This window comes from Neovison vison, chromosome 8 (genome assembly GCF_020171115.1).
Source record: "Neovison vison isolate M4711 chromosome 8, ASM_NN_V1, whole genome shotgun sequence".
NCBI classification, from domain to species: Eukaryota; Metazoa; Chordata; class Mammalia; order Carnivora; family Mustelidae; genus Neogale; species Neogale vison.
In genome coordinates this window covers 17,825,584-17,969,762 of record NC_058098.1, presented here as the reverse complement: position 1 = coordinate 17,969,762, position 144,179 = coordinate 17,825,584, and positions in this window count along the sequence as shown.

Sequence of the window (144,179 nt, the reverse complement as noted above, 5' to 3'; positions counted from 1 at the left end):
GGAACTTGCTATAATGGCTTATAAAACTCAGGGAAATGCTTTACCTACATTTACCATTTTATTGTTAAGGATCCAAATGAACAGCCAGATGAAGAGGAACATAGGGCATGTTCTGGAAGGTTCTCAAGCGCAGAAGCTTCTGTTCCTGTGGTGGTCAGGGTGTCCACCCTCCCGGTACATGGATGGATTCACCAACCCAGAGCCCATCTAAACCTCATGCTTTAGGGATTTTTATGAAGTTTCATCACATAGGCATGATTAATTAACTCAACCTCCAGCCCTTCTCTCCTCAGAGAATGGGGAGAGATGAGGCCAAAAGTTTCAAGCTTCCAATTATGGCTTAATCTATCTGTTCACTAGTCCCCATCCTGAAGCTAATTAGGAGCCCACCAAGGGTCACAACATTAGAGCAAACGGTGCTCTTATACCTAGCAAATTCCAAGGGATTTGGAACCTCTGTGAAAGACAATTCTATCAACCCCATCACTCAGGAAATTATCAGGGTTTTCAGAGTTCTGTGTCAGGAACTGGGGATAGAGACCAAACATATTTCTTATTATGTTGCAGAGGGATAAATGATGAGATGGATACAAGAATGGTACATGTGGGTAGATGGCATAGATAGATATGTGGGTAAATGATTAGATGAATAGATAGGTGGATGATAGGTAAATGGATATATAAACACTAGAGAGATAAAATGTGTGTAGATGTATAGATACATGGATTGATGGATGGTTGTCTGATAGATGGGTAACCAGACACATGGGTTGATAATTAGTATGATGGATGAATAAATGGATATATGAATAGGTAATTAATGACCAGGAAAATAAATAGATACTTGGTTGGAGATCTGATTGGATAGATGGGTTCTTGCACATATGCATGAATAAATGAAAAGTATATTATGCTTAAAAGCAGAAGCACAATCTTTGCCCTGAAATGTGGACTTGTTGACCATTAGGAAAGTTTCCAGTTAGGGAAGGAGACGTCAAGATAGAATGTAAAATGTGTGCAAAGTCCTGATCGCGCACTAAGCCTCCCTCCTCCAGGATGAACCATTTAAAACAAGGAAACTTTGCACTTAATGATTCCTTTATCTGGAACATAATACTCTTCCTTCAAGCAACTAACCCTGTTTATTCCCTGAATCACAACACAGGCATGGCTTTCTTAGGGAAGCCGTACCTTATAGTATTGTGTGCCTTTCCTAATAAGTACTTGTTAAAATTTCAATTTTACACTAATTTGATATATGATCATGTGATTAGTATCTGTCTCCCCCACCAGACTTTAGCTCTAAAGACCAGCAATCAAAGAATTTTGGCATACCATTTGGTCCGCACCATTTAAGTCCTGTCTGGCACACAGAAAGTGTGCTTTTTGTAAGTGTTTTTTTGAACACATTGAAACCTTCCCAAGGCTTTCTCACCCAAGTCATCAGGAAAGATCTTGATGGGTTGCTGAGGCATTACTGATACCACGATGGCTAAGTCCTGATTTACAGATGTAAGATTTCGACAAGGAGAGTGTTCCTCCAAAAGGGAGGAGCCATCCCCTTGAACCCAGAGTCCCAACCATCCTAGAGCTATCTGGGCCCCTGTCTCAGGCCCCGCCCAACAATCTCTTTGCCTTCCTCAGTCTCTCAGACTCTCAGCTGTCCTGGAACCAGCGGCCTCTCGGACTGGATGAGGTCCTCCAGCCATCCTCACCTCTGTCAGGACCAGCTCCAGACACCTGCACCTGCCTGGCTCTGGGCAGGCAGATTCAGAGACCACACTGCTTACTCACGGCTAGCACACACTCTTCTGTCACTGTGACCGTCCTTTTCTCCAGTCTCCTGTCAGTTTCACGTGGATCTTCTCAGTTCTCTGCTAGGCTTCAGTTTGAGTTTTGTGATCTATTCTTCCTTTCTGTACCCAGTACACCAAGGCTCTGAGAGAACTGGACTCAAATCCCAGCTCTGCATGAACTAGCTGTGTGTCCTTGAGCAAGTTTCTTAGCCTTTCTGCGCCTTTTAGCTAATCCACGAAATGGATGCAATAGATCCCTCTTCAGGGTGGTTGTGGAAATTAAACAAGATGATATAAAGGATGGATCTAGCACAGTGACTGACAATAGTAAGTGATCATCAATTATTAATTATTAATTATTATTAATTTCCCTTCTTAAAAATTTTCTCTTCTTTCTTTCCTTCCAGGTTTCTCTCTTGTTTCTTCCTGTGGCACAATGTTGTCTCCCTTTCTGTTTTCCACTGTTCTGCCTACAGAACATTTCTAGCTCTCATAAAAATAGCACTACATAAAACAAAATTGCACAGTATTTTTATATCCTCCAAATAACTCAATTCATTTATAGACTGGTCCATTTTAGTTATCTGAACATTATTAAGCCACCTGAAACTGGTAAAGGTCTATAGTCAGTGAGAAAATAAAGAGCTAAATCAATACTTTAAAAAAACACCAAGGGAAAGACATTTTCCTGGAGGCCCACGGCCTCATATGGAAAGTGCCAGCCTATTGCTGCTTCTTCTGGCTGGAAGACAATGCACAAGAAATCCTTTATATTTTAAATTTGACACAGCAGCCATGATGATCGTGGGAGAATGGGTGCCTATACTTCCTGGGAAGAGGGATTTGGCAGGTGTTCCCTCTGTGTTACCCACAGGTGCTCAGATGTGTGTGTAAGTGCTGGAGATTTGAAAATTCAGAAAGAAATGAAGAAATGAGTGGGGGGGGGAAGCTTATCAAGTTATTGTTGGTGTAATTAGTGGAATAATTAGATACCAGTAAGGATCTCCAAGTTAAAGGGAGATTTCAAGATAAGATCATAATCAACTGCTACAAACACAAGCACAAAGGAAAGCAGGTAGTCTAGGGTTCAAATACTGGCAGCACTATTTTCTGACTTTGTAACTTCAAGTAACTATGTCGCTCTGGGCCCCTTTTTCTTCACCTGTAAGTCAGAAAAAAATGTTGCTTACGTTATGTTGGAATGTTGTAGCTGTTAAATTGTCCATTACACATACCAAGAACAGTGCTGGGCACCCAAAAAGTACTTATTAGGGAGTAGGTATGATTACTAATTATTATTAGTTATAGGATTTCTGGCACCTTCAGCCCCACCACTTATTATTGAGAAAGATACTTGCATAGCCATGGAAATGTTGGGAATTATCTGCAAGAAAAAGTGTGAGACTGACATTTCTCAGAAAGTTCTGGATGAATTAACACAACCTAGAGTCCAACTCTTACACTTACAAATAGCCTAGGGACCTGATTTGTCAGCACTGAGATTACGGCAGACTCACACTAACCAAACTCATTAGACCAATGTATAAGCCAGATCACAGCCAATTAACATCCTTTCTTTCTTCCTTTCTTTCTTTCTTTCTTTCTTTCTTTCTTTCTTTCTTTCTCTCTTTCTTTCTTTTTCTCTTTATCTCTTCTCTCTTTCCTTCTTTCTAAGTAGGCTCCACACTGGGCTTGAACTCAAGATCCTGAGATCAAGACTTGAGCTGAGATCAAAGTCAGACACTTAACTGAATGAGTCACCCAGGCACCCCCATCATAGTCAATTAATTTTCAATAAGATATGCAGCTTTGAGAAGACTAGAATACTTAAGTCTGTGTGATCAGTGTATTTTCGCCCTGAGCTCAAACCTATGCTGGAAGAAAAGTCTATGAAGACAAACTACATAACGAGAAAATTTAAATCAGAGCAGTGAGACATAGAAGATCTAAATGTGAAGTGGTTGCAGTCCATGCTACTTAAACCAACAACTGCATATTAGGTTAGCCTTTCCCATGCTGTGTATTGTGAAACTTTATCCTCTTTGCCAAGTTAACAAGGAAACATTCGTTGATGATTTTGATGATTTAAAGATTTTAGAACTTCTGTATAGCCAAAATACCATAAACAAGTCAAAAGACAAATGACAAACTAGAAAAGTATGTGTAACACATATGGCAATCAAAAGGTTAAAATCTAATATACAAAGAGCTTTTATGAACCAATAAGGAAAATAGCAATGCTACCTCAGAAAAACGTGCAAAAGTTATGAATAGGTAGTTCATGTAAAAAGAATACAAGTAGTTTATAAACTGTGACTGGAAGCACACTGTGATTGTGAGTAAATAGCTTACAAACATTGTCAAGCTAAGCGGAAATGATATTTTCTTATGGTTGTTATTTGCCCTTTTTTCTCTTTCCAATTTGCCTCTTTTGGTTAATTGTGTACATATAGCTGTATATTTGTATGTATATGGTATTATATTTGTATATGGTTAATAGCCATCAAAATGTATTATTTTGGGGTTCCTGGGTGGCTCAGTGGGTTAAAGCCTCTGCCTTTGGCTCAGGTCATGGTCTCATGATCCTGGGATCGAGTCCCGCATCAGGCTCTCTACCCCTCGGGGAGCCTGCTTCCCCTTCTCTCTCTCTCTCTGCCTGCCTTGTGATCTCTGTCTGTCAAATAAATAAATAAAATCTTTAAAAAAATAAGGAAAATATTAGTTGCTTTTAAGATTTTTTTTTAATTTATTTATTTGACAGAGAGAGATCACAGTAGACAGAGAGGCAGGCCGAGAGAGAGGGAAGCAGGCTCCCTGCCGAGCAGAGAGCCCGATGCGGGACTCGATCCCAGGACCCCAAGATCATGACCTGAGCCGAAGGCAGCGGCTTAACCCACTCAGCCACCCAGGCGCCCCTATTAGTTGCTTTTATTAGTTGCTTTTATTTTTTGCCCATTTTTTTATTGGAGTATCTGTTCTCTTATTGACTTTAAAGAACTCTCTCTCTCTCTCTCTCTCTATCTATCTATATTCAGGTGTTAACCCTTTATACATGTTGAGTAAAGCTTTCCCCCTTCCTTGGGCTTCTTCAGATAGGATCATGAGGAGAAGAAGAATATCCACTGTGTGCCAGATTCTTTCATATAAATTATCTCATTTACCCTCACAACAATACTAGGAAATAGGTGCTGTCATCCTTATTTCGCAGCTGAGGATCCAGGGACCCAGAAAAACTGGCTAACTTGCTCAAGAACACGTAGCTAGGGAGGACTATTTGAACTTGAACCTAAAGCCATGCTCTTTCCTCTCATCATGCAAGTGCCTTTTCAGAAAGCTTCAGGCTCTTCGGACCATCACCTAATCCCTGACTTGCTACAACATCTGGGAACCCAGCTGCAGGGCTAGACAGCCTGAGCTCATTCTCAAAGCAACACAAATGGGGCAGAAGTAACAGGTACCTAACATTAGTCACTCTGTCCTTGTTCTAGCATGTTCCGTGTTTGGGGATGAGTCCTGGACTTCTGAGTGTCCACTGAATTGCAATTTCCTTTCCCTCCTTGCCTCATTTTCCCTGTTCCTCTGAGCCCAGGCCAAGTCAGACTCCTATGCTTAAAAGAAGAAAGGAACTCATACTGAACAGGAGCAAGCCATCACCTATCTCCCCTTTAAGAGGAAGTTCTGTAACTTGATTGAGTTGGATAGTAGAGCTGTGGGATAAGAATCCACAACTAGTGGATGGGATCACCAGAACCACAACCAGGAAGGCATCCCTTTCTTGGACCTCTCATCAACATCTGTGACGTCTGCTTGTCATACCCTCATATGCATCAGGTGTTCCAGTCCCATCTAATGATCTGTAGTTGCCCAGCAGGCTCAGCAGTGGTATACTTCATGCCAACACACAGGCATCTCTTTTCCACCTAGTAAATACTTTGACGTCCTTCAAGAACAAACTCACCTCTATCGTGAGAGACCTCCAGACCCTCCCCTCCAGCGTAAAGGATCTTTCAGTTTCTCCCCTCTACTGTGAAGGACCCTCAGACCTTCCCCTCCATTTTGAAGCACCCTCAGATTTTTCCCTCCACTATGAAGGATCTCTAGATCTTCTTCTTGAAGAGGCAGAGTCAGTCCTCCTCTGTGCTCCACAGCCCCTGTGCTGACCTCTGCCATAGCCTTGACCAAGTGTTAGTGTAGTCTGTTAGATGTTTGGGTTCCCCACCAAATTCAAACTGGGATTCCCTGTAGGGCAGGAACCCTGCACAGTCATCTCTGCATCTCCAGAGTTCAGCACTGTGCGGGGAATGAATAGTAAGGCTTATGATCCTGAGGTCTCTCCTCTCCACCCAGCCTGTGCCCAGACTTACAGGGCTGGTTCCTGCCTTAGATCTCACTCTGACTTGCTTCTTTGCATAATTTGCTTGCTTCCTTCCCCAACATTCTATGAAGATTAGTTCCTGTCTCCATCTTACTGCGAGGGTTTGATATACTTCTTACATTGTATTACCTGCCAGTGGCACTTGCACCACGAATTCTGCGCGCTTGGTGGGAGAGTCTCAGAGCCTGGGCTTTAGTGAGAATCTGCAAGCTTTTAAGTCCTTCCCGAGCTGGCTGAGTTACCCCAGCCCTGGCCGCACTCCAGGTTAAGTTCAAGACAGGGCTCTAACCCTCCTGGCCTTGTCCATGGTCTTGTGGGCATGAGGCCAGGCCTCCTCATGACTATAAGGTTCAAAATTTGCTTCCAGCTTGACCCCCTACCATTCTGCTCCTCCCCTATACCACTTCAAGTATGTCAGGAGGCAAATCAGCTGAGTCACTCCAGGACTAGGAGTCCTGCAGCATCACGAGCAAAAGCAACAGAGCGAGAAGAAATGAGCTCATCCCACAGAGAGGCACTTAAAGCAGCCAGGCAGCCTTCAGCCCCTGGCAGACCAGGCAAAGGACCACCTAGATCACAGCTGTGTCCTCTCTGCTCTTGCCGTTCTTTGGAGAGAAGTGCTCTTGGGGCCAAGCCTACAGATGCATTCTGTGGGATCCCACCAGGCTGTTGCCAGGTCCCTCATTTTTGCACACTTTCCTCAAGACGAGCTGCTAAACCAGGAGATGGGGGACTGTGCATCCTGATCTCTAGGGGACGGCTGTTAGAGGGTCATTGCTGAGTTGGTCTTTAATACTCATGGACATCCACTCCAGGCCAGCCCCAGAGATCACTGGATCATCATTTCTGCCCAGAAGGGTTCATGGTCCAGTACATGTGAATGTTAAAGCATTCCAGACCGGGCTCTTATAGAGAAAAGAAGATACAAGTAGGGACAGAGAAGTCCAAACAAAGAAGTCCAAACAAAGCCCCCTTGTGTGGAGGGTAGTTGAAAGGAAAGAGCGTCGGTCAGAGGGTAAGAAGACCCGATTTCATATCAAGAATTATATATTGAGAAGTTCAGACGGTTGTGGTACAGAAGGAGTGCAGAGAGATGAAGCCAGGGGATTGGGATATAGGGAGGACTCATTTTGAAGATCAGATTGTTATAGCAAAATAGAACATTCACTGAGTTCAGGTACACAGAAGAAACAATGACGGGGAAGGAACGTTGACAGGCTTAGGTTTGTACACCCTGAGTCTGAAGTGTTGGGTTGGAGTAGAACCCATTAGCTCTGTCTGTTTGCCCCTCTTGGCCTCCCTGAGCCAGGTGCCCAGAGGCTCGAGGCCTTGGGCAGGGCCCTCTCAATGAGGAATGAGCCCCGACCAAGAGATCTTGGCCCCGACCAAGAGATCTAATCACACCCTCTTCGGGATGCTTGGATCTAAGAGATAAACCCAGACAGTAGAGTGGCCTGCAAGCTGAAACACAGAGAAGAGGCAGGGAGCAGAAGCAATGAGGTGGCAGAGACACTTGGCAGAAGAGGCCATGGGGCAGGCAGACAAGGGTGCCTGGCATGAAGCTGTGACCCAGTGAGAATAAATGTTTGGGAGAGGTAAGAGAAATGAATGGTTTCATTCACCAGAGGGAGAAGCCATGAGATAGACGTGGAGCTAGAAAAGCATTAAATCACAAGCATGGTGAGGTGACAAAGGCAGGAAGCAATGGTGTCCATTTTGTCAGGGAACCATTGAATACCTGGACAGAGAACAAGCATTTTCTGTTCATCCACCGCTGCTGGACGCCAGGGAAAAGTGCATGCTCCTCTCTCCCTGGCTCTCTCTCCAAACAGGAGACAAGCAACTACGGATGGGCCAAGGGCCAGGATACTAACTGAGCCACAGGGCAAAGTCCGAGTCTCCCTCCTTATGAGTAGCAATTTTCTGATACTCTCCTTCTTCTCCTCCTGAGAGCTTGAGAAGGGAAATGGCTTAGGTTTGTTCTCACTTGGGATCTGTGTTTCCAGCTCATCAAGGAAAACCTGGAGTGGGTGGCTAAGTCAAGATGAGCTGTGGAACTTTGAATCTCTATCCTGCTCAGTGTTTTTGTCCTCGGGCTTTGCCGGTTTGCACCGGTGGAGTTGGGAGTGAAAATGGGACTTATGGTGGGGATAGGATAAAAAAAGATGTTGAAACATTCGAGGTTTCTGGTCTCTTGCAGTAGAGACTGTGTACCCAGGGATCTTAAAGAAAAAGGGATTTACTGGAAGAATATCAAGTAGCTCAGAGAACAGATAGGAAAGCTGGAAAATTGGTCTCCGAAAAGCTAGGTAAGATCTTACTACAGGGGCCATCCATTTAGGTCATGGCTGCTGCCCCTGGACAAATGCCTCCAATGTGCTGGGCTCTGGATTCCTCCAAATAGAATGGGCAGTCCGACGCAGAGTAGCCCAAAACAGTACATGGTGTCTTTTGCAGTCAGTGAGGTCTCCCTCCAGCCCAGGTCAAAGAAATCCTCCACATTGTTCTGTTGAGCACAGTGAGAGGCCAGAAGCGCAGAGAAAGAAAGTGTGCATTTGTCTAGCTTTGTTCTCTGGGCACATATTTCTTTTAAAGTTTCTGGGAGAAGGAATGAGCAGTAGCAGTTGTGGCAGGATGGTTTCCGGTCTCGGGGAATCCTGGGCATCGTTCAAATTCCATCATCCCCAACATGACTTAACTCATCACAGTTGGCAACCCCGACCAAGAGAGCCCCAGACTGGGACCTGAAGGGTGAGTAGCCGTTAGCCAGGTGGAGAGGTGGTGGTGGTTGGGGGAGGTCCTGGGGTGTGAAAAGGTTTGGTGCATTTAAGTAACTGAAATTGATTCTACATGTCTGGGAAGACAGGCAAAGGAGACTGTGGGATGAGCTTCGCTAGAAAGGAAGGCATAATAGAGAGTTTGGATTTTATGCTGATGGCCGTGGGATGCCATTGATATATCTGAAGCTGAAGACAAACACAGTGACGTTTGTGCTTTAGGAAAGACAACTGACTTCTCTAAGGATGGTAGTTCTGCCGATAAGGACTTTGCTGTGCTTACCATTTATCACTGGCACCAAGCGTACAGGAGGTGCTGGGTAAACACTTGGGAGGTGAGGGAAGGCATGACCATTCTGTGCAAGGCCATCAGTCAGGAGGTGACCATTAAAGAATATTAAATATCAACAAACCTATGGTGGTCTAAACCACAGTGATGGGCTGTGGGGGTGGAGAGAAGTGACCAGATTCATGGGATGTTTGGGAGATAGAATAAATTAGATGCTGGTAGGGGGAGCAAGAGGTCAAGGATAATGTCCTGGGTCCTTACACAGACAGATGAATGGCTGGGGTTGGGGGTACCATCACCCGAGATAGGAAAGGTGGGAGGTCTGGCACAGAGATGAACAAACTCATGTGCCAACCCAACATTTTAGGCGTCTCTGGGAGGTCCAGGTGGAGAATTCCACTGGGAAGTTCATTTCAAGAGGTCTCTAGGGAAGCACATCTACCCCCCAGAGAGACGACAGGCGGAGACGGAGCAGTGCCACTGGAGAGCGGTGCTAGGGTCTGTGCCAGCTGTGACACCTGAGCTCAGAGTGCTAGGGCCCTGGGAAGTCCCATCGCCCAGACCCTGGCCCTGTCTCTGCCCTTGACTCTGCCATTAAACATTTATGTGATAAACATCGAGGGCTCACTCTGTGGCCCTCCTGATGCCTCCCCTTCCCATCTCCAGTTCCCAGGCTCACCACCTCCTTATGATGGCAGGGAGGACAGCCAGCTCTGCTTTTAGGGAGATAGCCTGATTGCTGCCCCAGACCTCTTTCCCAGAATTACATAAGCTAGTCCAGAATGCCAGAGCCTCGGTGTAAGACAGCACGGGCTGATAAAACGGAGTGCTCACATCACGTGCTTATATTGCTTTTATAGTTAGAACTGTAAAACCAAAACAAATCACCTAAGAAGATGTTGATGCACATTCTAATGGCTCCTCACGTGAGGAAAAGAACCCTGTTTTGTCACGGTGCTGCTGTCATGTCATTATGCCGCTCCCATTTCTCGGGGTTCAGATGTGAGGACAGCCTGTCTTACAGCAGCTGGAAAATAGGCACGGAGGAGGTGGGTTGGCGGGGAGGATGGGAGGGACTGAGTGATTTATGTTATTCAGTCTCCGGTGGAAACTGCCCTGTTCTCTGGCTTTTCCAAGAAAAAGGACTTCAACCACCTCTTTTTTTTTTTTTTTTTTTTTTTTTTTACTAATCTTTACACCCAATGTGGGGCTCAAACTCACTAACCAGAGAACAAGAGCTGCACACTCCACTGACTAAGCCAGCCAGGCATCCCTCTACCACTTCCATTTTGACCTTGAACTTTCTGATTGATGAAATGTCTTCTTTTCAGCTTATCAATTAACTCAGGCAAAAGACCCTACAGGCAAAGCGTCCCCTGATGGGAACTAAAACCACCCCCTCAAGCAAGAAGGACTGTCCAGAGCCAGCAAGACCCTGCAGGACTGACCCCAAGACAATGATGGCCTTGACCTTCACTGCCCACCTGCACGTACTCACCAACCTTTGCCCCACATTCTCCTTACATAAACCTGGAAGTATTTTCAGCACTTTGCAGTCTTTGAGACATTAGTCCACTGTCTTCCTCGTGTTGGCCTCCCTGAAACAAATTCCTTTCTTGTTTCACTACCACTTATCTCTCTGTGTTTGCATTTTGTCAGCAGCAAGTGGCTGGACGTGGTCTGTCTGGAAACCCCAAAGACATGTGCTTTTCCACCCCTGCATCTTGGCTATGTCTAGGGCCTGAAGGTGTAGGGATGTTGGGCCACTGCTACTGGGGAGAGGGGTACTTACTGTATCCCTTCACCCTACAAACTCATGAGTCAAAGAAAGTGCCATAAACATGAACTGGGAAGAAAGGGAACAAGTTCGTGGATTATATTGAGAACATGGTTGAGATAGAGATTTTTCTAGAAGAGAAGGCTTTCCTATTTTGCGTGATAACTCAACAAGGAATCAAAATAGCGCATGCATTCTGAACCTTACATACTTATTAGGTGCTATTTAAATGCTAAACTCATTTCATCTGAAAAGTTAAATAATGCTATAACAAATGTAATACAAATAATGACGCACATGCTGTCCAAGTTCTGTTTGCTTTCTAATGCATCCTGCCCTTCCCCTGCTTCGCTCTAGGTCACTGGGGGTTGATCCCACGGGCTCCTTGATCAGCTGGGTTATAGCTAGGTTGAGCATGGGAGGCACGGGCAGAAGCCTGGAGAACAGGAGGAAAGGACATCTAGACGACAGTGGGGGATGGAGAAAGGAACATCTCTGTGGAATCCAGTAGGGTTCTCTGGTAGCAAGCGACAGATACAGATGTGGGCTAACTTAAGTATAAGTGGGATTTATTAGGAGACTACAGGAAAAGCCAGAGAATTGTTTAAAAAAAAAAAAAGCTGAATAGTCAGCTCTTGGAAAGATCCACAGCTCTGAGATCTTGGGAAGAGGAATTAGCAGTCTCTTTAAGAAGCTTGGTTGGAGTCCCTGCACTACACAGTTGCCACTCTTGTCCTTGGATCATCCCGTGCAAGACTCAAAATCCAGGAGGGGAGGGAGAGGGTCCAACTGGCTCAGCATGAGTTAAGTGCTCATCACTGACCCCTGGGGGCGGGGGAGCAGGATCCCAAGGCCAGTCCAGTGCAATGCAGGCAGAGAATTTCTCCCCCCAAAAGTGAGAGCAGATGGAGAGCTGTGTTATTTGCACCCTGGGCCCACAGTAAAAATAAGGAGTAGGGCATGAAAAAGTGGCCCCCAAAGGAAACAAGAGCATCTTCCTCTCTAGCCAAGAAACCAAGAACCAAAATGGAGGCCAGTCTGAGGACAAAGTGGCAATAGCTGGAGACACTGGCAGGGGAACAGACGATGCGTTTGGACTTGCTTGTTGCCTTGAGCCAAGGGCAGCTGCCCGCTTCCAGGTAACTCAGGGTCTGTCAGGGGAATCCTCCAGCCAGTCAGTTCTGGGGTGGATGAAATGGGGGTAGGGTGGGGCAGGTCCCCAGACAGGAGGCCAAAGCACAGGGTAGGGCTAGGCTTACTTACTCCTTAACCTCTAGGGTGTGTTGGAACAGCTTTGTTTGTACTCAGAGTTCGTGACCACAGGGTCATTTAGTACACAGTAGCCTTGTACCAGGAAGCCAAGCTCTAAAGATGCATCCAAGGCCCTTGGTTAATGGAAGAATCATAACTTCAGCCTTTAAGTGGAATCAGTGGGTGAAGGCACAGGTTCTGCGAAGAATTTACTAGGGCCTGTGAAGGATTTACTAGGATGAAAGGGATAGCAAGGATGCGGGCTTGGTCTAAGCTGTGTGCACGCACGGAGTGAAGATACATCTGGCTGGGTCTCTACAGGCCTGCTGGGCTTGCCAGCCAGACACCTACTGGCACGAGAGGCTTCCCGGGAGAAAACGCACCCACAACAACGAGGGAACCAGAGAAGATGACCTAGTGAACCAGACCCTCATTCTAGGCAAGTCTGAGCTCAGACAGGGGCTTGGTGTCCAATGAATACATATCTGAATCTTCAGATGAGGAGAGAGAGAAAGAGAGGGAAAGACGTTCTGAACGTCATCGATGGGAAACCTAGAAGGATTGCTGGGCTAGAGAGCCCGCAAAGCCCTTTCCTCCAGCACAGTACAGCTGCGGGGCCTCCTCTGGTTCCCATGAGGCTCCTGCTACCCCAGTGCCTTTCAGTATCAGTGGCAGCGTCGGGAGAAAGCCATGGAACACTGCCCATCGGAGGGTAGCGAGAGCCAAAGAACAATCTATCCGCAGATGTCTCTGGGTCACCTCCCAGGCTTGGAAGCAATGTGAGACGCCCCTGGGCCCCCGAAGGATGTGCGGGGAAATTCTTGCCTGGAGGTGGGAGTTTTGTGTTTGAAGCTAGGGGCACGCGAGCCATCAAAATACAGGTATTGGATGAAGAACATTCCAAGCAGAGGGGGCGGGAAGGCATTTAGACAAAAATAGCCTGAATAACTGGATTTTCCAGAACTGGCCCAGTTGCTGTCACTTAAAACACATTGAGCCACCTTTAGCTCGGTGGTGAATGCCCAGTGGCTGGTCCCCGCATTCGTGTTCAAGAAGCCCTGTTTCTCCAAGCCCTTCAGTCTGGGGGCTGGCGGGCCAACTACCTCGTTCCTTCTTTCCCTCCCTCCCTCCTATCCTTCTCTCTCTTCTTCCCCAGGTCTCTGACTTTCCCTCTTCAGTCTTTTCCTCCAGATTTCCAGACCTTGTAGCTGCTCCTTTCATAAAAGCTGGTGGCTCCTGCCTTCCAGAAGGGAAAGTTCAGGAACTGTAACTGAGTTGGGTTTGTTTGGTTGGTGGTGGTTTTTTTTTGTTGTTGTTGTTTTGTTTTGTTTTAAAGCTGAGCAGCAAGATCACAGAACCTGCAGGTTTGCTGCCTGCTCTGCGGGACAAAGAGAGCAGGGAGAGGAGATGAAAGCCTAGCCAACCAGGAGAAAGGAAACGCAAAGAAAGCTCATTGAAAAGGGGGAGGAGACTTTGCTTAAGCCATTGGGGTGGGAGGGGGACACAGCCCCAAGCATGTGCTGCTGTCTCCGTTGCCCAGATGGTGTTTGCCCTGCAAAACAAGTAACAGACATGATTACATGCCTGACATTTAGATGCTCAGAAATAAGCGTGTCAGTGAGTCGTGTGGGAAATGATGCCCGTGGCCACGATACTTAAGCAGAAGCCATGGAACCATACTCGAAAGCAACTGCCTAGCTATTACTGGCCTCCAGTGCATTTGAATACTCTATTTACATTGTTACCAGTTATATTTGCACAACTAGAACTTCCACCTGCTTGTAATTTACTTAAGACACATAAGTGTATTTACATGGTATAGACCAGAGTGGGAAAACTGGTCATACCAGTTTTGGGGCTGGAAAGAGTAGAAGCTCAAATGGAATGTTCATCTGAGTTTCCCCAGACCCACTGCCCTTGCCACAGGTACTGGCATATAGTAAATACAATGTAATAATAATATAACAATGACAACAACAACAATAATTTCTGATACAATGATTTACTATGTCCTAGGCACTATTCCAGAGCTCACAATAGTCAAGCGAAGTATGTACTATTATTATTTTTTTAAGATTTATTTATTTGAGAGAGAAAAAGTGCATGGTTGGGAGAAGCAGAGAGAGTGGGGAGAGAGAATCCCAAGCAGACTTCTCATTGAGTGCAGAGCCCAATGCAAGGCTTGATCCCAGGACCCTGAGATCATGACCTGAGTCGAAACTAAGAGTCCGACCTGGGTTGGACTATGCCACCCAGGTGCTCCAAGTATGTACCATTATTGTCCCTATTTTACAGATGAGGAAACTGAGACATAGAGAGTGTCTGTAACTTACCCATGGTTAGGCAGCTAGTACATACAAGAGTCAGGATACTAAAGCCCACGTTCAAACCCAGCCGGTCTGGATGCACGTGATTTCCCACCAGTTATTAATCAACATCAAGACTTCTGGTTCAAGATGGCAGTTTGAACAAGGGCAGTGGATTACTAACCTTCTTTTCCAAAACCCAACTAAAATAATAAATGCAGGAATTTTGAAAAGGTTTAGATCTACAAAGAGGGTGGGAGAGGAGACATTCCCAAGCAGCAATAAGATTTTAGAAGCTGCTAATCAGATGAATGTATGCTGGCTAGCTTAGGAGACCCAGAAAGATGAATCCTAAACAGGTTGTGGGAAAAGCCAAGAAAGAGCAACCTGTTTTCACAGCAGGAAACCCCCCGCAGCTCAGGGACCGGAGGCACCACTGGATAGGGCTAAAACAGGAAGGTTGATTTAAGGTCTAAGATGAAGAGCCCTGATTCTCTACAACCCCAGCAGAAGGTTCATTTTCTGGATAAGGTAAAAGAGGGCTTCTGGATTTGAGGATGTCAGGTACAATTGAGGGTAGGGGTTTTCTCTGCGAATAGAAGGGGAATGAGATGTAAATTTGCATACTGAATGTTGAAACCCCCACCCTTTTCTTTCCTCACAGCAACTAGAGTGCTGGTTGCCAGGATCATACCCTCCAAGCAAGAGTAGGCAATCCATCTCTCTGGGGGAATTCTATCTAACAAAAAAACCCTGGGGGATCTCCTTCCAGTGATGTTCACAAACCACATGCCCAAGCCAAGTTCAAAGAGCTTCTGGCTGGTACTTTTTAGGATACTATTCCCTACTCCGTTTTGTTTTAGTTATAGTTTCAATTTTTTTTTTAAAGATTTTATTTATTTATTTGACAGACAGAGATCACAAGTAGGCAGAGAGACAGACAGAGAGAGAGAGGAGGAAGCAGGCTCCCTGCTGAGCAGAGAGCCCGATGTGGGACTCGATCCCAGGACCCTGAGATCATGACCTGAGCCGAAGGCAGCGGCTTAACCCACTGAGCCACCCAGGCGCCCCTAGTTTCAATTTTTTTAAAGTGGGTTCCATGCAGGACTTGAACTCATGACACTAAGATCAACACCTGAGTTGAGATCAAGAGTCAGACACAACCAACTGAGCTACGCAGGTACTCCTTACTATTTTACTCTTAAATATGATCAGACAACCTAAACTTCTACACCTAAAACTAATCAAACTATCCAAACGACCACTAAATGTCCTCAAACATTTGAGGTTTGTGAAAGAGGGAGACATAAACTGTCTACCTAATGGGTAAAATTGAAGGAATTTGAGACAATAAATAGAGAAGATTAGATTGGATGCTGCTTCCATGGAAAAAGGATAGGGTGTGTTCTAAAAGGGGGATCAATTAGATCAAAAAAAGCTCTTGGAAATGAAAACAGTTATAATAGAACGGAGTATAATTTTCCTTGGATATTTAGAACAATGTTGCCGCGTGGTCTTCTACCTTTTACTTTGCAAGTCTAATGCCAGTGCTCGCTTGGCAGCACATATTCTAAAATTGGAACAGAGAATCCACTAAAGTTGGATACAGAGAAGACTAGCATTTCATATTTTACACACACATACACACACACACACATATATATACAATGGAACACTATGCAGCCATCAAAAATCGAAATCTTGCCTTTTGCAATGATGTGGATGGAACTAGAGGGTATTATCATAAGCGAACTAAATAAATCAGAGACAATTATATGATTTCACTGGTATGAGGAATTTGAGAAACAAGACAGAGGATTATAGGGGAAGGGAGGGAAAAATGAAACAAGATGGGACCAGGGAGGGAGACAAACCACAAGAGACTCTTAATCTCAGGATACAAACAGGGTTGCTGGAGGGGAGGGATGGAGGGGCTGAGTGAGGGACATTGGGGAGGGTATGTGCTATGGTGAGGGCTGTGAATGTGTAAGACTGATGAATCACACACCTCTACCCTGAAACAAATAATATATTACATGTTGATTTTAAAAAGTCTGATGCCATTATGATTTTTGATATTTTCTATGCACATTGATTTTACTATCTGGAAGCTTTTAGGATTTTCTCTTTGTCACCAGTAATCTGATACTTCCCAAATATGTGAGTTAGGGTAGAAATATTTTCAGTGTTTGTTTTTGACCCTTCTTTGTAATCTTTGAAGCTGGAAACTCATGCCTATCTTTTCCAGGATATTTTAATTATTTTCAAAATATCCCTATTATTTCTTTGATAAGTTTCTTCCATCTGTTCCCTCTGTTCTTTATTTTTAGAATTCCTATTATTCATTTGTTGCACCTCCAATTTTTTTTTAAAGATTTAATTTATTTGTTTGTCAGAGAGAGAAAGAGCACAAGCAGCAGAGGGAGGTCCAGGCAGAGGGAAAGGAAGAATCAGGCTCCTGGCTGAGCAAGGTGCCTATTGCAGGACTTGATCCCAGGGTCCCAGAACCTGAGCTGAAGGCAGACACTTAACCAACTGAGCCACCAAGACATCCCTTCTTACTGGGACTCAAATTCTCTCGTATTTTATTTCTTATCATCCATCTCTCTTTTTGTCCTTCAGAGAGATTTCCTCATTTCCATCTCATTTCTGGGCCATTCGTGGGGAGTGAGCTCCAAGGAGTCCGGACTGGAGAATCCAGGGAAGCAAGCCCTCCAGGGAGACTGTGACATCTCCCGATATGGCATCCAACGTCCTGCAATGTTTGAGCTGCAGGTGTGGGGAGATGACACTGGGGAAAACCCCCTCTGGTCCTCTTGTTGCTATGGTCCTTGGATCCCGCTGCAACCCTCTTGTTCACTGCCCCTCCTCACCTTTTCCATCCTCCAATTCAAATTCTACCTTTGCAGTGGAATTGATGGACAGAAGTGGGAGAATCGGTGATATAAGATTATCTTCTGAACCCTGGTGTGTTAATATGTTTCTTTAAAAGCCTCTATTAATACTGACCACCCCCAAGAACTGGATTCCTTGAATGCCCAGTGAGTAGCCAAGATTCCAGTTTGGACAGTCTCTTCTAAGAGCCAGTGAGTGGGTAAAAAGCAGGGATCAACCTGGTAGTCCCCTATAGCAGTTAGGGACTCACAGCTTGTCAGGAACATGGGACGGGAAGATTTTTGTTAGGCCTCAGGTAACACACCACTGCCTAGGCCTTGCTGCGTCCTGGGATGCCGGAGGACTTGTTTCCTTAGCAACGATAATCATATGACAGGAACACACAGAGATCCGGAGATGTTGCTTAGCAACTATGCTGCACCTGCTGGGGCTCTGGGCCGGCAGCTTGGGCCAGGGAGCCTGGCTTTGAACTTGGAAACTCCTATCAGAGCTAGCAAAATGAGGAAGAACTAACTGGGCAGGTCCAATTTGGGCCCTGGGCTTTTGCAGGGATGACAGAAGCACAGATGGAGAAGCTAAAGCAGATGAGACTGGCTTTCCCATAGAAATGGGATGCAGGAAGTCATCGTCAATGTAGGAAGAGCAGAGCTGGGCAGGAGAAACGATTGTTGGGCTGATGTGGGGAGCAGTTCTCTGACTGGATCCCATGGAGAAAACTCTTCCATCTTAGAGGATGGGTCTCCAGAACCGTGAGGAGGAATGTTCCTGGCTCAGGACCCATCTCCACAGGGCTTGTTAGGGACCTGAATCAAGCCAGAGCACCTGATCGCTAAGAGTCAGTCCAAGGAGAATTCCCCTCTGCAAGAAAGCAGGGCTCTTCACAAAGGGTAGATATTGGTAGTACCATGAACCAGGCTCAGGAACATGGCTTTGTGACCATGGGGCCATGGGGAGCTGTCCATGGTTTGGGGTGGCCTCCTTACCAGCTCTCTCTGACCCTCTGCCAGGGCCTGGTTGACTGTGAGGGGAACGGTGGGGACAGACCGCTCAGATTTTAATTCAACTTCCTCATGCAAGAGCAAGGAACTGAACTTGGTGTTTTAATTTCTTATCTGCACAATGGGAATGATAAGAATGACCCCTTCACGGATCATTGTAAGGATTAATTGAGTCTACCAACCCAGTAAAAGTGATTATTACAGTTCTTAGCTTGTAGTAAGTGCTCAGTAAAATTATCATCATCATAATCCCCACCCCAACCCTGAAGCCCCCGGTAACTGACCCCAGAGGCAAACTCTCTGGCCAGGTTTCTCCATTCTCTCTTGATGTTCAACCCTCCCACCCCCATCCAGAGCACATGATGGCACATAATGGCCAGAATTCTAGACCTGCTGCTTTTGCAACTGGAATGTCCCTTCCCTTGAGGAGCTTGCTGAAGGTTTCAATATCCTTAACCAGATGACTTAGTTTAGTGAACCAAATGCTTCTCCAACCCTTGCTGTCCCCAGTTCTCCCATTCTTCACCATGGTGCTGCTCAGAAAATTGCACATAGGGCATGTCACTTTAAGAGAAGGTGAGGGCCTCGATTGGGGAGTTGAGATCAAATCCCAGCTTCTGCCATGTCCTAACCACAAGATCCTGAACAAACTGCATGGCCTCTCTGAGCCTCTGTTTTCTCATCTGTAATACAGGAAAGTCACTGTACCTAACCACCTTGGTATCAACTCCGTCTGGCTCCTGATCAATGTTAGCAACGTTAACATGAATTGATAGCCAGGGACGGGAACTAAGATTTCTCTCTCTCGGGTGCCTTGGGGGGGCTCAGTGGGTTAAACCTCTGCCTTCAGCTCAGGTCATGATCCCAGGGTGCTGGGATCAAGTCCCACATTGGGATCTCTGCTCGGCAGGGAGTCTGCTTCCCCCTCTCTCTCTCTGCCTGCATCTCTGTCTACTTGTGATTGCTCTCTCTCTCTCTCTGTCAAATAAATAAATAAAATCTTTTTTAAAAAAAATCTTTAAAAAAAAGATTTCTCTCTCTCTGTGGCTTTGGCTCCAAGTGAGAATGTGAGGACTGAGGGGTGACAAATCCTATGGGTCCCTCAAAGGGAGAAAGGACCCAGAGCAGTGGTGGTTGAAGAAGTGCCCCCGTTTCTTCCCCAACGTGATGCTGGCAGCTGAGTCAGCTGTTTGGCCCTCCTGGGCCCATGCCCCTGATTCTGCTGCTCTCTGGAGCCGAGGGAAGCTTAGCCAGCCTGCCCTGGGGAACACTTTGCCCTGCCCTTCACTCCGGGCAGCCCAAGGCCCCTTTCCCCGTCTCCCTCTGAGCTGCAGCAGAGAGAGGCTCTTGCCTGGGCTTCGCAGCTGAGTTTGTTCCCCAGATGACCCTACAGCTGCGTCTTTCTAAAATTAGCTGGATCCTGCACTTGACTCTGATAATTAATTACCCAAATGGAGAAAATTGAATAGTTAACTGGTTCACAGGAAGATAATTAGCTTTTCTGAGCCCCTGTTACAGGCAAATAAAGAGGAGGATTGTTTCTCAATTGCCTTCATTAAAGGGAGTCCCTCTCACCCGGGGACCCTGCCCCAGAGGCCCTCGGGGCCCTGTAGGGTTCCTTCAGGCTCCTGGTGCCTCATCCCCAAATAGAGAGGCAGCTGGTACAAGTGCAGCAGCACAGGCTTCTGACTCGAACAGGCTGGGCTTCAGGCCTTGTTAACCATGTGACCTTGGCCAGAGACAGAACCCCTCTGAGGCTCACTTTCCTTATCTGAAAATGGGGATGACGGTGTGTACCCCCACAAGGGTACTATAAGCATTCAATGATGTAATGTAAGTAAAATGTTTGGTTCTTTGCTGATTGATGGGTTTTTTTTGCTGATGAAATTCTTCATGGAGTTCATTGTTCACTGATGAAGCATGAATTGATTGGGAGCTGTTTCTACCACATCATCATTATCGCTCCCACCACCACACCGTGCCCCTCCATCGCGGAAACACAGAAGCTCTGTCAGCCAGTGAAACACACAGAAACCAAGGGAACGTTACGTCAAGATGAAAGCAAGCATTCTATGCTGACCGATGCATGCCTGTTCAACTTGTCCTTGTACTTCTGATGTTGGCTCTGCCTACAGGTCCCAAGCAACCTGGGTCACCACATGGCCACCTGTCTCCTAGCAGCAAGTCCCTACCAGTCCTCTCCTAATCACAGTATCTCATCCCCACCTACCCTTGCCCTTTCAAAGCTCTATCTCCTTCTCTGAAGCCCAGCCCCCTCTAGTGATTCTCTCTGACACATCTAATATGTATAGATAGAGAAGTAGGATTCAAGAGCCTGGAGCCAGACTGCCCGAGTTGAACTCATCTCAGGCATGCACTGTATTACTTAACTTGTGCATGGGTTTCCTTATTATGAAAGGGAATTGATAATAGTAGTACTAATTACTGGGGCACCTAGGTGGCATGATTGGTTGTTGATCTGACTCTTTGTTTTGGCTAGGGAAGTGATCTCAGGGTCGTGAGATTAAGCCCTGTGGGGTTAATGTGCTGAGCACATTGGGGCTCTGTGCTGAGCACAGAGTTTGTTGGGTTTCTCTCTCCCTCTCCCTTTGCCTCACTCTCTTGAATAGATAAATAAATCTTAAAAAAAAAAAAAGTAGTACCTACTGCATTGCGTTATTATGCCTAAATACATGTGAAGTGTTTAGAACAGGGCTTGGACCTTGAAAATGTGCTCTCTATGTATACTTATTATCCAATTCTGATGCTGAATGAGGACAAAGGAGAGGTCCTACAGACAGAGTGGAGAAAGGCAGGGCCAGAGGCCTTCACTTGTCCCAGAGAAAACTGGACCTTCTCCATCGGGAAGATTAACTCACGAGTATAGTTTGTCACATCATCTTGGGTGACTATGTCGTACTCGTTTCTTTTTAAATCCCCCAAATTCCTCCTGCAGACTCACTCTCAGTTAACTTTCCTTCTTGTTACACTGAGAAAATACAAACGATTGGAAAGAACTTCAGTAAGCTCCCCAACATCTCCTCCCTACCAGGACTCTGTCCACACATTCTGCTTTTTTCACTGCTCCTACAGATGAACTGCCTGGGTGCCTTCCCAAGGCCAGCCTTCAGCTTATGGCTAGATCTCATCCTTTCTTGCTTTCTCAAGGACATCACTCCAGCAATTTGCCCTCTTTTCTGCATCATCAATTTTTTTCTCTCTCCTGGAACATTCCCATCAGCATAAAACATGCTTTTATTTCTTCACCGTGAAAAACAAAGCAAACTCCTTTGATCTCACAACCCTCCAGCTATTACCTTTTTGCTTTGATTCCCTTTTCAGCAAAACTGACTGAAAGAAGTTGTTAGCAACGCTGTCTCCGATTCTTCTCCCATTCTCTCTTGCATCTTCTCCCAGCAGGCTTTCACACCCATGACTCCACCGAGACTGGATTATTATGATCACCAATTGCCTCCATACTGCCGAATACAATTCTCAGTTGTTACCTTGCTTGGCCATGAGGTAGAGCAGAGTATACTGTTCACCAAATCTCTTTCCTCCTCTTGGGCACTTATTTCTTAATTTGCACTTGGAGGTGGCCAAAGGATGGGATTCTGGCCGATGGAACGTGGGTGGAAGGGATACACATGCCTTCTAAGCCTGACTCACAGAAACATCCCTTGCTGGATATCTGCTCCTCCAAATCTCCTCTTCACCTTTCTCCACCCTGCTCTGGGCCTCAGGAGCCTAGCCTAGGGATTTTATTAATGAGCCTTCTCGTTTCTGGTTGGGTTGAGTCATTGGGATGTACCTGCCGGAGACTGAAGGAGGGAGGAAGGAAGTCAGGGAATTTGTTCCCCTGGATCCCTAATCATTTCTTTCTCCCATCTCTTCAAGTCTAGGGTGGTAACAGCTCTGACTATCAACCATCTCAGGGTTATGGAAATCCCTTTTACAGTTTTCCTGCCCCTGCTCCTACCTTTATAAATAATTCCTTTATTAAACCTTTCTAAAATTACCCAACTCAATTGTGCCCTCTATTTCTTGCCAGATGCTTACCATTATACTTTCTGTGTACTATTCTCATCTCCCACCCCCATTTACTGGCCAGACATTGACACCCTGAGTACCCTTGAAACCACAAGTTGAAGATAATTCAGCCTCTGTCAGCATGGACCCTGAATATTTTCATGGAGCAAAGAGCTGCTTCTCCGCTCCTTTTACCCTTCTCCTCTGCTGCTGCACATACTGCACATGGGTGAGGAATGAACTTACATTGTCCATGCCACTGAGATATGGGGAGGTCTCCAATGTCTCTATTATGGCAGTCAGTTTTATTGGGACTAATACAACTTACCTGCATCATTTGGCATTTGATGATTCTCTGCTCCTAGAAATATTTTCTATGCCCAACTTCCATGACAGTGTATTTTTTTAAAGCTTTCCTTCTACTTTAATGACTGTTCTTTCTTAGTTTCCTTTATTGGTTCTCCCTCGTCTCCCTATCAAAATGTTGGATTTACCCAGGTTCTGTCCTTGTTCCCCCTCTTCATCTCCATTTTCTTCCTGGTGACCTCATCCAGTCTGATGGTTTTATTTTTTTTTTTTTAAAGATTTTATTTATTTATTTGAGAGAGAGACATTGAGAGACAGATGCGAGATGAGAAGGTCAGAGGGAGAAGCAGACTCCCCGTGGAGCTGGGACACCCGATGCAGGACTCGATCCCGGGACTCTGGGATCATGACCTTAGCTGAAGGCAGTTGCTTAACCAACTGAGCCACCCAGGCGCCCGAGTCTGATGGCTTTAAACACTCCCAAATTTATATCTCCAATCCAGGCTTCTCTCTGGAGAAGAACCTTTGGCTTGTATGCCCAACTACCTGCCTGATGTACTTCTTTGATGTCTAATAGCATCTCAAATACCACATGTCCAAAATCAAATTCTAGACCTCTTCAAAATCTGCTCATCCTATACCTTCCTCCATGTCAATAAATACCAACTCCTGGCTTCCAATTTGTCAGACCAAACACCTCGGAGTCATCATGATCCATCTCTTTTTCTTTTACCCTACATTGAGTTTTCCAGCAAACCCCATCAGCCCTCTTTCCAAACATATTCAGAATCTGATCAAGTCTCACTACCTCTACCATCTTGGTCTCAAGAGGAGCCAGGCCTTGAGGAGGGAAGGAAGAAAATATGGAAGGAAAACGATCTGGCTACATTGCTGTCACTATCATCATCACTGAATCCTAGTCTTGAATTGCTTTGGTTGTGAAATCTTCTAAGCAGAACTCTTCTCCAAGCCCCACCCAAAACTTCCTGATTCCTTTTTCAGTTACAGATCTACAGACCAGAAAATTTCCTGAGAACTCATCCTATCATTCCAGCAGACATGAGGACATCAGGAGCTCCTACAGGGAGCAGTCGGCAAAGGAATGGGATAAGCACCATTAGCAGCTCTTAGGATCATTTGAACTGACCCCAGGGTGGGAGAATAAACAATTTTGAGGAAACCTGCACTCAAAACCTTAAAGATGCTCATTGGATCTTCACCAAATTCTGTTATCCTAGAGCAGAAACTGGCTTTCTCCCTAGGAGCCCCAAGAATAACCCATTCCCCAGACAAAAATTCTACCAAATCAAAAGATGATGTTGATGCACTTGGGAACTCACCTGGGAAGGCTAGAAAACATAGATGCCAGGACAGTGCCTTACTGATCCCAATAATGTAGATTAAGCAGAATGACATGATTAGATTCATAATCCAGAAAATATCTGTCTGAAAAACAAAAGAAAAAGAAAAGACAAAACAAAGGGATTGTCTAGGAGGCTGGTGTGACAAATAGAAGAAAGACAAGAATGGATAAGAGACCAGGAGGATGCTGCAGTAATCCGCCTGAGAGAGGTGAGTGGGAAAGGTGATCCAAGAAAGCAATGCAAATAAGGATGGAGAGGAATGGTAAACTCAGGAAACTGTACTCTACTTCTTTAGAAAGAATGGTCTTTCTAAAAAGCAATTCTAATGACATGACTCTTGAGTTTAAATTCTTCCATAGCTACCGATGGCCCCCAAGTTGAAGCACGAAGTCCTTAGCATGACTTTTGCTCAGCTCTCAGCTCTCCACATGCACAATGAGCTTCACTATCCTGAAATGTTTTCAGTGTCCCATAAACACTAGTAGAGCTCCGGCCCCCAAATGTTGTCAGAGGCTGCCCAAAATTTCTGTCCTGTGGTTTCTGTTCTTTCCACTAAAATACTATCACTAAGTTCATCAGTGAACTTGTTGTTGAATCTAAAATGCACTTTTGAATTCCTTTATTGGATCTTAGCAGAACTCAACATTTGGCCACTTTCTCCTTCTTGGAACACTTATATGTTTTTCATTTTTATAGTGTTCTTGGCCCTATTTTGGGTGCTAGAGATGGAGTGTCAGGGAAATCAAGTATTTATCTTGCCCTTCAGTGGACGTGAAATGGTCCAACCAAGGAGAGAGGGACAGGAGCACTAGCAGTTGAAGGAGAGGAATAAGAACCCATGAAACGTCCATCAACAGAAGGATGGATAAAGAAGTGGTGTATATATACAATGGAATACTATGCAGCCATCAAAAGAAATGAAATCTTGCCCTTTGCAAAGATGTGGATGGAACTAGAGGGTATTATGCTGAGCGAAATAAGTCCATCAGAGAAAGACAAATATCATATCCTCCCTGATATGAGGAATTTGAGAGGCAGGGTGGGGGGATTGGGGAATAGGGAAGGAAAAACTGAAACAAGATGGGATTGGGAGGGAGACAAACCATAAGAAACTCTTAATTTCACAAAACAAACTGAGGGTTGCTGTGGAGAAGGGAGTTATGGAGAGGGTGGCTGGGTTATGGACATGGGGAGGACATGTGATATGGTGAGTGCTGTGAAGTGTGTAAGCCTGACGATTCACGGACTTGTACTCCTGGCGCGAATAACACATTATATGTTAATAAAATAATTAATTTTAAAAACCCCAAAACAAAAAAACCCACGAAATTTGGCCTCTTATTACTTTTCTGGACTTGGAGGTTCTAGAAAATGCCAAAAAAAGAAAATGAAATAACTTACATAACCACTGGACATAAGAACTAAAATTATCTTTTTTTCTAATGCTATTATTTAATATGTAAATATAAGAGTTTCCAGTATATGAATAAACTGGATATATAATATAATTATATGAATAAGATAATTTGATGAGATGACTTGTTATAAGATAAATATACAAATACATAGTATTTTTCTATTTTACCAATAAATATCTAAAAATGTAAATGAGAAAATGTTTTATTTATAATATCTCCCCCAAACCACGGAATATTTAAGCATAAATTTAACAAGAAAGGCATAGGGAAAGCTAAATAAAAAACTACGAAGTTTGTTGAAAGACATAAAAGAACTAACCCAATAAAAAGCTTTGCCATGTTCTTGGATGGGAAAGCTTAATATGAAAAATTTTAATTTTCTCAAAATTGTAAGTTTCTCAATATCAATTTATTATAATTCCATTTTTAATCCTATAGGGTTTTGTTTAAACTGGATAAAGTGATCTTATTGTCTGAAATCTATGAAAAGAAGGTAGAGGAGTCTTACATTACCAGATACTGATTATCATCCGAGAAAAGCAAATTGAGGTAGCAACATTGTACATTGACGAGACCGCTAAAAAATAAAAAAGAACTTGTTTTTGGTGATGTCGAGAAATGGTGCTCTCATACATTGCTGATGGAAATGTAAGTGTTTCACTCCTTCTGGAAAGTGATCTAGTGACATCAATTAAAATTCAAAATGCATACTTCATCCAGTTGGCTTACTCCTAGGAGACAAGAACCTATGTTTATTAAAGTACTTCATTGTGAACAGTGAGAAAAAAATCTGGAACAAGGCAAATGCCTAATAATGAGAGGATGAGGGAATAAATTTTGGTCCTTTTTTGAAGCCATCAAAAATATGTATTAGAGGGGCACTATGTTCAAACACACACTGAGCTGCAAGGGAGAATGGGAAATGTAGTCTTTATACTGTGTGGCTAAGAGCCCATCCAAAATTTCTTGGCTTCAAGCATGCCTTCTTCTAGACAACTTTAGAATCGATCTTTTGAGTTCCAAAAATAATCCCATAGGCATTTGAATTGATTCTGCATTAACTTCATAAAATAATTCAGGGAAAACAAATATTTTTATACCTTGACATGTGGTCTCTCTCTTCAACTTTTGTAGGTTTTGTCTTTGGTTTTGCTTTAGGCGCATTTTATTCCTATGTCGTATGTTTTGTTCATATGTCATGTATATTTTTATCATAGTCATATACCAGTATTCTACAGTTATTGTTGCAATTATGACTGGAATCCCCCCCCAATTGTATTTACTAACTGGTTATGGTTAGTATATAAGAAAGTTGTAGATTTGTCTATTTATTTCTTCTTTTAAACCACTTTAAGGGTGCCTGGGTGGCTCAGTTGATTACGTGTCTGACTCTTGGTTTCAGCTCAGGTCATTATCTCAGAGTTGTGAGACTGAGACTTGCATTGGGTTCCAAGCTGAGCTTGGAACCTACTTAAGATTCTCTCTCTCCTTCTACCCACCCCACCCCCACCTGCTTGTGCATGAGAATTCTCTCTCTCTCTTTCAAACACAAACAAAACAAAACAAAAACCCCCACTTTATTGACATCTCTTATTAGTGTCCCTAATATTTCAATTGGTTTTCATGGAATTTCTAGGAAGAAAAGAATATAATCTGGGAATAAAGATAATTTGTTGGGTTTTTTAAAATCTATTCCTTTTATTTCTTTTTCTTCACTAATGGCATTGTTCTGAGACTTCAGAAACATTTTGATTAATAGCAATTACAGTGAGCACCTCATTTAATTGAAACACTCCCAATGTTTAATGTTTTACTGTTAAGTTTGCTGCTTGTGGTTTCTGATGAAAAAATAAAGGATCCTTGGCCCTTCTGTTCTTTGCTTACTGAGGTATTTAATCATCAACATTGTCATCACCATTGTTACCGTCATCGTTATCAGAAATAGATGTATATCAGAAAAACATGCATTTTTGGCATATATTGAGATGATCATATGCTTTTTTTCCCTTTCACCATCTGATGTATTACAGAATGCTTGATTCAACACAGATTTCTTAATCTTTCTTCCTGGAATCAACACTGCTTGATCAAAAAGCACAATTCTTTTAATACACTGCTGAATTTAACTTACAAATATTTTATTTAAGACTTTCATATATGTAAGTGCCTAGTTAGTCTTTGGTCTTATAAAATGAATTGCATTTTGTATTATAAATTACATCTTTTCCTGTGCTAGTTAAAATGTCTAGTTTAAATAACATAGAAATGGTATTTAAAACAAGATTTCCTAGAAGTCATACATAAAGCCATCTGGGGCTCTGTTGCTTGGAGACATTTTTCCACTTTATCAATGGGTTTTGATAAATTCTGGTATGTAGGTTCTTTAGAATAAATTTTAGGAACTTACATTTTCAAGGAAAATGACTCAGTTCTGATAAATTTTGCAGTATTAACAGAAACTTTAATATAGAGTTTTAAAATAAATTTTAGTTCTTTGTATGTAGAAGTAAAGACCCTATTCCTTATATCTGGCACTGTGCTTTGCATGCTTTACCTTTTATTTTCTGCTTGTACTTGATAGTAATTTTGTCTTTCTTTCTCCTTTTCCCCCCCTTCTGGTCCAAAGAACCAGTTTTAGCTTTATTTATCAAATCTACTTATTTTTTACTTTCTAATTTATTAATTCTATTTCTAAATTAATAATTCCTCTCTCCGAAAATATCTGTGTCCTCCCCTCATATACCCTGATAGCTCTGCTGGGAAAGTTCTAATTTAAAAACACATCATTTTCACAAAGAAATAAAAAAGTCATTGTTCCCTTATAATAACAATGTGATAAAATTGTTCGTATTAGCAACATATAAAATATCCAGTCATGTCAAGTGTGTGATGTAGGACTGCATACTGATACAACCATCTGACAGGCGATTTAATGATCTGTATGAAAGGTTAAGTGGGTATGCATTTGAACAAACTATTCTACATCTAGCAGTTTAAGCTTAGACAACTAACTAGACCAGGGGTAAAGATGTGCATGAAAGGCTATCTTCTGAGTATTCTTTCTTTTTTTTTTTTAAATTTTTATTTATTTAATTTATTTGATAGACAGAGATTACAAGTAGGCAGAGAGACAGGCAGAGAGAGGGGGAAGCAGGCTCCCTGCTGAGCAGAGAGCCGGATGCGGGACTCGATCCCAGGATGCTGGGATCAGAGGCTTTAACCCACTGAGCCACCCAGGTGCCCCCTGAGTATTATTTCTAGCGGTGTAAGTTAAGAGACTGAATGAAGGGCACGACCATACAGCAAAACACAAAGCAGCCATTAAGAAGGATGTGATAGGTTTATCTTTCCAGTTGTTATGTTGTGAGTTGATATAAAAGAGCTGGTTAAATATAACAGTATGATTCTAGTTCTGTAATTACATTGCATAGAACCTGGGAGGCCACCATCAAAATGTGAAGGTGGTTATTTCTGCCCATAGGTTGTGTATCTTTCACAGTCACCATTTGTGATGTTCTCTCAGTAATTATGCCTTATCAGAAAAAAAATAATAATTTTGGGAAAAGAATTCCTAGTTGTTTACACTTTGGGACGTATATCCAAAACACATTTACTAGATGCTGTGTGGGGCATGGAAGGTGATCAGTAAAAGGAGAATTAATTCAGTTCCTCACTTGGAGGGTGAAGTGAAAGTAATTTCAGTTCCCTGGAGAGCAGAGATGGGTAATGAAAGGGGTTTTTCCTGCCAGGAAGTAGAGACTTCAAGAGACAAGGCAAGAGTACCCTGAAAGTCCAACATGGAAAACAGACCTCTTACCTTGCTCAAATCTATCCAGATCTTTCAGGTTTCCTCCCTTCCTGAGATACTGGCTTCTGTCTTTCTCTCCAGGCTCAGCTTCCTGCACACACTCAATATCTCTCACTAGTGTCCTGGGCTTCTGTCCTTCAACATCTGCAAATCCCTAAATGTGCCACACATCCTTGTGTCTCTCTGCCCTTCCTGATGTGGTTCTTCTCTATGGAACACTCATTCCTCCCACTTCTTCCTCGAACAACATCCCTCGGTTGTCCCAGATCCAACGTGTGGTAGGTTAGATGATGATTCAGCAAATAATCAGTTTTTCACTATAGCTCCATGTAAGGAATGTACTTTATTGCACCTTGACTTTGGGCTTCTGTGATATGACCTTCTTTGGCTAATGGGATATTAGTTCACGTTATGTGAGCAGAGGCTTAAAAATGTGCTTGCATGTTGGGTTTTCTCTCTTGTATGCCTGCCTTTTGCTATGATAATGAGGTAGCCAATGGTCCAAGGATCAAAAATGCATGGAATAAGGGCGCCTGGGTGGCTCAGTCAGCTAGCTGTCTGACTCTTGATTTCAGTTTGGGTTGTGATCTTGGGGTCCTGGGATTGAGCCCCATGTTGGACTCTGTGCTCAGAGGGGAGTCTGCTTTTCTTCCTCTCTCTCCCTCTGCTTCTCTCCCTACTCACACTTTCTCTAAAATAAATAAATAAATAAATAAAATGCATGGAATAGCCTTGAACCAAATTCATGGCCTGGATCCATACCCACCTAAACCTGGACAAGATCAAGGTCAACATCCAGCAAACATTTAGCCACTTGAGTGGGAAATTTACAAGTATGTATTATTGCTTGACACTAGGATTATTGCAGTGTTTGTTATGCAGTAGTAGGTGACTGATACACAGTTATTAAGTTCTCTTTCTCTTGCTTGTTGCATTACGGACATCTCCTCTGGGCTCCCTTCAAACCCTACATCCCCTATTGCATATCAGATAAACCTTTATCACACTGTGTTATGATTATTTGATTAACATGCATTGTGAGCTTCTAAGTGCACCTAAATGTTCTGTGAGACCTTTGGTCAAATTCATCCTTGGGGACCTAAAAACACCCCTTGACACTCACCTAACAGCTAAAAATTGTGATTAGTGAGCAAGTTATCGCAAGATCTTTTTCATGCGCCCACCCAGAGAGACAAGCCCATTGAACCTATCTCAAATGAGGGAAAAGAATATGGGCAGGTACCATAAATTTGGCCATTGGGGAGGAAATAAAACACCTCTCTCTACTTGAACAGCATCTTTGGGCTGCCATAACAAATTGCAATAGATTAGCTAGGTGGCTTATAAATAACACAAATTTCTTTAAAAAATATTTTATGTATTTATGCATTTATTAGCAAATTATTATTTATTATTTATTATTTATTTTTAGAGAGCATGCCAGTGGTGGGAGGGACAGGAGAGGCAGACAGAGAATCTCAAGCAGACTCCATGCTGAGCCTGGAGCCTGATGTTGGGCTTGATCTCACAACCATGAGATCATGACCTGAGCTGAAATCAAAAGAGTTGAATGCTTAACAGACTGAGCCACTCAGGCACCTCAGAACAACATAAATTTATTTCTCAAAGTTCTGGAAGCTAGGAAGTCCAAGATTTGGACAAAGTGCTGGCAGATTTGATGTTCGGAGAAGGCCCACTTCCTGGTACTAGGGGACTTTCTTTTCATCGTGTCCTCACATGGTGGATGGAGGGAGGGAATTCTCTGCGTCTCTCTCTCTCTCTCTCTCTCTTTTTTTTTTAAGATTTTTTATTATTTCTTTATTTGACACACAGAGAGAGAGAGAGAGATATCACAAGCAGGCAGAGAGTCAGGCAGAGAGAAAGAGAGGGAAGCAGGTTCCTGGCTGAGCAGAGAGCCTGATGCGGGGCTCGATCCCACGACCCTGAGATCACAACCTGAGCAGAAGGCAGAGGCTCAACCCACTGAGCCACCCAGGCACCGCTCTGCATCTTTTCTATAAGGGCACTAATCCCATTCATGAGGACTCCATCCTCATGAGCTAATCATCCCAAGGCTCCACCTCCTAATACCATCACATTTGGGATTGAGTTTCAACATATAAATTTTGGGAGTGACACAAATACTTGGTTTATAGCGAGCTGTGATTGAAAACTTTAGAGCATCTGATGCTGTCTAGGTGTTTGAAAAAAGAGAAATTGTTGACCAGCAGAGACTGAAGGCAGTGTGGGGTGAATGTTTACTACTGTCTAGGCTGGGAATAAATGGGTGGCAGAATGACCTATGACCACATCTTATCTCACATTATGGGAAAATTCTCACCTTATTTTTGATTTGTAAAATATCAAATGTCAAAATTGAGCCTAGCCTAAAGGAAGGAGTCACCCGTGATTTTGGCAGGGCTCTAAATCACCAGAATCTCATCCAGGGTCATTACCAGCACTTGGCACAGGTTTGACCTAGGTGTGTTGGACCAGTCAACAAACAAGTATTTAAGTGTGCAGAAAGGGATTAGGCATGCCCTGTACAAGCCAATCGATCTGCAGGGATATTCCAGGATGTGAATGTCTTCAGGGATCCTGAAAAAACATTTGTGACCCCATCTTAAATCTGAGACTGAACTTAAAGAAGTCCAGTTATAGGGCTCTTGGGTGAAGCATGTGACTCATGATTTTGGCTTAGATCATAATCTCAGGGTTGGGAGATCAGGCCCTCATTGGATTTCCATGCTCAGTGTGGGGTTTGCTTAGGATTCTCCCTGTCCCTCTGCCTTTCCCCTGTTTCTCTCTCTCTCTCAATAAATCAATGAATGAATAAATAAATTGATTAACTTAAAGAATCTCAAAAAATAAGTCCAGTTATATGGGCAACATCGTTGAGAATTTTTTTCCCCCAAATATACCATAAGCCTTAAAAATGTCAGTGCCCTTTGACCTAAAAATACTATACCTACCTAGGGAGCTCAACTGAAGGAGTTCATCAGAGATGTAGATAAAGATGGAGAATAATGTTCATTACATGGTCATTCGTAATAGGGAGAAAACGGACTTGTGAGCGCAAACTCTTTGGTGACGTGTCAGTTACTATGGGTGCTGTCAACTGTATTCCGTCATCTGTCTTCAGAGATGCAGACACAGTTAATTCAAAGAGGCCAGGACTGGGAAGGAGGACAGGGAGAGGGAGAGAGAGTCAGGTCGAGGTAGAAAGAGGGGAAGGGGGAGGACAGAGGCGGGAATGGTGTCGGGAAAGAGACAAACAACAGAAAAGGAGGGATGGGGAGAGAACAAAGATATCAGTTCCTCGGGAGTAGCATGTGGTGAATAAATGTTTGTGGAATGGGGTGCCTGGGTGGCTCAGTGGGTTAAGCCGCTGCCTTCGGCTCAGGTCATGATCTCAGGGTTCTGAGATGGAGAGCCCAGATTGGGCTCTCTGCTCAGCAGGGAGTCTGCTTCCCCCTCTCTCTCTGCCTACTTGTGATCTCTCTGTCAAATAAATAAAAAAAGTCTTTAAAAAAATGTTTGTGGAATAAAGACTTAGAAGGAGAAAAGAGTCAGAGATAGGAATGGATTCAGAGGCAGGTTCCCAGCTCCTTGACTGCATCAGACCTCGGTGAACTTGGAGCACCCACCCTGGCCGTGTAGGAGGGAGCTGGCAGCAGGGCCCAGTGGAGGGGAGGCAGGGCTGTTTGCACAGGCTGCGGGGTGAGTCCCTGGGTGAGCAGGGCAGGGGGAGGAAGTCCCGGGACTGCCCTGGCTCTGTCACAGACTAAAAGCAGCAGGCACCGGGCTCAGGTCATAGGAGGGAGGAGGACGCCACGTTCTACAACACCCCCACTGCCTTAGCATGTGCTGATTGTATCCCCCACCTTCTGTGAATTCCTATTTGCTGTGGGAGTCCCCTTACAATTTTAACTGAGAAATGCTGTCCCGATGTTGAAGATGTCTTTGTATATCCTTGGGATGATTTTAGAACTTATCCTTCAGTTACTTCAAGTTTGTCATTTCATGCATGATTCAGATCTCAGAGGAGACGGTGTCTTATGCTTCTCCACCGCTTGTGTGTGTAGGTGCATATGTACACATGTGTGTGTGGCGGGGAGGGGAATGCGGTGCACATTTGATGGATTATGTTTTTCTTAGTCTTCTCTGGCTCAGAGATCCTGCTTCCACTGTGTTCATCTCCGAGAGCACCTCGTCTTCCCCTCCTGGTCTTCTGGTCTGCACTGCAGCATCGCTTTCCAAACAGCATTTTTTTTTTCATTGGATCGCCTGCTCCAGACATCACACCCACGGGGGTGGGGGGAAGGGGCGGCGTGCGGAGCCTTCGTGGAAGGCTTGGTGCAACAGAGGTTTCCTATGGCAGTGCTGTTTGGGCCCTGCTGCTCAGGGCCTGCTATGCCTCAAGCGCCCAGCCTCCTGTCCTCCTTGCCCTTCAGAAGCCCAGTTCTCTCGCTTCAACGTGAAGAAACAATTCTATAGCCTTCCCTCATCTAGGGTTTACCTTTTCACAACTGCGGCACCGCCACTGTGCTTTCTAAACAAAGGGCTACCCTGTCTTTCCATTTTTAGTAGCGAACAAACAGAGGACTCTGAAATATGAGAAACTCTCAGCTTGAGTTTCCAGAAGCAGACTTGGAGAAGAGGATCCATAGGAAAAAAATTTTTTTTAAGATTTTATTTATTTATTTGAGAGAGATCACGAGTCGGCAGAGAGGCAGGCAGAGAGAGAGAGGGAAGTAGGCTCCCTGCTGAGCAGAGAGCCCGATGCAGGGCTCGATCCCAGGACCCTGGGATCATGACCTGAGCTGAAGGCAGAGGCTTTAACTCACTGAGCCACTCAGGCGCACCTCATAGGAAAAATTATTTATTTAAGCATTCTCAGAAAAAACTGGGTGGGTGGGTGGTGGGTGTGTGTCAGGCCTGGAAAGGAAGCCGAGCAAGGACGTGACAGCAAGCAACCTCTAAGGAGGGTGGCCCTGGCTCGGTCCCTCACTCTGCGGACACCTTAACATTGCCCCCACCAGGGAGCTGGAGAGCAGGAGGACTATGCCCTGAGTTTGTCAGTCCGTGGCTGACGGCCGGCCCTAGAGGCACATGCATTCTCTGGCTCTCTACCAAGAGCTGCAGGCGCAGACGTGGGGAGAGAAAGCACAGGAGAGGGAGAGCCAGCCTGCATCAAACACAGCCCAGGGGGCGCAGGCTTGGCGGGCAGAGCACCAGCAGCAGCTGCTGCCCAGCCTCTCCCGTCCCTCCCTCACCCACCTGCATGCAGGGAGTTGTGTGGAGAATAATCTCCTCGCTGATGTGAGTCACCGCACCCGGTGGAAAGTGGAAGCAGCTATCCCTGCAGACGAGGGGTCAGCCCACATGCTGCCGTAAAAAATACATTTGGTCTCCATCCGCTGTTCCTTGCACAGAGCTCCTAAAACTCTTGTAATTTCCTAAGAGATAGGCGTACCTTTTGTTATTTATAACAAGGTCTTTTTTCAAAAAAGATTTTATTTATTTATTTGAGAGAGAGAGAGACTGGGAGTGTGACAGAGAGAGGAGGAGAGAGAGAGAGAGACCAAGCACCAGGAGGGTGGGGGAAGGGCAGAGGAAAAAGGAGAAGGAGGTTCCCTGCCAAACAGAGAGCTCCACACAGGGCTGGATCCTAGACTCCAGGATCATGACCCAAGCCTAAGGCAGGTGATTAACTGGCTGAGCCATCTGGGTGCCCCTATAACAAGGCCTTTTAATCACAGCTGAGTTTATGCTAATAAGGTGACTTAGGGTGGGGCCTGTCCCTAGTGAACTTGTCACCAGAAAGACCATGGATTACAGGACTGAAACTTTCAGCTCCGTCCACCGATTCAAGGAAAGGGGTCAATGCAAATTAGGTTTCATAAAAACTCTTCAACAAGGGGTCTGGGTGGCTCAGTGGGTTGAGCGGCTGCCTTCGGCTCAGGTCATGATCTCAGGGTCCTGGGATCGAGTCCTGCATCGGGCTCTCTGCTCAGCAGGGAGCCTGTTTCCCTTCCTCTCTCTCTGCCTGCCTCTCTGCCTACTTGTGATCTCTCTCTGTCAAATAAATAAATAAAATCTTAAAAAAAAAACAACAAAACTTTTCAACAGGGAGATTTGATGAGCTTCTGGGTTGGCGAACACATCCATGTGCCGGGAGGGTGTTGAACCCTAGGTCCATGAGGACAGGAGTTCCTGAGCTCGGGAGGTTTCCTCAACTTGGCCCTGTGTACCTGTTCATGTGTATCCTTTGTCACATCCTTTACCATAAACTGGGAGAGGTAAGTAGCTGTTCCCGGAGCTTTATGAGCTGTTCTAGCAAATCAGTCACACCCGGGGAGGAGGTTGTGGAAACTTTCAATTTATAGTCAATTGGCCAGGAGTCCGGGTGACAGCCTGGACTTACAGGGTCTGAACTGGGGGATGTGTTGTAGGACTGAGCCGCTAGCCTGTGGGATCTGCTGCTCTCTCCACGTAGACAGTGTCAGAATTGAGTTCAAGGATGGGACGCCCAGTTAGTGTTCACTAAGTGGAGAACTGCTTGGTGGTGTTGGAAAATGGTCCAGAGTATGCTTTTTCTTCCAGGCCCTTCTCCCATTTTCCCACCTCTTTTAGGCCTCTCTTCACTTCAGCCTAACTGTAGGGAACTCACAACCAGAAGACTAGAGTGAGCAATCACACCTTCTCGGGATCTGCCTGTTGGAATTTGCACCCGCAACTACTCAGCTGTCTCTGAGACAATGTCCCCACCCCAGGCCGCTGAGCCTGGGCCACACAGGAGAGCTGCACTCTCCTCTTTCAGATTCACCCCCATCTGAATGCAAGGGGCAGGTTAGCATCTCTCTGGTCTGTGGCCATTTGTTTCATGTGGGAAGCAAGGTAGCCAGTGTTGTTACCCAGGTTCTGGGGTTCAGGGTGCTCTGGGGATAAGAAAGGTGCTGTTTTCTCACTTTAGGGATCTGGCCTCGGGTGCTGGAGTCATACCAGTATTCCTTGGGTCCGAGCAGGGGCTGCTAGTGGCCTCGGCTCTCCTGGGCCATTCCTTACGAGCACAAAGTATTCCCTCCCCTGGAATGAATGCTCCTAACATGGAGCACGGGATGGGGGAGATTCATCCAGATCTGGCTGTCTGTACTTTTCCAGTGGACTTTTGCTCCTGCTGAGTCTGATTCCATGTCTTCAGTTCAGCATCTCCTTTCTCTGCAGCCCTTTGCAAGAACTGCCACTGGTCTGAACACACCTGTGGAGAATTCCTCTCTATTCATCACATAACTGAATATCACATCTGGCAGTCAGCGAGCCATGGGGAGGCCTCTGAAACCCAGAGTCTCGTATCTAAGAAAACAGAAGAGTAAACTATAAAAAGAAACATCCAGAGAATAAGAACTTCTAAAAATTCAGAATATGAGGGGTGCCTGGGTGGCTCAGTGGGTTAAAGCCTCTGCCTTCTGCTCAGGTCAGGATCTCAGGGTCCTGGGATTGAGCCCCCGAGTCGGGGGGGGGGTCTCTGCTCAGCAGGGAGCCTGCTTCCCCCTCTCTCTCTCTGCCTGCCTCTCTGCCTACTTGTGATCTCCGTCTGTCAAATAAATAAATAAAATCTTTAAAAAAAATTCAGAATATGATAGTAGAAATGTAAGAAGTTCAATAGATGAATTAGGATACAATTTGAAGAATTCTCTGAGACTGTAAAAGAAAAATACAAAGCAACAGAAAACAGGAAAGAAGAGGTAAAAATATTTAAGGCTCAGCCCAGAGGATCCCACAATTAATGTAAATTTCAGAGAGAAAATGAGGGAAAGAAATGATCACACCAGAGACATGATAGAAAATAAAAACAAACACAAATAAACCAACAAAAGGAAATAACCTAATGTCTATCCCTGGATAAGAGAGAAAGAAACTGGGGTATCTTCACTCAAGAGAATGCTAGATTACAATGTCAAGTCAATGAACAATAGCCATATGCATAAATGGCTCTTAGGAACAAAGTTGAATGAGATGCAAGCCACAGAAGAATGTCATTTCTGTGTGTGACATCATTTCTACGGTGTTCCAAAGTCAGCAAAAGTAAGCAAGGAGTAGTTTAGCAACACATACATATACAGTAAACAATAAAGAAAAGTGAATTAGAAAAAAAAAGCACATGAGATTGTTTCTGTGGCTGGTGAGCGGTGAGGGCATGGGGACGGCAGAGGAAGGTAGGGACTGGCATCAGAAGGGAGCATCCTCTATGCTCTCTTCTGAGGTTCAAAAAATTGGGAATATTCTATTTCCTGAGTTAGATGGTGAGTTTATGGGCATTCTTACTACTATTTCATGGTTTGTATCAATCATATTCTTTTATATAGTTCTCTTTTTCATAGGCACACACACACACACACACACACCCAAGATATGAGAAAATTTCCCTGAACTAACGAGGTGAGTTTCCCAATTAAAAGGCCCAAACAGTCCAGGGACACCTGGCAATCTAAGCATCCAGCTGTTGGTTTCAGCTCAGGTCATGATCTTGGGGTGGCAAGGTAGAACCCTGTGTCAGGCTCCCTGCTCAGCGAGGAGTCTGCTTTTCTCCCTCTCACTCTGCCCCTCCCCACCTTGTGTTCTCTCTCTCACTCTCTCTAAAATAAATAAACAAATTTTTTTAAAGGCCCTTGCAGTCCAATTCAACAAGGGGAATAATCTATATCAAAGCATATTTTTATGAAATTTCAGAGCATCAGAAGTGAAGAGACTATCACAAAAGCAGTAAGACAGGGAAAAGCACCTCACGTACAAAAAAACTGAGAATCAGAACTGTTTGGTCTTCTCATTGACAAGACTGAAAGTAAAAGACTAAGTATCTTCTAGCTTCTGAAGGAAGATGATTCCTATTTAGAATTCCACACCAATCCATGCAGCAAATGAGAGAGCAGAATTAAGATAAACTCAGACAAGTTAGGCCTCAAAAGTTTTTCTTCCATGTACCCCATCTCTAAATGAAAGATTGTGTTCCACCAAAATGAGCCAGTAAATCAAGAAAGAGGAAACCTTGGAAACCAGGACACAGGATTCTATTCTATTTTATTTTATTTTTTAAAAGTAGGCTTCATGCCCAGCAAGAATCCCAGTCTGGGGTTTGAACTCACGATCCTAAGATTAAGACCTGAGCCAAGATAGAGAGTTGGATGCTTAACCACCTGAGCCACTCAGGCGCCCCCAGGATACAAGGATTCTAATACAGAAACAAGACAAAAAGAGTATAAAGGGGGTTAGTCCCCAAAACAGCCGGGAGCAGGCACAGAGGACAGGACAGTTTAGAGCAAAAGAATAAGAGAACTCCGAACTCCAGGAGAACAAAAAACATGCAATTGTTCACTTCCCTAATATTTAGGTGAATTGAGAGATTTGCAGTACTATGCAATAGTTTTGGGAAGAATTATTGATTGGCACATAGAAAACTAAGCCAAAACAAACAAACAAGCAAAAAGAAGCCATTTATTTACTCTAGGGAAAACAAAAAGTTGTATAGGAAAGGATAAGTAAATATAATCTACACAGCTCATTAGTATATAATATTTACATAATCCTGATAATGCTGAATATTGACTGAACCAAAAATTATGATATAATTATATAGGGAGGATGAGGGCAGTAAAAACGTTTTTGTAGGCAAGAGTGTATGGAATTTAAGAAAAGTGAATCTCTATCTTTTGTAGTTGTAAATAAATGCTTGATTTCCAAAATAAAAAGAATCAACCAAAATAAGAGGATAGGGAACATTCCCAACTCAATTTGTGAGCCTATCGAACCCTGAACCCAAACCAGACAAGGATAGCAGAAGGTAGGAATTTAAAGCCAGTTTCACTCATAAGCATAGATGCAAAAATTTTGGTTAAAATGTTGCCAATGGATGGGAACCAAGCTGGTTCTGTCTCAGTAAAGCAAAGTTGATCTAACTTAAAAAAAAAAAAAAGTGTTCAAGTGTTCATCTAAATCGTCACAATAATAGATTAAGGAGAAAATCTACATGATTACCTTGATAGGCACAGAAAAAGCACTTGATAACATTTGGCACTAATTTATGTTAAAGATAATCTTAGCCAAGGGTCCCTGGGTGGCTCAGTTGGTTAAGTGTTCATCTCATGATGTCAGCTCAGGTCTTGACCTCAGGGTAGTGAGTTCAAGGCCCACGCTGGGTTCCACAGTAAGTGCGGCGCCTACTTAAAAAATAATAATCTTAGCCAATGGGGAGAAGGAAATGTCTTTAAGTTGATGAAACTCTCTACCAATATTTTATAGCAAATCCTTTTTTCCCCCAATAGAATACTTATATGGTGAAGTATTAGAAATATTCTCTTTAAAATCAGCAAGATGTGGGGCACGTGGCTGGCACAATCAGTGGAGCCTATTCTTGATCTCAGGGTCATGAGTTTGAGCCCCATGTTAGGTGTAGAGATTACTTTAAAAAATATATCATTTAGGGGCGCCTGGTGGCTCAGTTGGTTAAATGTCTGCCTTCAGCTCAGGTCATCATCTCAGGGTCCTGGGATCAAGCCCCACATTGGACTTCCCTGCTCAGTGGGGAGTCTGCTTGTCCCTCCCCCTCTGTCCCTTGCCCTACTCATGCTCTCTTCTCTCTCTCAAATAAATAGAATCTTTAAAAATATATTATTTAAAATCAAGAAGATGACAAGGGGGTCCTCTAACACCTTTCTGTTCAGCATTGTATCTGGGGAGACTTCCCAGGCAGAAAAGGAAGAAAAGAGAAAGAAATAAAAGATACAAAGATTGTAAAGGGAGAAAAGAGCTTCTGTCTTGTTCTGAGGAACCAAGATTCCTGTTTACAGGTCTAAAACCACCAAACTCACACATGACAGAACAGAATTAGAATGAGTTCAGACCAGATAGGTCTCATAAAGTTTATCTCTGACACGTCTGTATTAGTTTCTCTGTTGCTGCTGTAACAAATTGCCATAAACACTGAAGCTTGAAACAACACAAATTTATTCTCTTGCAGTCTGGACATTTGAAGTTAGTCTTAGGGGGTTAAAAATCGAGGTGTCAGCAGGGCTGTGTTCCCTCTGGAGGCTCTAGAGAGTCTGTTTCTTTGTTTTTTCAGCTTCTGGGCACAGCCCACATTTTTTTTTTTTTTTTTGCCGGGGGCCCCATCCTCCATCATCAAAGTGCATCACTGCAACATTTGTTTCCACCGTCACATGGTCTCTCTCCACCACTGTCATCACATAGCCTTCACCTTCCTTCTGCCTCCCTCTCAGAAGGACCCTTGTGAGGACTTTGGGCCCACCTGGGTAATTCAGGAAACTCTCCCATCTCAAGACTCTTACTTCAGTCACCTTTATGAAGTACATTTTGTCATGTGAGGTAGTATATTCACAGGTTTGGGGGGTTGGGATGTGGACAGCTTTGCAAGCTCAATATTCTGTCAATTGCATATCATTTCCATATAATCATTTGCAGGTTATGTGATTGTTTACATTGAAAAAGCCAAGATAATTTACAGGTCATTAGGATTAATATGAGACTTTAGCAAGGCAGTTCTATGGTTTTACTATGGTTTAGACACAAAGAGTTGGAAAGTATAATTTTAAAAAGATGTCATTTACCAAAAAAAAAGATGTCATTTACAACTTTAAAAAAGAAATTATACCTCAACAAATCTAGAAAAAATTAAATTCTAAAGAAAATAACATTTAAAAGGACTCTAATAAAAAGTTTAAAATACTTTCCAATAAATCTACAAAAGATGTTTAAAACCTTATGAAGGGGACGCCTGGGTGGCTCAGTTGGTTAAGCAGCTGCCTTCAGGTCAGGTCATGATCCCAGCGTCCTGGGATCGAGTCCCGCATCGGGCTCCTTGCTCCGCAGGGAGCCTGCTTCTCCTTCTGACTCTGCCTGCCACTCTGTCTGCCTGTGCTCGCTCTCGCTCGCTCCCTCTCTGACAAATAAATAAATAAAATCTTAAAAAAAAATAAAACCTTATGAAGAAAATTATAAAAATGATAGAAAAAATCTTAAAGATGAATTAAATAAACAGGAAAATATATTATGGACATGGGCAGAAAAAGTGAATATGATAAAGAGGTCAATTCTCCACAGGAACATGTGGATTTTCTTGAACTCCAGTAGAAATCCTGACACGTTTCTTCGGGAATGGGATAGGACAAGCTGAATCTAAAATGGGAGTGGAGGGGTGCCTGGGTGTCTCAGTTGGTTGAGCACCTGCCTTCGGCTCAGGTCATGATCTTGTACTCCCGGGATCAAGTCCTGCATCAGGCTCCCTGCTTGGTGGGGAATCTGCTTCTCCCTCTGACCTCTCCCCTCTCATTCTCTCTCTCAAGTAAATGAATAACATCTTTAAATAAATAAATAAAATGGGAAGGGAAGGGTACAAGAATAGTAAAACACACAAACACACACGAAAAAGCGGCAGAGGATGGCAGACTCATTGTAGCACACAAGACTTATAACATGTGGCCATTAAGACTGTGGCATTGAAACTGGGGCAGAAATTGAGACCACTGGAGCAGAGCAGAGCTCAGGAACACAGCCATAGATGGACTGCAGATACAAATGACAGAGTGGCTTTGCAGATCAGTGGAGATAAGACAGTTAAAACAATGGTAATGAATGATTGGTTATTCACAGAGGAAAGAACAAAACAAAATTGGAACTCTTGGGGCACCCGGGTGGCTCGGTTGGGTGTCTGCTTTTGGCTTGGGTCTTGGTCCCAGGGTCCCGGGATTGGGACCCACGTTGGGCTGCTTATTGGGGTGGGGGGTTGCTGCTTCTCCCTCTCCCTCTGTCCCTCTCTGCATTCCTTCTCTGTATCTCTCTGTCTCTCAAGTAAATAAATGGAATCTTTACAAATAAAATAAAATAAAATTGGAACTCTTTTTTGAGTGAAATTAAAAAAAAAAAAAACCCAAGTGGAATTCAAGAACCTAGAAAGAAAGGAAAACTTCTAGAAGAAAATATGAGAGCATATCATATGATCTTTGGTTACAGCACAGATTTAATAAAATACAAGAGGCACAACCTAAAAAAAAAAAAAAGCACAACCTAGGGAAGGAAAAATAAAATAAGATGAAAACAGAAAAGGACAGAAAGGGAGGCAAACCATAAGAGACTCTTAAGCCTCTGAAACAAACTGAGGGTTGCTGCAGGGGAGGCAGGTCAGGGGATTGGGTGATAGGCATTAAGGAGGGCACTTGAAGTAATGAGCACCGGGTGTTGTATGCAACTGATGAGTCACTAAATTCTATCTCTGAAACTAATAATACGGTATATGCTAATTAAATTGAATTTTTAAAAAAGTACAACCTATACAGAAAAAAGCTGATAAAGTCAACATCATTTAAAATTAAAAATATCTGAGTTTGAGAGGGAAAGTCGGGGGGTTTGGGGGGTACGGAAGGAAAAAATGAAACAAGATGGGATTGGGAGGGAGACAAACCATAAGAGACTCTTCATCTTACAAAACAACCTGAGGGTTGCTGGTGGGGCATAGGGAGACGGTGGTTGGGTTATAGACACTGGGGAGGGTATGTGCTATGAAGTGTGTAAGCCTGATGATTCACAGACCTGTACCCCTGGGGCTAATAATACATTATATGTTAATAAACTTAAGTCCTTATACAAGCTGAAAAAAAATTAAAAATGCCCAAGTATCAAAAGACATTATTAAAAAGGTGAAAAGACAAAGTGCAGACCGGGGGGAAATTTTTTGCAAAAATACGTAATTGACAAAGGATTCAAATACAGAATATATAAATAGCTAATAAGTCAATAATTTAAAAATTCAATAGAAAAATGAATAAAAAATAAACAGGTAAATCACAGAATAAGACACCAGAATGGCTAATATATGCATGAAAAGTTGCTCAACCTCATCATTAATCAGAGAAATGCAAACAAAACCATAATGAGGTACCATTTCAAATCCATCAGATTGGGAAATTAAAGTAGACAGTTTCAAATGTCGGTGGTCATATGGAGAAATGGGAACTCTCCCACCTGATGAAATCAGTGTGAATTGGTACAAGCACTTCAGAGACCAAGTAGACAATATTTAAAGGTGGAGATGTATAAAGATGCATATACCCTTCAACTCAGGATTTCACTCACCAGTATATGAATCACATAGGTTTACATAGGTCTATATCCTAGGTTCCCGCACTTGTGTTTGAGGAGATACTTATAAGAATGTTCATTGCAACCCTGTAATGATGAAAATGGGAAACAATCTAAATTTCTATCAACAAGAACCTGGGTAGATACATTTAGGTATATTCAAATAATGAGCTACAGTACATCAGAAGAAATTAATGAAGCGCAGCAATGCACGTTATTGTGGACGATTTTTTTTTTTAAGATTTTATTTATTTACTTGACAGAGAGAAATCACAAGCAGACGGAGAGGCAGGCAGAGAGAGAGAGAGAGGGAAGCAGGCTCCCTGCTGAGCAGAGAGCCCACGCGGGACTCGATGCCACGACCCTGAGATCATGACCTGAGCTGAAGGCAGCGGCTTAACCCACTGAGCCACCCAGGCGCCCCTGTGGACGATTTTTTAAAAAGAATTTTTAAAATTTTTATTTATTTGACAGACAGAGATCACAAGTAGGCAGAGAGGCAGGCAGAGAGAAAGGGGGAAATCAGGCTCCCCGCTGAGCGGAGAGCCCGATACAGCGCTTGCTCACAGGACCCCGAGGTTATGACCTGAGCAGAAGGCAGAGGCTTTAACCTACTGAGCCAACCCAGGCGCCCCTGTGGATGATTTCCAAAAACATAATCTTACGAAAAAAATGTGCCATTTTTATAAAACTTAAAAACATGAAAAGGCAATATATTTGGGAATACTAGATATGTCTCTATCTAGTAACAATATTAAAAAATTTATGGGAATAATAAACACTGATAAAAAAACACCTATGTTGGGGCGCCTAGGTGGCTCAGTGGGTTAAAGCCTCTGCCTTCGGCTCAGGTCATGATTCCAGAGTCCTGGGATTGAGCCCCCCATTGGGCTCTCTGCTCGGCAGGGAGCCTGCTTCCCTTCCTCTCTCTCTGCCTGCCTCTCTGCCTACTTGTGATCTCTGTCTGTCAAGTAAATAAATAAATACAAATCTTTTAAAAAAAGTTTTTTCTCTGGCAGGGGAAGTGAAATCAGGGAGGGTAACACAGAGCCTCAGCTGTAAATGTGATGCTTTATTTCTTAAGGTGGGTGATGGCTATTCACTATCAGTTATCTTAGGTTGAAATGCGTCACTTAAGTAGCACTATATGCTTACTGTTCAGAAATATGGACAAAGAGAGAACAGGAATTGGGAGGAGGAGGTGAAGGAAGGTACAGAAGACCTATTTTTTTTTTTTAAAACCTTGCACTCCTGGTTGACCTTTTAAACCATACACAGTTGTGGCTTCAATAAGAGTTGACATTAAAAAATAAAAACAGTTTGAGTCAGGGAGTGATATGTGATATATCTCTGTAAGATTTTCATTTGTAGATGCTTTATCTCAGTGCTATTCAAATATGGTCCTTAGACAAGTGTGGGTTGGTGATCTAGTCTGCCATGAACTAAATATAAAATCAAGCCCAAGTGTTTGGAAGCTATTACAGCAATTTTATTTTGTTTTATTTTTATTTTTTATTTTGTTTCATTTTTTAAAGTAGGCTCCATACTCAGTGTGGAGCCCAATGTGGGGCTTGAACTCATGACCCTGATATCAAAACCTGAGCTGAGATCAAGTGTCAGATACTCAACTGACTGAGCTACCCAGGTGCCAGCTTTTACATCAATTTTACGGAGATTTTATTTATGTTAAATCTAATAATTTAAAATGGGATTATATTCTATATTGCACTATAATTTCTTTTTTTATTTCTAGAAATAAACTCTCATTTTACAGAAGTGTTGGAGGGCAGTGAAGTGAAAACAAACCGGTCCTGCACAAATAATTGAAGATCCATCGCTCTGCCTTAATGAAAATTGATATCTACATGATTTCTTTTTCTATAATGTGTAACTTTTCTTGTTCATTGGGGATCTTGTGCTCTCTTCGTGAAATATTAATGTTCAGTGTGGGAGTCCAGAATTGTTTGGTTTGGTTCCGGTTATGTGCCTTGCATATAAAGATGTGGCTATTCTCTGCATGCATTTCCCCCAGAGGCACAGATATATATTGTTGTAACTTCCTGTTAGTAAACAGTAAGTCTTTAAATTTAGAATTAGGTGGGGAGGCTGGCAGGCAGAAGGGTAACAAACTGGATTGCTTTCAAAGTCGTGTCTTTTCTGGTTAATTGTTAACTCCTCCCTGGGCTGCTTTTCTTTTATCAAGTATCACACGGTGTGTGAAAACACTACAGATAGGGTTTATGGCAGTTCATGGAGTTTTTGCATGACAAATGGACCTTCTACTACAGGGGAATGAAAGATATACATTAATAAAACATTATTGGAAGAGAACTACACCAAACTAAATCTCTTCACCAGTGCTTGACAGCAAACCTCCAGAGAACTTTCAGGCTCTGTGTGGCCTCTAGCCTGGGATCCAAAATCTGCATAATGGCTTGTGTAGACAGTAGGAACCCAGTCTCCATGGGATTCTGTCTGTAGGTGCGGCCCCGGGGGTCAGGGGTGGGGTTAGGAAATGTCCAAATATACCTGGTTTAGATCTCCTTTTCCCCTCAAGAAAGACTCCTTTTTTAAAAAATTACTTTTTCTGAAGCCAGATTACTCACTTCCAGGGTTCTCTTACACCTGCCACTTTCCAAGAGAATTTTTTGGGTATAAGCCCTTAATCTTTCTGGAAGGCTAACAAAACATTGCATACAACCGACTTTCGCCTCTGAAACACCCTATTCTTTTCCATCATAAGGGTTTTTAAAGGACTTTATTATTTGTTCTCTGAGTTCATTTAACTCTATTAACATATCCATTTAGCATCTTTGCTCTGTTTTCTTGTTATTTCTCATTGCATTCTTTACATGTTACTTAGGACTTCAGTGTAAGTATAATATCTTCCACTCTCATACCAAAGTGCCATTCTAGGATTCTCATAATTAATATTTAGCTTGGCTTTGCATTTCATTCTCACGCTCTCTTCATTTTTTCCTAAAGCTCATTTGTTTGTCCCTACACCCAAGGTGGGACTTAAACTTGGGACCCCAGCTCAAGAGTCGCATGCTCCACGGACTGAGCCAGCCAGGCACCCCTTCGTCCCTCTTTTAGAAGGAGGAAAATAAGGTGGAAATCAACAAAGATAGACCTTTGAAAGCCTTGTACTACCAGAGGTCTCGGCAGCAGATTCCCTGCTTCTGCTTTTTAAAAGCCTCCTCCCCTCAGGGCTATCCCAACCCACTGAGTTTAGAGTTTAACTGAGATGGGAGACGTTGATGATGTGTCACCAACCCGAAAGGTTAGGGGATGTAGCCCCCTTCCCACATCATGTTTCTGAGGCGACACGGTCATGGGTGAGGACAAGGTGGTAGAGGGAGAACAGGTAGTGGAAAACGTTCCCGAAGTTGATGGGTTCCAATAGCCGACTCAGGGCTTATTCACTAAAGCTCTGGAGCAACTCGAGTGGCTCAGCTGGGCGGCTGCAGAGGCCAGGGTAGAAGAGCAGGATGACGTCCCACAGCGCCTGCAAGTTGACACGAGGTCACGGAGAGCCAGGACGAGTTTAAGTATATGCAAACATGCTGGCGGCGCCGCGTCGGGCCAACGGGGACAGCTCAGGACCTGAGGAAGCCAGCCCAGAAGTCGAGACCAGGCGCTAGCAGGAAAGCCTGCCCACAGCTCGGAATCCCTCCTCAAGCAGGTGAGAAACCAAGCGGCAGAACCGCTGACAGCAAAGGTCACGTGACGGACCCCAGTTCGACTCTAATTGGCTAGAAGGGCTCACGGCCTCTCCCACTGTTGTCACGGTCCCTTCGGAAACTACATTTCCCAGAAGGCCCCGCAGGGCTTAGCTCTTCCTAGCTGGTTAGATGCGGGCCGTACCCGGTTTGCTCAGCCTCTACGGGGCTTTGAGAGGCAAGGAAGAAGGAACCCGGGGGGCGAAACCTTCTGGATTAGAAGAGCCCGCACACTGGAGGCAGGGAGGAGAGTCGCGGCTCGGCCCCTCCTTTTGCGCACAGACCTTTGGGAAATGTAGTAACACGTAGGTTTCTGGGGCCTGTGGCTCTTCCCTCTCCCCGGGGTGGCTACTAATGGAACGGAAACCAGTGGGGAGGCGGAGGGTCCCGGCGAGCCTTCCACACTGGCTCTTCCTTCTCCACCAAGTGGCACAGCGCGCGAACGTCTGCCCATCCACCTCCTGGTTATTCCATGCTGGGATACCCTTCTACACTATCGCCCTGAGAATTCTGCAAGCTTAGATTTCCACGAAGTACTGTTTAGAGGGATCTGCTGAGCAATGGGAAGACTATTTTAAAAGAAACAAATGATGGCGGCCCTACATTACTCCCCTCCTCTGTGTTGCTCACCGGACGCTTTATGAGGGGACACTGAACCATGGCGCTACGCGTATGGGGGATCCATTTTATGTTTGGACTTCCCATCGGGCGCCGATTTCCGCTCCCCGGGAGGGTCAGCTGATCCTGCCGGTGTTCTCAACTCCGGGCTGCCCTCTTTTGGGCCACCACGACCGTCGGCTGTAGCCCAAGCCTGTCTTGGAGGGCATTCGTTCTGCCAGCTGCGGGGGTGACGGTCTTATTTTACTGAAGGGAAGCCTGAGGGTGTGGTGGGTAAAAGGTCGTTGACGAGTCTGTACGGCTCGTCGTGCCGTCCGCTCGCTGCGGCTGGAACGAATTCTGATTCCTGCCTCACACCTGTCCTGTCCGCCTCGCGTGGTGGTGATCCCCTTTTCTCGGTTTTGCTGCCTCAGGTTAAGTCATAGTCATGCCGGCCATTCTAACGGTCCCATCCCGCCAGTGTTTGTTGGGAGTGTGCTTAGTGCCAGGCATTGCGCCTGGGGACCCGGGGTTGAAAGGGGGTGGGGGGTGGTCGCGGCCCCACCCTCACGGAGTTTACCGTCTAATGGGGGAGACACTGGTTACAGCACACAGATAGGAGTAAAATGTCAAATTGCGGTAAGTAGAAAAAAGAAACAGGGTGCTACAAGAGAGAATGATGGAGGGAGCCCTAAGTCAGATTGGGAGATTCCGGAGAGGAAGAAATGCCTGATCTGAGACCTGGAAGCTGAGAAACAGGAAGCTCTGTGACACCCAAGAAACGAGTAATGTAGGCTGAGGGAACAGCAAGTGCAAAGGCCCTGGGGTAGGGCCTTTTGTGATTTTGTGATTTGGGGAACTGAGAGGGGCCACCCGGGTGGCTCAAAAGCATCTGCCTTTGGCTCAGGTCATGATCCCAGGGTCCAGGGATTGGGCCACCGGGACTGAGTGTGGGGTCTCTGCTCAGGGAGGAGCCCACTTCTTCCCTATTTTTGCCCCTCCCTCCCCCTTTTCCTCATTCTCTCTCTCTCTCTTTCAAATAGATAATAAAAATAAAATCTTTTCAAAAAGGGATGAGAGAAGCCTTTTGACTGGAGCACTGTGAAGTAGGGAGCGAGTAGAGCAAATAAAGGCTGGCCTCCCTTCCTCTAGTCTTGCCTCTTTGAAGGCAAGCATTGGCAATACAGAAAAATTCTCAAAATTCAAATACGATTTTACTCCCTTTTGGAGGCTTCATTTTCCCTGCAAGTCAAACTCTTTGGGCCCGGTGCTCAAGGACCCGCATCACTGGATCTACCTTGCTCTCCAGTCTCCCTTTTTTGTCTCTGCTTGGTATGTGTTATCCCACGTGCTTGCTGAGCAGGCTGACTTCCATTCGTCCTTCCTGTCCTGGTCACAGAATTGCTTCCTCCGTGCTCTTCTCTGGTGCGTGCCCCACACTAGCTATCTAGTGACTGGTTTGCCTACTAATCTCTAAGCTGCTGCTCTTAGGAACTTGTTTTCTTTGTCTGTATGATGCAGAACATGAGGCCAAGCAGTTGGCATTTTTATAACAAATTTCCACGGAGAGACTGAGTGGGACAGGTAGCCATCACTAGCCTCCACGTGATACCCGATGAGAAGGCGATGTGGGGCTCCTGTCCACAGCAGAGTAGAAAGCATCCAAAGGGGGAAGAAGACATGAGTAAGAAATCTGCACGTTTCATGGCCAGGCACTGTCTCATCCACTGTCTCATTTAACCCTCAGACAATTGTGGGTCTTAGATTTCTCTTTTTGTAGGCAAGAAAGCTGGTGAGCAGAGGCTTGCCCAGAGTTCACCCAACTGGTAATGAGGAACCTCGGATAGGACCCTAGATCTTTCTGACGTCAAAACTTGAGGACTTTCATGCTCCCTCTGCTCCTTTTGCCCCTATTCTGGGTCCTTTCACCAGCGCAGGAGCCTGAGAAGTTTTTTTTTTTTTTTAAAATATTTTATTTATTTATTTGACAGAGAGAGATTGCAAGTAGGCAGAGAGGCAGGCAGAGAGAGAGAGAAAGAGAGAAGGAAGCAGGCTCCCTGCTGAGCAGAGAGCCCAATGGGGGGCTCGATCCCAGGACCTAGGGATCATGACTCAAGCTGAAAGCTGAGGCTTTAACCCGCTGAGCCACCCAGGTGCCCCTAGGAGCCTGAGAAGTTCAAGGAACTGACGTCCAGGTGTCTTCTATCTCAGGTAGGTCATTCTCCCCCAAGAATGTCAGATCTGGAACAGCCATTGCAGTGGGGCTCCAGTCCTTCCAGAAACCAGTGACTCATTTCAGTCTCAGCTTTTATTAGTATTTACAGGGCTTAGAAGAACTGGTAAGACTCAGATGCAGAAAATCCGGGAAAGGACACTTTTGGATTTGCTATCCTGTAGAATTCTGCCCTATAGAATTCTCTGAGATGATTAAAATGTTCTACAACTATGCTGTCCAGTGTGATAGGGTTCCTACTTAGATAGTAGCTCGATGTCCTCACTCCCCTGGAAGTCTCTGACTCCAGGGTGTCCGAGACCGCTCAGTCTGAGACTACAAACCCGTGGGCTAGATCTTCAAGGGCCCTCCAGATCCAAGCTCTCTACCTTAGCTGTGGCTCAAGCCATGTCTAAGAACACACATCAGGGTACAAACAGATATGGCCAGTGCATTGTTGATCTTGCCACTCCAGCATCCTCCCAAGAGACTGGCCCAGAGCAGATGCCAGGTTTACACTGAATGAATGAATTTACTTTCTCTGCCCCAGGCTTCTACAATCCCTCCCTATTATGTGGACGAAGGGCTTCCGCCTTCCAGGGAAGGTGAATGAAACCAGTGTTTCATCACCATCTCCTCCATCCTGACTTCCTGGGGTGGGTGCCAAGGTGCAGCTGAAAACCAGTGAGTAATAATTCCTTGGAAACCTGCTGGATCCAGCATTTTTATGTGACAATCTGATTTTTATTTTGAAACTGTGCAAAATGAAAGCCCATATAAGCATCTGCTTTGTATGGTTAGAGGCAGTGTGGTTCTGGGGAAAGAGGGCTAGTCTCAGAATCACCCAGGACCTAACAGGCTCTGTTGGACAAGGGGCTCAGTGCTTCTTGAGCCCCAGTTTTCTCATGAGTAAAACAAAAACATCAGACTCTACTCTTCTTCCTACTGTTAATGTGAAGGCTTAAAAAATAGCGGCTCACACCCGCAGTGAGCCCACATGAAGTAACTTTCAAGTGATCATTTGCCTGAATCCGGTCTATTTTCATGGTTTCATTTTTCTAACACCTTTCGCTTAACCCTTCTACCACCGGTGCCTTTCTCATTTGCAAGGTTTTCACTAGTTTTTGGCTTCTTTGGATTCCAGTAGATCGTATTGGATGCAGCCATTGAATTACCAGCTCCTTTGCCCTACCTGGAGCCTCTTAAATGCCCAGCATTCTGAACTCCCCGACAAAGCACTGAGAGAGGTTTCCGGTTTCCCTTCTCTTCCATTCCTCCCATTCCTACTTCCCCGGAAAAAAACCCAACAAATCAGGAAAAATCCCGGAGGTTTCTATTTTGGCAGTTAGCACTCTTACCACTAGATGGCGCATGTGTGCAAGTCATCAGTCTTAAGACAAAGACTTTTTTTTTTTTAAATGTTTTTAAACTCCCATCTCAATCCACAAAAGCTTTGAGAGGAATTATACAAGTACAAAATATGCAAAAGGATAAAATGAAAAGTTGAAGGGATCAGAGAAAACAGAACAAGTGGGAGAGGTAACTCCAGGACAGATCCTCGGAGGAAGGAGGACACTGAACAGCCAAACAAAACCCAGTGACTTCCCTGGAGCTGTTTCCGTGGGTCTTTCCATGCAGGCCTATGATGTGATGGTACATGAGGGAACACAGTTCTCTGCGACGCAGACACCAGGTTATTAGGACCCGGTGAATTGACTGCTGCATGCCTTTGTATTTTCAAAAGTGAAATTTGCACTTGTCCCCCACTGAGGTTTGGGTGGAGTTTGGGACCAGGAGGCTCTCCTTGAGGCTGTGGTCACAGTCCCCAGGATGGCACCCCATGACCACCCTTGCCTCCTGGTTTTCACACTCGGTGGAGTCCTGTCCTTCCCCCACCCCCCGCCTGCCACATACCAGGGGGTGGTTTGTGTGACCAACAGAATATAAGAGGAGTGTTTCTCCTCTTGTTGTTTCTGAGGTTGGGTTATAGAAGACATCAGACATCTCTTGGTGTCTCTGTGTCTTTCTTTGTCTCTGTCTTTCTATCAGATCATTTGCTCTGGGGAAAGCTAGCTGGAAGCATGAGGAGCTCTCTGGAGAGACCTATGTAGCAAAGAACTGAGGCCTTCTGGCAATAACCAGCATTCATTCGCTAGTCATGTGTGCAAGCCACCTTGGAAGCAGATCCTTCAGCCCAACAGACACCTTGACTGAAATCCTATGAGAGACCCCGAGCCAGACCATCTGGCTAAATCCATCCTTAGTTCTGCGAGATCTTAAGTGTCCTTTTCAAGGGCTAAGTTTTAGTGGTAGTTTGTTACACAGCAATAGCTAACTAATGCAGAGGCCCATGGAAACCCAGGGTTGCACTGGAGGTAATTTTGCATGGGTGGGTCAACTTGGTTTTAGAGGCCAAGGAAATATTTCAGAAGCAATGTGTATGGGCTTTAAATCCAATAGACGTGGGCACCAATTCAGGCTGTGTCTGTGGAAAGACAGAAGTAGAAGTCCCCACGTGAAATGTCTGCAAAGGTTTCTTTGCAGGGTGGTAAGGGCAAGGGCCTCAATTGTCTTATTCACTGGGGCACCCTCATGGCCTAGTGCAGGGCCTGGCACGGGATGGTCATCCTACAAAAAATTTTTTTTAAAGATTTTGTTTATTTATCAGAGAGAGAGACAGAGAGGGCATATATGCAGAGGGAGAGGGAGAAGCGGACTCCCTGCCAAGCAGGGAGCCTGATATGGGGCTCAGTCCCAGAGCACTGGTATCATGACCTGAGCTGAAGGCAGACGCTTAACAACTGAGCCACCCAGTGCCCCTGTACGACTTTCTTTAATGGATACATGAATGGTGAGCTATAACTCTGACTGAGCCATTTAATTTTCTGGAAGACAGTCATTCATTAAGCTCCTACTGTGTGCAAAGTACATAATGTTGGTTAAGCTTCCATGGAACTTTTGTGTCTTCTGCAGATGACGTGCACTTTTCTCTCCATCATGTCTCCCCTCACTCTGTATGTTCTCCTCGGAATTCTTTATTATTTTTGTAGAGCCTTGCGTGGGCTTTGGATTGCACTCTGAAAACATTCTCATGAGAGTAGTGTTCTTAGGCCGTCATGACAAGTAATTTCTGGTTAGGAGAAATTTTTCCAACAGGAGATATATCAACCCAGGATACTGGATTTATTTTGTGTAATTGTGTTTTAGGGCCTGCCCTAATTTTTTTCTTCTTCCTCCCACCCCTTTCTTTAAAAAAAAAAAAGATCTGAAATGGCTAATGCTAAGTTATAGTAGTTCAATTTCCCTGTAATAACTTTCTAGAGTCTATTTTCCCCCTTTCATCTGACTTGGGCACTGATTTTAACCGGATCTTCCCGTAACAGAAACATCCTGGGGGTGAAGGAGAATCAGTGATTTGCCTCAGACCCTTGTCCACCCCGCCCCCTCCCAAGTATAAACAGTCCTTCCTCGGTAGCTAGCTCTGCAGGACTTCCCTGTGCCCCCTCCGCCGCCCCCGCCCCGTCCCCACACAGCTATTATTTATTGAGTGCCCGCCACACGCCCATTCCTGTGTTATGCAGGTGTTACACACCTTATTGAATCTGCACTGGAGACTGAATTTCCTTGCCAGTTTTGTTAGTCCAGGTCCTTCGAGGAGCAGACACCAGGATGGGATTAATTGTGTAAGGGTTTTACTAGGGGAAAAAAATGCCTTTCAAAGGAAATAGTGAGAAGGCTTAAAGGCCAGGAGGGCCATCAGACCCCAAAGGAAGGGGGTACAGGGAGACAGTTGGGTACAAGTGTCCCAGTGTACCCTGCATTTTCAGGAAAATTTGGTCTCACGAAGTTTTGGGAAAGCTGTCAGGGAGTCCTTGAGCCAAAGCCAGTCGGCAAAGGAATCCGGGCCTTGTGTCTCGAGATTGGGTCTGACTTTGCCGCCAACCATATTCAGTCACTGGTGGGGTACAGTGCATGGGAGGTGTGGCCAATGAATGTCAAAGCACAGCAGCTGGTGTCCTCAGCTCCAAGCAGTAGAAGTCTGTGGGAGCCCACTTCTGTGGCTGCCCCTGTGGCTGCCTCTCCTTTCTTTTTAAGTAACAGAAGCCTGATTTGTTTGGGTGGCCAAGATGTGATGCCGAACTGGGAGATTTTAGGTCCCTGCCTTCCTTGCAACAGGTTGTGGCTCTATGAGTGTATATACAAGTAGTCACGTAACATAGGCAGCAGTGTTGGGAGGACCTACCAGTAACGCTCCTCGAGGGGATCTGAGTCAGCCGGGAGGTGCCTGCCATCTCCCCTTCTCTCTGCCAGGACTAATGACAGAATGGCTGCAGCCTCGGCTGTCATTTTGTGCCAAGAGAGGCAGTTTGTTAATAACGGAAGGACAAATACACAAATAGCAAGAGTCTACGTCGCTAACGAATAGAGACCTCACGCCCACTCTGGATGGCCTGGTTCCAGACTTGTAGCCTGAGAGAAACACCCCCCTTTTTAAAGGTCATTGTTACCTTGTGTTATAAGCAGGTAAATCTAATCCCACTTGGTATAGTATCTAATCTTCACCATGCCTCTGCCATGCAGGCATATTTATGCCCATTTTACAGATGAGGAAAATGAAGTTTAGAATGAGTAAGTGTTAGATTTAGAGCCCGGGATGGTATTGAGGATCCTTTGAGCTGTGAATAACAGAACAGTGTTGGTCAGTCTTTCCTGAAGATAAGAACTGCCTGGGAACTTGCTGAACACACAGATAGCCAGTCCTCTCCCCTGGACGTCCTCGTTTGACAGGTCCGGGTTAGGGTCTGAGAAGCTATTTTATCTGCGACGAACAGCCCAGCCCATCATTACCCTCTAGCAACAGGGTGAATCCCCTTGTGGGTGAGGGACCGACACCAGGCAGCTCAAATAGCGAGGAGGCAAACGCTTCTCTTAAGAAGACTTCTGTGAGCCCAAGAGTTGTGTGGGGAGCTTGACAGAAATACAGATTCTGGGCTTTCCTTTCATAGACTGGGAATCAGTAGATCTTTGTGGAACCTGGGAGCTGGCCCTTTTCAGATGCTTCCCGAGGAGATCCTGATGCCTGTGGTCCAGGGATCCTGGTTTCACTGCCGGGAGCACAGCCCTGGAGTAGGATGGGGCTGGGTTTGAATCCTGAGGCTGCCCTTTATTGGCTGGGTGACCTGTGTGTCATTGGTTTCGTCATTTTGGATTTGAAGAAAATGGTAAGGGGTACCTCACCGGTTGGTTGTGAGGACTCAGTGACATTGAATTCCAGTCTGTTAACTTGCAGTGTTATAGAAATTGACAGAGGGTTCAGTTATGGTGGGCAAGTTACACAAATCCCCAGGGAACCAAGGTTCCCAGGAGGGTGGTCCTGGAGCTGGGACTCCCCCTTTCTCTGTGCAGCTACTTCTGGCCTTGAGAGCGACCGACGTGCCTGTGTATGAAGAAGCTGAGTAAAGGTCTTCTAGAACATGCTCCTGTGTTCCCCCGGCTGCCACCTCCCTCCCTCTGGTCCCCTTCTCTGCAAGTCTGCCCAAGAGTCGTCTGCACTCAATGGATCCGTCTTCTCCCCTCTGGCTCCCTCCTCAGCCCACTTCAATCCAGATGCTGACATCACTGCTCTGCTGAAGTGGTTCTCAGGGCTTCTGTGTTGCCAAATCTGAAGACAATTTTCATTATTTTTTTAAAGATTTGTTTATTTATTTTAGAGAGAGCAAGCGAGCGCACCTGTGCGTCAGGGAGGGGGCAGAGGGACAAGAAGAGAATCTCAAGCAGACTCTGCACTGAGCACCAGAGTCTGAAGTGGGGCTCCACCCCACCCCATGACTCCGAGATCACGACCTGAGCCAAAACCAAGAGTCGGCTGCTCAGCCCTCCCAGCCGCCTGGGCACCCCACCAGTGGACATTTTAAAGTCCTCATGTCATTTGAGCATTTGTTGCCGCTGTGTCCTTGTTCCTTCCTGGAACTTTGCTTTCTTGGCTCCTGGCACTCTCTTGTTCTATTTCTCCTTCTGTTTTGTGGTTGGTGCTTCTAGCTTCTGCTGGAGCTCTGCCTCAGTCTTTGTCTTACACGCTCTACTCTTTGCCCTTTTAATCCTCTATTTGCCTCTAATTCTTTCCCTGGTTCCTTTTCTTTCCCTGATCAGAGCCCAGTCATTGAGTTCTTCTAAGTCCCAGTGAATCATCTCCCTTCATGGTCTCATGCAACCTTTTCCTTCCTTTCTCCACGGGATGGCTAAAATCAGGCCCAAAGAGTGCTCCCAAGTCTCCTTCACATGTCTTCCTACGAGGCCTAGTAATATCCTGGAAAATGGAAAACGAGACTGGATTTGTTGTGGATCAGGCCCCAGGGGGACCCTGAGATACACTTAATTGTTCCAACTTATACTGGTATTAGAGACAGAATCACTCTGCAGGCTGAAGTACATAACCCTTCATGCCCTTAGCTGGGATCCTGAGGCTTTCTGTCCAGGTCATTGCTCCTTTCAGAGGAGTGGAAGCCATTCCTCCTTCTATCAGGGACTTATTTGACTTTGGACCTAGCTTGTACCTTTCTGGTTTCAGTTTTCTCATCAAAGAAATGCAGGAGATGGACTAATTTTCTCTGAGGTTTCTTCCAACCACTGGACCATCACAACCAGCTTTTTGATTTCACTCCCAGGAATCTAGACAGAAACAGTCTTCCAAGGGCTTAAAGACGTATGTATGCTCTCTCCTAATAACCCAAGGGCCTATCAAGAAGGGATTGTTTGGGGGCGCCTGGGTGGCTCAGTCTGTTGAGTGTCTGTCTTTTGATTTCGGCTCAGGTCATCATCTAGGGTCGTGAGATTTAACCTCTCTTTGGGCCCTCTGCTCTTTCCCTCTTTTCCCTCCCCCACTTGTGCTCTCTCTCTCTCTCTCAAAGTAAATAAATGAATCTTTCAAAAAACCAAGGGATTGGTTAAATAACTTACGGTGTATACACTCAACGATGGCATTGCTCAAAGCAGGCATTCTGTTTGTTATTAGTCTCCTGGGAGATAAGGCGTGTAAGCCAGAATGTCAAGCAATGACTATCAAGAAGGTCTTACTAACAATAACAATATGTATATATGTAAAAGCAGCTGAAGTGAATAGTGTGTTTAGAGACATAGTTGCTTTGCATTCTGGTACAAGCTCTCCCTTACTTTTCTCAGACCAGAACACATAGGTCCTGGATTAGCAGTGGTACACAGACCACACACTGAGTAGTGCTGGGGAGAAAAAAAAATTCCCCTCAAGTCTTCTAAGTTCTTTGACTGGTTTACTAATTAAATTGACACAGGGCAGACTAACAGAGCAAAATGAACCAAAAAGTGTTATAACATGCATACCTCCTCTATCCGTGGGAGAGACTCAGCAAGACTGAGTAATCTCCTGAAATGTCCAAAGCCATCATCTTAAATACCATCTTCAGTTAGAGACAAAAGAAGATGATGGGGTTGGGGAGTCAGATATGGGAGGTCACCAAGAAAAGTGGAGTGAGTAAGGGTAGGGTTGTCATCCAGATTTAAATCCATGTCTTCTCCATTGATAAGAGCTTCTAGAGATCTAGACTCACTGGCTCCCCCGCACCCCCCATTTCTTGGTACAGCTAGGGAGCCATCCTTACAAAAGGAGATTTCCCTTATACAAAAAGGTAACTTCTATTTGGTTTCAGAACTTCTCTTGTGTCTGCATTTTCTTAAAAATAACCAGTTTAGGGCACCTGGGTGGCTCAGTGGGTTAAGCCTCTGCCTTTGGCACGGGTCATGATCTTGGGGTCCTGGGATCGAGCCCCGCATTGGGCTCTCTGCTCAGTGGGGAGCCTGCTTCCTCCTCTCTCTCTGCCTGCCTCTCTGCCTACTTGTGATCGGTCTCTGTCAAACAAACAAACAAATAAATAAATAAATAAACAAATCTTTAGAAAAAATAACCAGCTTAAAATAATCAGTATGCTAAAGAGACAGATCTTGGGGTGACAAAATTTGCTCCCCTCCAGCATCATCACTCAAGCTTCACAAAAATAAAGTAGCCCCACTTATGCAGGTACATAAAGATGTCTCAGATGCATTGTTAAAAAAAATATGCTGCAGAGCAGTATGGTGTTTTCAGAAACAAGGATCTATACAAAAAGGGATACTTAAGTGCACAGATGGGCTGATAGATGCATAAAGCATTTCTGGAACAAGTTTTGAGAAATTAACTGTACTTCCATCTGAGGAGTGGAGCTGGGATTCTGGGGTGAAAAATCTCTTTTTTTGTCATATATCCAGACTGCTCTTCAGTGGGTCGTCTCTGGTACAGTGTCTAGAATCTGTTCTGATTGTTCTGTGCCCTTCTTGACACAGTTGTTAAACATTTTTGTCTTTTATCTTTTTTTTTTTTTAAGTGAAATCTACACCCAGCCTGGGGCTCAAACTTATGAACCTGAGATCAAGCTTTCTACCAAGTGAGTCAGCCAGCCACCCCAGTTGTCAAACATTTTGAATGTAAATCCTCTTTTACCCTTTTTTTTAACCTATGTGCGTGTATCACGTTCATATTTTTTAAAGATTTTATTTATTTATTTATTTACGTATTTATGTCTTTATTGAGAGAGTGTGTGCATGAATGGGGGTAGGGGCAGAGGAAGAGGGAGAGAGAATCTCAAGCAGACTCCTTGCTGACCATGGAGCCCGATGTGGGACTTGATCTCATAACCCCAAGATCATGACCTGAGCCAAAATCAAGAGTTGGTCCCTTAACCGAGCCACCCAAGTCCCCTTCACTTCCACATATATATATATATTTTAATAGATTTATTTATTTATTTTGTGTGAGAGAGAAAGAGCACATGGTGAGGGAGTGTGGAGAGGGAAAGTGAGAGAATCTCGAGCAGACCCCCCCCACCCCCCACTGAGTGTGGCGCCCAGCTCGGGGTTCATCCTCATGACCCTGACATCATGACCTGACCTGAAAGCAAGAGTTGGGGCTTTCACCAACTAAGCCACCAGGCGCCCCCCTCACTTTTGTATTTTTAAAACAAATTAGTTACAGAGCAAATACAGATGCTTCTTGAGTCTCTATTTGCTGATGACAAGTCTCCATTTTTCATGTTTTATGAACATTCCCTCTGTTCTCACCACTAGGCATGTGAACAAGGCAGTTCTCTCCATCCTATGCCTCGGAGCTCTTCTCCCACAGCTCTGTTCGCAGTAAGTCATTTTGGTTCACAGCTTAGAGATGAAGAAGGCCCAGGGGCCAGAGGACTGATTACAGTTCTAATTTACAATTATACAGTGATTTTTCACACTGCTCATGGAATTCTTACTTCCTCCCTGTTTGAGTTGGATAGTTGGAAGGGTCCGATTTGATTGAAGTAGTCTAGGCTGTGATTAGCCCAAGACTGTGGCAGCTTCAGTTGAACTGGGAAGGATGGGGCAACAAATGCAAATTATTTCCTCAACCCACACAACTGTGTACTTACTGTGTGCAGCCGACCCTGTGTGGAAAAGGGAATTGACTTTTCCTTTCCTTTGAAATGGGAACTGTTGGGACATCTAAGTGGCCTCATTAAACTCAAGATGCAAACAGCCAGTGCCGCTGTAGGAGTCTGGGGGGACCTGAGACAATGTCCCTGGAGTCTGAGAGTTTTTTTTTTTTTTTAAGATTTTATTTATTCATTTGACAGAGAGAGATCACAAGTAAGCAGAGAGGCAGGCAGAGAGAGAGGAAGGGAAGCAGGCTCCCTGCTGAGCAGAGAGCCTGATGCGGGACTCGATCCCAGGATCCTGAGATCATGACCTGAGCCAAAGGCAGCAGCTTAACCCACTGAGCCACCCAGGCGCCCCGAGTCTGAGAGTTTTTGATTCAAATGCTCAAGGCCTGTTTACTGTGGTTCTTGATGGAATTAAAAAAAAAAAGGTTTGCTTTTAAATATATTTTGTCTTATTTCTGTGTTAGAATGTGGTTGGCTCTTGCCCCTGGTTCCTGGGGAACAACCTCTCAATCCTTAGAAAGTCCTCTGAGTAATGAAAGACCCTTTGTTATCTGTTGTAGGTCCTGGGAATTTATACTTGTAAGGTGACTCAGAGTGGGGATGGGCCAACCCAGAAAGACCAATGCTGTGATTAGAGGGTGGGGCTTTGAGCCCTGTGATATCAGCTTGACCCAGGGAAGAAAAAAGGGGTGTGGCCAATGAGCCAAACAATCATGGCTACATAATGGAACAGGACACTGAATTTTGGCTGAACGTCCCTGGTGGAAATGCTCTGTGTATGGTCACACATACACAGAGTGTAGGAGAGGGTTACAGGTCCTGATTCCAGGGGGAGAGGACATGCGATCCTCCCAGAGGCCCCCCTCTCCTGTATGTTTCTTCCTTTGGCTGGTTCTGATTTATCCTTTTCCTGTATAAAACTACTTATAACTATGGCAGTTTCACCTCTCAATTGATGCAGAAAAAGCATTTGACAAAATCCAACATCCGTTCCTGATTAAAACGCTTCAAAGTATAGGGATAGAGGGAACATTCCTGAACCTCATCAAATCTATCTATGAAAGACCCACAGCAAATATCATCCTCAATGGGAAAAAGCTTGCAGCCTTCCCGTTGAGATCAGGAACAAGACAAGGTAGAAGTCATTGCAATTTCCCTATGTATTTTAAGAAATTTGAAAATTAAGATTTATAAGAGTAGTACAATGAATACTCATAAAGCCTTCACTTAGAGTCTCCAGTTGGTTTTTCATTCCAATATTTGCTTTATTTCTCTCCCTTCTTACATTAAACTTACCCCCCCCATCAACCAGTAAAAAGTTATAGACATAACATCCCCAGACACTTTGTGGCATATACTTCCTGAGAACCAGGATATTGTCCCACATAACTCCAATGTCATAATCACACTTAAGAAATTTAGCATTGATATCATAAATACTCTCTAATATATCGTATTTGTTTCCCTATTGTCCCCCAAATATTATAATAATGCTTTTTCTCCAGACTTATGATCCTATCAAGGGTACATATTATATTTGATTGTCATTTTTCCCTCCTTTAATCTAGATTCTAGAACTGCCCCCTAGATTTACTTTATTTTTGTCTTTCAGGACATATTTTTGAAGGGGCCAGGCTACTTGTCTTGTATATTATCCCATGATCTTGATCAGTCTGACGGTTTCCTCATGATTAGACTCAGACTATATATCCTTGGCAAGAATACAAACTTGGTGCAGGCCGGGTGTGTCCAGCGACCCAGAGGGTGTCCCATAGGATGAGCCAAGAGAGTCCTTGGCTTTGCACAGGATAGAAAACAAACATAAGCCAAGAGGAAGTGAGAGCAGAGTTTATTGAAGATAGAGAGAGAGAGCAGATACAGACAAAGCATCTGGGAGACTTGGAAAGGATAGAAGAGCGGGTGTCATCTTTGCTTGGGACCTGGGGTTTTTGTTGAGGATGGTGGTCTGATACACCTGTCCTCTCAGGCGTCTAGGAACTGGTCAAAACAAAGACAAAGACAAGTGCTCCTGCAACCAGGAGTTGTAGTGTCCAGGTGTCTGGAGTTGGTGGTAGAATGTTCAGGATGACTTCAACCAGTCACTCCTTAGTTGTTATCTATTGTGCTGGAAGACTCCAAAGAGATCAGTAACTCCTCATGAGCCCGATGTGGGACTTGATCTCAGGTAGGTCCTCCTACATCATCGCTGCGATAAGGCATGTGTGAGACGCGGGTGCAGGTCCTGGCAAGAACAGAGGCAGGAAAACGAGCAAGAAGTAGTCCTTTGTGGGGGTCCCTTCAGTTTTCCTGTCTCAAAGTTACGTAGATGATGAAAGGTTTGGGCTGGAAAAGGGATAAAGTACATCAGCAGTGAAGTACAGATATGCCCCACCGGGCATGTAGGAGAGCTTCGTGGGCCCGGGGTGGAGGGGATGTCGCGGAGCAAGAATGTTGGGGGGTCGCCGGAAGCTCCTCCTGTCTTCTCGCTCTTCTGACATCATCTCATCCCAGCCCACCCCACGGTTTAGCGGGTTCTCACATGTCCACCTCCAGCACAGACCGCTTCCCCAAACCCAGTCCCCTTTGTTCATCTCAAAGCTGTCTCTAAGGTCCCTCAAACCCAACATGTTCAACACCGAACTCTAGAGTCTGTACACCAGGCCCTCGCCACGTGTGCTCCTTCTCTGCTCTCCGCTGTCTCCAGGAACGGCCGCACCCCGACTCAGTTACCTGAGGTGGAAACCTGAGCCTCGTCCATGATGCAGGCTTCTCTTTCCCCTCCTCCTGTAGCCAACTCCTGCTGTTTTGGCCACTTAAATTCCTGTCTGATGCATCCACTCTCTCTGTCTTCTGTGCCACTGCCTTAGTCTGAGCCCCTACCCCCCTACAGTCCCCTAACGGCTCCTCAGGTTTCCACTGAGGCTCCCTTCTGAATTTGCTCTCCACAGAGCAGCCAGAGTATCTTATTAAAATGTAAATTTAAAAAAAGACTTTATTTATTTGAGAGAGAGAGAGAGGTAGAGAGTGTGAGAGCGAACGCACAAGGGAGGGGAGGGACAGAGGGCAAGGGAGAACTAGAATCCCCACTGAGCAGGGGGGCACCTTGGGGCTCCATCCCAGGACCCCGAGATCATGATCTGACCCCAAGTCAGATGCCTAACCTACTGAGCCACCCAGGCGCCCCAAAATGTAAATTTTCTGATTCATTTCCTTTCTTCGAATCCTTCATTGTGTTAAAGAACAAAAATTCAATCCAGTGAATTTGAAGATGTAATTGGCTTTATTAAGTGGTTCATGAATGGGCAGGATCTCCTCTAGCAAGTGCAGCCTTGTTTCAAGGAGTCGTACAAAAGGAACCTTTTCATAGATAGGAGGATGGGGCAAGAAGGTTATTAGCAAAAGAAAAGAAAGGATGATTTCTGATCAGCACATCTTTTGGGGGAGAGGGGAAGGGCATGACTGGGTTGTTTATCCTGCAGCTGACCTCACTGGTACTGATCAGGAAATTTTCCATTGAGGTTAGAAGTTCTCATTCCTGGGATGGGTTGAAACCGTAATTAAGTCTTGGCTTGCTGTTGGGAGGTGGGGGTTGGGGTGGGCACAGATGAACCCACTTGAGCTTGTTTCTTTTTTGAACCAAATGGATCCTCATTGCTCTTTCAACAAAGACCGAAATCTTTGCTAAGCCCTCTGGCCTCTATGTGCCCTGTTCTTCCTGGTGCTCTCTGATCTGTGGCCATACTGCCCCCCCCTTCAGTCTCTTTGACCCCAAACAACTTGTCTCCTGTTCCCTGGGATGCACGCACATGTGTCTCACGTGTGTTTTCCCTTCACATCTTGTCTCACTAGCCCTTTCCTTCTGGGAGTCTTCCCTGTTATACAATCTTAGAGCACTGTGTTTTTCTCCCCTTTTAGCCTGCTTTATAGATCGTGTTTCTGCGGTCCTTCCGTGTTTCTTTAGGATCTGTCTTCCCCACTGCCAAGTGCTCACGGGCAATGCCCGTATCTGACCTCTCGGTCGCCCCAGCATGGAGGGCACAGTGCTGCAGTCGATAAACACCTGGGGGTGTGCGACTGGCCTGCCAGTGGGCCTCCAGAGAATTCCGAAGGGTATGCGTGCTCATGCAAATGCGAGAGAATTCATTCCACACTCTCTTACAGTCTTGGTAAGTTTGATAAAATATTATCTATTTTATCTGCTCAGCCTGACTTCAAAAGTCCATGGGGAAATTTTTATTTCAAAGCAGTTCCTATATTTAAACTTTGAAAAGGAAGAACGCGAGCATTTCTCCCATCTTCCCATTACGTCTTGAGCCATCTAAGCTCGGAGGGGGGCCAAGGCAGCAAATGAAGTAAGAGGCCATTGATATGCAAATATGCCATTAAGATCGGAGGCCCCACCCCAGAACTCCATCTCCCGTTCTTTCCAAGTCAAAGCCAATTTGCATTTAAAAAAATGAATCTCCCAAACTTGAAATTATTCTTCAAAGCTAAAATGCATGGAAATTAAACTATTGAAAATATTGAGCTTTCAATTCAACACATTGCTGTTTTGGGGGGAGAAAGCTGACTGTCTTTCAGAAATTAGGTTCTGTTGGCTTGTGATGGGCTACTGGGTTAAGGATGGACACTCTTGACCTAGGACGGCCCACTGTTTCTCTGGAGCATAGACACACCGAGCAGTTAAGGGAGGGGCTGCTGGAGACAGGGTCCCATTTTCGAGTTATGGAAACTGAGACTCAGAAGATCACTTGATGTATTTGAAATACAATCTAGTCTTCAGATCACACGTACAGAGCACCTCTCTAAACACTTCTTAAGCTGTCAAAGGGCTGTCATTCTCTGTAGAGCAGAGACCAGACCTGCCAAGGCTACTCAGGTCCGCTCTGCCCAACAGATTTCACAGGAGCTTTGGAATGTATTTCTAATCTCATAGAAAGGAAGCAAAGCAAATTCCTTCCAGGTAATAGCAAGAAGGTGGGGGAAGCCCTTCATCTGTCCGGGTGCCGAAACCGGGCTTCACACAAAAGCCCCCAGGTGCCATAAAATCACTCCGGTGGCTGGATGCCAGGGTCAGAATTGATGACTTGAGAGGCAGAGGAGTACAGCTGCTGTGATGAGCTCAGGAAAATGGGATGTGGCCGCTGAAGCCCAGAGCCTGCTCACTGCAAACCTCCGCTCTGGTTGCCAGCACTTTCCCCTCCTGCTGACAGATGATGGGCTGGGGGCTCCCACACCAGCGGACAGCTCCCATCTCTGCTTTGAGCTTGAAGCCATGTCACTTTGGGATTAGAATGTTGTTCTCCGATTCAAATGATTGCTTTCTTCTCTGCAACAGGCTCACGGCAAGGAAGCATGTGGTAGGCAGGACAGTAAGTTATGTTGTGCACCAGCTCTGCGGTCTTTAGCAAAAGACTCCTCTGACCCTCAGTTTCCCCCTCTGTAACCACAGACCCTATCTCATAGGGTTCCCATGAGAATCAAAATGAAATACTGTAATGGGAAATCTTTAGCTTGGTGCCTGGTGTCAAAGATGAACAAAGCTGGGCACTGGTTAAAAGTGGTGGGCGCCTAGGTGACTCAGTGGGTTAAGCCTCTGCCTTCAGCTCAGGTCATGATCTCAGGGTCCTGGGATCGAGCCCCGCATCGGGCTCTCTGCTCAGCAGGGAGTCTGTTTCTCTCTCTCTCTGCCTGCCTCTCTGCCTGCCTCTCTGCCTACTTGTGATCTCTCTCTCTGTGTCAAATAAATAAATAAAATCTAAAAAAAAAAAAAAAGTGGTAAGGACTGATTTTAATCAGTAACATACTATTGCAAAAGAGAAGAGTCCAGTGTGCCCTAAACTCAAACTTTGGTTTGTGCAACCATGACTGGGTGTTTTCAAGGGAGAATGCGGGGTTAGGGAGAGGGGTAAGCAGGGGTGGGGTGGGGGGCTCAGTAGAGTAAGGACAGTGAAAATTACAAAAAGTTGGGGGTGGGGTTGATCCATGTGAAACCTGTTTGCTCCTCCTCCCCAACCAAGGCTGGAGACCAGAGCCCTGTCTTCAGGTGTCCTCTGGAAGAAAGGGTCATTTCTTTTTGAAGCCTTGCATTTTCTCAGGCAGGTAGTTTAAGGGGATCTAGGGTCATCTCAGGGCTGAAGCCCTGATGGTGTTAGTGTTTGCTCAAATCTTTATAGGCCCAGCCAAGGGCCTCGCCGACAAGAGGGCTCAGCTGGAGTTGGGTCAGGGAGAGAGTCTGTCACTGCTGGGCAGCGGTAAAGAGAGAAGGTAGTTATTATTCATCTGTAAGTAAGTTAAAAGAGGGACTACGTGCGGGAACACTGAACGGGGACACTGCATGGGACAGGGTGTGGGGATGCTGTGTGAGTCACTGCATGTCGCTGTGGGGGACACTGCGTGGAGACACAGTGTGGACTTTTGCCCGAGGGTGCTGTGCGGGGAATGCTGCCTAGGGATGGTTTGTGGCACACAGCACCTTGAAAGTAGCAGCCCAAGAAGCTGGGGCCTACTCTGCTTTTGTAACCTCGGGGAAAATGTTCAAGCAAAAATATGAAAGGGACCAACGTTACAGGACAGCTTCTGATGGCCTGTCCACATCCTGGCTGAGCGGGCTCCCGGATCCAGGTGTGGCTGACTCCAGGGCTAGTGAGCGACCATCGCCACAGTCCTGCGGGACGTCCTTCATGGTGGAAGGTGGGAAGTCCTGGGCCGTCCAGGGATACACTTCCTGATGCAGCGGAGGAGTGGGCAGGGGAGAGTTAAGGTGAAGGAGTTCTGGCCCAAGCTATGGCAGTTGCTCTGAAGGCACATGCCGCTTCCCGGGAGTGGCTCTGACTCTTCACTGTGCCCAGGCTACCAAGCACTGGGCCCCAGGAAAGCCTGCATCTGAGCTTTAGAAATAAAGAGACGCACACATTGTCCTACCCAGAATCTCTCTACCCCATGGTCAGCAATTTTCGGCCACTGCTTCTAGTCCTTCTTCGGAAAGCCTGATATCCTCTGGGAGGAGCAGAATGAAGTCCTTTTATAGCTCTTTCCATGTCCCAGGCCCTGTTCCAAGAGAATTATATTTATTAACCCATTTACTCCCCCCAGGAGTCTCGGAGCTGAGAGCGGTTGGTATCTTTGTCTTAAGAGTGTGGCGACAGAGGCACAGGGGGGCCAACCAACCTGGCTAGGGTCACACCTTCGTGACAGGAAGTCAGCTCCTTATCCCTGCTTTAGGCCATGGTGTGCATGACGGCTGTTGTACTCCCCGCCATGAAGTCGAAGGGTCCCAGCCCTTCTGTGAGCCAAACCCTGCCCCTCAAATCCCTGTAGAGCCAGAGAGTGGGCAGGTGGTGCCAGTTAGCCGAGGGACTCTAACCTAAGACACGGGGCAGAGAGGATGTGAGGTTGCGGCCACGGGCTGCCCTCTTGGAACCTGGAGGGTCAGGTGTGCCTGGGAAGGCAGCTGGAAGGGGCAGGTGAATAGAGCCCAGCAGGGGTGACCATGAGAGGTGGGTCCTGACTGTATTCTTTCCCTGTGGCTGTTGTAACCAGTCTCCGTAAGCTTCGTGGCTTTAATCAACACGAGTCCATGGTCTGAGAGTCGTGGAGATCAGAAGTCCAAAATGAGTTTCACGTCGCTGAAATCGAGGTGTTGGCAGGGTTATACTCCCTCTGGAGGCTCTGGGGAGGGTGACCCTTTCAGCTTCTAGAATTCCATGCCAGGGCTCCTGGCTCCTCCTTCTGTCTTCAAAGCCAGAAGCGTAGCCTCTTCAACTGTCTCTCTGCTTCCCCCTGTGCCCTGCTTTCTTCTCTGACTCAGAGCCTCCCGTGAACCTCTTCCTCAGGTCGGTTGTGATTACCCTGGGCCCACCCAGCTAACCCCAAATAACCTCCCCATCTCAAGAGCTTACACTCAGTCCCAGCTGAGGAGGGCCTTTTGCCCTATCAGGTAACAACCATAGGTTCCAGGGTTTGGGATGCGGATGTATTTGGGGGGGGGCCCTTATTCAGCCTCCCACACTGACCGTCTCCTTGGTGGGCAGTGCCCAGCTGGCAGGGCGGCCGCCCTGGGGAGGAGACGTTCTCATCCAGCGTCCCCTCCTTGTGCTGGGGCCATGCGGTGGAACACACAGCAGGGATGACAGTGATGCAATTGACTACAAACTCTGGAGTCCTGGCTACCGTTCAAGGACAGGCGTTGCCCCGAGAGCCACCTCCATCTGCTGGAGTCATTGTGTTGCCACATTCCCCGCCCCTCTAAGCCTAACCTCACACCTTCTCCTGAGAGGCGGTCAGGGCTATGTTGGCGTGCAGACTGTGCCCAGGTGGAACTGTTTCTTTTGCACAGAACTGAAAATGGGAATTCGGTCTCCACAGTTTCCCGATTCTCCTGCTCCTTACAGAAATGGGGTGAGGGCAAGGAGGTAGGAGACAGGCCTTTCAAGGGAGCCAGAGGCAGGAAACTGGTTAGCCCAAAGAAATCAGTACTAATGCTTTACAATAACATTCTCCACAACGACATAATACATAATACTGCACACTCCTTGGCACTGAGTGATAAGCCCTTTATTTACATTGTTACTTATTTTCTCAAAACTGATGAACATAAAATTGAAACAGGACAAGAAAATATACAGTAAAATATAAGTTCCTCTCCCACCTTTGTTCCCCTCTTTAGAAGCAAACGTTGTTTCTTATATGTTCTGTTTAGAATTTTTTAAATCCGGGAGCAACCACACGTGGGCACGCCCTTCAAATAACAAAAAATGGTTGCATCTCATACATTTTCTACAGCTCCTTGCTTTTTTGCATGTAACAATATATCTTGGTGATTTGTCCATTTTAGCCCAAATAGATTTATTTTATTTATATATTTTTAGAGCTGCATGGCATTCCATTTTATGGATGTGTCATAATTTCTTAAACCACTTTCCTTTTAAGGGATTTTTATGTTGTTCCCAGTCTTTTGTTCTTACAGAGAACAGGGCAATGAAAACCTTTCTGTGTATTTCTTTGGGTGCAAGTGTGAGTTTATCTGTAGAAGAAATTCCTTAAAGTAAAATTGCGACGTCTTGTGTCCTTAGTCCTCACAGCAACCCTGGGAAGCAGGCGCTCTTGTTATTTGCACTTAATATACAGGGAATCAGACATACAGAGAAGTTAAGTAACTTGTTTAATAAATTACTAGCAGAGACTAGATTAAAACTAATTCTGTTGAGCACTGTGGAGACTACAAAAGGTATCAAGAACCTGAGTCTTCTAGAGACTCTAGACTTCTCTCTCCTTTTTTTAAAGTAAGCTCAACACCCACCGTGGGACTTGAACTCACAACCCTGAGATCAAGATTTGCATGCTCTACTGACTAAGCCAGTCAGGCATCCCTAGACTTCTTGATATTAGAAATTTGTCTTTTCTTTTCTTTATTTTTTAAAAAAGATTTATTTATTTGACACAGAGAGAAAGAAAGAGATCACAAGTAGGCAGAGAGGCAGGCAGAAGGGGAGGGGGAAGCAGGCTCCCTGCTGAGCAGAGAGCCCAATGTGGGGCTTGATCCCATGACCCTGGGATCATCACCTGAGCCAAAGGCAGAGGGTTAACCCCCTGAGCCAACCAGGTGCTCCTAGAAAAAAAAAATTTTTTTTAAAGAAAGGGTTCTATTTTCTTTGCTCAGGACCATATTAATCATATTAGTCATGATAGGACAGGTTATGCTGCTGTAACAAATCAGTTTTCAAATCTGAGTATTTTAACGAGACAAAAGTTTTTTTTTTTGCTCTTGCAAAGTCTGATGGAGCCTGTGGGTGCTGTCCTGCATCTGATGATTTAGGGATCCAGGTTCTCTGAAATATTCCCAAATCCACATACAACTGTCAGTTTCCCTCAGGAGGGAAAGAAAACTAAGAGGTATGTAGGAGGCACACCAGTTACCTATGGGAGGAGCCCATAACGTGGGCTTCACGTTATGCAAGTCACATTGGTTCATGTTCTATTTACTAAAACCATTCATATGGCCCCAACCCAACTGCAAGGGAGACTGGGAAGTAGTCTTCCCTTGTGTCCAGGAAGAAGAAAAGGTACGGTGAGCCTTAGTTCAATCATATTTGTAAATAACCCATCCACCCTGAACAGGGAATTAAGGAACTTTAAGACGCTTTGCTGTACAATGTGCATAAAACTCCCATCTCCGTTTCTCTAAGGAAACTTAAGGAAGGATTCATTGTCTTTCAATGTCTTGAGAATCAGAACCATAGACATAAATTTTTTTCTGATGTGACACGGGTCTGAGACTAGGAAAAAATGTCCTAGCATCATTTGAGTTTCATTAACAATATTAAAAATATCAACGTATTAAGTGATTTACTTAAATTGGGACAGACTCAAGATTATTCATCTAATGTGTTTCTCACTTACTTGATCCCACAATGCTTTTTTAAGAGGGAGGCAAAGAAGGTGAGGTAACAGCAGGAGTTTTAGCTTCCTTTGTGCCTAATTTGCTTCCATCTTGTTATTGCTATAATCATACTAAATGAGGTACTTACAGGTTCTTAATCAATAGCTTTGGAAATTACAAATTATTTTAGTGCTTTGGTTCTCTGAAAATTGTTTGTTGTTAACATTTCAGGGTCTAGCCTTCGGAGTGTGTTGGAAATGTGCATGTCTCCCATGGGAGCAAGGACAATGTAAATGGTCCCCAGGAAGCTGGGAATCTATTGCTTGAGGGCACCCAGCTGAGGGATGTATAGTTTCTTTCAGTTGCATCGCGTTCTCTGGGAGGATGAGTGAGGAAAGATGAGAGTTGAACTGATTGAAGGTTGGGGTTCTCTTGGGTAGAAGAACTAAGGGGGTAGATGTTAAAGCGTTAGCAGGGATGGAGGACGGGATGCTTCAAGGGGTCCAGACTGAAGAGGGAAGAAGATGAGGTGGAAATTTTGTAAGAAAGGCAGGAGTCCTGGGGCCAAGGAGTGTCAGTGAGATTCAAGAAGAGGTATCATGGGGATAGGGAATGGGGTGAGAATGGAACATGGGCAAATATTGTTGAAGTCAAGGAGCAGAGTCAACATGGAGGGCTCGATGGGTCTTCTATGCGAATATTGGAAGGATTCCAGGAGCCTTGAGTCTTGGGGACATTGAGTTGCCCCTCCTCCAAACCACTTTTGAATTCCTTTAGTAAACCATAAACGTTCTCATGGTTTAAGCTATTGTTGGGTGGGCTTTCTGTTCCTGCAGCTGAAAACATTTCCAATGGTGCGGGACCCTGTGCTGGAGGGGGGCCATCCAGCTGAACTGTATACTCCTCCTGCCCTCCCTGAGCTCACATCCCAGTGGAGAAGCACCTCTTTGTGCTGCATCTGGGCCTGAACGGAGCGCATGGACAGTGCTGAGCAGGGAGGTTTGCTGGTGCAGAAGGGTCAGGTGCCTGGCCAGTGGGACATGCAGGGGCCCACTCACCCTTGTGTCCCATCACTTGTAATCCTACCGGACTCTCAGGACGCCAGCCGTGATTGCCAAGAACTAGGTAGCTCTCTTTTTGAAGGCAGACGTTCAGTTTTCAGAGAAACATTCAGATTACACTAGGGCTACAAATTAACACATTATTTTAGGCCATTTCTGGGCCATAATTTTATCCTCCCCTTAGCTATTTACTGCAAGCAAATTTTCCACTCCATGCAAATCACTCACTTTATGCAAATCTTTTACCGTATGTTCCCCCAGTCCCAGCACCTGCGCCGGGCGGAATCGAATGATTCAGGCCTTGGAGCATTAAAGTGCAAACACTTAACTCAAGTAATCTCTCAGGGGGTGCGGTGGCAGGGAGAGTCATTGAGCATGGGAGGCTGGGGACAGCAACCTTTGCAAACAGCCTGCTTCCCTTCCAGGATGTGCTGAACTCTGCTGCCTCCCCCACTGCCTCCCCTAGTTATCTGCAAGCCCATTCCAGGTGGTAATGACTATTTGGAGTAAATATTTTGATGTGAATGGAATGATTAAGTCCCGGCTGGCTGTGCACAGAACCTTAAGGCAATTAGGTTTCCCAATCAGTGCAGGCGAGAGCATCATTGTGCCTGGCTGGGCTCAGCGAGGTGCATGGGGGAGACAGCTGCTCTGCGGAAGGCCTCCTGGGGGAGGGTGTGACGCAGTGACCACCTAACCTTGGTTGCATGTTGCAATCACATAGGGAGCGTGAAAAAATACTCCTGCCTGGGTCCCATCTTTAAGGATTCTGATTGAATTGATCTAAGTTGTTATTATGCCTTAGGTTTTATTTTCTGTGGCCGCATCATACAGGACCCAGGAAAACGTCACCCAGGACACTTGACTGTTGTTTCTCTGGTGTTCCTCCCTGCCCTCCAGTGGCCCCAGCACACAGAGCCTCACAATGTTGGCCCCTTCTGTGGGCACTGGGCAGGAAAAACTCCCGAAACTCTTCTGTACAGCCTGTAATTTATTCACCCCAAGGAAGATAGTTTCATTTTATTGGTGAGGAAATGGGCTCAGGAAAGTGGCTCACCTCAAGCATCCCAGCTAGCAAGCTGCAAAGACGCGTCTGGCGGTCAGAATTCCTGCTCCATGTATACATCCTGTCCGTCAGTTCAGAGACTCTGTTTTTTCAAGATTTAAACCCCGTGACAGCCTTCCTAGGCATGTTGCACATTAAAATCTTGCTTCTCAGGCTATTGCCTTGACTCTCTGTAGATGGGGGTTCTGGGGCTCCTCTCCCCGGTCCTGCGGCCATCAGGAGGCTCAGCAGCACCTGAGGGCCAAGCCAGTGGGACGGAAAATGCCTTCCCATCAGCCCCAGGAACTGTTCCTGCAAACAGCAGAGCTGCCCGCCCGAGGAAGGACCATGGAACCAAGGGGTCCTGTTATTGGGGGGAGGGGGGCGGTGCTCTGAGTGGAGGGGATTAACAAAGACAGTGGAGGACGACGACCTTGGAAGCCAACCAACCAGAGAGTTCCAATCCTTCGTATGACCCTGGAGAAGTCTCTTTACCTCTCTGAGCTTCAGGTTCCTAACTGGTGAGGTGAGGATTATGACCGCGTCTTCCCTTCAGGACTGTGGGAGGCCAACCCAAGACTATGGATGTTATGCCCTAGAATAGCACCTGGTGCCCAGTAGGTGTTCACCTTATGTTAATTGCCTTCTCTTCCTCTTTCCCTTTTCCCTTGATTTCCTTCGGTACAGATGACACAGACTATAATTTTTAGAAAGCTTATAACTATGTAGCAAGCAGGACACAAAGGACGTAATCACAGAGAAGCTGAAATGGGGACATTATTGATTTAATTCTTTAATGTTAAAAAAATTAAGCTCCTAAAAGAGCCTTTCAATCAAGCATATTGTACGGTTCTGAAAACCCCAGCAGGATGAGCACAGTGCCTGCTGTTCCATCCCACATCACAAATCTGCCTCCGCTGTGCTGTTCTTAGGACAGCAGTGAGTGAGCAGCTCAGGAAACCCCCAGCTAGGCATCACCCCACCCCCAGGAGGCCCCACAGCCCCTTTCTTCTTTGCCTGTCCTGGGGTGTGGCCTGTGAACCTTTTGTGACCATGCTGGTGGTGGCCACTGAAAGGCCTCCGCAAGCCTGACCTCATAATACCGGATCCAGGAAGGAATGATGGAGGGAATGCACGCTTCTCAGGTCTTGGAGCCAGAGGGGAGTTTCCCCACTTCCAGAAAGACTAGGGTCCTGTGGTTTTCCAATCACAGGGACTGGCTGGGTCTGCTGAGCGTTGACATGTTCTGTGTGGGATGCAGAGGGCAGCCCCTCTCAGCCAGCCTGTGCTGGGGCCGTGCAAACAGGAGCTGCTCTCAATCCTTGCCTTCTCCAGATTCCTCTAGTCTACAGTCCTTTGTCTGTCTGGTCTTACTTACATTTCCTTGAGCACACAGAAGTCCCTTAGGACCCTACATCTTCCCAAATGGCCCAAGTGCCCCAGTGGCAGATCTCTAAATGACATTCTCCAGGGGCCCAGGAAACACGCCTGACTTTGATTTACGTTGCAAGGCCAGCTTTGCTTTCCTCTGTAGCGATGGGTGCCATTTGGGCAACTTCTCCAAGGCTTTGGCATTTTCCAATGACTGGGAATGGTGACCTGGGTGTTATGGGGTGGTTATGTAGCTAGGAATTGCTACAGCCATTTGCCCCCATGAAGGACAGTCTCAAAGCCAACATACAGACGTGGGCGTGGTTTAGGGGCTTATGAAGGAATATAGCTTCAGCACTACATTAAGTAGTGCTGGATTTCCTCATCGACCAGGCCAGCTTGAGCTGGTTTTTCTGTTACATGCAGCCGAAAGCCTTCTAAATGACACAATGATGAGGAACTTCTGGCTAAGGACAGTGGATTCTTGATCTGTATTTATCTCTTTTCCCTTCGGGAAACCCATTATAGAAAAAGGAATAAAGTTCCAGTGACTCAAAGAATGGGAGAAAGGGCATTCGTTGGGAAGAGATTTCAAGAAAGTTCTAGTAGTTGGGAAGGAGATGGCGAATGGTGCCTGAAGAAGCTGTTGCTTGAGTCCGTGAGCCCTGGACATGCCAGCTACAGTGGAGGGTAAGAGGAAGGTGTGTGGCTGAAAATGAGAATTAAGCAAAATTTCATATATAGGAAAATAAACTCTCCTCCCCTCTACTCAGAAAGGCCAAGGGACAAAAGGGATGTTCTTTTCTTGAAAAACTGGATGGTCTCAGAGAGACGGCCACTGGCATCTGGGTTGGGTAGGCTTATCTGCTAGGCATAGTGTCTAGAACTATAGAAAAATATCATGTTAATATTTTTAGAGGTTCCTAGAAATGCTTTAATTTAAATTTATTTTGAAAATCAGAAAAAATAAGCATAAAAAGAATGACTACAAAATAATGAGTCCATTAAATAATAAACCCATTAAAATAAAGATGAATTATTTTATCTTTATACCAACATAGTCACACATTTTAAAATAATATTTTATGGAGGAAGAGATTGGGAAGGCAAAAGTGCCTAAGGCCCATGAAAATTATAATGTGGCCCCGATCCTGGGTCGCCTAGCATGAGGACCAGCTCCCAACCCATCACTCAAAAACTAAGTTCACGCTGATGTTTCATGTCACACTATTGAAAACTGAGATCAAATCCTCAGTGCGCAATGATGCACAGTGACACGCAATGCATCAGCACAAACAGTAGTCACGGTGGGCAAGGCTGGGTTCAAAGTCTTCAAGAAAAAAATAGTCAAAGTACTATTTTCAGGATTAATAAAATATGCATCCTGGAATAAAAGAAGTGCTGTATAAATGTTATCTGTAATTATTAGCTCCATGTGTTTGGACTATGGATGGCCATTTCTTCCACCTCCGCTGGTGAGCTGTGAGCTTCTTGGAGGTAGGAACTATGCCCCTCTCATCTCTGTCTCTCCCAGGACCTTACACCATGTAGGAGCTCACTAAAGGCATATTGGATTGCCCAGACCTATGAAAGGATGGTACATATAATCAGTTAGGCATTTTCTTTTCTTGGTTCTGAGAGAAGGAAATTGAGTTCCTTCCCTGGGGTGATGTCTCTTGTTGCCCGAGATGCAGGTGGGGTGAAGATGGGCAGTATCTGCAGAGTCCTTCCTGGGGCCTGGTCTCCTTGCTAGGTACAGTCACATCCCCTGCTTCATTTGCTCCTCCCTATAAAAGAGTGGCAGAAGTTTTCATACCCACTTAATAAAGAAGGAAACTGGGGCTCAGAGAAGCGGAGAGGCTTGCCTGAGGTCACTGAGTTAAGTGGCAGAGTCAGAATTCAAATTCTAGGCTTATCTATTCCAAAGCCTGTGGGCCTCTGTGGTGGGGCCTAGTATTCAAAGGCTCTTAGTGGACACAGCTTCAGTAGTCCTTCTTGTTCTTGCTTCATCTTTGCTCGAAAGACCCTGTTGAAAGATGGTCTCAGAGCTCATCAGCCCATCAGCTCTGGTCCTTTCTCAAGCTGATGAGTGTCCACTGTGGTTCACATTCCTTTCGGCCACGTTTGTTGGGCTGTCCATCTTCTCTCGACTGTGGCTTGGTTTCATTACCGCAGACTGAAAGTGGACAGGGGGCATTAGTTGTGTGCATTGTTATATGCAGATGGGACGAGGCTGCCTGGGTCGGCTGAGTCTTCATGCCCACCTGGACTATGTTAGCCAAGGGCCTCCTGGGTTTGGATGGAGAGATTGTTGGGCTTAATGGCTCTGGACATAGTTATGGAAAAAGGAACAAATACAGGGACAGAGGCCCCTCCACTTACCAGGAGAAGTGTCCTCAGGGAGTAGGGAGTGTGGCTGGAGGCAAGACGAAGGCTCCAACCTGGCTGGCAGCTCGACTAAAGAGTAATTGTGAGAAAGACTCGGAATGGCGTCTATTAAAAACATTCTTTTTTCTTCCATGGCAATCCACCCAAGGTCTTTGGCATGGAGGATTAAACAGAAAGAACCCGGTCACTCCTTTGGAAGGCGAGACAAATTTGCCAATGCAATTTCTGGAGGGACACAGCCCTACCCCTTTGAAGGTGGCCGTTCTGTGGGGAATCTGCAGTTTCCGACTATAGCCACCAGATGGCAGAGTGGAGAGCAGCGCTGGTTACAGTATGGATGGAAAAGGGGCGTAAAAGAAAAGGGGCGGGGCTTGGGCTTCCAGGGATGCTCTACTGAGGCCCCAAGCGGGCCTGGCCTGGCCGAGGGAAAGGTCAAAGGCATCCGCTCCTCTCAAGCGGAGAGGAGCACTTAGTTGTTCCTCTGTCCCTGGATCAGGGACTTGCCTCAGAATTCCGGGGGTTGGATTCTGGGAGACCAGCATCCCTGGGAATTTCATGGGTCCTGGCTGCCCTCCCTTCTCCCACCACCACTGGGCTCAGTCCATTCACCAGAAGCCTCAATCGGATGAGAAAGGAGGAGCAGTTTAGCTTTGGATATGTGTGTCCACGTTGCTTGGAAATGTGTGCCAGCATCTACACTAAGGCCAGCCTGTCCCTCAGCTGTCCACTAGCTCACGACTAGGGGTCTCAATTAGCTGCTTTCTGATCTCTCAGAGAAGGGTTTGGCAGCCCTCTGAAGACCAGAGCAACCAGACTATTTGCTTTTGTAATTTCATCAAATAAAAGGGCACGGGATGCACAGCAACAAAATTCACTCTTTCTTTCATTCGTAGAATAATGTGTCTGGAAATGAATTAGAAACTGATTTGACATGGATTTTGAAGGGAAAGGTCAAAGGCATCACAACACAAAACTTTCCCCTGTTTAGTCAGGCCTGACAGTCTGTGTCTCAAGGGCTTCCTGCCAAGAGAGAGGAGCAGACACTGGTGCTTATGGGTCAGGCAGGGGGCAGGTGTTTCATCTGTTTTTCTCTCTGTGAAGTGGGCATTATTATTATGATCATTCCTGGAGAGGGGCCCGGAGAGTGTATTAGTTATCTATTGCTGTGTAACAAATCACCCTGAATCTTAATAAATATTTATTATCTCATGCAGTTTCTGAGCATCAGGAATCTGGGAGTGGTTTACTTTCATGGTTCTAATTTAGGGTCTCTTCTGAGGTTGTAGTCAAGATCTTGGCTTGGACAGCAGTCATTTGAATGCCTGACTGGGGGTCGATAATCCACTGTCAAGATGGCTCTTCACATGTCTGTTGGCAGGAGGCCTTAACTCTTTGTCATGCGAGACGGATGAGTCTTCTGTAGAGATCCTGAGTCTTGGTTTAACATGGCAGTGGGCTTCCACCAGGGCTAATGCCTTTTTATGAATGAATCTCAGAAACCACATCCTGTCACTTCTACCATATTCAATTGGTCGTGCAGACCAACCATAATACAGCGTGGGAGGGGACTCTACAAGGACTTGTATGACAGGGATCGACAATAGACAGGGATTGTTGGGGATTATTGGGGGCCAATCCTGGAGACTGAGAACTTAAGTAACTCGGCCACTGAGTGTAGAGGCTGAATGTTACTCAAGATCTTCAAAGTTCCCTTTCCAGTATGAGCAGAGGTCTTAGAATGGCATTCAGATGGGCTAAAGATTTAATAATTCATGTTTTGTCCATTCTACAGAAAAAATTGAAAAATGCTAGTAGTTATTATTTGTCAGGATGTGGGTAAATGGTCACTTTCATTCACTGTTGGCGGAAATATGATCAAAACTTGAACTTTCCGTGTCCTTTGACACAACTACCCTCATTCTAAGACTATATTTATCTATTTCAGAATCTATTGACCGATCGATCGATCTATGGCAGGATAGTCACACATACAACACACAAGTTTTTATAAAGGTATCATTTATAATAGGGAAAAATTGGCGACAAATCTGGTATTGGTTAGGTAAATATTTGTATATTATTATAACGGAATGTCATATAACCACTAACGTCCTTTTTGGACTCAGAATCCAACCTAGGACCCTATGCTGCATTTAGTTGTCATGTTTTCTGAATCTTCTCTAGGCTATGAGAGGGTGTTTTTTTTTTTTCCTCTCTTTTTTTTGTCTTTTATAACTTTGATACTTTTGAGAAGTACTGGCCAATTATTTTGTAGAAACAGACCCTTAATTTGGGTTTTTCTAGTGTTTTCTCATGATTCAGTTGAAGTTATGCTTTTCTGGCAAGAATACTGCGCAAGTGCTGTGCCCCCTTCTCAAGGCATCCTATCACTGATGTTGATATGTCTTATTACTTGGGGTATTAACCTGGGTCTGCCAGGTTTCTTCACTGCAAAGTTACCATTTTCCTGTTTGTATTTAATAAGCATCTCGTAGGGGAGATACTTTGAAGTTACGCACATATACTATTTCTGATCAGACTTCCAGCGGTACTTGCATGTGACTGTTATTTTTTAAATTTAATTTAATTTAAGTTTTTCAGTGTTCCAAGATTTTTATGTGCTACACCTAGTGTTATTTATTTGAGAAAAAGAGAGAGCATTTGCACGAATGAGGGAAGGGGCGGAAGGAGAGGGAGAAGCAGACTCTCTGCTGAGCAGGGAGCCCACATGGAGCTCCATCCCAGGACCCTGAGATCATGACCTGAGCTGAAGGCAGAAGCCAAACTCACTGAGCCACCCAGGCGGCCCGTCCAGTTGTTGTTCTATGGACTTACCGTGTGTTAACCTCAGAGACTGGTTTCTTTCAAACAGCTTTTCCATTCTTCCACCTGAGCATGACTCCATCCAACTGCAGTTCTCATCCACACATAAATTAATTCCTCTTCAACACAAGGAGGTGAGAAGTCAATTGCGCACCGTGTGTGCAGGTGCGTTGCACATGTGTGTGTTGTGTGGCGGTTACGGTGGCGGGGGGTGGGTGGGTGACAGGGAATCAGACAAAACACCCCCCAGTATGGAGGGCAGTTCAAATCCCCTTGGGCTCAGCAGTCATCACCCATCAGGCTTGTTGAAATAATGCACAGAAAGCTTACGTCCTCTCTGCGTTTCCTGGAAGCCAATGTAGACTTCCAGTTCTTGGCTTGGACATCATAGAGGAATCCTCACTTGGGCCCCCAGGATGACATCGCTCTCCCCACCCCATCACACTGGCTCATGGTGCCGGTGTCCTTCTTCACAGCACTGTCACAGGGAACTGTTTTCAGGGATTGACTTCAGCCTGACATCCCTATGAGACAATAAGCTTCATGGAGGACAACTACCGTATTTCCTTTTTATGAGCAAGAAACGTGTGCCTCCACAAGCAGAGAATGCACGACTCGAGAAGCGCCGTCTTTCCCTGGATCGCACCTGAGAATTGCATACCAGTGAGCTCAGCGAATGTGGATTTACTGTGGGAAGCTCTGAAAATTTTCTGGAAACACAATGGTCATGTGGCATTGAATCCACACTGAATTTGGAGATTTTTTGTTTTGTTTTGATTTTTTTGATATTTGCAAAGGGTGAGAAGTGGGTCAGGTTGTTAAATAGCAGGGCAGATATTCTTATGGAGAGATCCCAAAGCCGTGAGTTCTCAGAAACCTTGTGTTTGACACACCCAGACCGGTGAAGGGACTGGAACAGCCCTGGAGCATTCTCAAAAGAGCCACAAGATGGCACTACGGCTGCTCCTCAGACCTGACCAGAGAGAGACCCAGCAAGTTGCCGCCGCAATAATTATAGTCAAGAGGGCTCTACAAGTTAGAAGTGATTGCCTAATGGAAAGCCTGCTTGATTGGCCTTGAAGTTTGACTAGTGATGGAGACGTCCTCACGATGAAGACTTTTGGAGAAGGTTTCAGTGAAAGGCCAGTCGTGGCTGTTTGCTAAATCCTGAGTCTTCGGTAAGAGGAGATGCATGGCTGTCTCCCCTGGAACCGTTAGGAGCAGCGAGCCTTCTAGCAACGGAGCTCCCTCCTGATCTCTCCAGCCCAAACCTGTGTCCAGTGTGTTTGCCCACCCTGGCCCTTTGCATCTTCTGCTGTGGGTCCAGCTTGCATGTTAGGGGTTGTAACACCGGTCAGGGTCCCGTTGGTGGTGTGAGGGTCTGCTCTCATGTCTGAAGTCTGCATGCCTGTGTTCATTCATTCATTCCTTCATTCAGTTTGCACTGAGTTCTTGCTGTGTGCTGGGCACCACCTAGAAACCGGAGTTACAGCTGCAAATAAGACAGCCAGGGGTTGGGACTGAAGGCTCCCCTTTGGCTCCTGCCCTTCCCCGGTCCAGCCTGATTTGGCCAACCCTTGCCCATAGGGGAGACTCCTTTCTCTCGGCTCCAGTTTCCAGCTGGGGTCTTGCTGTGCCTGAATGGATGTCTTGCACAGTTTGATGATCTGAATGAGAGCTTTAATCTTGTCTTTGAGCTAATCCCCAGGGGCCTTGCCTATCCTTGGGCACTCATCTGATGGACAAGAAAGCTGACCTGACCTAGGGAGATTACGTGACCCCATTGCTCGGGACTGGGAGTGGGTATTCCAAGATGTAGAACTTTCATTTTTAAAACAAGGACTGAGGGGTTTCCTGGGATGTGGGACTTTGAGGACTAAAACCTGGAAAGTCCTGGGTAAATTCTGATGAGTTGGTCACCCTACACCAGTTTACCCAGTCATGGCTGGCAGGCCGGCCTTCCCTTTCCTCCTACCAGACAGGGTTTCTGAGGTCCCAGCTCCTAGGCTGGGAGAAGCATGTCAGACCATGGTGAAAGGGTCAAGGGAGCTGAGAGAGTGGCCTAGACTGTGGGAAGGCCCCTGCCTTCCCTGAAGTGCAGTTTCTCTCCATCAGGCGAGCCCTGAGCACGTGCCTTGTTGATCATTGGTCCCGAGACTCTAGAACACCCCCCAACCCCTGCTTCTGAGTCCTGCTCTTCCACGTTTTTGATGCTGATCCCTGCTCCAGGACATGCTCCTGGGGTCCGACCTGGGGACTGCAGTGGGAAAAAGATAGTTCTAGCAGTGGGGAGGGGCACGGGTACACTCAGACATTGGGACACTACAGGCGGAGTCAAGGGCTTGTACCCCCTCTCCCCGGTGCCCCTTGCTCCTGTCACCAAACCCTGGCTCTGCCCTGACAGCCAGCAGGTCTCTCCCATGCCTCCTACACCCACTGGCCCATGAAATATGGGTGAGGTCTGTGGCCTGTACTCAGTCTCCCCACCTCCTTCCCTGCTCTGACCTGGTTCTGTTCCTTCCACTTCCTCTTTGATTCCATGACCCTGACTTGAGTGCAGACCACGGTTTGTATTTGCCACCCCCCTCCCCCAGTGTTTGAACCTCCAGATTCTGATGTCTTTTTTTCCTCCTGCTGTCTTGGATAGGACTTGCTGCTCAAGATTGTTCCTGGTGGCTGCCAGGACAGCCAGTCCCATGTAATCTATATGTGTGTATGGGAAGGGGACTTGGGGTGGGGGTGGGCAGCACAGGACTTGGTAGAAGCAGAATCAAGGTTGGGTCAGGTCAGCATGAGGGGTCCTGGTGGAGAGCCAAGCTATAATTAATCTCTGACTGTCAGCCCAGGGAAAACTGGTGGGGCGAGCATCCTAGCAGGAATTTATCCCACAAGAGCACTCCAGGGCCAGTCAGAAACTCCAAGTTCAAGATTTAGCCAAGTCAGAAAGCAGTGAGATGCCTGGCTGTCAGCGGTGAGGGTAGGTGACTCGTTAAAGTGACGCGGTGAGCAGGGAGGGATTTTGTCAAATGCTTTGGTTCAACAGCATCTTTTCCCCTTGGACACGATGCTGGAAGGATATTAAATGGTGCCAACTCCCAAGTCCTACCTGACCCAGCTGCAAGGAATGAACGAAAACCCTTGTTGTTTGAGCCTAATGAGAGAGCCGTAGCCTCAGTGGGGAGAAGCCCCACTTTACAGCCATAGACAAAGCTCCGGGGTGCAGCTGCGTGGGGCCCCTGGGAGGGGCAGCAGGGGTCAGCATCACTTTGAGATGAGATCAGGGTTGATTAATGTGGAGAGTTTGAGAGCTGCCGTCAGTGGCCTGCCAGGGAGAGGGAGGGACCGAGGGGCTATTTGCTGCTGGAAGGAAATTGAGAACAGAGAACCACAGAGAGGAAGGCGGGGGCTTGCTGTCCGCCACCCCCAGATGCGCCGCCTGCTAGCCAGACCCACTCCCACCAGGCGGCCTGCGACCCCTGGGTGGGCTGCAGCCAGGCGGAGCTGCTGTGGTCATATTTCTATGGAACCATAGCTCTGCCCTTTCAGATGCTGAATGTTATGCATTATTGGAAAAGGACAGAAGTCAGCGTGGGTCCCTCGGATTCCCACCGAGGAGGCTAATTAACCTCCAAGAGCCTCAAATTTTCTCATCTGCAAAGTCCTTTCTTTTCTTTTCTTTCTTTCTTTCTTTCTTTTTTTTTTAAAATAAAAATGCCCTTGCAAGTTTGCTCTGAGGGTTAAATGAGATAAACAGTTCTAATAGGTCTGGCCCAGTGTCTGGCTCACAGCGAGTGCCCAGATTCTAGACGTGCTGAGCTCACCACTCCCAGATTGGTTTCATCAACCTTAGGGTCACACTCATGTTGGCCTGCTGGGCAGAGTCAGCCTCACTGCCCCTCCACCCCACCCCGCCCAGCACCACAGACTCAGTCTCTGAACTCACAGGTGTTTGTGAAGGTGTCGGCGCTAACAGTGGATGGTAATACCGCACATCTCGGGGGCTTTCCAGTGTTGCCACATCTTTGATTTTAACTTAAGAAGCATTAAATCTGTTTTCTTTTTTTTTGGAACAAGGATGGGGTATAAGTGAACTTTAAAGCAACCCCACTTATATCATCTTTGGAAAAACCTGATTTGATACTATTCTCATTTTATGTATAAAAAAACATTTACCTAGTTGTAGGACTGGGGGTGGTTTTGTATATCCGCCCATGCCCCTTAGTTTCTCTACCTGAGAACAAGATTCTCTGTTCCCCTTGTCACTGCTGGGTCAGTCCTCCTTGCCTCTCCTTTGGAGCATTTTTTTTTTTTAAAGATTTTATTTATTTATTTGAGAGAGAGAGAGAGACAGTGAGAGAGAGCACGAGCGAGGAGAAGGTCAGAGAGCGAAGCAGACTCCCCATGGAGCTGGGAGCCCGATGCGGGACTCGATCCCGGGACTCCAGGATCACGCCCTGAGCCGAAGGCAGTCGTCCAACCAACTGAGCCACCCAGGCGTCCTTTGGAGCATTTTATAGTCTCTGTTCTCCCAACTTCAGATTTTCATCCCTCCATCCTACTGACCCCACCCCCCCACCCCGCCTCCCGCCAAGCATTTGCCCCGGAGTAAAAAGCAATCATGCAACTCCTGTTCGCAGAGACACAAACCAGTCCCAAACACCCACTGGACAGAATCCACATTCTTTTTTTTTTTTAAGATGTCATTTATTTATTTGACAGAGATCCCAAGTAGGCAGAGAGGAGGAAGCAGGCTCCCTGCTGAGCAGAGAGCCCGATGCGGGGCTTGATCCCAGGACCCTGGGATCATGACCTGAGCTGAAGGCAGAGGCTTTAACCCACTGAGCCACCCAGGCGCCCCCCAGAATCCACATTCTTTAGTATGGCACACAAGACTCTCCATGATCTGGCGCCTAGCTACCTTTCCAGCCTTATCTCTCATCACACCTTGCCTGGCTGCCCATTTAATCCTAGATGCTAAGGTAGACTCTGCACAGCCTGGTAGCATACTGGTTTATCTATTTTATTATTAATGACTTTTGAAATAGGAGCTCTTACAGCTTTTAAAAAATAACTAGTTGAGCTATTTTTCTGTTTTCAAGTGAATTAAATTCCTGTTTTCTTTAGTTATTTCTCTTGTCCCCTCTAGTTAGGATTTCTTGGCTGTGTCTGCTCTCTGTTCTGCTCCCTACTCCAGGTGGGCTTGGTTTCCCTTGGCAACAGTGGGAGTGGGAAGGGCATCCTAGTAGAAGTCTTCTCTCCTTGTTTTGATCTTAGAATTTGCCTCCTCTGTGCATGGTTACTTCTCTGCAACCACAATGCCAGGTAGAACAGTCGCAGCTGTGTTTATGCGGATTTTTACGTGCTTTGACTGGCGGGAGCCAGTAAGACGAAGTCCGTCTGTAGTGTGCCCAGAGTTCTGAAACCTATAGATTTGGTTTCACACATTTATAAAACCCCAAATCTTCCTATTCCCCCCCTCCATTCAGGTCCCCATTTGTATTGCTCTTGGGGAGTTTTCCGTTGCTACTTATCCTGAAACCATATTAGGCAGGTCCTTCTGGTTTCTCTTATCATACTATTTTTAAAATGGGATTTGTGGTCCTAGACAACATTATTTGTGGTCCTTGGCAACCTTGTTTGGCATCTGTACAACAATAATGAGAATGCTCTAAATCCTATTTGTGTAGGATTTGGTAACAATATGGTAGAATATATGGTAACAATAACTTGGACAGGTGTACAGGGATGCATGCTTGAGAATGTTCCTTGGAGCAGGGTTTGTCCATACCTGAGGGTGGAAGCAACTGAAACATCAGTGACTAGTTGACTTCTTAAATGCATATGACTGCACCCTAACATTATGTCACCACCAAGAACAGCCTATATGCATTAATAGGGAAAATTGTCATTTACATGATTAAGTGAAAACAATGAATTTTACATCAAGTATGAAAGTGTGATTCCATTTCAGTTAACAGAAGATTATTACATACATATATACTCTTGTGATTAGCCTAGAAAAAACTGGAAGGAATGTTTAAACTGTAACATTAGTTAAGGGAGTGGGAGGTGTGGTAGGGGGTGGAATTACAGATAGAGGACTTTCTCATCTAACTCATACATTATGGAACGTATATTTTTTTACTTATAAAAAATAATATGTTGCTTTCAAAATCAGGAAAAAAGTTTTAAGTCTTCAGGAATGCAACCAAAGCTATTATTAGTGGAAAATTCATTGCCTTTAATAGTAGAATTACTAAGAAGAAAGAATGAAAACAAGTTCTAGATAAATAAACACACTATAAAAGTAGGACTCACAGTGGAAAAGAATGGACACAAAGGGCTCCTGGAGGGCTCCGTTCATTGAGAGTCCCCCTTTTTATTTTGGTTCAGGACAGGATCGCGGGGTCATCAGATAAGAGTCCTGTGTCAGGCTGACACTTGTTGGGGAGTCTGCTTGAGATTCTCTTCCTCTCCTTCTACCCCTCTCTCCCACTTTCTCTTTCTCAAGTAAATAAATACATCTTTAGAAAAGAGAAATAGGTGGACATAAGCAAAAGGCAATAAAGAAAGTGCAATTACACATATGAGGACAAGTAAAAGGACCCAAGACAAACTAGAGTCCGCAACACAAAACGAGAAGGAAATCTCACATCTATCTAGTTATGCTGCTGTGCAAAAAAGGGGTTTGTAACACTTAAAAGGAACAAGCAGGTCTTAGAATTTGTGGAGCATATAGCCTAGCTAGCACCACTGCAGTTAAAGAAAAACAATCTGAGGGTCTTGAAGGTGCGGAGGGTGGGAGGTTGGGGTACCAGGTGGTGGGTACTAGAGACGGCATGGATTGCATGGAGCACTGGGTGTGGTGCAAAAATAATGAATACTGTTATGCTAAAAAAAATTATTTATTTATTTGGGGAGAGAGAGAGTGGGGAAAGGGGCAGAGGGAGAGAATATCCACAAAGACTCCCACTGAGTGTGGAGCCTGACCCAGGGCTCAATCTCATGAGCCATGAGATCATTACCTAAGCTGCATCCAAGAGTCTGATGCTCAACTGACTGAGCCACCCCGGTACCCCAGCACAATTTCAGTTTTGATTTTTGTTTGAAATAAAAATTGTCCGAGAGAGTTTATTTCTTAATTATTTGGCTTTTTTTCTTTTCTTTGCTTGTGTCAACTTTTGTGTTAGTTTTTATTGAGTTTTACTGTATTATATGTGAAAAATATGCCAAGTACAATTTCTACTTTTGTGAATTTACTAAGATTTTTTTTTTTTATTTTAGAATTCTGTAAATGCTCCATGTACTTAAAAAGAATATGCTTGTTTGGAGAGTGTAGAGTTTGAAACTTACCAATGGATCCATCTTACCAATTTGGTTAATCGGGTTGTGTATAGTTCCACATTTTTTAGTTCCTCTGATCTGTCTTAGGATAAGCACTCTGAGTCCCTTTTCTCCCACCAGGTTCTCCTTGTATTTACAACAATTTTTGTGTTGTGTATTTTGATGACACCTGCTACTTAGTACGTAAAAGTTCAAAATGTCTACATTTTCATTACTAGATAAAACTTTCATTATAATTGGCCTCATTCTTCCAGCTTCTTATCTTTTGACTTTGGATTAAATTTTGATCTCATTATGGACAGCATTGATTTTTAAAAAAATATCACAACCTCACTGAGGTATACTTCATGCACTCTACAATCCACCCATGAAAAGTATAAAACTTGATGGGATTTAGCGTATCTAGAGAGTCATGTAACCATCATCACAATCCATTTTAGAGTATTTTCTTCACCCCAAAAAGAAACCCTGTACCCTAATTAGCAGTCACTCTTCCTTTTCGTCAAACCTTGAAGCCTTATGCAATCACTAATCTGTTTTTTGCCTCTATAGATTTACTCATTCTGTACATTTCATGTAAATGGAATGATACAAGATGTGGTCTTTTGTGATTTTTCGCTTAGGATGATCTCAAGGTCTATCCGTGTTGGAGTCATAAAGTGATGACACTTTATTTCCTTACTGATGAACAATGTTCCATTGTATGCATATATCACATTGTGTTTATAGACACTTGGGGTGTGTCCACTCTTGGGCCATCAGAAACAATTCAGCTAAGAGCATTCATGGACAGGTTTTTGTGTGGACATACGTTTTCTTTTCTCTTGAATATATACCTAGGAATGAAATGTGAAATGCTAGGTCATGTGGAACTCCTTTTTTTTTTTTCCCCCCCGCGGTGGTGTTCATTTTCCCCCTTACTTTTGGATAAGAGTTTTCCGCCTTTATAAGTAATGGTAACCTTTTTTCTGTAACATATGTTGAAAGTATTTTTCTAAGTTTATTTATTGGTCACACAGAAGGTTTACATTTTTATGTAGTACAATCTGCCAGTCTTTCCTGTTTGGTTTCTGTTCTTGATTTGATGTTTGAAAAAAAATACCTTCGCCATCCTGGAGTCATAAAACTATTTATCTAAATGTTCTTCTGGTTTTCTTCTGCATACCCTTTCTATGTTTATGTCTTTGATTCATTTGGTTTCTATTTCGGTGTAAGAGTGGGATCTGCATCCAGCTTAATTTTTTCCCCAAAGGACTAGTCAGCTGGGAGAATTTTAGCAAAGCTGTTTTCCTTTATCTTTTCCTGCATCTTGGTCCTGTGATGGTAGCAGCTTTAGCTCATTTCTGGCTGCTCTTTCTTGCATCCTGGGGCCTGAGGAATCACCCCAGATGCAGATTGGAGTGCCCTAAAATGTTCACAACCCCCTTAGCTGGGCAGTGAGCCTAGCTTGTCAAGGAGGGTGCACCAAGGTTTGGCAAACCCTCTAGGGTACTTGGGTTTCGGTGGGCAGGTGACAGTGGGGCTGTCACTATCCTACTTCTCTCTGCCTGGATCAAGGCGAGATGGGACTGGGACTGGATGGCACTTGTATTCCATTGTGTAAATTTCGGAGAGGTCTATCAGCACCTTGCTTTTTTATTTCTTTTTATATCAATTTTTTTTTCTTGCCTTTCACAAGGCCACAGATCTCAGCATCGCCTCCCTGCCCCACATCTTTCCAGACCTCTAGTAAGGTCTGCACAGCCTGCTAACACCTGTTTCCTGCCTCAGACTATAGGGGGAATATTAGACTGTTCAATACAATGAGGCTGGGTGACTGCCAGAGAGAGGAAGTGACTTATCTACAGTCGTTCAGCAAATGTGTGGCAGACATAGGGATACAGCTTAGATAAATTCCTGCAGACCTAGGGCTAAAGTTTGGGTGCTTTAACTCCTAGATAAAGGGTTTCTTTTACCCTGTGACACAAGCCACCATTTATGAACACACATTCTAGAACAAGTGTGCCTGGGTTTATATTCCAACTCTGTTGCTTCCTAGCTATGTGAATTTAATTAAGTTACTTCCCTTTCCTGAGCCCCATTTTTTAAAATCTGTCCAGTGAGGGTAAAATAGTACCCATAGTATTGTTGTGAGGATTATAAACTACCTGGAAGTCACTTAGAACATTGCCTGTCCATGATCGATGTAAGTGTTAGCTCTCCCTCCCTCTTTTTTTTTTTTAAGATTTTATTTATTTATTTGACAGAGATTACAATCAGTCAGAGAGCAGGCAGAGAGAGAGGGGGAAGCAGGCTCCCTGCTGAGCAGAGAGCCTGATGCAGGACTCAATCCTAGGACGCTGGGACCATGACCTGAACCAAAGGCAGAGGCTTTAACCCACAGGGCCACCCAGGCACCACAAATGTTAGCCCTTTTATTATGTGGCTCTGGATACAAAGTACACAGCAGTGGGAGTTCTTGTCTTCCTTCTGTCCATTGTTATGAAGTTTTGATGGTTTGCAGAGTTCCTTAATTAAAAATCAACAAATATTTGTACAACTTTGAATGCCCTCAAAACAAATAATAAAAAAAAATAAGAGTAGACACTGGCTATTTCACATGCCCATCTGGAAATATTGGGAGCAAGAGATATGGATCTACACTGTTCCCTTGACTATAAATTGCAAAAGCCAAGAGAACTCATGAATAGATCCAATCAACACTACTCCTTGCTCAATTCCAAATGCAAATTGCGGAAAGAACTGGGTTGGAAAACCTTCAAGCATATGCTCAGATAATTTCCAAAGTTTGTTTTCGGTCTGCCTCCTAGAGGACTAAGCTTTGACAAGAGAGGGAATACATTCCAGAGGGGTGGGGGTGGTGGGAAGTTTGGGGGTGTGTCTTCAGGGATTAGAGGTGTCGATGTTTCCTTTTTTGTACATATGCAGCCTACTGACTGTTTAATAATTGATTATTCAACACACTTCCTATTGGCTTCCTTTCATTTTGAAATGTCCCCAATTTCGTGCGTGAACACACGCTTCCCGTCTCAAAGAGCCGAATCTGTCACTCTCCTATTAATGTCACACTGAAGTTACGACAGAGTTCATCTTCTTACCACAGTGTAAGATCAGCTCAGGGAGAGGAGTCTGGTCTTTGTAGTAAGTTTTAGGGTAATTCTAAGACAGTCAGGGATTCTCTTCCCATAGAGGCAGGAATGGATACGGTGCAGTAGAGCCTGCCTCAGCCTGGAACGGGAGGGGCCAGTTGTGAGTGAGTGGGCGTGGCGTTCCCTTACCAACGTGTATTGTGGTTGTGTACTCTGAGTCCCCAGTGAAGATGCTGTAAAGAGGTGTGATGTGAGCTGGAGGCTGGGAGGAAATGGGGGATGTGGTTTGTGTACAAATAAAGAGAGAGGTTGATAAACAGGGGAATGATAAAAGAAATGAGAAAACAAACAAATGGCAAGAGGAAGTCAAGGTTCTAGGAGTTAGTCTAGGGTGGACGAGTGGGGGCAGGGGGTGGGGATGGTGGGGCTCAAGGACCCTGTGTGGATATAGGTACAAGGGCAGCCTGGGTCAGGGGTGCGGACTCTTAGAACGCTCTTCTTTCCTTCCTTCTCCAGGACCTGAGGGGAATGGGTACTGACTGGGTCAATATGGGATTAGGGTAGGGATTCTTTTTTTTTTAATTTTTTAAAAGATTTTATTTTTATTTATTTGAGACAGAGAAAGCATGAGACAGAGCATGAGAGAGACAGAAATAGAGAGAGAGCACAAGCAGGGGGGAGAAGTAGAGGGAGAAGTAGACCCTGGGATCATCACCTGAGCCAAAGGCAGATGCTTAACCAACTGAGCCACCCAGGTGCCCTCTTTTTTTTTTTTAAAGATAGAAAGAAAGAGAGAGTATGTGTGTATGGGGGTGGTGGGGGTGGTGATGAGGAGGGGCAGAGGGAGAGAGAGAGAATCTTTTTTTTTTTTTAAAGATTTTATTTATTTATTTGACAGACAGAGATCACAAGTAGGCAGAGAGGCAGGCAGAGAGAGTCAGAGGAGGAAGCAGGCTCCCTGCCGAGCAGAGAGCCTGATGCAGGACTCGATCCCAGTACTCTGATATCATGACCTGAACTGAAGGCAGAGGCTTAACCCACTGAGCCACTCAGGTGCCCAGAGAGAGAAAATCTTAAGCAGACTCTGAGCTGAGTGTGGAGTCTGATATGGGGCTCGATCTCATAACCCTGAGATCATGACCTGAGCCGAAATCAAGAGTTCGATGCTTAAGTCACAGGGTAGGGGTCCTTAACTTGGTGTTCACCAAAGGGTCTTAGATAAACCTAATGGGAATCTGTGAAAATATGTGGGAAAAAACATTTTTGTTTTCACTAACATCTAAATGAAATTTACCATTTCCTTCAATTACTGAATATAGACAACAAACTTCCATAGTATTAGCACTATTTGTGACTTGGCTACCAAAAATAATCTCTGATATCTTAATTTAATTTCACATTGAAGTTGTTACAGATGTCTCAAACTTTATGCATGCTCATCACTACTTTCAAATTATTTAAGTTATTAGATAGATCTCATTGTTTAATGCATTAATAAAGGAACACATATATTTCTACACCCAATTTTAAAAATACATTGATAACTGTATTTCAACATCTTTGGGTTTTTTTTATTCACTGTGTTTTATTTTATGCATTTAAATATATTATTCTGAGAAATAATGTACAGGCTTCAACAGATTGCCAACATAGTCTTTGGACAGAAAAGGTCAAGGAAGTGTGTTAGGTGGTTCAGAAAGGGGGCAGACGCTGGAGTTACTGTTACTGTTACAGACACTTACTGTTGAGCCTGGGGGAAGAGGTTCTGGTCAGAGAGAAAAGCAAGAATCCACTCTGGGATGCTAGGACCCATGTGTCTGCCCACTGGACCAGCCACTGCTGGTACACTCTGTTCCTGGGTACCCCTCAGGCCTGCCCTAGCCCCCCCCAAGCAGAAGATGGAGCTGGAAGGATGTAGGTCCTGGGGCCGTTGTTCAAGGCTGGTGGCCTGGGTCTGGGAGACTGAGCTGGGGTGCTGACTATCTCATTGGTCCCAGAGTCTCCTTTTGGTGATTGAGCTGGCAAGTCTGAGATCAGAGCCAGGCTTTGGCCTGGACTGACTGCATCCCAGCTGTGGGACTCCTGAGGCAGGATTGCTATCTCTGGATTGCCATTCATTCAACTCACTTTGATTAAGCTCCACGCACTGTGTAGGAGGACAATGCCTTTTTTGTCGCCGAGGCGATTAGATGAGATGCCACGTCTGACAGCGCTCTGAAAATGGATCTTCTCCTTGAAGAAGTTTTCCCTAAAAAAAATTATCCATCTCTTTTCGTTCTTAGTCAAGTCGCCCTTTGAAGAGAAGAGACTTGAGCCCATCCAAAAAGGGTCCAGGCTTGGGAGTTTGGTGCGCTGCTGGGCTGACCCTTCCAGTCTTTCTGATGGTGCAGTGTAAAGTGTCAGGACCAAATTCCAGTGGTTTCTACCAGATGAGACCAGTCTGTTGGATTCAATTAGGGCTGTCAGCCTGGCTAACAGGGTGTTCATTTTTATTTATGTACTGAAGTACCCTGATAATTAAACTCATTCAAAGTCATGATGATTGGTTACTTAAGAGGCCCGAGTGATCACAAGTGAGGACTGTAATTTGAATGTACGTCACACTGTTTGGCTTAGCAGTGCAGCACAGTTTGTCTACTGCAAGAAGGACAAAGGAAAAAAACGTTCACATGTAGGAGGCAGAGCAGGAATGTTAGGGCAAGTGGGGCAAACCCTGCTGTGATCCAAAAGGCACCTCGAAGCATAAAGATAGCTCATTCTCTTGGTAGAACAAAGAGGGCACACCAACCCCTAAGAGCCAATAGAGTTCCAGTTCCCTTAGGCGAAGACCTCCAGGAGCCTAGATGCTAGGACATCGCTGATGATGGAAACCCTTGCTGGACCGCACCTCTTCCGCGCCTACCTTCCAGCCCTGTCCACCAGCGCCCCCAGCTGTAGAGATGGACGAAGGTGATGCTCTGGGACCAGATTCCTCAGATCCCACCTCTTCCACCCACTGGCTGGGTCACCAATGGCTAGTTGCTTAGCCACTCTGGGCCTCAGTTTCTTTATCTGCAAATGCAAAAATGGGGATGTCAGGTCAATTTTACTGAAAATTAAGAAAGGGAATGATGATAAAGCACCTGGCCTACAGCAAATGCTAAATCTGTCTGAGTGGTTATGGATGTCATTGGAGGGGGCTGTAGGGCAGAAGCAAACTCATGAGGCCCTCTCTGGTTGGGCAATAGTCCCCTTCCTCTTTCTTCTCAGGCAGCCCATCTTCTGCACCTATTGGCTCCCTCTCTCCATTCACGGCAAAATTTGAGCACATTCCTCTCTTGCCCATCAGCTTAAAAACTTGGCTTCCATCCTCCCCAGGAACAGAACAAATGGATCTCTGCTTATGAGCGCTACAGGATTCTGATAGGAAAGTTGTCGGAATCTTGGGGCAAGATCAGGAAATGCCACCTGCTTATCTCAGTGCTTGGGAATTAGCATCAGTGAGAACAGGGGAGAGGAGGGACTTGGCCACTTTTTAAATTGAAGGGACTGTTGTACCCCTTGTGAGTGGTGAAGTTCTTGGATGACATGGCTAAACCTTTCTGAGCCCTGGGCTGACGTGGCTGGGCTAGCTCTTTGTCCACCACAAAATCACTGTCCCCTTTCCACGGTGTGTCACTGAGCGATGCCTGTCCAGCCAGATATTCCTCATCCCAGTGTACTTATATGGAAATGGAGCCATATGACTCCTTCTCGCCAAAGGATTTTGAGTGGTAGTGAGGTGTGTCCCTTCTGAGCTGAGGCTCTCTTTCTGCTTCTCCTGGCAGGAGACAAAGGACTCCCAGGCCCTGAGGGATGACGGAGCCACAAAACAGAAGGTACCTGGGTCCCTAATCAATGAGTAGAGGAAAGCCACATGTCAACCGGGAACACTTGTGTTGGCCTTTTAGGTGCGTGAGGAGTACCTTCCTAGTGGGCAAAGATGGTGACAATGTTGAGTTTGTTTGTTATAGCAGCTGGTGTCACAAGGACTAATAAAGCTGTCACAGGTAAGGTGGTTGTCCTGGTTTGAAGCGCTCCACAAACTCAGGCTGCAAATACCCCGTTTGTTGATTTGTTCACCTGCCCATTTGTATAAATGAATATTTATTGAGCACCTATTCTCGGGCCCTGTTCTGAGAGCTGGCAGGTACAATGATGGACAAGACCGACACTGACAATGAGCAGGACAGACAAAGGCCCTGCCCTTACAAGGAATTTATAGGCTGTTCAGAGAGAATGCAAACAAATAAACTCATGGAAGTCACTTTAGAAAATGTTCAGGGCAACGAAGAAAGCCAAAGAGGGCAAGGTGATAGGAAATGGCGATATTTTGGTAGCAGGTCAGGGAAGGGCTGTTGGAGGAGGTGGCATTGGAGCTGGGACCTGGCTGGGGGGGAAGCATCTCCTTCCTCTCTTCCCATCCTGATGATGCTTCAGCCCCAGCAAATTACTTGCTCTTCTAGACCTTCCCTGGCACTTCCCTGCCTCCATGCTACTGGACCATCCTTCTCATACTGTGAACTGCGCCAGCTCATAGGCCCTACTCCCCATCAGCAGCTCCCAAGAAGAGGGGGACTCCTCTGGCAGAAGTAACAGCTCCCATCTGTGTGCCTACCTCTACGACAACCCCTGTGTTGTCTTCTATTTTTTTTTTTTAAATGCATCGATTCCTCCTAGCAGCCTGTGACCTCTTACTCATTTGTCTTTGTATTCTAGACTGTTGCACAGTGCTGGGCACACAGTGGGGGCTCACTGAGTATTCGTGGTGTTGATTTGACAGGAAACCCACCAGAAATGATTATTTAGTTCTCTCAGGAGCCTGCGCAATGCACTGTGTTTTGAAAGTGGCTTTTGTTCAGACTCGGTGTCTAGAACAGGAGCCCCTTTTACTGTGTGCATATGGCGGCTGAGCCAATTTCAATTAGTATGTGCATAAATACTCATATTTCTCAGACACAAGGCAGAATCTCTGTTTTCTTGTTTCTTTCATTTTCTTTTTTCTGGTTGCAAAACACATCCTCTCTAGTTCATGGTAAACCTGACAACACTTCCTCAGATTGATGAAACCATCCATTAGATCCTCTACAAGGGAGGGTGTGAGGGTTTGGGGTAGAGGTAGGATGAGATGCGTTTCCATCTGTGAAGGCCTAGCCTTTCCCCCCCCCCCCCGTCTTCTAAGTTTTAAAAAATTCTAATTAACATACAGTGCAATATTGGTTTCTGGAGTAGAGTTCAGTGATTCGTCACTTACGTAGAACTCCCAGGGCTCAGCATAAGTGCCCTCCTTAGTGCCCATCCCCCACCCGTCACCCCTCAGTTTATTCTTTATCATTAAGAGTCTCTCATGGTTTGTTTTCCTCTTTCTTTTTCCTTCCTCCTTGTCTCATATGTTCGTCTGTTTTGTTTCTTAAATTCCACATATGAGTGGAATCATACGGTATTTGTCTTTCTCTGACTTATTTTGCTTAGCCTAATATACTCTAGCTCCATCTGTGTCATTGCAAATGGCGAGGTTTCCTTCTTTTTGATGGCTGAGTAATATTCCCTTGTAGATGTATGCACCGCATCTTCTTTATCCATTCTTCTTTTAAAGGATATTTGGGCTCTCTCCACAGTTTGGTTATAGTGGACATTGCTGCTATAAACATCAAGGTGCATGTGCCCTTTCAAATCTGTATTTTTGTATCCTTCCAGTAAATACCCAGTAGTGCAATTGCTGGATCACAGAGTAGCTCTAATTTCAACTTTCTGAGGAACCTCCATGCTGTTTTCCAGAGTTGCTCCACCAGTTTGTGTTCCCATCAACAGTGTAAAAGGCTTCCCCTTTCTGCTTGTCCTTGAAGGCCTAGACTTTGATCTTCCCTCTTCAGACTCAAGTCAGACCAGCAACTAGAGGTACATGGGTGAAGATAAAATCATACTTGAGAAATCTTCTCTTTTTCTGATAAAGATCGATCTGTTGTCATTCCCTGGGGAACCTGCTGCAGGAAGGTGGGGAGGAAGAAGTGGGAGCTCTTATCTGGTGAGAACTCCAATCTTAAACTTCCCAGGTGTACAGAATGTCAACAAGATAGGTCACTGCTGTGGTGTAATTTATGCTTCTAGCCCCCATGGATCAGGGCAAGGCTAGACTTGACCCCAAATTCCATCTTTCCTGGGGTCTTCTTCTTCCCTCCCTGCCTTCCAGGTTTCTCCTGAGCACATTCCCTCAATGGATCCTATTCATCTGAATCCCTGGCATGGGTCTCACTCCCAGGGGCAGTCACCCCCAGATATCTGCTCTGTGCCAGGTGCCATGGTAGGTCCTCACAGCCAAGGCTTAAGGAGGGAATGCTCCACCTTGCCCCCTGGCCACAGAGAGGGCTTCCAGGCTCCTCTGGTTTGGAAACTCAACTTGCCAGACTTAATATTCACTGGGCCATCTTTTGCTAGTGAGTGAGCTTACTGCCTGGGAGCGAGCCAGGTCTCTGCTTTGCCTGCCATGGGCAGGTAGGGACTGGCCATCCAGGCCCATATAACTGGCTGGTGGGTTTCATGGACTCTGGGTCTGTTCTGAAGACCTAGTCATATAGCCTTCTTCCTAAGTGAAGCATACTCATCGCAAGATAGAAATCTGGGTGCAGGAGGTAGGGGGTCTTACTTGGAACTCTGGACTTCTCTTTGTTCTCCAATACCTCCTTTTCTAGAGATCTTTGCCCCGGACTCTACATATACCTGCCTGCTATTACAGCCAGGACTCTGTCTCTTGCCTGTTTGTGGGTTCTCTAGCAGTTTGTGGATTTCTCAGCAGAAAGCCAGAGGGAGAAGAGGAATGAGTGGTAGGGTTTAAGCAACCAAGGGCAACCAAGTCCTATCCTGAACGCTTAACAAAACCCTAAAAAATAAATATGGTTTCCCATTTGATGACCAATAAGCCTGACTCACTGAAGCTTAGGAAGTTTAGATGGCCCAAGGACGCAATTAATATTGTCTGAGCTGGGATTTGAAACTTGGATGGTCTGACTCCTAAGTTCAGGCTTTTTTACCCACCACAGAGGTGGACAAATTACAGGTAAAATTCTGAGTTATTAGAAGACAGCCCTGCTTCCTCAGTTTATGTTGTGTTATGGCCGTCCATGTGCTGTGGCAGTGGAGATGAGAGGTGCAACAGGGACCATTTGGTTTACGAAGCCTAAAGTATCTGCTACCAGGAACATTCCAGATTGCTGACCCCTCGTCGACAATCTACTCCCTTAGGGAGTGTTCTTTTTATAATCCAGGGACCTCAAGACAATGAGGGATGGAAAGATATGTGATCTTAAAATCAGAAGACCTGGGTACCATTCTGGCTGTGCAACCCTAGTCAGGTCTTGACCATCTCTTAACCTTGACTTATTCATGGAGATAAGAATAGCTGTGATAGGGGCACCTGGGTGGCTCAGTGGGTTAAGCCGCTGCCTTCGGCTCGGGTCATGATCTCAGGGTCCTGGGATTGAGTCCCGCATCGGGCTCTCTGCTCAGCAGGGAGCCTGCTTCCCTCTCTCTCTCTCTGCCTGCCTCTCCTACTACTTGTGATTTCTCTCTGTCAAATAAATAAATAAAATCTTTAAAAAAAAAAGAATAGCTGTGATATAGTTTTGTCTTGAGGGTCAAATCAACTAACAATGATAATGATTTCAGTTAAGGATTACTGAGTGCTTACTATATGCCAACAATGTACATACAGACACTGTCTCTTTTGATCCTTGCAAGTGCCCGGCACATGGGGGACACACAGCAAGAACTTGTTGGACAGATAAGTACTGTTATTCCCACTTCTCAGATGAGGAAGCTGAGGTCCAGAGAAGTGAAGTGACTTCCTCAGAGCTTGGCTGCTTGTGACAGTAGAAGCTGTTGGATTCACGACAGGTATGAGGCAGGAAGGATCATGAAGGGCCGTGCTTTTGTGCTGGGGACAGGGTTTTTCCACCTCCTGAGAAGACCTTTGACTTGGGGGAGGGCTGGTTTCCACTGGAGGTGGTGAAGATTGCTTCCTCTCAGCTTCTCCTCCTTGGTGGAAATTCCGCAACTTAATCAGATTCTATTCTCTCCTCTCAGTTCCCCCTGCATTTTCTAGTGACTGGGCTTGTCAGCAAACCCATCATCTTCTTGTTGATGTGCGTCAGCAAAACAAAGATTAGCTGCTTCAGAAAACTGAACACTTGGGAGTCATAATTATGAGACTCGCTTTTAGTTTGGGGTCCGTTTGAATGAGTTTGAGCCACATGCATGACAGACAGCAGGCTTGAAAACCTTCCTCGTTGTGGCACTGGTTATTTTGGTCATAGGAAACGAGGTGGAACAGTGACTCCACCTTCACAGGGCAGACAAAGCCACCTCTACTCACCTGCTGCCCCTTACCTCTGTGGACACTTAGAGATAGATAAGCAGAATTCCTGAGAACAGCTCAGGAATGTTGTCGCTTCCATGAGAAAAGCATTTTGGTTCTAGGAAAAGGGGAAAGAATGGAGTTGATTGGGGGAAAGATCATTGCCTTGGTTTGAGTCTCCCTGGAAGCAGGCTCTGAGACATGGGTTGGAAAGCAAGTGCCCTGTTTGGGATGGGATTCCAGGAAACACTGGCAGGAAACAGCGGGAAGTGAGACAGGAGGGAAGGAAGCCTATAGAGGGTGCCTTCTCAAGCACATTATCATCATGGGCAAATGAAGATGAAGTCCACTGGGAGCTCTGAGAACCGGAGCAGAAACACATTTCAGAGTTACCTTCTCAAAGGATGAGGGAGCTGGGGTTTTCACAGACTAAATCCCATCAGTCACTAGTTGAGGTCTGACATTTTTAGGTTGCTTTGCTGGTAGACCACAGAGATAGAAGTTGGTTGCTGTGTCCTAAGAGGGTAGAGCTCAAGGAGATGTGGTGGGCCACCTACAGAATCTGCCACAATGTCTGGGTCTGAAATCAGACTGCCTGAGTTCTGACCTCAGATTCTCCTTCCTATTTGCTGTGTGACCTTGGGCAAGTTACTTAACCTCTCTAGTCTTTATCTGTGAGTTAAGAAATATTCATTTGCGGGGTGCCTGGGTGGCTCAGTGGGTTAAAGCCTCAGCCTTCGGCTCAGGTCATGATCCCAGGTCCTGGGATTAAGCCCTACATCGGGCTCTCTGCTCAGCGGGGAGCCGGCTTCCTCCTCTCTCTCTCTCTCTCCGCCTGCCTCTCTGCCTACTTGTGATCTCTGTCTGTCAAATAAATAAATAAAATCTTAAAAAAAATATTCATTTGCTAGGTTATGGTGAAGATGGAAGGAGATAAGGCATGCAAGACACTTACAGGGCACCTGGCATAAAGCAAACACCCAATAGATCTTAGCTATTATTATTATTAATTAGTATATTTGTTCTATGAATTTTGGTTGGGGAACCTTCAGGCCTAGAAGATGTTATTGGGTGAAAGGGTCAAGGAACAATGACCAAGAGCTATGCGATATAGAATAAAAAAACAAATAGATAAAGCCCCTGGGGGTCAGTCCTTATAGAAGTGGGTTGTTTTGAGAATGGTAAACAGGAAGCAGCCATGGAAGAAAGGGTAGTGGAGGCAGGCCACATTCAGCTCAAATATATTCTTTTTCCTGCCTAAAATGTGGAGATCTAGGCACCCCCTTCTTTCATAGGGATGAAGAACCCCACCTCTGGAATCTTTCGGGTTGCAAGGAGCCACAGTGGTAATTAGGGATAGAATTAGTTGCAGTAGCAATTGGAACACAGAAGTCATTTTACTCAAGAACTTCAAAGATATGAAATTGAACTCCAAAGACAACGATCTGTCGGCGGGAGCTAGCATTGCCTATTGAGGGTGAACTTATAAACTCTTAAGCTGCCTTTCAGATCTTAGCTTGCTCGTAGTCTTCTATACAGTTAATGGTGCCCATTTAGCTTGCATTAAAACTTCTGTACCCATGGGCTGAACTTGTAGGTGTAGCAAACTGAGTCGTGTACTAGGGCGTGATGTTCAAGATGAGGGAAAAGAGCTGGGACGAAGGTCATTACCATGGTAACAATGGGTCACACTTACTGAAAGCTTTCTAGGTGCCAAACCACATGCAAAATGCTTCACAAAATTTTTCCTTCTCTTCATAATCAAAGGAGGTGTCTCTACTATGACACTCTGCATGCCTTCCTTCCACAGGGCATATTAAAATGACCTTTCTTTGTACCCAGTGGCTTTCTCAGGGGCCTTTTCTCCAGCTGGCCTTTCATCACAGACCCCCCCCAGGAGCATTCAGAGGTGCTCTGCCGGAGAAGGAGGAGGCAGTCTCTTCACCCAGCTTTGGGTCCTGCTCTCTTTCCCAAAGAGTCAATGTGTCCTACTAGGGTGGGAAGCACTAACTCATTGTCATGGCCAAACCTGAGGCGGGGGGAGGGCCATTTTGTTTCTGGGTTCAGCAACCCTCCTAGTGGTTAGCAGACAGCAGCATAATGGCCAGCCAGTGTGAAACTGTGCAAATTGCCTCATAAATAACTCGTAATGCACAGGCAACAGGGAGAGACCATAGCTTATGGATAAATGACTCCCTGCCATTTCGGGGTATTAAACCAGGGCTAATCCAGACCTCTCCATGGGGATTCATTAACTGCTATGGGTTTCCTGCATGCAGACCTGCTGGGACGTGGGCACCTCACTTGGCACTTCTCTCGGCATTGCGGTGGGGGCAACAGACTTCTGATCGGGGCCATTAGGAGGGGAGAGTAAGTACCTTTAACAAACAAGCTGGGGGGAGCCCTGCGGGAGCAGCACATTTTCTCCAGAGAACTCACTTTCTGAGGAAGTCTCTTTGTGGGGCAGAGGAAAACATAACAATAACAGCTAACATTTATTGGGTGCTTACTCTGTGCCAGACACTGTACTAAGTCTTCTCACGCATTAGCTCATGTAATTCCCACAAAAATCCCATTAAGTAGATACTATTATTTGTCTGTTTTTATAGAGGAGGGAGCTAAGGCTCGAGGAGGCTTAGTTAACTCGCTTTAGGTAATGCAGCCAGTGTCTGGTGGGTGGGTTAGTTAGCTTTGCTATGCTGTGTTAACAAATGAGCCTTAAAGCTCACTGGTTTAAAATAATAGGATTTTTTTCACTCCAGTCCTAATGCCACTCATAGATCAGGTGTCCTACTCTATCTGTCTTTATCCCAGCATTCAGGCTGAAAGAGTAGCCCCTATTTGGGACCAGCTATTACTGTGGGAGATGAAAAGCAAAAGAAAACTGGTAGAGCCAGCCAGAGCTGTTAACGCTTCTGCTCAGAATGGACACAAATCACGTCTCCCATTTCATTGGCTAAAGAAGGTCACGTGACCCTGGACGTTAGCTCCTCCCATAGGGAGGTATTGCTTAATGAGGAGGGGGGAGATACTTGATTCTCTTATAGGGAGGCAGAGAATAGAGAATCATGTAATCCACACAGGTGGTTGAATTGGGATCTCTGTGAGTATTTATTTTGTGCTTTTTAAAATTTCTTTTCAGTGTTCCAGAATTCATTTTTTATGCACCACACCCAGGGCTCCATGCAATACATACCCCCCATAATACCCACCACCAGGTTCACCCAACCTCTCACCCTTCCCTCCCCTCCCAAAACCTCAGTGTGCTTGTAATCTCTGACTTCATGGATTTGGAGTTGAGATGCCTGGACTTGGGTTGTGGCTCAGCACTGAGAAGCTGTGTGACGAAGAGCAGGTCTCCTCCCCTCGCTGGTGTCCCTGTTAGTTAGACACCTTCAGAAGTAGACCCGGAGACAAAGACTTGAGTGCCGGTAGTTTATTTGGGGAGGTCCCAAATAAGGTCCCAGAAAGCCCCAGTGAGGGTGGGAAAGTAAGATAGGAAAAGAAAGGAAGTCAGTAAGGGTGTATTATCGAGCAGGCGACCCTCAGAGCAGCCGAGACCCAATTCTGCTGAGAGACACACACCTGGTGGGTGGGTGAGGGAGCTCATTCCTCTGCGTTATCTCACCTGAGGCGGGGAGAGCTGGGCTGTTGATGTGCCAGATCCCAGGCTGTCATTGGTTGAGGGCTATTTCTGGGGGGCATTTTGGCTCTCCTGCCTCCCGAATAAAGCCTTTGGGCAGAATTCTGTGTTTGGAATAAGCATCCCTTTGTGTGCCGAGGTGAGCTAAAATTCCTGTCTAAACAGTGAACAGTGGTGACTAGAAAAGCTTTAAGGTTTTTGCTTTTAGTCACTTGTGCCCACAGCCCTGTCCAGCCCTGGGCCAGGACCTCGGTGGTCTGGCTGAATGTGGGGGTAATGGGCATTTGCATGTCCCCTGCAGTCTCCTGCGACGAACCCTGACCCCCTACGGGCTCTCCTTCTCCCCTTTCCACTGTGAAACACTCTTTGCTTGGCAGGATGCTCTGTCTCCTGCCCTTCGTCACCCTGTGTGCTGCGACTCTTGGTGCCTCCTTGAGCGGAGGGAGCTCTTTTCCCCCACATACCATGCTTTCCGTGGTCACAGAGAGGCAGCATCCATGATCTGCCTGGTTCCCCAAACCAGGCTCTCTCATTCTATGCAAGATGCCCTTTGGCTTTGAAGCCCTTGGGTAGCACTCTCCCACCCCTTTGGCTCTCCTCCTCCATTAGCCAACCCCCCTCTCCTGCCCCCAAGCTCCATCCACCTAAGGCTGGCTCCCAGCCTTTCTTCCCCATCTGAACTATCACCCTGGGCCTCCCCCGGTCTACAAGGTTCATGCCTTCCACACCTGGAGTTTTTGCACCCATGCCCTGCCTAGCTCAGGCCGCCTACACCTCCCACCAGGACGACGCAAATAGCCTCCTCACCGGTCTTCTGCATGAAGCCCTGCCTCAGTGTTTGCCTTTCTGTTCATCCCCACTCGGGTTAAAATGAGCTCTCTAAAAGTAGGTAGGGAAGTGAGCAAAGTATAGTGATTAAGAATGGGGACTCCAGAGACGGACTGACTGGGTTAAAATCCTCTATCTGCCACTTAGGGAGTTTGGGCAAGCCACTTACCCAGTCTGTGCCTCAGTTTCCTTATCTGCCAGCTGGACCTACTCACAGGATTGTTGCAGTCATAGGTGACTTGACATCCCTTACGTGCTTAGAACACCACTGGGCTTGCTAAATAAATCAAGTCTGAGGATGATGCCTTCTCCCTGCCTCAAAGCCTCCAGCCTCCCTCCCAGTCACCACAGAGCAGAGTCTGAGCTGACCAGTCTGGCTCTTGGGGCTCTGGGTGATCGGCCTCCCTTTTCAAAATCAACCCCCTCGGTGCTTTAAACCCACATTTTATGATCTAACTATTTATCATGTAAGTCTTTGGGCATGCTGTTCCTTTTCCTGGTATACTGATCCCTGCCTTGTCCACTTGCCCATTTCCTACTGACTCTCAGACCCACCTCAGGCTTTGCCTCCCTTAGAAAGCTACCAAGTCTGTTCTAATAGATAATTGCCTTCCTCCTGGTAGTGACTGGGCCATACCCCTATTTTAGGGCCAGGACCAGGGCAAGGAAGGTGGGAGACTTGCCTCATGGGAAAAATTGAAGGGAGTTTCAAAAAACTCAATAATCAAGATAGAGAATATTTGAATTTTGGACAAAATATCGAAATGGCTACCATAGATCTATGTTGAACAAAGTATCAAATTTAAAATAAATAAATGATTTTTAAAAAAGATTTTAGTTATTTATTTGACAGAGAGCACAAGTGGCAGGCAGAGGTAGAGGGAGAAGCAGGCTCTTGGCTGAGCAGGGAGCCTGATACGGGGCTCGATCCCAGGATCCTGGGATCATGACCTGAGCCAAAGGCAGATGCTTAATTGACTGAGCCACCCAGGCGTCCCTTGAAATTTTTTTTTTTTTTAAATATAGCATTCAAGAGGGCCTCATGATTTCTCTGGGCTTTTTTTCCCCCCGCTATGGTATAGCAGGTAAAACAGACCGTGATGCACAGGCTAATGCCCCTCTTCTGGGCCCCCTCTACCTCCATGCATCCTAAAGAATTTTTCTTTGTAGCAGGGTCCATGGTCAGACCTAAACTATGATGTGAATGGCGACCCCTGGAGTTGAGCAGTACCCAGGCTGTCCAGCCGTTCATAGCAGCCGTGTCCTGAGAGAATAAGTCTGGCTGAGCAAGGGCTGTGGCAGAGTGGAGGAAGGGAGATAGATTTGCAGATGGGAGCTGGAGGGCCAGAGGGAGGGAGGCTCCCAGCCTCCTCAGCTCCCCTTCTCCAGCAGCTGCCCCGCCTTTGGCAAATCCAAGTCCTGCCCCAGGCCCCTCAATCTTGTGGCCCTGGAGGCCTTGTGGGTATCTCCCTGAGCATGGGATCTGCTCCTGGTTTCCTGACTTCACAGACTGTGATGGCTAACTCGTTCTTAATTCTCAGTCTGGCAAGGCAGTATAGGTGAAGATGGCTGCCAGGGTTCAAATCCCAGCGCTGTCTCTCACTTGCCACACAGCTTTGGGCAAGGAACTTAACCTCTCTGTGCCTCGGTTCTCCGGTTGTAAGATGGGCGTGGAGCTAGGTTGGTAGAGGGCTGCACTGGGCCAGAGCGCGGGAAGGCACGGTGGTGTGTGCTGCACGTGAGCACGGTATCAGCGTTCTTCTCCTTCCTCTCATTCTGGCTGCCCGAGGCCCTGATGCGAGGCTGGCCGTTGCAGCACCTGCACCCAGGCTGAGCCCTCTGCTTCTTGTCCGCGAGCACCGTGCAACTCCCAGCTCCGTCTCTGTCCTCCGAAGGGCTTGCTGTGCTGGAGAAATGTCCTCGGGCAGGAAGCAGGTCTGCCGAACCCATCCCCCATGCTTCTGCCCCCCCTTACCAGGGCTCTCTCTGAGCCTTTCACTCCTCGTTCAGCCTCATCAACGCTTTATTATAAAATCCTTCTCCAGCTCCCTGTCCAGAGTCATCGTAATTATAATCACTGCTGTAATCACATCCAACTTCTTAGCCCCCCACCGAGGTGTGAAAGCATCGTTACCGGCCTAAGAGGCCTGTCTGTCCCACCTCGGCACCCTGGGAACAGCGTGGCTGTTCCCTCTGTGGTCGTGTTTGTGGGGCCTTGCCCTCACCCTCCGAGATGCCTCCTTTCTTCACATTCTCTGTCCCCAACCTCGGCCCCTGGGAACAGCGTGGCTGTTCCCTCTGTGGTCGTGTTTGTGGGGCCTTGCCCTCACCCTCCGAGATGCCTCCTTTCTTCACATTCTCTGTCCCCAACCTCGGTCCCCTGGGACAGCGGTGCCCGTAGGGCCTGGCGCTGCAATGTCAAACCCTCTGCCCCTGGGTGGGCCTGCGCTGAGGAGTGTGGACGGGTGTCACCCCAGGGGGGGGACGACAGGTTTTCTCATCCTTCTGTGACGATCTTAGGGCGTTTCTCCTGCTGTTCTTGACATGGGTGCTGACTGGAGATGTGAAAAGCAGACGGGGCTGCTGATGGGGGGGATAGGGTGGGTCTCCCTTGGGTCCTGGGGAGGAGGTGAGATCCCCGTGGCGGGAGAACATGTTTTGCCTTCACGCCACAGAATGGGGTGTGCTGGCATTTCCGGGGTGTCCAGACAGTGCTGCATCTCCAGGGTCTCTGCCCTTTGAAGGACTTTGCCCGCTGTTAGGGGCTGAACTGTGTCCCCTCCAAATTCATGTGCTGAATTCAGACCCCCAGGACCTCAGAATGTGGCTGTTTGGAGATAGGGCCTTAAAGAGGTAACGGAGTTAAAATATGGCTCATGGGGGGGGGCCTCCTCTGGGGACTGGTGTGTTTGTAAGAGGCAGTTAGGACACGGCACCAAAACACTTGGCCTTCATCTCAGACTTCTAGTGCCCAGAACTGGTTGGAACACAGATTTCTATTGTGTAAGCCCCCTGGTCTCTGGTACATTGTTATGGCAGCCCTAGTGGACAAATACACCTGCTTTTTGCCCATTTCCCTTTGGGCAGGTAGGAGCAAGGGGCCAAGTGGGTTAAGTGTTGGCTGCAGGGAGATTTTTCCACTGGCCGGCCCACCCAGACCACTCAGGATGCCCTCTTGTGGCAGAGGGATATCTGGGAGGCAAATCAGCCATTTCTTGCTTGTAGAGCTCATTAGCAATTCTTTTTCATTCTATTCTCTGTGCAGGGCGCTGGCGCCCTCCTGACCAGCGTTGTCTGTTTCATATTAACGATCCAGGGAGGCAAGTTCTATTTACGGCCTCATTTTCTGGAGAAGGAAACTGAAGCTTACAGAGGTTCAAAAGCATCCCCAAGATCACCCTGGCAGGGAGTGGCAGGGCTGGTATGTGAAGCCAGCGTTGTGTCCTGCTGAGCAGGGACTACATCATTGGGACTTGGAGAAGTCCTGGAGGTCACTCCTGCTTCCCACAAAAAACTCCTTTCCGATGTTCTGTCTATGTAACTTTGCTTTTCTTTCACGGGCCCCCTGAAGGGGAAACCTCACCGAAACCCTGGAAGATGCTGGGAGCAAGAGGTGGATGGCCCAGGGGCCTGTGTATTGGCATGTGGCCAGTGGTCAGGGAGCAGGATTCTCCCCCATTTGTAGACAGTGCTATGCTGGTGGCGTTAGCCGTGTGGGGCCCTTCCATATGCGGTGGCTCTAATCCAGTGTGGCTTCTGGCCAAGGACAGAGGTCAGTGTCCATGGCTTTGCCAGCCAGGAAGTCTCTAGAGCAGACCCTGCCCTGCGGCTGGGACAGAGGCAGGAGGTCCCTTGGACAGCTGGGTGTGATGTCCCGGGTGGTGAGATCGTCACCCATTTTTATGCTCAGCCTGCTGTGGCCTGGAATTTTGGCAAATATTAATAACGGCTGTAAAAACAGCTCCTTGAGCATTTGCTCCGTACTTAGCATGCCCCCAGGCAATGTGTTAATGTTTCTGGTACTAAGTCATTTAATCCTAACAGTGCTGTGCTGGGAGAGTTATTACCAGCCTCCTTTCAGAGGAGCTTAGAGAGATTTAAGTAACTTGTACAAGGTCGCTGACCCGAGAAGTGAGGAAACGTCTCCATAAAACCAGTGTCTATCTTGAAAGTTCATGGGTGCAGCTGCTGGCCACACCTGTCCGTGACTATGAACCTGAATGCTGGACTCCGGGTGTGGGTGGGCTCATGGCTCCAACAATAGGAAAACACCTACAGTGGGCCATATCATGCGGTTCATGCAGTCTAATCATTATAACAAGGCTCACAAAAGCTAACGAGAGGCAGGTAGTGACAGCCTCATTTTGCAGAGGAAGAAACCAAGACAGGATACACCACTTGCTCATAATTACGTGCGGTGACCAGCACAGCTGGCGTTTGGACTCGGGCTGTCTGACTCAAAAGCCCCCTCTCCTCCTCTCAGCCTCATGTGATGGAAACAGCAGGGAGGGCATCCTCGGGGAGGTTTTCCAGGAGCCCCCCATCACATGATTTCTTTCAGCTGCTTTCTAAAAGACCCAAGGCAGGGTCCGGGCATCCTGCCTGTGCCGTGGGCAGAGGGCTTCCCATGGCAGCCCTGAGAGCCTACACCCAGCCCACACGTGGGAGGGCTGAGCTGCTTCCCTCTCCGCTTTATTGATGTGGAGTGAGTTGAAGGTTATTGCAATGAATAATAAATGAGCTATCATAGCGAAGCCGATTATTCCGAAGTGTTACCGATGTTTGTGCTGATAAAAATGAATAAATGGCTAAGTGTTTGCAGGGAATGGAAGAGAAAAGGCATAAAGAGGAAATTCATATGTGCCTCTGATAGTTAGAAACAATGAGTCTTGAAACAGAGGCAATCAAGGAATGGGATAAAGCAGCTTTGTGATTTGTTATGTAGGGAAAATAATGACAGAATCTTTCATCTTTGGCCATGTTGGCTGCAAAGTGGAAATAGACATTGGCTTTGAACAGAGAAGATAAGAGACCAAGAGGAAAATAAAGTTCAGAACAGTGAACACAAGAGCCAAATTGTTGCTTCGTTTTTCTCATAGACCAAAGACATATAGAGGAAGGACACAGATGTGGCCGTGACGTCTTTGCAGATAGAGAAGAGGGCTCCCCTGGCCCTGAATGTGAGGGAGGGTTACTTTCAGGTTGAGGAGGCAAGGTCCTCTACAAGGCAAGGGGATTGTGAGAAGTCAGACTCAGTGGATGGGGTCAATCAGCCATGGAAATTCTTTTTGTTCTGATCGCCCTTGTCCAACTGTTTGCACCTTTTCCCTCTGCTGAGACACCTTCCTGGGGTCACTCCCGTCAAGCTGGCCACAGCTCTTTTTCTTTCTTTACCGCTCAGAAAAGCGTACCAGAATCCGGGAGAGTGTGGATGGGGCTATGTCTGCAGTTCCCAGACTGTGTGCCAAGGTGCCATGGAGCCCCACCGCAAACCCAGAGGGGTGCCTGGTGGATATTTTCAACATGTTGAGGGAAACTTCAGCATCCTTTGGACTTCGTGCTACCAGCTCAAGGTAATTCACAGTTTCAACATTAGGTTGCGCTACTCTCCTTTTGATGACGTCATATCTTTGCAAAAACTGGGTTTGCAGTTATTACTGTGATAAGAATCGGGTCTGGTGTGGAAATCGGTGTGAGTGGGCAATGAGGGTGGTGGGTGTCCAGTTTGATCCCAAGGTTGGAGAAGTCATACAGTGCTCAACAGGTACACACACCCCATTGCTAAGCAATTATAGTTATTTAGAGTAAAATAAAAAATGTGTTTTCTGTCCATTTTTGTGGATTATTTAAAAAAAAAATCACTTACTGGGGTGCCTGGGTGGCTCCATGGGTTAAAGCCTCTGCCTTTGGCTCAGGTCATGATTCCGGGGTCCTGGGATCAGGCCTCACATCGGGCTCTCTGCTCAGTGGGAGCCTGCTTCCCTCCACCACCATTACCCCCCTCCCCCGCCTGCTTCTCTGCCTACTTGTGATCTTTGTCAAATAAATAATAAAATTTTAAAAATCTTTAAAAAAAATCACTTACTAACACAGTTACATGAGGACATAAATACTTATTAATTTATTAGAACCTAACTACTCGGTAAACTTGATTGGTAGGTAGGTATTTCTGTTGGCTTGGCCGTCTCATGGAAAAGACTGCAGAGACACTAAGAATTCTGCAGACAGACACTTCGGGGACATGTGTGTTAAGTATCCGTCAGGTCCTAGTGGGAAGCCAATGGCACCCTCCAGCTGGGTAATTTGAAGAGTTTAAGAAAAGAATTCTTTCTGAAGGTGTGGACAACATACGGAGAGATTACAAGGAATAGGCCGTATCTTGGGGTTAGTGCTGCAGGGGGAGGAAGGGGTGGGAGGGAATTAGGGGGAAGAACTACAACCTGTAGAGAGAGCTGTGGGGACAGTGAACATGAACTTCAGCCGAGCAACATGGTCAGCTTCAGCCCTCCGTGGAGGAACCACCAATGTGCTACGTCTCACAGAACTCAATCGGTAATGCTGGTCTGGCAAAGCCTCGTTGCGCCAGCGGTCCTAAAACTATGCCTGCAGGGAATCTCCGCTGATCACATCCTTTCGACACTAAAATCACCTCACAGTGGTCTTTCTTTTTTTTTTTTTTTTTAAAGATTTTATTTATTTATTTGACAGAGAGAGATCACAAGTAGGCAGAGAGGCAGGCAGAGACAGAGAGAGGAGGAAGCAGGCCCCCCGCTGAGCAGAGAGCCCGATGCGGGACTCGATCCTAGGACCCTGAGATCATGACCCGAGCCGAAGGCAGCGGCTTAACCCTCACAGTGGTCTTTTCTAAGCTCACCAATAACATCAAGGTCTCGGACTAGAACTTGCTCCTTTTTAAGTTTTTCCTCCCATACATTTTCTATAAACTGAGCCCCAAATGAATGAACAATAAATATTAATGAGAAATTTTTAAAATGGGTTTTTTTAAAAGGAGCATTTTTATGTATTGTTATTTTTTTGAGATGCAGAAACCTGCATGCATATAATATAGTCATATTTTCTGCCAGTAAAATTGTTCCTGACTCGTGTGACAGAATTAAGTACATCCATTTTTTTTTTCCATGGGGTTATGCAGAAAGCATACCATCTTCCCCATGTCTGGATGAATGTGAAACTGTTTTGATAGAAAATTTGCATATGGTATAAGATTTAAGTTCTAGAACACTGTATCACTACTAAGGTCGTCTTCCCCCTCCTCATCATTATTGCATCATCTCTTTGCAAGGGAATCCTAATGTGTCCTCTCCATATTCTTCATTACATTAGTTTAAACGGTGGTTTTTATAGTGAGGCCCCTGGACCAGGAGCAAATGCAAAAGCATTCCTTGCTTGCAGGCTATAAAAAAACAGGTGGCAGGACAGATTGGGCCTGTGAGCTTTTGTTTTCTGACCCCTGTACTAGACCATGACCTCTTGAAGGCAGAGGGAATCTGTTTTGCTCACTAGCATACACTCAGCACCCAGCACAGTGCCTGACACATGGTGGCCACTCCAAAAAAAAAAAAAAAAATCTGTTGAGGGGTGCCTGGTGGCTCAGTTGGTTAAGCCTCTGACTCTTGATTTCGGCTCGGGTCATGATCTCAGTGTGGTGGGGTCCAACCCCATGTTGGACTCCGTGCTCGGAGTGGAGTCTGTTTGAGGCTTTCTCTCCCTCTCTCTCTGTCCCTCCCCCTCCCTGCCCCATTCTCTCTCTCTCTAAAGTAAATAAATAAATCTTTAAAAAATGTCTGTTGAATGTTTGAAAAATGGCTAAATGAATATGGTCTGTTCTCCTTTGTTTCCTCTTCTCTAAATTTGTGCAGAAAAACTGAGGCAAGGAAGTTAAGAAGGTATAATCAGAAGGTATTCAATGCCTTCTCTTATCTACATTTTAAGTAGAAACTTAATTTTAATTCTTCTTATTTTAGTGAAAGGAAAGATTAAATAGGAGTTTCCTATAAGGGAGCGCCTGGATGGCTCAATCGGTTAAGTGTCTGTCTTCAGCTCAGGTGATGATCACAGGATCCTGGGATCAAGTCCTGTGTTGGGCTCCCTCCTCGGCAGGGAGTCTGCTTCTCCCTCTCCCTCTGCCCCTCCCTCCACTTGTGCTCTCTCTCACTCTCTCTCAAATAAATGAAATCTTTAAAAAAAGTTTCCTGTGGGGCACCTGGGTGGCTCAGTGGGTTAAACCTCTGCCTTCAGCTCAGGTCATGATCTCACGGTCCTGGGATCGAGCCCCACATCGGGCTCTTTGGTTGGCAGGGAGCCTGCTTCTCTCTCTCTGTCTGCCTCTTTGCCTACTTGTGATCTCTGTCTGTCAAATAAATAAATAAAATTTAAAAAAAAATGTTTCCTGTAAGGATTTTATTGTCAATCTGTTAGGAAGCTCTGAAACTCTAGATCCAGAGCTCAAATATGCCAGTGTTTTTAAAAACCTAATAGTGCATCCAGAATTATAAAATTGTTTTGTATTTAAACCCAGAGGCAATTTTAAGGTTAGATTAAGCATGATGGTTTATCTTTGAAAGTTTGTAAAAGTGTGTTCATAATACTAAGAATTCTGTGGTTTTACATGTTCTAAGTTGTAAATTATTTTTTTTTAAGATTTTTATTTATTTGAGAGAGAGACGGTGAGAGAGAGCATGAGAGGCAAGAAGATCAGAGGGAGAAGCAGACACCTCATGGAGCTGGGACTCCCCCATGGATGCGGGACTTGATCCCAGGACTCCCGGACGGTACCTGAGCCGAAAGCAGTTGCTTAACCAACTGAGCCACGCAGGCGCCCTGTGAATTATTTTTTAAGTATATGATAACTTGATATGAGTAGTTGGTATTGGGATGGGATTGCAGTTTCCCTAAAAGGTTATTTTAGGCTGTGCACTCCAGCTGTGAAAGGAAATAGTGGCCGGGCTGGAGGCTATAGCTGAGCTGGTGCTGAGCATTCTGGGAGCAAGTGACATCAATGAGCTCTAACCAATGAAGCATCCTGGAGAGGCATTTCTGAGAAATTGAAAAAGAATGAGTTTCAAAGAGTGATTACAGGCATGGGAAGAATAAATAGGAAAGAGCCTCAAATGTTGATTTCCTTCCTGGGATGGGACATGTGTCCTAACTCACCTATGGGAAGGGAACAGAACAACCGTGGCCCCTGAGATCAGGGTTGTGGGTGTTAATAAATGTGTGCTTGTTGTAACTTCCCACTGCTCCATGCCTTCCTTTTCTGGTTCATTCTTTTTTTTTTTTTTTTTTTAAAGATCTTATTTATTTACTTGACAGACAGAGATCACAAGTAGACAGAGCAGCAGGCAGAGAGAGAAGGAAGCAGGCTCCTTGCTGAGCAGAGAACCAGAATCGGGGCTTGATCCAGGACCCTGGGATCATGGCCCCAGCCCGAAGGCAGAGGCTTTAACCCACTGAGCTACCCAGGCGCCCCATTTTTAGTGGCTCATTCTAAACTACTATTATTACATTAAAAAAATTTTATTTATTTGAGACGGCGTGCACAAGCAGGGGGAGGGGGGAAAGGCAGAGGGTGAGGGAGAAAGGACCTTGGGATCATGATCTGAGCCAAAGGCAAGACAGACGTTTAACCAACTGAGCCACCCAGGCGCCCTTACTATTACATTTTAATAATTCAGTGCAGGGTGTGTGTAGAAAGAGCTTAGCCAGGCAGAAGAAGGAGATAGTCACTGTGTTTATGGGATTCCCTTCTGTTCAGATCATCATTCCGCAATCCAAGGGTAGCGGGAATCATCAGTCTTTCTCCAGCACCGCCTCCTTCCTCCCTCATTTAACTGAGGGGGCTCCCACCCTCTAGACCAGGCAAGGACACATGATCTGGCTTAGCCAATCAAAGCGTTTCACCATCCTGGCCCTAGTGATTGGTTTAAGGACGAGCATGTGACCTCGGTTTGACCAATGAGCACCATTCCCAGGGCTTTGGTGCACAGACTGAGGAAGTGGGGTTCATCCAACGGCTGGGGTGGTGAAAGGACGAGACTGCTGATGGGAGATGGTACGCCCGTGGTCTTGCGGTGATGAGGGAAGGGCCTCCTGAGAGAGGAGGGACCCCTGCGGGTGGTCGTTGTCAATTTGTTTTCCACGTGGAGCTTTCACTTCCCAGTCTTTAAAGTGGCGGAGGATACAGTCTATTTCACAGAGTGGTTTTGTGGATCTAATCCAAATACTGAGTAGCGGAAAGGCCTTTTCTCTTCCTTTCCATCCCCCTCTTCCTCCTTCCCTCTCCTTCCTCGCTTCCTTCCCTCCCTACCCGCCTCCTTCTGTTTGGCCCGGAAAGGGAGGTTATGGGGGCACAGACTCAACACCTTTTCTTAGTCACTGCTCTCCCATGGGGGTGCGGCAGCCGTGGAACAGTCACTTTGGAGGCCTCTGCGAAGGGGGCGTTTGCAGGGCTGGTGTGGCCACCCCGAGGGTGCTTGGCTGAAATAGGTGCAGAGTGGAGGTTAAGGGGAGTCTTTGTTGATCATAAGGAAGAAACTTCTAGCCTAAGGGCTTTACAATAAAGACACGGGCTTTTGGAGGTGGTGAGTTTCCATTCCTGGGGGCATCCAGCCGAAGCCAGCTGACCCTTTATCAGCGATGCAACAGAGGGGACTTAGGCGAAAGGGGCTGTTTGGACTAAGTTTCCAAGATGTCTTATGAGTTGTGTGAACTGTCATGTATGACTTCCTCATCTAATGTTGGAACAAGGTGCTCCCTTCAAGCTGGATTGAGAAGAATATCAGGTGGTAAGGCTGTTATTTCCCTACGGCAGTTCTGCCCAGACTCTACAGGGCATCAGAGTCACCTGGAAGACTTGTTAAGACACAAACGGTTGGACTAGGACCCCAGGATTTCTGATTTAGCAACTCTGTGCTAAAGTTGGGGGGGGGGATGCAAATTTGAATTTCTTACAGGTTCCCTGGGGAACAGGTTCCCAGGTTCATGCTGCTGGTCCAGGGACCACACTTTGAGAGTTACCCTCCCGTGGGGTCACTAGTTTTATGGATGAAAACTGGTGAATTATTGAGAGAGCACCAGGCTAGAAGTAGGAGGAATACGTTCTTGCAGCTGGCTTCTCCATCTGTCTGTGCACCTTTGGGCAAGTCACCTGCTCTCTCTGGGCCTCACTTTGCTCGTCGCTGAAAATGAGACTTGCTCATCTAGGTCATTGGTGTCCAACTTTTCAGCACAGTGTGCTTCCCGCAGCAAGCTTTCCTTTTTTGTGGGCATCACGGGTTCACAGAAGATTTTTCCCCCAGAAAAATGTAATGTGTAATTAAAGAACAGTGTGGTTAACCTTATTTTTTGGCAAATCTGATTTTTTTAAGGGGGGGGGACCTTTTTGACCAAAGACAGTTGCTCTTGGATAGTAGCTCAGGCATCTGTGTCCATAACACTGAGTTAAATGACATTTCTAGTTTCTTCTCACAGCTCCAAGTGTGACATTCCAGAATATTCAGGACACAATGCCAAATCTTGAGTTCCCTTTTGGGAGGGTGGTGAGCCTCGCTCTGGCTGTTGGCCCACTGCTGGTTGAGAATATAGCTGGAAACTTTCAGGCATTAGTGGGAAGTATGAGTGGTTGGCTTCGAAAGCCTCCTCCGCCGTTCTCAGGCTGTGGTTTTAGGTCCCCCGTGACCTCTTCCAGGTCATCTTTTGAGGTCCCACAATTGAGAGCTTCGGACTGGTACAGATGCAAAGGTTTTTGGGTTCATGAACTGAGCCTGTTCTCCAGGAAAGCTGCTAGTTTTCAAAAGAGATGAAAGAATTAAATGGGGTTAGATGTTTCCTGTGAGAGTTGATTTTGCTTCTTGTTAATGTGAATGAGAGCAGACGTGTCTTATGTTGATAAGCATATCACCTGTGCCTTCACACACCCGGAAGGGATGGCTGCTGAACACGGCGGCCTCTGCTAGCTCTGCAAACCCTGACTCCACCACTTGGCAACACCTCCATACCCACATCTTTTCCAGCTAAGTGAACTGTTAGCTTACGCGGAAAACATGTGCGAGCCTGGTCATTTGCATGCAGGGCATGGAGCCGAACTGCTACTATCTGTTGGTAGAGAGAGGGAGGGCTTGCTGCTCTGAATATCTTTTTCTCTTTGGGAGAGTGTAAGACCAGATGTGTCTGTGAACTGGCTTCCAGGCATTCCCCATACACTCAAATTGGTAAGATTCTTTTTTATGCCCTGGTTTCCTAAGCACTAACTCCGTCCCAGGCTCTGTGTGAGGTCTTGAGAAGAGCCTGTTCCCTCCTCCACGCTATGCGGCCATCCCTCAGAGCTGAGCAGGGCAGCCAGTCTCTAAGCAGACATAAGGGAAAGGCTAAGCAGGGCCTGATGAAGAGCATGGCCTCCCCGGGGCTCTCAGGAAAGGCTGCTCCTCAGATAACCAGAGGAGTGAACTTGGACGAGGATGCGAGCAAAGTAGAAGGTTGGCTCTTCTCATGGGAAAATGAATTGACACCTTAATGCTGCATCTTTGAAGGAGGTGGCGTTCGCCAAGCAAGAAGGGGGAGGCTTTCCCAGCGGAGGGAGTGGCCTGGGCAAACCCACAGTCTGCTCCGAATGGGTCAGAAGGCTGCGTGCTGGGGTGCAGATGGAAGGCGGGGAGGTGGGAGTGTGGGTGCAAAGTCGGGAAGCTCAGGACCAGACTGCAACGTTTCCTTTGTGGCATACGCCTTAGAGCAGCGGTTTTCAAACTTGAATGGGCCTCAGAATCACCTAAAGGTTAAAACTCGGATTGATGGGCCCCTCCTCGAGAGGTTCTGATTCAGTAGGGCTGGGTGGGGCCTGGAAACGTGCATTTCTAACAAGTGCCCGGGTGAGGCTCTTGGTCTAGGGGCCCCACTTTTGAGAATCGCTGCTATAGAGTTTGCATCTTTGAGCAGTTGGATGCTTCTAGAAATGTTGTAGGGAGCGTAACCGTGGGAGACTCGCATTTTAGAAGGACCATTCTGACAGCAATTGTGGAGGCCATGTTGAGTGGGTAGTTAGGGGACAAGAAGATCAGTGAGATGGAGTGGAGATGGTGATGGAGGTAGTTGAAGCAACAGATGAAGTGTGAGGCCTGAGGTCGGCTTCAGGGAGTGGACATGGGGAGGTGGGATGGGGCTCTCAGCTTGGAATTCGGGGTCTTGCTGGCATCCAGTTTACTTCCTTGCTGGTGAGTCATTCTGCAGATGGGATCATTGAGGCTCTGAGTCGTGCACTGGGTCCATGAAGGGCTGCACGGAGGGCACAGCACTGCCTCTCAGTGACAGGAAATAGATATTATTTTTAGCCAAAATCTGCAGGATGATCTATTGCAGTTTTCATTTTCTCAGCACATTTTATTCAATTTTATTAGGTCATTTAACAAATAATTTTAATTTTCTGCTTAGATCAGAATTTCAGAAAGTAATGTACTGTTGTACTGTTAATGAGTCCCCTAATAGGCTCTAGGAGAATGCGATTTGCAAATCATTCTCGAATATAACTGTCACTCAGCCTGGTTGCCAATTAGCACAGTCCTCAGCCGTTCTCCCTGAGAGGGCCTGGAGAGTTCTGGAAGATTCTTATACCTGACTGAGCCTCCCAGGAGGCCTCTGCAGGAGGGGAAGCAGATAAGGGAGCTGGAGCTTACTTCAGTGCTGAGCTGTGACACCTGCTGTATTCTTGTTCCCTCCACAGACACTTGGTTCATAATATCAAAACTGAATGGCACTCCGGCTTTGGGGGGATCAAGTAACTGTAACAGCTTGGCAGGTTAACCAGGAAGGCATCCTGGGATTTTAGCTGCAGGATGATGGTGGACAGAAAAGGGGACAAGACACAAAACATATTGAACACTGTTTTATGCTGGATGCTGGTGTGGGATACTCTGTTGACTAATATTATTTTAAATGAAAATAATACATTAAAATGTTTTTTTTTTTTTTGCTGTAAATGATTTTTAGCAGTAAGCCATTCATTTCTCACTCTGCTAACAGGGTTAAGAGGAGCAAGGTCGGCAAACTATAGCCCACCGGCCAAATGTATTCTGCAGACATTTTTTGTGAATTAAGTTTTATTGGAACACAGCCACACCCGTTCAGTTATATATTGTCTGTAGCAGTTTTCATGGTCCAAGGGTAGAGTTGAATGGTTGTGGTAAAGACTGGATGGCCCACAGCTGAAAATATTTCCTATCTGGCCCTACTAGAATTTTGTTCAACTCCTACTTTAAAATATGGACTCCCTGCTTTTCTCTATTGATTTATATGCCGGGCATGTTAATAAACTCTATTTAATTGTGCATATAGGGGCACCTGGGTGGATCATCAGTCTGTTAAGCATCTGTCTTTGGCTCAGATGGTGATCCCAGGGTCCTGGGATTGAGTCCCTCTTTGGACTCCCGGCTGCATGGGGGAGCCTGCTTCTCCCTCTGCCTCTCTCTTTCTCTGTCTCTCATGAATAAATGAGTAAAAGCTTAAAAAAATAATTGTCCACATAACTGAGGTTGTACCATAGGCATTGTTATGATACTTGACTTTTTTTTCTTGATTATGTATCTTGGGAATCATTTCATGGAAGAATATCATTTTATTGATTTGAATTTTGTGGCTGCATAGTGATCTATAATAAAAATATCTTGTAATTTATTTACGCTTTTTTTTTTTTTGTATTTCAGGCAATTATCTTCACCAGGTTTCTTAAATATACTTTATTTTGGAATGATTTTAGATTTTCCAGAAAAGTTGCAAAGATAGTACAGAGCTCCTGTATACTTGTTACCTGGTTTCCCCTATTGTTAGCATCTTATACTACCCTGGTATATTTGTCAAAATAAGAAATCACCAGTGGTACTATTTTTTGTTTTTTGTTTTTTTTTTTTGAAGTTAAGTTGACACACAATGTTATGTTAGGTATACAACATAACGAATCCACAACTCAGAGCTTAACGCGGTTCTCCCCACAAGTATAGATACCATCTGTTGCCACATAATACTATTACAATAGCAACACTGGTACCATTTTTTTCGATCTTAATCCAATTACCTGTTAATTTTTAATCTTTTATTATGCTCAGTTAGCCAGCAGGTAGTACATCATTAGTTTTTTTTGTAGTGTTCAGCAATTCATTAGAGACTCTTGACTCCGGGAAACAAACTGAGGGTTACAGAAGGGAGGGGGGTGGGGAGATGGGGTAACCAACATTGGTCCTATTTATTAATTTTTAGTTACAACAGTAATGCATCAAACACCTTCTTGATATAAAATAAAACAGGATAGGTTAGGCTAAACTTCTCTTTGATCTTCCATCCTAACCTCAGGACCCTTACCCCATTCTCTGCTGCAACCCTGGTGTTTCTCCTTGAAGGCTTCTCTATGCAGTCACTATACACACAAACACATGGGTAATATTGAAGTGCAATACTGCTTTGTGGTTTAAAAATAGAAATAGTATCATGTGCCTGCTTATCATTCGCCAGCCTTTATTTTCTCAAAAGGTCTTAGACATCTGTTCATGGTCATGTACAGAGATTGGCCTCCTTCTTTTACTGGCTGCATAATATGAATAGGACATAGCCTGTTGAGCCATTTTCCTATTGATAGCCATTTGGGCTGTTTCTTTTTTCTTTCTCTCTCTCTTTTTTTTAACTGTTATGAACAATGCTGCAATCAGCATCCTGTACATTCAGCTTTTTTTTTGCACGTGTGTAATTATTTTTTTTTTGAGGGATAGATTCCTATAATTAAAATCACTGGGTCAATGGGCATGTATGTACATTTTTCAGTAGATACTACAAAATTGTCATCTGAAAAGCTTTAATATCATGTATCTCCACCACAATGTGTTAGGGTACCTTCTTCTAATAATTGTCACCAATTAAAAAATTTTTTTTCCAGGTTGAGTGATGCTATATTAATAATACAGGTAAATTAGACTTCAGAATGAAGAAAATTACCAGAGGCAGGGAGGGACATTACAGAATGGTACAAGGGTCAGTCCAATGAGAACACATAGCAGAGGGCACAGTCATGTTGTATGGACGTGGCTACAAAAATGTAAATTTTCCAACCCTGGATAGAGACCTCAGAGAGATGGGTGTGTACGTCCACCATATACCAAAGGCAAAGACACGTGGGAGTATGTTCACAGAAGCACTCTTTACAATAGCCAGAAAACAAAAAACCACCCAACACTGAATGGATATATAGACCACAGAATTTTCATGCATTGGAATACTACATAATGATGAAAAAGAATGAATCACCGTTACACACAGTGACACGGTTGGATATCAGATGTTACGCTGATGAAAAATGCTAGTACCAAAGGGCATATACCAAAGGGTAATTTTGAACTTATGCGAAAGCTTATGCAAAAACTTATGCAAAAACAAGGCAGGAATATTAATCTATGGTGTAAAAGCCAGTATGGTGGTTCCTTTGTTTTTTAAAAGATTTTATTTACTTATCGGACAGAGCGAGAGAGGGAACACAAGCAGGGGGAGTGGGAAAGGGAGAACAGGCTTCCTACTGATCAGGGGCCCCATGTGGAGCTGGATCCCAGGACCCTGGGATCATGACCTGAGCTGAAGGCAGACACTTAACCAACTGAGCCAGCCAAGTGTCCCAACATTGTTAAATTATTTACTTTATGCAGACAGTCCTGACCTATAGTCATCTGCATTTCATCTCCTGAGTGGCAGTTTCCCCTCCTCCATAACCCTGAGCACACCTGCCTCAGTTTCTTTTCTGCATTCTAACTCCTTGCTGGATCTGAGTGTGTCTCTGAATTTCAGCCACGTGACTGGGCTCAGATACTCAGCCCCTGGCAGTGCCCCAAACCTGGGAGGCTCTTTGTGTCTGCATGTCCAGTCATTGCTTGGTCAGTGCTTCGAGGACATCCCATTGGTTCCTGTCTGACCATGAACATTCTTTCTGTTTGAGAGGCTTGCTGCTGAACGCAGCTGTGGAAGGAGGCTTCTCAGCAATCCACTAGCTTGCATATAACACCTGGTCTAAGAGGAACTGGCCCCTTTGCTGAGGACCCCCAGCCCAGCTTACTGTTCCCACCATCTCTGCTCTCCACCTTCTCTGCTGCTGGACCCTCCCTGCCCAGTCCCTGCACACACGGCTGCAGGATGCCTCTCTCAGTGATGATCAACCCCTCTCCGTGGTGCTTCACAGAGCTGCTGTCTCAGTCATAGGCGTCAGCTCGAGTACCGCTGAGAGCTGAGATGGTCCCACTCATGTCCCCACTAACTTCCCTTCTAATGAGCCTCCTGATTTTAGGGGCACTATTTCCTGTGGGGCTAAAGGAAGATGAGATCTTTACCAAGAGACGTGCCTGAGCCTTATCATTGCTAGGGAAGCCCCCTGGGAGTCTTTGCTGCAAATGTGCATATTGGTTATTTCACACCTTTCTTGGAGCCCCAGCTTTGCTGCAGGGAATGATCAAATCTCTTGCAAGGCTGTTGCTGGAACAGGTAGCTGGAGAAATGACCCCACTGACAGCCCATTACTGTACAAATTAAAAAATGATTCAGCAGTTTGGGGATGAGAGCTCCATGGGGGCACAAAGCGTTTTCGGCCTTGGCTATGGGGTGGGGTGGGAACCTTGGTCACTGGCAGGTAGTGCCAGGTGCTTTGTTCCCGTGTTCCCAATGTCCAACAAAAGACTAGCCAGGGGACGCCTGGGTGGCTCAGTGGGTTAAGCCTCTGCCTTCGGCTCGGGTCATGATCTCAGGGTCCAGGGATCGAGCCCCGCATCGGGCTCTCTGCTTGGCAGGGAGCCTGCTTTCTCCTCTCTCCCTGCCTGCCTCTCTGTCTATCAAATAAATAAATAAAATCTTAAAAAAAAAAAAAAAAAGACTAGCCGGACCACATGCGGGCCAGCCCTGCTGTCTCTGGGCTGGTGGACCCAGGTTCCTTGTTCTTAATTGCTTTCTCTTGCTTTTTTCTTGGGAAGAGGAGTGGTTTAGTAGCTAGTTCATTTTGACCAGTTTCCTTTTCTTCACTACCCTGCAATAATGTGTAGTATTTCTGGAACAGAAGCAGCAGAGGGCTCCTCTGGAATGACTACTGGTGAATCAAGTTTCCAAAACAGAATGGTTATCAGTGAGGCAGGGTAAGAGGTACGTCTGTGTGCTACAGGACGTTGGTTATGCAGAGGTGTCTTTGGGGGGAGGGGGTGGTCAATGAATGCCTGTATCCTGGCAGTAATCTGCCACCAAGACACCAGTGTGCTGGGCCTGGCTGGACAAGACCAGGGGACCAATTTCTAGCCTTTCAACCTTCAATAAGTCACAGAAAGACATGTTTGCTGAGCTGGAAGGGCTCAGCTATGGCTCGTCCCTTCTGCATTTGCTTTGCTTCTCCATCTTATATCTATCTGGGTGTTTCTAAGACTGGAGCCCTCATTACCTCTTTAGAGGAGCCTAATTCTATGGCCAGAAAGTCTGAATATTACACATAATGGAGTTCATTTATTCCTCTGTTGAGTGGGTGTTGACTGCTTTTGCAACCACAACTCCAGGTTCACTGACTTGATTTGAGAACATAGGTGGGCATGAGATTTGAGGAGGAGGAGGGCTCACGTTCCTGGTAGCTCCAGCCTGCCTTGTTCCCAGCAAAGGCAGCAGATGGAACAACTGGCCAAGATCAGTTCACGCCCCAGCTCTCCCCCACACTCTCCCCCGGTTCTCATCTTCTCTCCAGAAACTACCATTTCCAAATCTGAGTCCAGGAAGAATGAAACTCAAATCCATCCCAAGAGACTGAGGAGACTGGCGTCATGGAAGACGTGGCATGGGACCACGCTGTGGGCACAGATGGGATAATCTGGGGCTTGTCGACTCCGCAGAAGGAATCAAACTCTGCTGGCCTCGTGCCCTCCTCCATTCCACCGCACTCCTCCATTCTTGTTCACCTTGTTGTTAAAGTCCAGGTCAGGACTCCCAGAGGCACTGGCCACAGGTGGCCAGGAGGCTGTGGGACTTATTCAAGGGGATCCTAAAGCAGAGATGCCAGAGAGAGAATCTGAAGGTTAGATAGAGAGGAGGCAAAGCCTGTGGCTGGGAGAGAGGGTGCAGGTCAAGTGACCAGAATTTGGCAGACTTGAAAGCAGGCTGGGCAGTGGGAGACAGAGCTTGTCGGGACGAGCAGTCCAGGACTCAGAACAGCAAAGAGGGCAAGGTTGTGTTGGAGGCTTCTTGTCATGCTCTGTGACCGGGAGTCTGGGTTGGCCTGAATGGTAACTAGAGCCACGGAGGGATGGACTCTTTCATTCGATAACGTACCAGTCTGTTGGGTTCGATTTTGTAGTTTCTAAAGATCAGTGGGACATCCCCACACACACATCCCATATCCCTACATAACCATGTCTCCGCATAGCCCCTTCAGTCTTACATTCCGACAGAAGCCATTACTCCCTTCCTCGCATTTCCTGCCCTGGGAAGGGCACTGCCATTTACCTAATTCCCCAAGGCGGGAATCTTTTCCTTTCTTACTTCTTGTGATCTCTTGCTAAGTCTGTTTTCCCTCCTAAATATCCTTTGAAGACCATCTCCTGCCCTCCCTGCTTTGTGTCCTCCACTTCCAATGTTTCTCCCCTGGGGCAAATCAACCCCTGAGATTTTTCTGTTCCTGCTCTCTCTCTTGCAGATCTGCCTTTTAGGTGGTCACCTTTCTGTGCCCAAACCTTAAGCATGTCACTTTCTCACCCAGGATGAATCCTTGCTGCCTTCAGGGTAACATCCAGACCTTGCAGGACTCACGAAACACTCCCAGAGTTGCCAAAGTCTCTGGCTCCATCTGCCTCAACGTCCCCCTAAGCACTCCTATTCCTCCTCCTCGCTAAAATTTATCGAGCACTATATGCCTGTGGGGTCCTGGGCTGAGAGCTCTACATACATTTTATCACTGACGGCAGTAGTTCTGCCTGAGCCTCACCACCGCAGGGCGCGGCTTCCTCTCTGGCTCAGACTCCTCCCAACAACCCACGTCTTTTGGAAAGCAAACATGGACACAGACTTTATACCAGGCTGAGTGGATTTGAATCCTGCCTTTTTCACTTAGAAGCTGGATTACCGTGTGCATGCGTTTTAATTTACCAGTGTCTCCGTTTCTCCATCTGTGTGATAGGACCGATGGTGGTCCCTTCCTTGGAATGGAGCGCCCTGCACAGTACCGTCGTGAGGACTGAAGGAGAACATACCTGCAAAGTGCTTAGCATGATGCCTGGAACACCAGAAGGACCCAGCAAATGCCAGGTGTGACTCTGTGTGCTGTCTAGACCCATTCCTCCTTCGGAGCGTCATAGGCCCCCTGGCCAGTGTGGCTCACTTTCTGCTCATTCCTCAAACTCATTCCCTTCCCTTGAAGACCTTGTGCAACCTCCTTAATGGCCTCAGAGGGTCCTGTGCTTACCTCCTGCACCATACTTCTTTCCCTGGGGCAGCTGTGGTTTTTTTGGTTTCTCTGATGTTTGAGTCTCTCGAGGGTAGGTTCTGTCCTTGGTCATTGCATGCCAGGGGGCCAAGCACAGGGTCTGACACAGAGCAGGCCTTGGAGAGTGCTTGCCAATGGACAGAAGGAACTAGCAAGCACTCTCCAGACTGCAGACGGAGGAGGAATGCCTTCTGTGTCCGCTGTTTCATTGAGTGCCTTGTCCTACAAACTGACGTGTGACAAAACTTGAGAGGCCTGTCACACCTCTGACTTATTGTCAAATGTAAGGTAAGTTTACGGCTGTCTTTATCCTGGATCCCCCCCTCACCCAGCTCCTAGATGTCGAGCCACATTTGCATACTGCAGCCATGATCAAGTTAAAAGAATAGTGGAGATGAAAGGAGCCAAAAGCCAGGTCTCTTGGGCAATTTTCCTGGTAATGCGGGAACAGAATTATCCAAGGAGTGATTGACAAATTAGAAGCACTTTGCACCTAATTTTAATGCATTTGGCTCCTTGAGAGGAGGAATATGTTAAACTTAAAATTATTCACCTTGCAGTAGCTTCTGTCTTTCAAATCAAAATCAATCTTCATGTGGGGTACTAAATCTTAAGGAAACAAATTGCTTTCTATGGTACATTGCACTCTTTAAATGGCTTTATTTGGAGGGCCAGCTGAACAAGTTAATTTCAGTAGCACAGCTGGCTGGCGATTGTGGAGTGGGCACATTCACATGTCGCTGGAGAGAGCCTGGTCTGGTGCTCATTAACCACCCTTGGATTAAAGAAACAGTGAGAGTAATTGGCACATGCACTGGACCATGGGGTGGAGGCTAAGATGGAGTTTCAAGACCCAAGTCGGCGTGTTGATATACAAGGTTGTGAACTTGATCTTCAGGACATCTCTTTTCTCTCCAGTTCCATGGCTCCTGGACATGGCTGCTTTCCTAGCTCAGGACCATTTTCTCCCCCATGTCAATCACCACGGAAACCCATCCTTGGGAAAGGATCTGGTAGACTCATTCACATGAAGTTGATTATATCTGATAACAGCTTTAAAGATCTTTTTAAAAAAAATATCAGTTGATAATTTAGTATCATAAGAAGATGAAACCAGAGGAGTTCATCTCTAATTTCTCTAATTAGGGAATTTTTGGCAAGAATTGTTGAGTAGGGACTTGGTGCTAGCTCCTGTGGGGTTCTCTACTGCAGAATCATTTTTGAGTAGGAAGGAAACATCAGGGTTTTTCTAGTCCAATTTCCCATAGAATGCAGAAATTCCATTATAGAATATTTCAATAGTTACCTATTTTTTGTTTGAATGTCTACAGTGATGGATAACTCACGGCAGCATAAGATAGCCTATTCTGCTGTTGGGTAGTCTTAATTAAAAAAAAATCCCACCTTCTTTTCAACTAAATTTGGTCTCCCCCAAACTTCCACCTATTTGATCTAGTTCTGCACTCTGGGCCAACTGTCTTCTGAATGACAGTCCTTCAGATGTTTAAGGGTGATTCCCATGTCCCTTCCCCATCCCTCACTTGTCACCTCTCTGGGTAAAACACCCCCTTTCCTCCAGCTGTCTCTCTCACTACACATCTCCCAGCTGTCTTTGGGTCCTGGCCCTTTTCCTTAGGACACATTCCAGTGTGTTCCTGTTCTCCGTCAAATGCAGTTAATGTAACTTCTCTAACTGTAGCCCGACTTGGGGGAGATCATCACATCCACGAAGCTTTGAAGCTGAGCCTGCCCATTCTGGAACAGGGCAGATAGGTTTCATGGTAGATCTTTGTCCTTATGCCTGTTATTTTTGATTTGGTCTGTTCTGGTCATCATTCCCTGCCACTCTCCATGACTGCTCTTCCTCTCAGCGACTTGCCATTCTCACGGTTGATGAGCTTTCTTCCTGCCAGTCTCTCTGATGAAATATGAAAGGCCATTAAGGATAATTTACTTGGTAATAGGAGGAGGTGGCAGCTGCAGCAGCAATTAAAAAAAAACCCTTCTTTTAAAAGTCATGTATGTTTACTTAAAACAGAAACACAAAGAAAATAACAATTATAAAAAAGCCATTTCTGTGCATATCCTTTCATAACACATTTATCTGATGGGTTTGTATATATTTTTCTTTTTCACTGAATCGTGACTATTTTCCCCATGTTGTGTGTATATGTGTTTTTAATGATTTTATTTATTTATTTGAGAGAGAGAGAGAGAGAGAAAGAGCACGAGCTGGGAGAGCTACAGAGGGAGAGGGGGAAGCAGACTTCCAGCCGAGCCCAGAGCCTGACGCCCTGCCATTATGACCTGAGCTGAAGGCAGATATTTAACCGACTAAGCCAGCCGGGGCCCCCTTTTCCCATGTTGTTAAGCAATCTTCTACAAGACCATTTTAAATGCCCTCATTGCATGGTATACTATAATTTAATGAATCCCCTATTGCTGGGCACTTAGGTTGTTTTATAATTTGTCCCTCTTGTGAACTGTGTGCTGCTAGGGTCTTGCACTCATCCGTGATAAATTCCTAGAAACAAAATTGCCAAGGACGATGGGTAGGCAAAATTTTTGACACCTGTTGCCAAACTAAACTTCAGAAATATTGTTTAAATGTACTATTTTATATTCCAAGAAGGAGGAGCAGAACTAAACGCTCAACCTAAAAGTCTTGCTTTAAGTATATATATTTTACTTTGTTCTAGAATATCTTTACTATTTTAGGCTGCCGTTTTAGTAAAGTTTATTTCTTTAAAATGAAAAAAGACGGTGGGGACTTTAGAACTAACACTTGAAGATAACGTTTCTCATTCAGGCCGCATGGATGTGATGGGCAATGATATGATCGGTATTTCAATCTTCAGACCCTGGATCCTAGGGGTTTTGAGGAAGTAACCTGGGAGATTCATCTTTGCTAAAACAAACCAAAATATCCAGTTTTACTCAAAACAGGTCGTACTCATTTCTGGGTCCTCTGAACTGGAATACGCTTTTTTATTACTTTTGCAAAACACAGGGAATACACTGATTCCAACTAAATATAGTAGATCTAATCTTTGAAAGAATGAGTATAAGGCAGTCAATCAGACAGCTGCTGATGGTCCAGGGAACTGGAATTTCTCAAGTTCCAAAATGAGTTGCTAAAATGCAAATCACTTTTTTACCCACATACAAAAACTATTAAATTCCACAGGGAAACAATTCTTTGTTTTATCCATAAAACTCAGAAGATGTTTCTAACTTGTGGTCCGTCTGACCACAGAGGGCATGGTCCAGCAGCTGGGATTGCTGGTGGTATGTAACAGAAACCTCATCAGAGTGGTTTAACCAGCTCGAGTTCATTTTGTTCCCAAGGCAAGAAGTCTGGGGCTGGTATAGCTGGCTGAAGAGGTTGCCAGGAATCTAAACGCCACCTAACTGTTTGGTCCACCCTCTCTGCTGGGAGATTTTTATCATCTGGGTTTTCAAGATTTCAGGAGAATGGGGAAAAGTTAAAACTGTGTGTAAGCTAGTTATGTCTCTTTGGATTAGAAAACTAATCTGTTTCTGGGGCACTTGGATAGCTCAGTGGGTTAAGCAACTGACTCTTGGTTTCCCCTCAGGTCATGATCTCAGGGTTGTGAGACTGAGCCCTGCTTTGGACTCCACACTGGGCGTGAAGCCCGCTTATGCTTCTCTATCTCCCTCTGCCTCTCCCCACCACCTGGCCCCCCATGCTCTCTCTCTCTCTTTCTCTAAAAGAAAGAAAAAGAAAAAGAAAAATGATCAAATAATCTGTTTCCATCTCATTGCCTCAAATAGGGTCTACAAGGCCACTTTCTAGCTGCAAGGGAGTCTGGAAATAAGAAATGGGTCTCCCTCGTGTTATGTTTTTCTCTGCTTCTCTCTGCCTTTCCTTTGTGATTTTTCCCCCTTCTCAGCTCCTTCTTTCAGTGACCATGTTAGGAAATTTAGAAACCAATCTATTTGCTAAGATTATACACCAGACTTTTGTGTTTCTCATTGTAAAATGAGATTGATGTGTTTTTATTTTTTATTTTTATTTTGTATTTATTTTTTGACATGTTTTTAAATCTGAATATGTAAAACACAAACCCATTCCTTTTTTTTTCTACTATTACAAGTTGACTTTTACTCAAGTACAATTCTGAATCACTTTTTCTGTCTAGTGCTTTAAAAAAAACCATGAAGAACAACTTTTAATGATCTGCTAATCAACAACTCAATTAAATACTTTTTAAATCTCGTTAAAAGTACAGTATTGGAAACTGTGACTTACCAAAGGATCAGTTTCTACTCATTAGAGTCATTCATTTTTTTATTGTGGGTTTTTAAAATTAAACCTTTTATTTTGACATGATTATAGATTCACATTCATTCGTAAGAAATAATACAGAGAAATAGAGTTTTAGGAATAATACAGGGTTACTATAGTACAATATCATAACAAAGATATTGACAATGGCATTCCTAATGCATTGAAAGTTTTTAGCCAGATATCCAACATTTCATAGCTTTTTTTTTTAGATATGAAGGGGAGGGTACTTTTTCCATTATTAAGGTTAAGGAAACAGTTATTGGGCCCAAAGAAGATATGAGAATCCCTGCCAATTTCTGTTTCTCTTTAAATCTGTCCCCACCTTTTGTCTTCCTAGCACTTCCACAGCTGGGTCCTTTCTTTTTCTTTTTTTTTTAAAGATTTTATTTATTTATTTGACAGAGATGACAAGCAGGCAGAGAGGCAGGCAGAGAGAGGAGGAAGCAGACTCCCTGCTGAGCAGAGAGCCTGACGTGGGGCTCGATCCCAGGACCCTGGGATCATGACCTGAGCCGAAGGCAGAGGCTTTAACCCACTGAGCCACCCAGGCGCCCCAGCTGGGTCATTTCTTGCTTGAGTAGAATGAAAAAGACAAGGAAGGTCTAATATCTTGCTCCTCAAAAATGTGGTTTTTGAACTAGCAACACGGGTATCACCATGGAGCTTGTTCAAAAAGCTGGACCATGAGAGGCACCTGGGTGGCCTGATGTGTGGGACAACCTGGCTGAGCCCTGAAAATGCTTTGTGAAACAATGAAAAAAGCCAACTACTACAGACCCCATGTTGTATGATTCCATTTATAGGAAATGTCCATTCTAGGCAAAATAGACCCAGAAAGTAGATTAGTGGAAGGAGCGTTGGGAAGAGTGAGGGAGGGTGAACGCTAAGAGATGTAGGTTTTGTTGTTGTTGTGGTTGGGGGGGGTTGGATAATGAAATGTTCTAAAACTGACTGTGGTGGTGTGGCATGTAGTGAAAGTCATTGAATTACACATTGTAAGTGAGCCATTTTTATGGCAAGTGAATGTCCCTACAAAACTGTAAAAAACAGGGGTGCCTGGGTTGCTCATTCAGTTAAGTGGCTGCCTCTTGCTTGATTTCAGCTCAGGTCCAGATCTCTGGGTCCCGGGATCGAGCCCCGCATCAGGCTCCCTGCTCAGCACGGAGTCTGCTTGCGTATTCTTTCTCTCCCTTGCCCTCTGCCCCTCCTCCCTGCCTCGCTCAACTCTCTCTTTCTCTCGAAAAAGAAATAAATCTTTAAAAAACTGTAAAAAACACACAAAACAAAAGAAACCTACAAACCTATGTGACTAAGTCAGCAGTCCAAAGCAGGCATTCCCTGTGTAGGTTCTGTACCCCCTTCGGCCACGCCCCACCAAACTTTGAAATCAGAGGCTCTCACCACAGGCTCTGATGCCCAGCACCCCCCACCAGTTACGTTCGATGCTCTGGAGCGGCGCTGGGCATCAGCGGATTGTAGAGCTACCAAGTGATTCCCAGTGTGCGGCCATGTTTTGGATGGAGAAACTTTTCCCAGGCTTGGCTCTGTGGGCGCTGCTGCCACGTATCTCTGGTCACCGGCTGTGATCTACGTGGAACCTAAAAGATTTGGCATGAAATTTTGATCAAAGCAATTACCTATATACTTTTCCAGGGGAGGTTGTCTGAGGCGTAGCAGTCAGAGAAATTGAACTGTCAGAAACTAATATAAGAGTAATAAGGGAATATTTCTTCTTCATTGGACACCCAAGATGAATAGCAGGTAAAATAAAAATTTAAATTAAATTGAATATGTATACGACTTTACTTTTTTGTTAAAGGACTATAACATGAATAATGAACATATTAAAAGGAGACGACCAGACCCTCAATTTCTTTCAATAATGTTAGTGTTGTATATCCTAGCTTGAATAAAACACATTTCATACAACACCTACACAGTTCTGCAATGCATTATGGACGGCCTCTCTGGAGAAATCTTACATGCCTTTCGATTTTGACATAGTGATATGGTAATAATAGAAGTCTTTGGCATATAATTCTGCAGGCATTTTTATAACTTTTAGCTTTACTGATTGAAAGCTATGTCTTACTTCACCTGGGTACTCACCTGCAGTCGTTTCGGAGAGGTGAATGGAGTAGAAATGACCCTCTTCTGCTCCCCGTATTGGTGGGATTGTGGAGTCAAAAGCTAAATGGAAATGTATTTGAAATCGTACTAGTCGGGATGGAGTTTCAGCTGATTGAAGAGAAACCCAGAAAGGCAGTGGCTTAATAAATGAGTTTATTTTTCTGTCATGTGAAAAGCCATGATGGTGTGGCTGCTTTGTCCTTTTCTAGTGCTCAGGGACTCAGGCTGCTTCGACACTTGCTGCTCCTCCATTTCTAGGAAATTGCTTGTCTCTGTATGATCTAGTGTAACCCTCCTCCTGCCCCCCCACTGTCTGCTGAGGGAGGCGAGCTAGGACAGAGCACAGGTGCCTCTTCCTTCTGCACAGGGAGAGGGACTGGAAGTTGCATACACTTCTGCTCACGTCCTGTGGGTTAGAACGTAAGCATCTTAGCCCTATGTCTACATCTAGCTACAAGATGGGCTAGGAATTGTCATATTTATTTTGGTTGGCCAATTATATGCCCAACTGATTCCAGGGTTTCTATTACTATATAAAAAAAGGAGAAAATGGATATTAGGGCATAACTAGCAGTTTCTGATAAAGGGAGACTTCAGGGCTTGAAATCAGGCATTTTGTAAGGGTACCATGAGTCATCTAGTGTCATCTCTCCATCATCAAAGGAGGAAAAGGATCCAGTTAGCTCCCTCCTTTCTCCACTCCCCTCACTGAAAACCTGTTGAGGGCACAGTCTGTGATGGGCTGTCACTTAGGACAATTCCATGAAATCGTTGTTATATCCGTGGACCAACAAAGGGCGGGTGATGTTCCCAAAGTCACACAGCTGGCTGAGATTCTAACTGGAGCATCTAGGTTAGGGAGTTCCTAACTTGCTCTGAGGCAGGAGGAGGACTGGGAAGGGCTTCCCAGATGAGAATGAGGTCGGTCTTTAAGGAGACCATAACTGGGGGGTTGGGGGAACGTGGGGTTCCAGAAGAGGTACTAAGAGCAGGAGTAGTAAGACAGCAGAGCTAAAAGAACTTCCATAGGGCAGACATCTAGGGTGTGTGTGTGAGAGCGATGGGATATGAAGCAGGACGCCCAGATGGCCTTTTAGAAACCCGCTCGAGGAGCCAGGAGGCCATCTGGGACCTGGAGAAAAAACCTGAGCAAGATATGATCTAACAGCTTATCAGCGCAAGTGGAAACTTAGGGATGAGGCGACAGATACCAAAGAGGTCAGATTACAGCGCTGATGTAATGCAGGGGTGAGGGAGGAAGAGAATTGCAGGATGCGTAGTAGGATGGCCCTAGGTCTATGGTGTGGATGACTGGGCTAGGGGTGGTTCCATTCATGAAGAAGGCTTCACTGGTTTGCCTCCAGCTGCAAAAATCATGGTTCCAAACCCCCTCTCCTGGAAGGACATTGTGCAATTGAGAAACTCATGGGAAAAATAGGACCAGGGACCGGGGCAGAGGCAAACTTAGGAACACGCCTGTGAATGCCTTTTCTTCTCACAAAATGAAGGCAATAATAGCACCCTGAATAAAGGTGACATCAATGACATTTTTCGCATCTCGAGTCGGTCACATAGCCACAATAGGTACCGTACCATTGAGTTCCATTTAGCGCGGCTCCCTGGAAATCTTCGGTACCGTCCTTCCCTGCCGTTTGAGCGGAATGTGTGCCCATCCGTTTTGCTGCATTGGAGATAATAAGCATATTCAAAGACATCTTCTTTTCGTGTCCAATCCTCCATTCCAGTGCTTAAAGCGCTCCTGATTTTATGATTTGGACTAAGTCTGCCTATCTAGCTGAAGTGACTCGGAGGTAACGACTAGCAATTCGTGTGCAAACTTGATCCAGATATCTCACAGCCACAGGAGAGGCCTAGAGAAAGAAGTCCATCTACAAAGGCCAGAATTTGGAGTAAGGAAGGGATTGCCACGTTTTGAAGCTTGTTCAGAGGACCTTAGCCTGTCCAAGTAGGCATCATCTGTTTGTTCCCCTCTGGTTCCTTGCCCTTCAGGCACCTGCTTCTGTCCCCTTGACTCCAGCTGCGGGCTCAGCCTTGGTGCAGTCCTTCAACAAGGCGTTGGGAGATTGCTGGCCTGAGATCCACGTTCTGGGTTTCCACTGCCAATCCTATTACAGCCAAGCTGCCCTTGACTTTACGTTCAAGCTCTGATAATGGCTTGTCTGCCTTGTTCCTGAGAAAGAGAGAGAAGAACTCAGGCTCTGCCCTCTGCTGACCTGGGGACCCCGAGTAAGCTGTCCACCGCCACAAAGTCTCAGTTTAGGGGGGTCAGGGAGAGCCGTAACTGCAGCATCTCTATTAAGTCTGGGATGAAATCTGCTGGAAGCTTGGGCAAGGGGAAGAGTGGGCTTGTCTTGGAGCTGCATTGATGTGGTGAACTCTCCGTTTTTAGTTTCCTTATATGTTCAGCTCAGATAAAACCACCAAAGTTTTCTAAAGGTGCATTTATTCATACTTCATATAAGACTGAGAAACATACACTTCTCTGTACCCAACAATGAGAAAATCATATGAAATTATATCAATAGACAATTCAGCACAATAGCGATGTTCATCTCGGTTCCCTGATGGAATGATACATGGCGATAAATACCATATATTTATCTCACCTTCAAAAGGCCCGCAGAGGCTGAAAAGTTGCAAAAGTGTGATGCTTCAGTTATGGTTGGAAGCAAATGCTTCAGTGATCCCTGTGCAAGCTCTTCTCTCTTTTTGAATTTATAACTACATCAGTTTGTTCTGACGTGACTACTGCTACCCCTTAAGAAATTTTCTCATAATTGCAGGCAGGAAGAAAATGGTTTCACGTGCTATGAAAGTAATTGACAAAGTCACGCCACTGCAGGATGGCAGAAAGGAGGTGAAGTGGGGTGGGTGCGTGGGGGAACGCTCTCCCACCCACAGGTTTGTTGGGAGGATTGAACAAGATGATGTGTGTGGAATGTCCAACATCATACACAGTAGTGGCTCATCTAATCTATAATTAGAATTAATTTTTCATGACCCATTCCTCACTCATTCCCCAATTCAGTACTTATCCTTGTCTCATATTGATAGAAATAGACATCTCCAGGATCCCAAACCCCACATTCTTGACCAATTTCTTAGGAAACCATGCTTCATCTGAATCATAAAGGCTCTGAGAATTCCCGCAGGAAAGAAAATCATGGATCTTTGTTTAACGCAGTGTTTTCCAATCTTTTGGACCACAAATCCATCCATCATGTCTTATTGTTTTGTGATGCACCCCCAGTTAGGTTAGCATTTTCTAGGAGAAGAGTTCTATGGAACACTCAATGGCAAAATGATAAGTTTACCATCAGCAGTTCATCCACCTAGGGAATCCTAGGGAATGAGTCATTGTAAACTTTTTAGGAGAAAAATTAAGTTCTCTTTTCTTCATCAGTCAAATGAAGGTCGCCTGACTTTGTGAATAGTATTTTATGACAGATGAAGTGGCGTAGTCTGACTTGATGGATGGTACTGATTTCCAGCCCTGGAGGTCAAGGGGGGAGGCAAGGTGATGAAACAGCAGGCTGCACGTTGGTCTTGGCATTGCTCTGCAATTATCCTCTCATCATCCTTCACACCTGAACAGAGTTCCAAGGTTCTCAGTCCCATTTACTCTGATTCATCTTCTTTGACCCTAACAACAGCCTTAGGGAAGAGGAAGGTGCTAGGGCCTGAATGTTTGTGTCCTCTCAAAATTCATGTAGTGAAGACTTAACTCCCAGTTTTATGGTATTTGGAAGTGGGGCCTTTGGGATTTAGCTGAGGTCATCAGGGTGCAGCCCTCATGATGCAATTGGTACCCTTAAAAGAAGAGGAAAACAGATCTTGCTCTCTCCATGTCTACACACTGAGATGAGGCCAAGTGAGCGCACCATGAGAAGACATCCATTTACAAACTAGCAGGAGAGCTCTTACCAGGAGCTGAATCTGCTGGCACCTTGATCTTGGACTTCCCAGCGTCCAGACTTGTGAGGCAGAGTGTGTGTTAAACCACCCAGCCTATGGTATTTTGTAATAACAGCCAGAGCTGACGAAGATAGCTGGTAGGAAATGGTTGATCGCATCTTCTACCCAAGGAAGCTGAGATGCCAGGAGCGGAAGCTATGGAAGGATAAAGAGCTAGAACCAGAACCTAAGTAAACCCCTTGATTCAGTTGAAGTTGACAAGCATTTATTTAGTGCCTACTGTGTGCCAGGTGCTGTGCTAGATTCTGGGAGTACAGAGTGACAAAGTCAGAGACTCCACAGAGTTTAGAAGGAATAGATGTGAATAAAAGTACAAGAATAAACTCAGAGGGGATGAGACGGTTGGGGGAAAATACAAAGAAAAAGCGGCTTATGAATTGGGTTTTGAAGGATAAATAAGAGTTTTTTAAGGGACACAAGCAGGGAGAGGCTATTTCTATAATTTTGCTATAGTCCTCCTCCTCTCCACCAACTACACCAGGAGGCTGGGTCGCAGGGGGTGTGGGTTGTGTCTGTGTTGCTGGGTGGGTGTGTTGTATGTGGAGTCTCTGAGATAAAATTCAGAGGATTTCTTCATTCCTACTTATTTTTGGACAAAATTGGAGGCCTGAGTGCTTTGTGAGAGTCACAACCCATTAAAGCATGATGACGGATGGGGGAAATTCATCAATGTTGGCTGAGAATTTCATCTATGATCTATGAGGTTAAAGTTTAAAAACTTTAATAAATCAAATCTCTTAAACCTGGGATTGAAAAGCCAGTGAAAGGGACAGATTCTGGCTCTGGGCTGTGCACGGTTCCACTTCATTTGGTGAGGGGCAGGCCTTTTCCTTGGGGCTGACTTTGCTGTTCCAAAGTTCCAGCTTCTGGAACTTTCCATCCAAAGCCCCCATTTCCTTGCTTAAAGTGATTATCTTGTTTTCTTGGTAACTCAGGACCAGTATGGAGCAATGGTCTGCGAAAACACCCCCTGCAGCTCTTTTTGACAGGGACCTCGTTGGGACAGACCAGCTAACTGTGGCTGGCACTCAGCGAGGCCACTTTTAACAGCAGCCACAGCAGCTGCCACGGCAGCTGGTAGCACCTCCACCTGCCCTTCTGACAACACGGGAGGCCATACGAACTCAGGGTGGCTGGACCAGGCAGACCCAGATGGTCCTGGGCCTGAGTGGCATGGCTTTTGTAAGCCTGCATGGAAAGGGCCCAATTTTAAGGATGCCTCCTAGGTGGAGTCAGAGAAGGTCAAGACACCGGGAAAATGATCAGTAGATCTAGGGATGAATAAAGGTGACGCGTGCAAGCGTGAGTTGCTCACGGATATTTCTGTTTCTTCCCCCAAGGAGGCAGGAGGGTGGGTAAGAAGAGGTCTGCAGGTACCAGGCGGCAGGAGCTGTGCTTTGCTTCCCTATGTGTGGAAGGCATTCTGTGACTCGGGGAGGCAGCCAGAGACCAAAGGACTGGTGGAAGCCTGCCAGTGGCCTGGGAAGAACTGCTTTTAATTAAAGCTCTTTCTGCTTCATTGCAGTGGCTAAGAAGCCAACTTCTAAGAATTCCTACCATCTAGCTTGTTAGGACTCTGTCTCGGCTGGGTGTGAGAAATGTTTCCTTCCAAGAACATCTTCCTTTGCAAACTTTGGAAGGGGGGGACTTGTTCCACCTTTGAAAGAAACTGGCCACAATTTGGTCAGAACTTGTCGGCCAGCCTGGATGTGCTGGTTATTCCGTGTTTGTCTCACCCCCTCCTTCTCTCCCCCTCACAGTCCACCTTGCACACATTTCCATCCTGCTCTGGGCTATGTGAGGCTATGTGACCTGTAGATTGTACTTTCTGGCTTCTGCTTGGCTTTGGCCAATGAGACGAGATCAGAGGGAGGTGAGGCAGACACCTGGGTCTTTGTGGTCCCTTGGTGTGTGGGTACCATGGCTTTGATGTTAGCTGCCCCTTTCGTGTCTGTGGCTCATGGGCCATCCATCCTCCATGGTTCTGTTTCTTACTGAGCTTTAGTACTGCTATACCTGTACCCTCCCCTTCTGTCTTCAGGCCTTGGGTAGTGAGAATTCCTGGGATGCTGGTTTCTGGGTGTCTTTCATCCTTTTCCCCCTCCTTCCCTTTTGGTTGACATGAAAGCCACATAACATATAATGAGCCATTTTGAAGTATACAATTCAGTGGCTTTTAGTGCATTTGCAAGGTGGGGCAAATACCACCTCTCTCTAGTTTCAAAACCTTCTCTTCACCAGAAGAATAACCATGAAGTAATCACTCCCCATTCTGCATTTCCCCATCTCCTGGTAACCATGAGTCTGCTTTCAGTCCTTGTAGATTTTCACATTTGGATATTCCATTGGATATGAAAGGAATCTTCTGGTATGTGACCTTTTCTGTCCGGTTTCTTTCCCTTTGCTTAATGTCTTCAGGATTCACCTACATTGTAGCATGTGTCAGCACCCTGTTTGTTTTTACTGCTGAATAATATTCCATCGTGTAGGGAGACCACAGTCCCTGAATTCTGAGCTCTGTGAATCGGGGGTTGCCAAAATGTAGTCCCCAGACAGGCAGCATCAGCATCCTGTGGAATTTGAGGGGAGTGCAAATTCTCAGGCCCCACCCCATCGGGGAAGCCAGCAACCTAGTTTTTAATAAGTCCTCCAGGTGTTTCTGATGGACCCCCAAGCATGAGCCCTGCTGCTGTAAATGGTCTCTTTACTGAGGTCTTTATTTGAATGGTCTGGGGGTGCGTCCATGTCCTGGGGAGACCCTGACTGATAGACTCTTCTCCCTCAGCTGGGGTCACTGGCAGCATTCCTTATGTTTGGTTCTGGGGACCTCCTGAGCAGGGCAACGAGGTATCAACAACCTCGGTCTTAGAAGTAGACATGAGCCACTTGGATTTCCTCTTCCTGTTGGGTGTGTTCAGGGGGTCCATGGGCCTCTGTTTGCCCAAGACCAGCCCCTCCAGGTGGTAAGCTGTAGGCATTGCTCTGGGGATTCCCTTATTTTCAGGGCCCAGAAGTACAAGCCAGAGCCAACCATCTGGCCAGATGCTGGACTTGATGCCTGGAGAGGGAAGGCCCTCATTCCCTAGAGACCAAAAGGAGGCCAGGGTGGGAGGATGGAGGTCAGGGTATCTGCCTGGTCAGAAAAACTACCCTGGAGAAAACTGCTCTTATGCGATGGGCAACAATTCACAGAGAAACCACCTCCTCTGCTCATGCATTTTGGAGTAACCATGGCCCCAGCTCTATCAGAGCTGAGGCTGAAACATCGTAGACTTGCAGAAATAAGGAACCAAGACCATTCTACACTCTCTTATACTCATCTCCACTGATGGAGATTTCAGGAGTCTCCTGCAAAAGAAAGTGAACATGGTTCACATTTGGGGTTCAAGTGCATCTAAGGATCCTGAGGCAGGACCATCAGAAGCTGAATTTTCCCAGCAGGGACATCTGGTCTCCTGGGAGAGAACTCATCATGGGAGGAGAAAGCACAGAGCAAATGTGGTAGTCTCTGCCACAGGACAGGGAACTGGGGATCTCAGTCCCAACACTCTCCCAATCACACTGTGAGCATGTATGTTTTCTGGAAGAGGAGAAGGCTATGCCTGTAAAAAAAAAAAAATACTTAGAAGAATGCTAGCCCCTCAGAGTCCAACTGACTCTGGTGTGGGATACCAATAAGAGGAGGGAATAAAGAAAGAGAAAGGCTGTCCCTGCTGGCAGGATGAAGGAGGGGCACCCATGAAACCCGAAACCTCAGAGAAATCTGGGGTATTGTCTACAGCAGGGCAAATGTGACCTGAGTGTCATTCAGGTCAGTGTCTAGGCTAAAGCCAGGGGGTAGAAGGGGCAGGTGGGGATCTAGGATGACTTGGGACCTTTTGTGAGATGCCCTTGGGAAGTGTCCAAGAGGGATGTCATTGTGTGTGTATGTTTGTGTGTGTGTGTGTGTGTGTGTGTGTGTGTGTGTAACGGTGGGGATAAGGGCCTGATTTCATATAGGGGAGAACAGTGGAATTCTGAGTTTGCTGCTACAGTGACCTCCTTTATACCCTCCAAATGTGGAGGAGTGGAGAGCATTTGAATTACACATGAAATAATATATGACCTCACTAGAAATCAACGAAATGCAGGTTAAAGCAAGTGTGAGATGTTTGCATATTGGACTGGCAAATAGTAAAAGAATAATGTATTAATTAAAGTAATGCCACCTGCTGTAACAAACACACCAAACACCTCTCATGGCTCAGAAATTAGTTTCAGTTCTGGGTGTCACGAAGACCAGAATGGGCATTCCCAGTGGGTGGGGAGTTCTTCTTTAACAAACAATTCGGGGAGCCCAGGTTCCTTTCATCTTGAGGTTCTTCTTTCTTCAACTTACGACCTCTGTGATCACTTGGAATTACTTTTCTTTGAGACACCTGGAGAAGGGAAAGTGTGGGGAGAATAGTCCGTGTGAGGAGTTCGCGGGCTGAGCTGGAAATGATGCGCGTCTTTTGCTCCCATTTTACCAGCTAGAATGTAGTGTGGAAGTGCCAAGGAATTAGCAGCCCTTAGGAGAGCCCTCACCCATGACTCAGAGTTGCTGGATGAATATCCCAGCCCCCTTGCTCCTTGGGCAGGACAGCTCTGTTATCTGCACTTGTCCAAAGTGGCTTCTGGAGCTCCCCAGTGGGACTGTGTTCCAGTTGCCCAGAGTGGAAACTTGCCTTAAGACACACTGTCCAGTAGCCCCCCTTCCTGATTTCCTTCTTAGCGCCTCTGCCCCTAGCAGAGCCCCTTGCACTTGAATCCTTACCTCAGGGTCAGCTTCTGGGGGACTCCAACCAAGACCTCAGGTAACTGGCCATTCTCTCAGGATGTGGGTAAGAGATCTTAGGAGTCAGATAACACCCATGCTCTTGCAACCCTGAATTGATGGAAGAAGGTGGTCTTTGGGGTAAACTGGGCTAACAGTGGAGTTTAATCCTGTTAAATAACTGTCTGCTCCTAGCTTCTTGGCGAAGGCAACCACATGGCCCTGTTTGGGATTCACCTTGAACGTGTGTCTAATTGTGCTTGTTCTGGGTTGCTACCATAGTAACAAGAGTAATTAACTTTAATTACTACATCTCTCTGTTTTTGCTCACCACCTCCTTCCACTCCAGTTCATTCTGAACTTGCTTAGAAGAATTTTAGTGAAGCAGTCAGAACTCCTAACTACCTTCACTGGCACATTGATAATATCCTCTTTCTGATTTTTTTCAGGCTACATCGTCCTGTTGTACGTGCATCTATTTCTTTGGTGATAAATCATGTGTTTACTACAGCTTAGGCCTATCAAAAGGGTTCAGCAATTAGCAAACACAGAAGTGATAGCATCTGGGGCAGCGTTTGGTCTCCCCCCCCCCCTTGTCAACTCAAAACATCTGTTTGGCCAATGGGGGCCCCTTGGTTTATTGCTGCCATTAGGAACCGTCAGCCAGAAGAACTGAGACCCGCATTTCCCACAGAGGTTGCATCTTAAAAACCTACGTTTCCTACAAACAGTTCAGTCTTCCTTCACATTTTTTGAAGAAGAAGATTCTCAGTTTGTGTTCCTAAGTGTGCATTGAGTTCTAGGAGTCATTCAATAGGCAGATGATGGTCTTTTTTTAAAAAAGATTTTATTTATTTTTCTGAAAGAGAGAACACAACAGGGGATGGGAGGGGCTGATGGAGAGGGATAAGCAGACTTGTGCTGAGCACAGAACCCGATGCGGGGCTTGATCCCAGGACCCTGAGATCATAACCTGAGCCAAAGGTAGATGCTTAACCATCTGAGCCACCCAGGCGCCCCAGTGATGGTCCTTCTGGATAGACACCTCCCACCAAAAAGAAATAGACATGATAAATTATAGCAGGTTCTCATGGTACTCTCCTCCTGCTACAGACCCTCAGCCTACTTGATTTCAGAGCTGTTGGGGTTCCATGCTGGTACATTTGTATCATGGAAGACAGTTCTATGTTAGTACATCCATACCGTGGAATACAATGCGAGTTAAAAATATAGGTAAGTCTGCTCATCCACCCATTAGCATGTGGCCACGTAATAGGCTCTTGGAGATAAAAATGAGTCAGACATCATGCCTCATATGGTGTAGTTACAGTCTCATGGGGGTTGATGAACACAGAAAAGGATAATTAAAATATACTCTGACAAGTTCAAGGGTATATAGGAATTACGGCATGTTGGGATGATGGGCACATTTTGGGCAGACAGCCCAGATCACAGTATGTAAGTTGTGGCAAATATCATCAGAGACCAGACCCGAAGTGTTAAAAGATTCAGCCTCAGAGGAGACAAATGAACTGCCTGTTGTCCATGGGACTTTTAGCTTCGAGAGACCTTCAGATGTCAGCTGGTCCGAACTTCGCTTGGCTCCTCTCCACAGAATCTCTGCAAGGTCATCATCCAGCCTTGCTTGGTGTCCCCTAGTGCGGTGTATGGTGATGGTGTGTCCCCTGACTGGGGAGGACATACAGGATAAAGCGCTTCCTTGTGTCTTTGCCCCGGGACTCTGGGTTCTCCCAAGTGCACCTGCTTCTTCCACATAGCAACCCTTGGTATTTGGGCTGGCACTTGGCCGAGTCCCCTTTAGAATGAATAAACCCTGGTTTCTTGAGCAGTTTATCAAATGACATTTTGCAGGGCATTCAATTCTTCCTCCTACATATCATTTGAGTCTGGTTTCTTAACTTCACCTCCATAGTGCATTCGTGTAGAAAATAAGACAAAAGCCATCTGGCCTTTATTATCAGTCCCTTGGTTTTGGACTTCCCGCTTCTCTGGCTTAGACAAATACAGCCGTCTCCTAACTGGCCTCCCAGCTTCCTTTTTACTATAGGCAGAGCGATTCTTCCAAAAGGAAACAGGAATATACCATTTCCCTGTTTAAAACCACTCAGTGAGGGGCATGTGGGTGGCTCAGTCAGCTGAGCGGCTGCCTTCGGCTCAGGTCATGATTTCAGGTCTTGGGATCGAGACCTGCATTGGGCTCCCTGCTCAGCGGGGAGTCTGCTTCTCCTTTTGCCCCTCCCTTTCCCCCCTGCTTGTGCTCTCTCTCTTTATTATAAATAAATGAATAAAATCTTTATTTTAAAAAACCAGTCGGTGGATTCCCGTGGTTTTCACATTAAAGACCCCAAACCTAAACTGGCTCTCAAGGTTCACGGGGTGGGCCCTCTCCAGTCACACCTCTCAGTGTCTTTCCGGCAGCAAACATGGTGGCCATTTAGCAAGTATTTTAGCACCTTGATCATGCCATCATGCACAAAGATGTGTCTCTTCCAGATAGCTTCTGCTCCCTTTTTCAGGTCTGAGTTTATAATAATTTCCTCTGGCAAGCCTTTATCGAGAGGACCCTCCCTCTTCAGGTTAAGGGTCTATGGCAAACTCTTTTTCTTTTTTTAGTAAGAAAACTTGCAAATACTTAAGTGGACCCATTTCAAGAATACAGCTGTTCAGGTAAAGTGGTAATGTATCCGCAGCACCTCAAAGGCCCCCATATGTTTCCTTTAGAAGCTACTTTTCAAAAGCACCTGCCATTCTGACCTTGATCACCATGGATGAATGTTGCTTTCTTTTGAACTTCATATAAATGGAAGCATGCTTCTTGTAGGTGGATGAAGGTAGATGAAGCATTCCATCTTGTAGGTGGCTCCTGTGCTCATCTATGTTGTTGAATGGGATGGTAGCTCATTCTTTTGTTTTTTTTCTCTGTGTTACTCCTTTATATGACCCATTGTATGAATATGCCACCATTGTTGGATCTAGTCTATTCTTTGTGGGCATTTGAGCTATGTCCAGTTTTTGTTTGTTATGAATATCACTGCCATGAACATTAGTATCTCTTGCTAAACTTATGCATCAATTTTTAAAAATTTTTATTTTTTAAAGATTTTATTTATTTATTTGACAGATGGAGATCACAAGTAGTCAGAGAAGCAGGCAGAGAGAGAGGAGGAAGCAGGCTCCCCACTGAGCAGAGAGTCCGATGCGGGGCTTGATCCCAGGACCCTGGAATCATGACCCGAGCCGAAGGCAGAGTCCCCAACCCACTGAGCCACCTAGGCGCCCCTTAATTTTTATTTTTAAATTTTTATTTTTTTATTAACATATAATGTATTGTTAGCCCCAGGGGTACAGGTCTGTGAATCATCAGGCTTACACACTTCACCATGCTCACCATAGTACATACCCTCCCCAATGTCCATAATATGCATCCACTTTTTCTTATCTGTATATATTCTTATATATTTCCTAAGTATATTCTTATATATTTCTTTCTTATATTTTTATTTTTTCAAAATATTTTCTGGCCGCTTCTTTCTGGGCTTTTCCCCATTGGACCCATTCTGGGAGGAGGATGTTAGTTTCCACCAGTCACCAGGGCTGGCCCTGTGACCTGTTTTGTCCAATGAAATGGGATAGAATATATGCCACTTCTGATTAGAAGCTTTAAGAGCCACTGCATGGTTTTGTCATTGTGCTTTTCCCTCTGATAATGTGATTGGCATAGAGACTAATCTTCCATTCTGGGTCCTAGAATAAAGGGCAGGTAGAACAGAGAGCCACTGTTAGCCCACAGTGGACATCAATGAGAGTGTGAAGTAAACCTTTACAGTTATAAGCAGTTGGCATCTAGGGATTGTTTGTTACTACAGCAAAATATAGCCTAAGCTGACCGATACAATGCTTCTCCAGCTCCCTCAGCACCTTATGAATTAAAAATGGGATACATTCTAATGAGGTATTGTTTAACTTTCTCCCATTTGCACCTTTCTTTCACACCCAGTCAGTAAGAGTGGAGACTCTGCATGTCTTTTTTTTTTTTTTAAGATTTTTATTTATTTATTTGACAGACAGAAATCACAAGTAGGCAGAGAGAGAGATTGGAGGAAGCAGGCTCCCCACCGAGCAGAGAGCCCGATGTGGGGCTCGATCCCAGGACTCTGGAATCATGACCCGAGCTGAAGGCAGAGGCTTTAACCCACTGAGCCACCCAGGTGCCCCTGCATGTCTTGATCATCATTGTAAACCCTGCACCTAGTACTCAGATGAACAAAGAGTAGGTTTACAGTACATATTCACTCAATGGGAATAGCTTTTAACTTTTTGTTAATGGGAAAGTAAATTTTCCTAGGTGTTCTTGCCATTGTGGGAGGCCTGAAATAGAGTACCTTTTCCAAGTGTGGTCTGATTAATGAGTTTAAGATAATAGGTCTAACCTCCTTTCCTGTGAACATGCTACTCCTAATAATATGGCTAAGTGGCTTTAGCCTGTACGATAGTGATATCCCACTGTTGGTTCATACTGACTTCACCGTTGACTCCAATTCTAGAATTTCTTCTATAGCAGTGCAGCTAAGACAGTTTCCCCATCCTGCATTTGGGCAGATACCCCTGATAAACTTATTGATCTTTATTCACTCTGTCAGTAAGCTTACTTCCTCATTTTTCCCTGGGGCTCGAGCTTACTTGTTTGTTTGTTTATTTTAACCATGCCTTCCTCACTGTTTTCTCATTTTCTGTATCTGGTTGTTCTATCTCACCCTGTCCTCCAGCAACACCAAATCACTCCATTTCAAATCTTATCACTAACCTCTGTCCACTTCTGATTGATGTGGGCATTTATCAGCTCCTAGCAAACTGAAATTCATTGTGCTGGAATGTAGAGGTGGTAGAGTAAGAAAGAGCTTGGTAAAAAATTAGCTCTTGCTATTTTGGGCACCTGCTATTGTAACTTTTTTTTTTTTAAAGATTTTATTTATTCATTTGAGAGAGAGAGCGTGAGAGTGGGCGCACAGGCAGGTGGAGCAGCAGAGGCAGAGGGAAAAGCAGGCTCCCCACTGAGCAGGGACCCGATGAGGAACTCAGTCTCAGGACCCCAGGATCATGGCCTGAGCCTAAGGCAGACACTTAACCAACTGAGCCACCCAGGCACCCCTGCTATTGTAACTTACGACTCAGGGATCTACTTGAACACTGCATTTTCCTATTGATTTATAGATGTTCTTTACATAGTCTTGGTATTAATTCTTGGCTGGCCGTATGCATCATAAACAGCTGATCTCACTTTGTCTAGTCTCTTCATTTTTGTTTATAGTATCTTTTTTTCACAGAGAAGGTTTTAACTTTAATTTGTCAATCTTTCCTTTATGGCTTATGTGTTTTAATCTCTTATTTAAGAAATTCTTACCAACCATGAGTTCACAAAGAAAATGTCCACTTTCTTCTAAAAATACTTTTTCACATTTAGGTCCTTGATCTACTTGCAATTTTTTAAAATTATACATGACATAAATGCAAAGGTTTCATTTTCATTTTTATTTCTGCATGCAGATGTCAAACTGTTCCCAAACTGTCAAATGGCTGTATCAATAGGCAATGTTCTCATATACTTTGTTCACATACATGGGTAGGTCTGCTTTTCTCTCTCTGTTCTGTTCCAGGGGACTAAGGTTTTATCCCTGCCCCAATACCGTTTACTGCCCCAGTTACTCTCCGTTCATCATATCTTTCCCTACCTTTTAAGATAAACTACTTCCCTCACTTCTTCCTTCTCTGAATTGCCTTGGCTAGTCTTAGGTTACTGTTCTTAACATGTGAATTTTGGAATTAGCAGAAGTTCCATGAAAAGCTCTACTTGGATTTTGATTAGAACTGTTTGGAATTTATGAATTAGTTTGTGGAGAACTGGCATCTTTACGGTAGGTCTTCCTTCCTATTCAGAATAGAACCTGCCATTTAGTCAGACCTTCACAATGGGTTGTAATAGGTGTTGTAATTTTCTTCATAAAGTTTCCCACTTTTTGGTTTAGAGTTACTCCCAGTTACCTTATGATTTTTGACTCATGTGACTACTATTTTTTTAAAATTCTATATACATTTTCTAATTTGGCTTTATTTAGTGTATAAAAATAACTTGGGATTTTAAAAATTTTGAATTTCTTTTATTTTTTGAGGGTTCCAAGATTCATTGTTCATGCATCACACCCAGTGCTCCATGCAATATGTGCCATCCTTAGTACCCACCACCAGGCTCACCACACCCCCCAAACCCTCAGATTGTTTCTCAGAGTCCACCATCTCTCATGGTTCATTTTCCCCTCCCGATTTCCCCCAATTCACTTCTCTCCATTTCCTAATGTCCTCCATGATATTCCTTATGGTCCAGAAATCAGTTGCTTTCTTATACAGTAACATGGAAAATATAGAAAGGGGAATTAGAGAATTGATTCCATTTACTATAGCACTAAGAACCATAAGATTCCTGGGAATAAACCTAAACAAAGAGGTAAAGGATCTGTACTTGAGGAACTACAGAACACTCATGAAAGAACTTGAAGA